We start from the raw sequence: 144,179 nt of genomic DNA, 5'->3' as shown, positions 1-144,179 counted from the left end.
AAGACGAGCAGGTGTTTGATCTTTTATATGCATATTATATGCAAACTTAAGAATCACATTTTCCTGCCGTTCTAAAGACAATCAACCAACTCTAAACATAACAGAAATACAGGAGACCATCATCAAAACAAAAAAGCAAATGCTTGACGAGGATAGTGGCTTCAGAATAGTTTTTACATTGTAGGCATGATAAGTTTAGCAAATGGGCAGCTAATCGTGTATCGTTCTTATTATAAGAAATATAAACCATTACCTGAACTTACTCGGTAAGGTACACCCTGGTCCGAGGCTTAATTGCTGTAAGACATAGAATGCACCATTTCCTTGCTTGATGACAATATGTAACATACTGATTTTATAAATTCTATTTCAAGTTTAATTTCATGATATGTTTGCACCCATAATTCAGTCTGTTTACAAACCACTAAGGATTCCGGTGGATGTAAATCTTGCACTAATATAACCATCAGATTCACATTGTGAATGTTCTTGCTTCTGTACAATATATTGACAATAGCAGGATAGGCATTAACAGAACCTGGATCCAGTTCGTCAATGAGAGCTATAGGTAAATCAAAACACATTTAAAAAAAGGAGAAAGAAGTCTCACTGGAGTGACGTAATGTGACATATTTGGTGTTAACGTTCGGAAATTACGCAAAGGATCAATTTTTGTTTGACGAGCCAACAATACTTTCTTATATACGAGGACTAACGTACATATAGGAAGTTGAATATGAATATGCTAATGATCACAGACACGCCTTTTCACCCGTGAAGTGCATTGTGGGTAAAATATGGGAATCAGTGCCTGGTCTATGCTTTACACATCGCGGACAATGTAAACACCAGTGGACTATTTGTGTAAACGTCACTCTGATTTGTAATGAACCCAGTCGAAAACATGACATCATTATAAGATCCACGCGTGAGGCGCAAAGGTCATCGATAAATCGAAGCCACCATAATCTCAACAGATACAAGTCAATCATCTGCAGCGAGTCTTAATCCCTCTCTAACCATTCTTATTGTGAATATATGTTTTACGCAACAATTTACTGTACTCTTCTTGCATTCGAATAAAATATTAATACCATATCGGCTGAGAGGCAAAGGGTCGGGTTTTTTTTTTTCGAAAAAAATTTACTCCACTAAGCTCAGCTTGACAATTGGTGCATGTGATCAGTAAGTAACAAGGAGTCAATAAGAATCATACCGATTTTAATGAGCGTTCACAGTACACAATGTTTCGACAATAAAGAGGACAGCGTGAATATCTCTAAACTCAATGAAAGTTCTCCCCAGATACTTCTAAAAAGTTTGAAACTCGTTTCACACCAAGCAAAGAACGCATATCACTATCAATATCTCAAAACAAAATATACTGATATAACGAAAGAATGTAGCAATTAAATCTTGCTGAGATTGACATTATCGAAAAAGGAATGCATTGTGAACAGCTATTTTATATGTATCATACTTATGAAAATACTGGACCACTACTTAAAAGCGTTATTTTTCTTTCAGAGAGAGAGGGAGAGAGAGAGTAACCATCAATGTCACTGAATAAAACCCTAGGATGTTGGATCTTATACAGTCTTTTCTTCTTCTTCTTCTTCTTCTTCTTTCGTCAAAGGCACATTATTGTGATGTAAAATGGGTTCTATATTAAGCCAGTCACACTTATCATGAAGCATCAGCAGTGTAGGAGTATGGTGTGGGACTATATAGGAATGACACTTCGTGTTGTGTCAAATACTATACAGTTTTCTTGTGTGTCTCATCAAGATACTCGGTGCAGGACTTAATTGCAAGGCCACTAACCCCTAAGTCTGTGTGTCGTATCGTGTCACACTCTTCTCAAAGCCTTTGAAGGGCATAGGCGCTCTAAAGAACAGATGAATTTGTTTCTTGTGTCTTTCTTTCCTGGAGTTAGGGCCATCAGGGACACAAATAGACACAAACAACGAAAAACACCAAACAACAACAGACCCAATCCATTGAAGCGCAGTAGACTTGAATACGGGCCCGCAGACTTGGCGATGTTAACTGGAACCTGGGGTAATGGAGAAACATTGGTTCTTTAGAATTTTGTTGAACAGCCCTCGAAATCCGACAGGCCTTTCCAATGTCCAGCCTTTTGTGTTTGATCATGGTTGATCGGTTAGCAAGATCGATCGATAATAGTCTCAGTAAACCATTGTCATTCATTCTTTCAAATAGGTAGGCCTACATAGTCATTACCTATCTCCCACCGTTGTAGTTTTCTCTTCCTAAATCTCTTCCTATATCCGTCTACATCTGACTAGTTATAGTTAGACCGCACCTTCGCACAACGCACCTTCGCACAAGAATGTTTGGGAACAAATTCTTAGCTGTATTCTTTAATTATGTCAATTGTGAGATAACTTGCTGTAATATAACAACAGGTGTTTCCTCGACAGGTCTTGAAGACACAGTTTGGGATAAAGCAATGTAAGCGCGGGTTAAGACATTCTTCCCCGATCTGAATGATGATGTCATCAGTAAACCTACGATTAATTTTATCGTGTCTTATACGTGTACCATTATGATTACACGATATCACTTCGTTTCAAAATGATCATTTGTTTTTTATATGTTAGGCGTCTGTGACCCACGTGTATGAATGAATTGAATGCCTAAGTAAAACGCATACATTTAAAGCTTCGAGAAAGGCCATTAATACACGCAGAAAAGTTTGCTGAGGTTTTGTAAGAACCAATGTATATATATATATATATATATATATATATATATATATATATATATAGTGAGAACATATATATATATACATACATACATACATTGGTTCTTACGAAAGCTCAGCAAACTTTTGTGCGTATATAAATATTATATATGAATAAATAATTTCTATTGAAACGATGGAGGTATACAAAATGCGCTATAGCTTTGCTGATCCCCTCCATAACGTGATAAATTCACATTACTAAAGCAGATTCATCAAAGCCTTAAAGCTATATTGGTGTGAGTGGTATATACCATCTATACCTGAGACATGGTATCAATTATTTAGATAAGACAATACAAAATTAGATGATGAAACATTATGCAATATAACAGATTGATCTCAAATCACCAAATGCCTCGGTACTCCATATTTTGTAATTGATTACTTCCCTTTGCTACTTTTCAGACGATAGGGAACCTTCTTCATTTTTATCAGTGTGTATGATTTTAACAATCTAAAAGTTGAATCCGGCAGTTTGATAATGTTAGTAAAATGACATAACACTCTTGCATCCGGCTCTCAGTGATAGGAATCAAAATTACACCTGACAAGGCATGTTGCATAGCCTCTAGTCCAGCAGCAAAAGCCTATAAAGCAATCATTCAAAGTTGTATTCACTGGTCTTCACAGACTTATGCAATTGCTGTAGCTGATTTTTTTTTAATTTGATATTTTAAGAACAATATGCAATTAATATCTTATACATGTAATGAAAAAATGCATTATGTAATCCTCACGACGTGTGTAATCTCGAAGTGGTTTCTTGGAGCTTATACTTGTTTTCATCATCCACGTGATTGATTCCCTGTTACAATTATTATTTTTTCTTATTTTTCTGAAGACTTCTACATTCCTATGAGACAGGAAACCGACTGAGTATACACAGCATGAAATATACAATTAAATAGTATTTAAAAATCGCATTTTAATGATATAGAAGATGAATACACTTGAAATTGCGCCAGAAATATGTGTACGTAAGCAGTCACTCTTTACGAGCCCACGAACTTTGCTGATCTGTGGGAGTATGCGGTTTTTGTTTAACCTTCGAAAACGCGGAGCAGTTTGAGTGCACATACTTTATGTCTGTTTATGGCTAGGGGCATTTCAGCTTCTACAATAGGTTGGGTGAATCCCTGAGCTAGGTGAAGCTATAGCGGGGGTATTACTTTAGTCGCTGCTTACTTTGAGACAAAGCTTTCAAACAACGGGTCTCCTCACGTAACAGAAACCTCGGCGTTGTTTGGCTTTTTTACTTGAAAACTCCGTCACACTTTATACCAGGGAAGTTTACGCTCTCAACTGGTGGATTTTAATCTGATTTCACGCTGCGGAACGAAGGCTTGCAACCTGTTTCAGAACATCATGGTAAGTATATATATAGGACCTATCTTAGTGTATAAAATGGACTTGGTACTTGACACATAGTTTTGTGGAAAAGTCTTGAGAATAAGGCTGGTTAGAGTCGTATGTATAACTTCGTTCATTCTTTTACTGTTACCCTTTTTACTCTTTACATTCCACAATGCACTCACATGACTATACAGTTTATATTGAAGTCTTAGAGTAAATGACAAGTTATTCCCTCGTCAGTATGACATCATGCAAGTATGCATAAGTTCATCCTCGACCATTTGAGGGCAGCACTTTATCGGAAGAAGAAGAAGAAGAAGATTTTAGTTCTTCGTTATCATGTGGATTTCTATGACTTCCCACTTTGCAACCATCTTTTATCGTTCCCTTGAGTATAGATCAAACCGCTCACATAAGACTATATCATTACGACACAGAGTAAACATTGTGACATGATGTCTACATTACGTAGCAAGATTGAAGTTGGCACAGTACGATCCTCAGAAGTAAACAACATTAGACACCAAAATCGCATCAGAATTGTGCCTGAAACCAACCCTGTTTTCTGTGTCTGCAAAGACGAAATCTCATCGGTTTAACTTTTGCCAACTTCGCAACTTCCTTCGAAGAACTGTAGCTGCAACGGGACGCACTTTTTGTATCTCATATTGATGACTTGGCCTATATGATACATGAATAAGTAGGGAAGAGTAAACGAATTGCCAAATGAGATCAGGGCCCTGTTTCATAAAGCTGTTCGTAAAGATACGAACAACTTACGAGCGACTGGTGATCAGTTCTGATGTGCTATACTTATCAGAATTTCCATAATTCAGCACAAGAACTGATCACCAGTCGCTCGTAAGTTGTTCGTAACTTTACGAACAGCTTTATGAAACACCCCCAGGACTGAAATGGGGAAGCACAAACACAAACACACACACACACACACACACACACACACACACACACACACACACACACATACACACACACACATACATACATACACACACACACACATACACACACACACACATACACACATACATACACACACAATGAACATGAATGGGGGATGCTTGCATGAAATGCTTACCTGGGATGCACACAATAAATTTGTCCTTTCTTTGCATTTTTATACCATCAGATTTGCTTCGCACAAGTACATTGGAAAAGGGTAATACTCGGTCAGGCATAAAGTTGACTTCAGGCAATACACATACAACGATATACATGACAAAATATGTATAATAATCATTTGGAGCAAGATTCACTCGTCACATAATATGAAGTGAACTGCTCCTAGTTCGGCATGTAGAAAATGCGGGCAGATATTATTGAGTCGTCGTTCGGGTTTGAAAAAGGTATCCACAATGGCGGCTTTGAGTATACGACATAAACGTGATAGACTGAATCTATGCGTTTATGCTTCATTGATGAAAAGTATTCAACAATGTATAGATGGCATTTTGGGTTATTAACTTTACATTTTTCCTTTCACATGGTATCAAAATCGTTTTCAGCACTAGGTCTATATAGCGTGACATTCTTTGATAAATTATAATTTCCATAAGGTGTTCTTGATGCACAACAACTATTATCATAATCTATAAACGATTATAATGTTGCTTCTTTTTCACATCGTCACTCATTTTGATCTCAGAATTTGTAGAGCATGGTGGCGTTAATCCAATTTCGTGCTGAGTGGGGTACGTGACTATACGGAGTGGTTTCAATTACCAGTTTACGTCGTATGTATAAGATTGTTAAGTACAAATAGGAATCAGCTTATTGCAGGGTTGGAGAGTGAATCCCAAAGGTTAAGAATTATGCAAATAAAGATTTGATGGGTTTCAAGTACGGGTCATATTTACGCGAAAGGGCGAAGTGTTTACGGAACTTGCGTTTGTATTCCACACGAGTCTTCAAGCCATGTAATACATGAGTACGCAATATCTAAAAGGACAATTAGGTATACACTCAACTGAAAAATGGTGCACGGAGTACCATGTTAGGAGCAACTCTGGGATCCCTTGTTTGAATAAGTCTGTTGAGAGGTATCTAAAAAGATTAAACAGACAAGAAAAGATTTGTTCATTCGCTTTATTGAATTATGCGTCGAGGTCCAATGTTATTTCTCCAAGCTTTATTATCATTTTCCCCCTGTCTTATCCCGTAGTGTGCTTTGAGTGACAAATGAAAAAACAACAATACTCCATAGTGTTGTACACACTGTCCAAAGTCCCTGACACTATAGGGTTAAGCATTATTATACATTATGAGGCTGGAAGTCAGGATTTTCGAAATTTGATATAGCCACACCTGTCCTGACAAACCACACGCAATCATGCAGTCACTATTATACAAAGTTAGTCTGCAGGAGAAATCCTTGATAATGAGAATACACCAAAAGCATAATGTTGTTATAGCGTAACTCCGATATACCTCCCCCCATCAAATATAATCTTATATATATATATATATATATATATATATATATATATATATATACCAAAAGCATAATAATAATTATCATAGCGTAACTCCGATACTGTAACTCCGATACAGCTCCGATATAGCTGGTATTCTGCTATATCTCTTGTCATCATTATGGGAGCGCATAATAGGCCTATATGCGCTCCCAAGATGACGAAAGCGTATGGTACCTTATATCAGCATCATACAATGTACCAGCATACATATATACATGTATATATATATATATATATATATATATATATATATATATATATACACGCATATACACATACAAACAGACCCTAAGTAAAAACCACAGGAACCTATACACACTCACATTTGTATCAGAGGAGAAAAAAAAAACAATCTCATTTCCGTAAAGCATCCAGGGTATAGCATTGCTTTATTTATATTATATCCCTAATCCCCGGGAAGCATAGTAGGCCTATACATGCATTTCAGATGCCGGTGTTTGTATATATCTAACGGGAATAACGTTACGTGACATTTTATGGGCAGGTTACTTGCTATATGGAAGTGACGGCTTTAGGCCCTGCCGAGAAGTCCCGTTCATTTCCCCAATTAGACCGACATCTTGTCGCATGGGAGTGGTGCACTACGTTTTTCTTTAGATAGTGCTATGTGCTAATGTTTACATGATGATTATTTGAAAGTGTTTTCAGATGCCCAGTATGCCCTGCTTCTGACAAAGAAGATTGAAAAAAAAAATAAAATCACAGATTGAATTTATATACATGTAATAAATGTCTATCCTAACTATTCGTTCAAAATCGGCATCTGTTTGGGGCTATACACAAAGTCCGAGAACCTTGTGCAGCGATTATGTAAACATTTGTTAGTGATACGAGAGACAGACTTTTTTTTTTAAAGCTCCAATAAATGTGAGGGGTTTGTGGATGTTTGTAGACCCCCGCACAAATAAAGTAATAAAAAGCTTCTTCATTGTTTTATCTTTAGTCGAAAGACGTGTCTGCTGCGTCTCAGTCATTCCTAAACCAAAGAATTGTTAATTTTCCATGGACACAAAATTATTGAGGATGCTTTCCAGTTTCCTGTAAGAAAATAAAATCGTTAAGATGAGATGATAAAGCTTATACTGGTGAAGAATCCCTCTTTATTCTAAATTGCATAAATCATGGAATGGGAAGATTGCATCTCATTATGTTGGAGGACGTAAGAAAGCTTTCCTGAGAATCCCAAGTAGTGACACTATTCAGACGTGGACTCAAATCAATTAAAGTGAGTTGATCGAGGCTTGTGACGTCGCGATTCCTGCAGCCTTTCACAATGTGCCATGCATACCATAGGGAGGGTGCGCTCGACTCAAGAACCATTGCCTTGCAGTAAATCCTCCCAGGAAGGTTCATATTCATCATCATGCACAAAAACAAGACAGAAAATAAAACAAACAAAACTTAAACGTTTGAAAACGACAACAACAACATAGTTTGCCGTCTGTCTCAATATCTGCTCTCAGAAACACAATTTCAAATGTTTTATAAACAAACTTTTCTCGACTATAATTATACCCATCGTGGCAAAATCAATGCATTGTTAATTCAGACAATCCTTCGCATAAACTAATAAGTACTTTCGTAGCAAATGTTTCTAGTCACTTATAAAGCATTCAATTTCCAGGAGGCTTTCCTGTCCTAGCAACAATGTTGAGACATGTTACATTATTATCTGGAAGACAGGATGTGAGGGCTATGATTTCATGATTATTGTGTTTTCACGACGACAGAAAAAAAAAAGATTGAAACTGGAGAATCACGTAAAAAGTCAATATTGTTAAACTGACATTTAACGTTTGATTTGATTGACATAAATGTTTCGTTCATTTTAGTTGAAGTTTGAATTTTGCTTTTCACATATATCCTGAGCATTGTCAAGGTCTTTCTCAAACACCGATTATCACTCACTTTGTTCCTACAGGTCATTGCTATGACGAAAGTTCTGGAGAGTTTCCGGTAAACCTTGCCACTCTTTGTGCTGCCATTGATCATTGCTGAAACAATCGGTGAAAGTTGTCACAATTCGCCGCCAGGAGGTCGTGACACACAAACGTGGGGGAGCCATCAAACTTCCGTTGAGTTGATTACACTTTCCACGTGCTGTATGGTCTACATCGCCTGTACATGTATGATATCATGGTTTGTTTGTTAGCCGCATGTTTGCAAGCGATCCAGTGGGAATTATTTTGCTGCTAGAAACTGCTTCTTAAACAATGACTGAGAGTGGGAGCGTTTATAGAAAACCTCATGTTTTCGTCATTCTGCTCACACTTGTCTTGTGCCGTTAAAATCCGGAAAATAATCAAGAACGATGGAGAAGCAATGAACGAGAACATTTAGCCGTGAAAGAAACATTATTGTATTCACTTTCACCAGTGACATAACGCGTAAAAATGTAACTTCTCATCTGATCTGCTCAAATACAACGTGCCTACATCTAGGAAGCGATTTTCTGTGTTGGCTTATTGAAAAAACAACAACTACCAATCATGGGGAAAGTAAAGCAAGCTTTCACTAAAGTGACTCTTCAGCTTAGCGGGGAAAGCACTGGACTCGACGGTGATAAAGTCGTCCTCACTGAGACTAATTGTATGCAATGCAATGAAAACAACTCCAATTGCAACTGTAAAGAGTTGGCCAAGACCAAGCCCGTGAACAGTCTGGATGGACCGAGCGGGGAGTCCACGGGTAAACCTACCCCGGGTGACAGGGATAATTTGACCGACCCCGACCGGACAAATCCGGAAAGGGATTCCAAGGAGGAGGAACAGGAAGAGCGTTCTGGACCTATGAGGCCTGGCAGAACGAAACATGTCAGGTTCCATAGTGACGTCAGAGGGGGAGGTGATGACGATGATGGAGGCTCCCCTAGGAGGGGAAGAAGACCCGATACGAGACGAGTGACCCTCTGTAAAAGGGTAAGAATCAACCTTACTACTAATTATTAGAACAAACCCTGTATTTATGATATACATGTATACTCTCAGGTATTCGAACGGAGTTAAGGTCGTGTTATGACATCAATTTATCCAGAGAGGTGAGCTTGACTAATTATGGGAATATAAGAGAGAAAAGATTTTCCCAAAAAAAAAAACAAACATAGAAATTACTTTTTTTAAGTGTGGAACGACATTGGGAACGAAAAATGCCATTAAATCTGACACTTAATTTAAGTCTTATTGCTACTTAATAATTGTAGTTATTACATTTTGTAGAAAAAATATATATATCAATATGATACTTTCACTGTTTTATTCCCATTCAGTGCCTCAATGGTGATGAGCGCCATGAGCAAGTGTACATACTCATCAATTGTCTTCTCGTTTAACTTGTTATCTGTGTGCCAAAAATATCTTATTTCTATAGACATCTTTCTTAAGACCACTGAAAGAGTTAATTGGGATGTTTTTATCAAAGGTCGTATGAAATCAAATTCTGAGGCATTCTTCATACATTATTCAACAAAATCATGAGTGTATGCTTTGCAATCGCATTGCCCTAGGCCCCACTGCTCGACCTTTTGCCCGCAGTAGGTCTAAATATTATGTCGATAAACAACGTTTGCTCTTCAACTTTACTAATCCTGTCTCGACAGTTGTTTTCATGTACGTTCCAGGCACATATGGCACACTTTCAAGAGCAATCAAAATGCTAGTCAATCATGCTGCCTGCCAATTGTCCCCGCCTTTATGATAAGGAAGCCAGCAACACAGCATAAGGACGCAAAGAAACCACTGAAAATTTTATAAACGTGAAAGCATAATTTTGAAATGAACTGTATGAGAATCTGTATCGTGTGTATGACAATTTCTCTGACATCTTGACCTTATTGTCAGTTACTATATTGATGTCCTACTTTGAATAAAAGTATAGAGTCATGCCGATATTTTAGCTTGTTCCCTCTGCATTGTCCACAAAACCTCTATACACACATTATTGAGAGATATCATGACTGTATGTCTCCTTTGTTTCTAATTAAAGAAGGCTTAATGTTAATGACAGGTGCATGAATGCCGTTATGTCACGTGTTCATTTTAGCACATAAGGACAAGGTTCCATCACAACTATTTTAACAAAATAAATCCAATATCCACGATTGTTACATCTACAATGTTTTTACAATGGAACGCCTGGATGTCAAATTGATTTTTACTATCAAGATCTTTTCATGTAGTTCCATGGTTTCACGTTTAACTTCGCTTGTAGTGTAAGCTTCGGTTTCAAATGATTAAGCGACATGATGTCTCTACCTTTCATGACCTTGCCAGATTCGTCTCTTTTTGAGAAGACAGCTCGGAAGGCTTTTCAGCTTCTTAGGAAAGGGCGCCCTCGTAGCTCCGCCCCCACCAGGTTATCCTTACGTGCCTGTGAAGACAAACAGCGCCACAAGATCACTGAACACCGACGAGGAATATGATGGTGTATCGTACGGCATGTTTCTTTTCTAGCCCACAAAGCATAGTCACCTAAGGAACAGTAATCAGCCGAAAATGGACGAATGATATACACGTGTATGTGTAAAGAAACATGTTTTGTAATATACTATAAAGAAGACATTGGATTGTACTCAGATTCCAAAATGACTGCTGAAATAATATCGACTGATGTGACACGGATTTCGACATACATGACATATTGTATCAGAACCTGGCACTCTGCGATTTAATCTATCTGTCACCAATTCATTGCACCTGAAATAAGTTTGCTTAAACTATTCCTGAAATAGAACGACGAAAAGATGAGAATTCAAACAAAGTAATGGAAACCATTACACTCATCAAAACTGCCAAGTAAACCATCTATTGATGCGGTAAGGATGTTTTCAGCTCGGAAAGACCTCAGGAATTATTCGGTGATGAACGGAAACGGCCCCTGGAATTAATCAGTGATGAACGGAAATGGACAACTTTTAATAGCGAGGATTCACAGCCAGAGCTTCAGCATCCTTGCTGGGTGGTTACCATGCAAATGCCACTTAATTTCCAATTCTGCCTTAATAAATCAGGTTTAAATGAAGAAAGCTATGCAATTTTGACGTTTAAAATATTGTTTTCCAATCATGATAAGGTCTCAATCGGACACAAAACAGATGATGTGGTGATGTCTTCGTTCTCAGGTCACATTTTCATCTGAACACAAATCTTCATTCAATCTTTTTCCCTGAACGAAAGTAATATGAGTATCATGTATCCCTAGAACCAATTTATGGCAGAGTTGTACACACTAAGCAACCATGATTCCTATGAGAAAGGGATTGCAGTCGTTGAATTAAACACCAAAAAGCATTATTTTGAAATATTTTGCTTTTGAACCAATACGAGACTGTTATGCCAACGTCAATTCTTCATGAAACTTTGATATTAAACATTGTTATTTCATGACCAACGATAATGACACTTCTATTTCATTCTTCTTGTCGGATTCCTCTATGTCTACTAAAGTTAGCTTGAACATGGAGCTCCGCTTTCACGTGGATGCTACTCCTAGAGAAGGTCTAATGCTTAGATCGGATCGCATCGGACTGGGTGACTGAATAATAATTATATCATACTGACGAAATTCTCTCTAATAAACACGATAAAAAAGCAATCTTAGCTCACACTATAAACCTCGTCATTAGTGCCAGCCAGACCTAAACTTGAATACGTCGGATTATATCAATTCACGACAAAAATTCTTTATCACATTTCTCCAGAGTTCTTTCCAAGTCATTCATTCTTTCCCGGGAAGCTTCGATCCAGAGACATTCAATTTTGAGAGACAAAGAGTCAACAGATTTGTTTATTGAATATCTAGACACTCGCCACATAGCAATCTCTAAGTATAGCATGAAATCAGTACGAAATAGATAAACACTGAAGGAACTATGACGAACTCACAACTCATTGTATTATGTTAAGACCCGTATCTGGTAGAGAAAGATAGACCATGACTAAATAAACAGCCACCGTGTAGTATTTTGTTGATTCGTTTGTTGGCGTTACAGCAACAATACAGCAGGGAGTGCTGAAGCAAAGTGGATACCGTCAATGTACAGGGCATGAGCCTGTCATGGAACACATTTGGTAAAAGCGGAAATATCAAATACGTTGTATATGTCACAACACATTTACAATGTAACAATGCGAAAGCAAATCTTAGGGACGCTCTCCGTTATTCTATGTAAATGCACCATTCATCCCACCACCGTCGGTACTGTAAAAGGCCATTATTGTGTCTGTAACAACATCGTTTCCAATGATTAGAAGTAACATTATAATACTGTCACATACATGATACACAAAAGGTATATAGACTGAAGTCATTTCTTTTAATATGGTACAAATTTATTCTTCATTCGTGAAGCTGAAATTTTTGTTGACTAACAGCCGTATTCGGTACATTAAATTGACCTTTACTTATACTACCGATGCAATGGTTGTTTGAAGTATGACTTATCATATGAGGCATGATTTCATTAATTCATTGTGCCAATTGATGTTTACGTATGATATTGTTCTACTACTTTGTCGGGCAAGATATTTGTGGATGTCATCGGAAACGAATATTCTGTTTGAAAGAGTAATGACACTTCTTTTGACACTATGAATATGAGTGGATAAAATTCTTGACAAGTATGTATGAAGTGGTCTTCCTATGTCATGCCTTCAGTCAAGGATGAACTTTCCTATTTCATTTTACAAGAGTTCCATTTCCTGATCGACCACGATCAACAGATGTATTGTGATCTTTGTTTCTTTAAATAAAACAATCATGTTTTTGTCACGAAATATAGTCCTCCTGACTGCGTTTTATTATATCTTCATGCTCCTCTAAGTATAAACTTAGTATTGACTCACCCTTGATTCCGTACAATGAAAGGTTCACTACGATTCTACAGAAAAAAGCCGACTCTGTCCATTTTTCTTCTTTATTCTTCATGGAGTCTTTGATATACATGTGACCTCACTTTGCTTTCCTAAATCATAAACCTTCATTTCAGTGTCACATTTGATAACTTTTTTTTTCATTTCATTTCATTTCGTTGATTTCCATCATTTCACAAGGATAAGAAAACACATGACATATAAAAAACAAAACAACGTTAACACAAGGTATTGTTACATTCATATGCTATACAAATCAGCACAAAGCACACAACTGTAATGATGAAAAATGGAATGCACATAAGAAAGCCTTTAAATGGCTTGTAAGACTGTGCATACCTAATAATGTATAGAAACAGATTTGAACTGACAAAACAAACAAGCAAAAAAATACAGAAACAAACAAGCAAACAAATTAACATGGTCAAGATACATAAGGATATCACCCAAAATCTAAAACCGATACTTTCACATAGAACTTCAGTATAAACTCAGAAGAATCTTTTTATACTGTTTTTTAAAAATATTATTAAATTGTACATTAAAAACATGGTTCACGTTAAAATCATTCCACAATACAGGTCCAGTATACCGTAATGAATATTTGGACCTATCATTTGAGAAAGACCATCGGTGAATCTGGTAACATGATCTAGTATAATGAGTGTGAACATCAGCATTAATCATGAACATATTCATAAAATACGGAGGGAGAGTTTGTGAATGATAACGTTGCATCAACGAGGCAATTTGCTTCTTATTTATATCTATTAACTTCAGAGTTTTCAATGATTTGAATAATTCAGATGCAGGCGCTTGCTATGTAGAGCCAGTGCAGATACGTATAGCCTTCTTTTGTAAAACTATCAACTTTTGCAAGTGGGAAGAATATGTATTCCCCCAGACAGAATTACAATTAATGTGATAAAACATAAGAATTATATAAGATGAATAATATAGACTTTGGCAATTCATATTTCAACCGGTTTGAAATTCCAACAAAACGAGACACTTTTTGACAAACAGAATTAATATGTTCCTTCCAACTTAAAGTGCTAGTCAATGTGACACCAAGAAAATTTACAGAGTCATAAAACATTAAAGAATCTGAATCTATTTTAACAGACAGATTGCCAATATCCTGTTGCACACCTTTCCTTTTAAAACAGATACACCGTGTCTTGCTAATATTAAAAAATAATTCATTTGTTTTAAACCATGAAGATATCTGAGCCAAACTTCTATTCAAATTACAAATCAACACATTGATATCTTTATGAGATGCAAGGACTGTGGAATCATCAGCGTATAAAATAAAACGACAATCAGAACAAACATTTACAATACCATTAATATACAATAAAAACAATAATGGCCCAAGAATTGAGCCCTGGGGTACTCCTGTACTAATGATTTTTTGTGTGGATGTACAAGAATTAAATACAGTGTATTGTTTCCTATGTAACAGATATGATTTAAACCAATCAAAACAAACACCTCGTGTTCCATAATAATATAATTTTTGCAACAAAATATAATGTGAAAGAGAATCAAAAGCTTTTGATAAATCCATAAAGACTGCAATGACCTCATTCTCCGAATTTAACTCATCCAGGATTCGATCATGAACTTCAATAACGGCAAGGTCCGTAGAATGATTGCGACGAAAACCATACTGGCTGTCATACAACACATTATATTTAATTAAAAATAGATTTAATCTATCAAACACCAATCTCTCTAAAATTCTAGAAAAACAGGGTAATATTGATATTGGGCGATAATTATTGCACAAACTTGGATCACCTTTTTTAAAAACTGGAACGGTCTTGGCAATTTTCAGTTCAGATGGTATAATACCAGTACTGAGTGAGGAATTAGAAATATGATGTAAAGGTTGAACCATATACGGTAATACATGTTTGACAACAGTTGGGCTGATGTCATCATATCCACTGCTCTTCCCGTTCTTCAACAGTTTACCAGTTCTGATTATTTCTTCCTCTGTCACTGGCTTAAAAAATAGAGAATGAGACAGTGGTTCTTGCAGATATCCATAAAAATCATCAATTCTTCCACTGTCAATCTCACTAACTTTAGATCCAGTTTGAATAAAAAAATCATTATAACGTTCACAAATTACATCAGAATCTCTACAATGTTTACCATCAAATGTGATACCTTCACTTTGCACATTATTTTCTTACCGAGTATAGAATTTATATGAAACCACATCTTTTTTGAATTATTTTTTACTGAGTCAAATTTACTAAAATAATAACTCCTTTTTGCTCTTCGCAAACAAACTGTAACATGATTACGTAATTTCTTGTATTTTTCATATCTATATTCTGATGGGCATTGAAGATATTCTCTATAAACTTTGTTTTTCTTATTGATGATCTTTAAGATACGAGAGGTTACCCATGGTTTCCTTCTTTTCTTACATTTCCTCACATGCTTAATAATTTTTTATAATTTTAATAATTTTCTGCAAGTGTGTGTTATATAAACCTGTAAATATTGCACAAAATACATTATATGCTGCATCAGGATCATCTTCCTTATACACATCTGACCAATCTGTTGTTTTCAATCCTTCTATTAGCTCACCGATATACTTGCCCTCGTTACATTCCTGTAACAAAAAGATACCTGATCAACATTATCATCACAGACAGCTTCATTAGATAAATAGAATATAGGAAAATGATCTGATATTTCAGTCAATAAAATACCACACAGATTACAGTATCCGACATCATTTGTATAGATGTTGTCGATAAGAGTGGCCGATAATGAATTCACCCTTGTGGGTTTGTCTATAGTTGAGCAAAACCCGGATGAAACAACTGTATTAACAAAATCAAATACCTGTCAGCTGCCTGTGCATTGTCTTGTTTTTTCATCAAATCAATATTAGTATCTCCCATAAGGTACACTTTTTTACTCTTCCAGTCCTTAGTGTTCAACAAGTTATCAAAGAAAGATGTAAATGCAGACACTGATGATTTGGGCTGTCGATACACAACTCCTACAATTATATTATTACGGGATTTACGTTCGATTTCTACAATCAGATAATCAACACCTTCACATTCCTCATAATTATTCTTTAACGTAAAATTCAAGCTTTCATGTATAAACAAACCAACTCCAGTTACTACAAAGTAAGAGTACTTTATATCCTAGCATGCTCTGTTTCACTCTTCTAATGTATTTTCATGTTGATAAATGTTATTACTACCATGTTAATCATATACATTGGTTATTCAGGCTATGTAGCTCGCTATTGTGAACTTCCCGAGGGATACTGCGAGGCTTGCTGTAAGGTGGTAATTGAGGGTGAACATGCCTAAGCCTATGTACATATGTGAAATATGTGTGTGAACGTGTAGTTCGGTTTTGTTTGAGGTAGCATGGGTGCTTTCATCTCTCGTTTCCTTTGGCTGAGCAACACATGACTGCGTTTGACTGGGGAAAATATCGCCCAACCATTTTTGGGTTACGTCTATTCTATCGACTCCGTAATGTTATGATATGCATGGGTCTGAGTCTGCTATTGCGAACTTTGATAAGGTATATAAGGCCACCTACGTCACAATACACAATGAGGAATAATATTGTTATCATTATGATAAACGCCGTTGTGCAAACCGAATGATTTATTCAATGTGATAGTTAAGAATGTCAACTGATAACATTGCAGTGATGCTATAGTCCACAACACAAAAATGTTTTCCTGTTGATAATGAACAATCGCGAAGCCGGGATTGTAACAAGCATGAGTCAGTGACCTAATTAGGTTTAATGAAAACAGAATACAAGAGTAGAATTCTAAATGTGGGATTTCCTAAAATCAGCTCCTGCCATTCGGACACTATCTTTGAATCGACTTACCCAAGGATGTTCAATGACCGGGAATAGAATGTCTCCCTCTACGACTAAACGCTTCTCAATTCACCCAAGTTCTTCTGTTCTTTCTGTTTCCCACTAGTCCAGTAAATGATTTTAAGAAGGCACACGTGTGTACATGTGAAATACACGAAATACTCGGTGTCTTTCGTTTTTCATATTAGTAGACCAAAATCACTCATATCACTCCAGTGCTCAAATTTACAAGAAAGGAGGGGGAGGGGGGGGGGGGCTTTTTGCTCGAACTCCGTTCAGATCTTTATGAAATACAGTACTACGGGTTTTACCCCTCAAATTTCACTTGTTTCATGAATCGTCAGCAACCCCACCTAACTATTCTTAACAAGCTGTGCGCTTTGTGTTATCTAATTTTCCAGATCTAGTTTAGTATCTTTGGTACGAAAAAGTGATGCGCTCGGCACTGCACACATGCTATTTACACGTGTGAGACCATTAGTGTAACATTTCATAGTGCCATCAAAAATAGACGTGAACTAATCTTTTCGTTCAGGGATCTAGATTCACTGATGCAAACAATTTTAGCCTAAAAGATGTTGGCCCAACCCATTGATTGTACTTTACTACACAGAGCATTCCTCCCATACTGATTGTGTGATAGAGTGCGTTTGATTTTTTTTTTTCATTCTGCCCTGGTGCAAATAGTGAAAGTTGACTCCACTAAGTTTTTGTCTTTTTAATCAAGTTTTTGCAGCTATAGCATGATATCCAAGTATATTGAAATCCATACGATATCCGTCTTCAGCTGAACAACTTGACCAATTTCGCTTCCTGATAATTTTACGAAACAACTAATTCAATCACTGTTGTTCCTGTTCCGAAATACTTGATCTATGGTATATGGCTATCATGTCGGATATCTCACAGTTTGTTCAAAACGTTTTGCAGGATGTGCTGAATTCGACAATTAACAGTCACTTCTTAGAAGTATAATTCTATCATCCAACAATGTTTCTATGTTGACATTGTATTACACATATTGCTCTGTAGGCCTATCTGGAAATGTACTGCAGGGGAATCTATTTTAGGCGTCGAAGGGGAACATCCTCAATAAAAATTATAACAAACAAACAAACAAACAAACAAACAAACAAACAACTGACTCACTCATACATTGTCATATGATTCAAATTGAGTGACTAGCAAATTACACATGGACGTCTTCTTGATACGATGTAGATCAACTAACATCACTGTATCTGAAAACATACTATGAGATGGAGAAAAGAAGGAAATTTCCTGAAGCTGAGTCTAGATTTTTTCGCTTTGTTAGACTTGTCGAATGAAGACATTGTGCTTCGTATTGACGGGAAAACCCTTAATGAAAGTATCTGTTTAAGTTACTTACATGAAAAGGGTAATCTAGCGATGTCTTTCTCCACTTTCAACCATTTAGTGCACCTTATAGTAAATAATAGACTTGCTCGTGTGTATTTGTGCAACATACATCTCCATAACTGCATTCTTGTTGGTGGTTGTCGTGATCTGGTGGAGCGAGGAGGTGGCTTTTCATATTCTCCTCAAAACGTTATCCTTGGGTAACACGATACTTTCGCGACTGTAATCTCTCCACAGAAGATCACCTTGTTTGGTCACTTTCCGTCACTTCTCTTTTTCTCGCTCTTAAAATTCTACGAAAATTGTAAGGTAGGATACGAGGCGAAGGGAAGAGGAAAATAAAGAGCGAAACCATTCAAGGTGCTAATCTTGTTGGAGGAGTCTTGTCATTGGAGAGGCTATTCTCCGTCCGAAGGGAGTTTGTTTCTTCTCTTTCTTAGCTGAGGAGTTAGTGACGTCCTTCGAGAACCTGCCTGGCTCTGCTCCGACTTTACATTAGAATGTTCGAATGTGATGTCTTTCGTTCCTTGATCAGATCCAATTCAATGTTTTTCAAAGGATATAATATCCTCAAGCCCCTGATTTGTCCTTCTGCTTTTCTGTGCACATAGACGTCATTTGGTTTGTAATGTTCAACCACTCTTTCATCACAGGATCTATTGTACAGTGGGGAAAAGGGTGATGCTTAGCAAGATGATATAATGTATAATCTAATGTAAAGTTTAATGAATGTCTCAATCGCACTATTACACCACCGTCAATATCAATATCATAACAACCGCTAATCTATCTGCAGGATTGTTTTCCTATATTGTATCTGAGAAATATTTGCTATACCACCGAGTATTACTGTCTTTTTCTCTTATTTTGGTCCTATGTTGTACATCCGTGGTCCTTATCTTGTTCTTCACACAAGATTTCTATTCGGACCATAGCAAGCTTGCTTTTAAGTAGATTCCATCGTATTTTTCTAGCATATTACTTAGATTTAAACTTAGATGTATTGACAGCCATGTTCTATGTCAGTACTATTTCATCATGAATCCAATCTGGATATCATGTACCGTATTTTGATTTTTTACATTTTATTTTTTTTTTTCATTGAGAAATACGAAAATGAATTGCAAGTGAAATTGAAATTGGAAATGATACCGTATTCTGAGAAGGGAAGATGTCATCTTTGGCGTGATGAATGGCCGCTGTTGCAGACGATAATTGCTTTCCCCCGTTATAACTCTCGTCATGTACAATGAAACAAAATGTCCTTGTGTGTTGACGTACAGGGAGTGCATTTTGAAAAACAAATATCTGTGCATGCAAAATGATAATAATAACCATAATAATAATGATAATAATAATAATGATGATAATAATAATAATAATAATAATAATAATAACAATTATAATAATAATAATAATAATAATAATAATAATAATAATAATAATGATAATAATAATAATAATAATAATAATAACAATTATAATAATAATAATAATAATAATAATAATAATAATAATAATAATAATAATGATAATAATAATAATAATAATAATAATAATAATAATAATAATAATAATAATATCGGTTCCGTGAACATGAAGTATCATGTGCATTCGCTGTATCTCTGGATGTCATATCATTATGATAATCACCTTAACTATGATTACCATAATAGTATAGCTACAAGCTATGATCTGCCCATTATGTAGTGTGTGCCGAAAGGGCAATGCAGCCCGTGAGTGACAAACACAAACAAACTAACCATCAGACCCGCGTTTGTACGTTATTACGAAACCTATCATCTCTCCCTCCCCTCTCCTTATGATGTCAGCCCGTTTCTTTTCACCACACCAATTCTCAGTCAATACTATGTCCGTGTGTTATCTCGCACATTTTTCCTCTCTCCATGCGTCAATTCAATCACTTCCTCACTCTTATCTTCTGCTTTCCGCCACACCCACTTCCCTTCACACGCCATCTTTCCTCCATTAAGGTCCCATGACTCCAGTCCAAGCTAGAGGTGGTGAGCATCTCACCAATGTGACTTCCAACCGTTTATGCATCACACCTGTTCCTGCTGAAAGCAATGGAAATAATATGTTTAAAGTGAGATGCCAGACAATGGATAGTTAACAGTGGAGGAGACAAAAATATTACAATTGATTTTCATATCATGATTTATATCCCCATGTATCAACTTAACAATAACCTAAAACTTTCATAAGATTGTGCATTCCCCCATGCCATGCTAGTCTTGCTTAATTTTGCCTATGATGCGGAATAAAGTATAGTGTGTATGGGAAAGGGAGGGGAGAGAGTGGTTAGACGTCTCAGCTTACCACAAATTTGAAAAATAAATCCGCGATGATGAACTCTTTTGTTTTTAGTCATGAGTTGCATTTATCATTATATTTACTTCTTTTTTTAGAGCAATTTGTCCTGCAGATGTGTGAATTTGGTAAAGAATGAGAAAAATAACATGATCGTTTTTGTAATGATAATAACAATAATTCACGATATCTAAAAAGCGCTTATCACATTATATTGTCTCTAAGCGCTGTTTGTAATATATAACTCTGTAATACAATGAGCATTTGCCAAATCGCAAATATTCAAAGTGAATATTTACTGACTCGTACCAATTTCAAAAAATTATGAATCATAAACACATGCAAATGGCAAGATATGTATGTATATATATATATATATATATATATATATATATATATATATATATGGGTGTGTGTGTGTGTGTGTGTGTGTGTATTTGTATTTGTGTTTGCCTTGAACAGAGTCAATCTATGCAGCAAGGTGTGTTAATCATGAAATGAAGGTGAACGAGGATGGAACAGAATGCTAAATACGGTCCCTTTATTGGTTTAGCAAACACTGACAATAATACGCCAAGCATTCCGTATTGACTACATAGATGTCATTTCAAAGTCAGGACGTTGTCACGGGACCCTCGCAGTCTTTGCTCTTGAAGCAGGAAATAGTTTGCAAAGCTGACATTATATATCTTTTGAGACTACACAATAAAACATTAGACTAATTCACATTTGTTGTTCACTTTTGTATGGCGCTGTCTGAAGTTGTCACAAGACGCCATGTTACATAATTTCAGGGTTTTTATCAAACTGTCTCGTCTGCAGCAAAGACATGCCATAATATCTGAAACAAGGCTAACATCCTTTGTGTTGCAAGACTACCATTTCAGCTACACAGTCGAGCGCATAAATGAAAAACACCAACAACACTAGTAGCCAATATATCCGTAAGGGGAAAGGAAAAGAAGCAACAAACGGACTGGTCGATAAACTACCTGGATTCGTGTTTATCAATACCCGTCCATTCAAATCGGTGAACAAGTGCATATCAATACTGGGTCAAAAGCTTTAAAGGGTGTGTACAGTTCTGGTCGAGGTGTAGATTTAGCTTTTAACATTTTGCGAGATATTCAGAAACCACTCTATGAGATGTCAAAGAGCATGCAATTCTAAGGGGTATCAAAAGTTTATTCGATGAAAATCGGTTTTGAAATGGCTGAGATATCCAAAAACAAGGTGAAACAAAGAGATCCTAATAAAGTTGGGGCATGTCGCCTTTTATTATTAGCACTTTTTTGGATATCTCAGCCATTTGAAAACCAATTTTCATCAAATAAACGTTGAATCCTTCTTAAAATTACATGCTCTTTCATATTTCATAAGAGGCTTTTCATTATCTCACTTAGGAATGTTCAAAACATGAATCCCTACCTCAACCAGTACTGTACAGTCCCTTTAAAGGCCGTAAAGGTGGGATAAATTAAGAAGAACTGAAATGGAACCAGGGATATCAAATCTATGTTCTACTTTCTCACAAACATTAAAGCCACCCTAGTAACATCGTTGACTCGGTGTAATTTAACGCACAAGAGTATTGTTGGACTTGCGTGTTTGTATTATAACGATGATTTTAACAAAAAAGAAATAAATGTCACGGCGATATTACAAAAGTCCACAGCTGATGTGAGGTTCATTTATCAATCATTAAAAACGAGCCGAGTAAAGATAAAGATACAGTTCGAGTTTCATGAGAACAAATGTATCCTGCTCCTATCAATGGACATGAAATACCCCACCTCACAAACTTAGTCGAGACTGGACAACTATGGAGTTCAGGCTCAAGATATCCATGCTCAAGAAGAATAATACCACATACTGTCTATTGACTTACAATCCAATGACTGTATGAGACAGGGAGGTTTGATTGAAATTCGGTTTATGTCTGCAACTTTTCATGATTAAAAAAAAAATCAAACGGAAATACAATGATCATGAAGAACAAAATACATTTAACATTAATGCATGATAACTAAACGAAGCATACAATTATAATTTCAAAGACATACATAGAAATGTCATGTATAAGATTATGATAATAATTGATTTTTAAAAGCAAATTATGTAAAGGAGTCAATCGTTTATTCATAACATTTTCTAAAAGGACTGTAATTTCTCTTAGTCCCACACATTATCATAAAAAGCTTTTTTATTTTTCAAAATGACCGCCCTACATGTCTAATATAAATACATTTATGACAGGTTAATTTCCTGATAAAAACAAAAGAAAAGAGTGCTGTGCAAGGGGATTGGCGAAACGATGGCCTTTAACAGCAAGTATACATTATAATATAGGGAAATCAGATTTAAAGGTAATTATCGCACCTTTTCCCAATTCGCCCAAGGTATTGTTGAACAGCAGAGTACCGTAGCGTGGTCAGCACCATTGCTAATCACCGATTTGAATTGATTTATTAACGTTTTTATCAACAAATATTATAACTCATCAGTATATTCTTTGGTTTAACAATTTCTCTTTCCCTGCTCTTTTAAAGGGACATAGGAATTACAATTGCTTCACAACTATAATCAGGGAGAGAATTCCGTACATGATTGCATGTACATCATATTCATGCTGTATTAGAGATTTATGAGCTATCAAAAGTTCGGGATTATTCAAATCAATATCACAATATTACGTGTTAGAAGGTCCCATTACGTAAGAATACATTTCTAAATACATAGAATACACATTTTACAGTACAACGTATGTGGATCAATACATGTATGGACCACCTACAAAAATAAGCTTGCACTGGAGTACTTTTTCATCTTGTTAAAACGATTATAAGCTTCTTTTCTTTTAACTTCTTTTGCGCATGAAATGACTTCCTCTTTAATTTGTAGCATTTCATCTATCCATATTCCGTGTATCAAACTAAGTTCCCGGTCATATTTGTCATGTATTCAGCTATTATCCGGAACATGGCTCGCTGATTTTGTTCTGTTATTAGGCAGATTGATTAAATGAAATTCTTTGTAAAAGCACTTTGCATCCATCGTCTTCTCTTTTTTGACACTCAACATAACTTTTGAATGGTGAACTGCCCAAATACAGGGGTAATGTGAGATTTAGGGGATTTTAGCCCCACTAACTCACCTAGGTATTTAGTAGATATGGCTGGCTCCCTTTAATCCAGGATTTAGCTACCGGAGCCATGGCTTCATAATATGCTCTTTTAATTGATTTACATAAGAAAAGGAAGACGAAAAATGCAAGGCTAAGGTAGGAGAAAAGCCCTTCAGTTGAATTATCGATCGTGCGGAAAACGAATGGAATTGTGTGCGGGGGCAGCAGGGGTTGAATGAGGGCTGCCTCTCTGACGGCATATACATCATTGTGTGACTATGGATTTCACGTCGCTCACGGGACGCTTCGCAACGAAACAAACACTTCTATGCACCTTTTCATAACTACCGTTACACTTTGTGGGTAGCATCGCTCTATTTGGTGCTCGTACCACTGCTTGTGTCGACGCCGCCTTGTGCTGTGTGTTTTCCTACGGACCGGCATTTACTTACCAGGGATCCGCCATTTGATGGCTTTCCTTATCTTTTCTGGATAAATCTTGACCACATAGGGAGGAGTTAATGTGTGTTACTATCATAACACAGATAATGGCTGTAGTTTTGAAGGCCAAACGAGTGCTACTGTTACCAATTTCAGTGACTATATAGTGTTCACAGCATATCAACAATTTTGAATCACTCCAGTGGCGGTCACCATGACTGAGAAAAAGGATGTCGCGTTGGAGACTTTGGATCGCGGCTACCAGGAGTCGAAAAGCATACAGCTCCTGCAGTTCCTGAACGATCAAGCCGAGATATCAAACCGACTTAAAACGTGCAATTTCAAGGAAAATACGACAAATAAAGGTGGAATAGTTCCAGACACGAGAGTGAGTACCGCTCCGGAATCCGCCACCAGAACGTATCGCTTGCGACCCCTGAGTGCCCGCCCGTCAACGGCAACGGGAAGACAGTTTCGAGCTCCTGAGCCTGGTGTGGACGACGATTGCGACAATGAGTCTGTGATGGGACGCAGAAAGTCGGCTGGCAGAAAATCTTCCACGGAATCCTCGACGTCTAACCTGGACCTGCGACCCGAAACCGTTTGTGGATTTTATGATCTGCGAGAGGTGGATGAGCAGGACGAGGATGCCATACACGAGGTGGAGAGCGACTTGGACATTGTCTCTGTAGAGAGCATCACTAGTACGAGTCCCTGTGATGACCTGGGCGATGACGACTTCGGCGACGTCACTTACGAGTTCGATGTTCCGGAGAGTGACATGTGTATGATAGAGAAGGACGGCGATATGGAGCCATCAGGGGAAGCCGGCCCGCTGCCATCACCGAGAATCAAGTCGTCGAAGAGCAGGCCCTTGGTTCCAGAAATCCGGAAGCTATCCGTGACCAGACCTCTTGGGGACGGTCTTCCATTCACAGAGCCACATCCTCCACCCAACCGGATGCCAATCGACAGGGACTGCGATCACGGCTCGAACTCAACGACCACAGTACTCAGACATATGAGAGCGCGATCGTCATCGAGCGAATTCCAGGAGAGAGGTAAACTTCATTCTTTGTTGTCGAAGGGAACTGTTTGGGGAGATTCGACCCCTGTCCAATCCTCGACCATGTTTCGTCCACCGAGCAGTCGAACTCCGCTAGCCGCCACGCCAATATCACCGATGTCGCCCCGTATATCGTTTGAAGAGCTACCGATCGACAAGCAGGGCATGAAACTCAGGACTGTAGCGAGAATCGACTGCGATGCGTCGTTCTATCGCAAGCTGCGACATCGTTCGGCACCCGCCATCAGAACCGACGAGCTTACGACGTCGAGATCGGAAGGCAACTCCCCAGTTCGTGCCAAACCTGTCGGAGTCTATCACCTTCCGCCGTTGTCGAAGGAAGCCCCGATTCAGCCCCCGGCTTCACCACATCAAGGACTCCGAAATGTGACGACGGCCGAATTTTTAGCGCAGACCTAGACACATGACAGATACTATGGAAATTTTGAAAGTGACATCCATAAACACTTTGATGTATGCATAGTTCCTTGCCAATGTACATTTTATATTTTGTACTCTACAAATTAATGTACATCTACAGATAGAATATAACGTCATAGTTTTATTTGCATGACCCATATGCCGTCCAAAATTATATCTACATATGATATATTATGTGTTGTAATTGTTGGTTGTAATATTGGTACACTGTACCGTGTAACCTACGGGTCAGCTATGCTCCGTGAATAATGCATACTTTTGTGAACTTACAGAAAATATTAAACCAAGCTGATTACTGAATACTCATTTGTCATTATCCCATTAATCAACATTTCATCTTTTTCCTTCTTATTCAAAATAATGCGTATCAAATTGATATCACTCGCAATTTTTTTTGTAGTTGATACTGCCGAAACATGAGAAAATACGTTCCCCTAAATAACGTTTGAGGCATTTCCTCTGAAAATAACAAAATTTGCTCCTGTACCGAGAGCGCAGAACATTTTGTTTAACGAAAACCCATGTATCAAATTCTGACGAGAAGCTATACGAGAGTACCGTCTGTCGTAAATATTTCAATGTTCAACTTGTTCAGAACCTACATGTATCTTGGTATTATCAGAGCACGTATCTGCAGTAATAGTGTAGCAGTAGCATTTACATACCATTCCGTGCAACATGTGCCAAAGTGGTTTATATTAGACCTCTTACATATTCGTCATAAAAGTAAGGAGTTTTATGATATGCTATGTTTTTTCTCTTTGTAATGAGTATCATTTTGTTTTAACGACGCCACACACGAGACGTTGACTATATGAATTATTGATATCAAATTTACGACGAGATAAACCTAAGAGAGCAAAAGGCACGCCTATAAAATTTTCCCCTATCCGAAAATCTAAGGTCGTATACATCGCAATGGTTCCGTGTGTAGAATGTCAACGTTTAATACCTATTTGTCTGACTTCGCCCAACACCTAAGGGAACCTGAATGGTTTTGGACAAAGTCTATATGAATTTGACACTCTTTGATTAAATTTGTTAATACCAAGTCCTATATGAGAAGTATGTAGACACGATTTTCCCGTGTTCTCTTCTTGAAAACATTCAATTAAATATCAATGCAAATTTGCCAAATGATCAGTAATGAATTTGTACGTCTTAAGTGGTTCAAGTTCTTGAAGAAAATTAGTAGACCGATGCCAAGAAAAAGGTGTATCTGTATACGCCTCTGAAGAGTGAATTTGACTAATTTTAGCCGACATTCATTTTTGTACATCGAGATTTCCGGGTGAAAGATGAGAGTTTATATCCAACTAAGATACAAGATGTATCTAACAAGACGGGTATATTGTGGCTGACGTATAATATTTCCTAAATGTACTTATAGTTCGTGACTAACATTCTTTGATAACTATTAACGTTATTGTGTTATCTGTTAAAGTGGGTTTACTTTATTTCTTTCAAACTACGGTTGCTCAAGAAAAAACAACAATGGCCTGAAGATGACAGTAACTGCACAACAAGGGAAAAATTGCCGATATAAGTCATTTCCCCACTATCTTTTCAAATCCTATGCCAAGGATGTCAATTACATCACCATAAAAGTCCATGCATATTTTCCTATAAAAATCTTGGATGTTATCACTATACAGTATCACAGTGATGGTGTTTTGTTACTAGAACACTCCTGAATAACCGGTGTTTACATTAAGTGCTGTAATGAAAATCTACAGACTTTGGCATACATTGTAATTTTACCGGATTGCGGAAATACGGACATGTGAAACTGACTGCCGCCAATGTTTGGATTTTCCAATCATAAGTCCCCTAATCATTTTAAAATATGAATTGAAATAGCTGCGCAGACCAAGGTAGCTATTGATAATCTTATTGCTATACTTGTCCGCAGAATTGTTAAACAGTTAACATAGTTAATCTGACAGTAACATAACCTTCACTCTTTTGAAAAACATGTTCAATATCTTGCAGGCGTCTTTTCTGTTAAGGTATATGGTGTAGGTTAAAAGATATTTTGAGGAAAAGTCCTATTTTTACCACTCTCCTTCGAAATATTTCCACATATTTACGAGGTTTGTATCTAGAATATTGCTGACAAAATTTGGATTCATGTGGTAAATGTTTGATGTTACTGAGATATTTAGTTGTTTCAGTTTTTGTAATCTGAAATGATGTTCACGACAATCAGAAGATTTGAATCTTATGTCCGCATTGTAAGATAATGCGCAATAAAAACTTTGACCAGAGAAACCGAATATCCTTTGCTATTATTCCTTGATAAAGTGTATCACTGAATGTCAACCTATGCTTGCTACAGAGAGAGAGAGAAGAGAAAGAGGGAAATCGGTTTTGTATTCATATTTGTAATTTTGGTACGATATCATAACAGCTAATACAGTCAACTGCTCGCGTAATGATGGCTTGTTCCCTCAGCTTGTAGTCATGGTAGCTGCAATTACTGTAAGTAGCGATTGTTACAAAGAGCTTTATGACACCATTATGCAATGCCGCTTCTTATTACAAATGCTAATTATTGTTGTCCTTGAAATCACTCTGGCGATGATAAAGGATATTGCCACAAATTATTCATGTTTTCTGGGGTGTACGTGGTCGTAGTGTTTTGTGAGCAAGCGGATGTTTGTGATAATCGTGTGTCTGCATGTCTGTGATAGAAGGATTTTTTCCCTTCTGTGTGATTACTGTGATGAACTTTACTTGTCATTAACACACCAATGACAGACCCCGGCAATCCTTGCGTAGGCCTGGCACAACAGAATGATATATACTAATGTACCTGTATTATAAATTTCTGGATTTTTTTCCCTTCAGAATATGGTAGCGAGCTATATTATTCACCTGTTCTCCTAATGGTATCGATATTTTCCAGAAAATAAATCCAGACTGCTTACAACAGCTCTAGCTATATCGGACAGGTCTCTAGCAAGCTTTCTAGATGTCAGGAGCTTATCTCTATCATTAATTTTGTGTAAAAGTTTAAGTATAAATACTCCACACTTTCCTTGCCTCAGAGTGTAGTGTTTCGTGACTGGATCTCACAACGTTTTTGTTTGAAACATTTTAGAAGAATTCTTGGATTTTGCTCAATAAAAGTGATACCAGGGATGAGAAGGGAACTACTGAAGCAAGATATGAATACATGAGAAGAGGATTAAAACGTTGATATTCCAGAGTTGCAAAGTCATTTTTCTCAATTTTTTTTTTTGAAAATACGTTAATCTACCACAAGGTCAAATCAAATCTTAAAGAGATAAAGTTTCATGAAATCGATACAACGAACTCCATCCCCCTTGCTCACTATTTCTCTTTCTCTCGTCCTTTCCATACTTGTGTAACTTAATTTCAAAGTAAAGTTACTGGAGGCAACATGAGATCGATTCCATGAAACATTCACTGGAAGTGACAAAAGATGAGGTATTGATTGGCACATGTCTTTTCTTGTTCTCATCCAGCAGGCGAACAGTGTCATCGATAACAATGTTGTCGCACTTATACATGCACTACTTTGCGAATAAGATGAACGACGTAAGTTGAGTTCACTATACAGCTGCGCATTAATGATTCATAACACCTAGTCTTACAGGTTGCTGCTTTGCACCATTCAGAATCATAGCTCTACATAATACACGATACCTAGGACCCTTAAACACTTAAGCAGGATACTACGTTGTTATACGCCATCACGTTTATCAACATCAATCATCACATCGGCCTCCTCTCCTCTTCTTTCTTCTGCTAAACATCATCATCATCATCATCGTCATCATCATCATCATCATCATCATCGTCAACTATCAGTACACACACACACACACTCACACACACACACACACACACACACACACACACACACACACACACACACACACACACACACACATATTACCGGTATGTTTTACGGGAAACTGTCAGATAGCAGAAAACTGTATGTGCTACGTTTACTCAGTATGCTCGTGCATCAGATTAGCTACTAGTGTATAATCACTCAAATTGTCTTGAAAGGTGCAGTCACTCGCTGCTATGTTCATAATCTATGCATAAATGATAGTGTTTTCATGAAACATTTCTACCCGTACCGACGAAGATCTAATGGATTACCGTATGATAACGAGACTGCGTGCGGTTGCTATGGAGACCACAACGCAAGGCAGCATGGTGAGGAGCGCCCGCTGGCACCGGTGTTCGGCAAACACTGCCTTCAGGTGTTGATCGATCGCTCTCTCAGGCGTGCAGGGTACGGCCAGCGGAGATAGCCACGGAAGTTCTCCGCTCGCGATGTACACAATGATAATGGGTCAAGTAGGGCGAGAAAGAACGAGCAGCTATTCAAAATATCACACAAAATATCAATAGACGGTATTATCCTACATTTTTATTGTCAACCAGAAAAAAAAGGGTAATCAATCGACACTTTTATACAGATATGTGCATTATTTTGATGCTACATAGTATGTACTGAGGTAGATTTGCATCCTGTTCTCCTTGCAACACCACACATACATAGGAACACTTTCAAGCAACAATAACAAAATTAACAAAAGAATACAAACCAAGACACCAAAATAACAATTATTATGCTTTTGTGTGTGTGTGTATGTATGTGTGTATGTGTGTGTGTGTGTGTGTGTGCGTGTGTGTGTGTGTGTGTGTGTGTGTGTGTGTGTGTGTTCTTTCAAAAAGCTCTTACCAAGAGTCTTTTAAAACAGATATTCAGCAAATGGCTGAATGTTAAGGAAGACTTATTTGGAAACAGGCACGGAGGTAATAGAGAATTATGATTATCATGAATAGGCTTACTTCTGTTTTACCTTAACCAAATAAATATAGATAAGTTTAAATAAAAATAAATAAATATAAATATACTCTACTTCGCTGTGATGTAAATGAGCTCCTAACATTGTTAGTGATTTGTCACTCAAAAATATGAATAACAAATTAATCAAAAGGCTTCTGAAAAAAAGGGTAAGTCTTCAACAAAGATTTGAGACAGCAAGTGATGGGTCCTTTTCAATTACTCAGGTGATTTATTCCAAAGCTTTGGAGTAGAACAACTGAAGGCACAATCCCTCAAAGTTACTTTTATTTTTAAGTGAGGTTGCTTTAGAAGCAACTTATCCTGTGTACTTCGTAGATTATTTGGAGAATATATTCCATTCCCAATAGACTATGTTTTAAGGAGAGTGAGGATATCTGTTCCCAAAGTCTCCCAGCAGATTTGTTTTCCAATTACTTTATATCCATTGTGGAGAAAAAAGACAGGCCCGACCGTCCTCTTATCAAGCAACTCAGTATTGAGCAAATAAGAAACTGCATTGTTATAAAAAATATAATGATTATCTTGTAATAACGGCCACTTGCGCCACGTTCGATACATCCCGCATGCTATGACGGAGACTAGAAGTGTTACCATGGCAACGTCACGCAGAAGATCGCTGCATCGTAATCTACTTACGAAGGTGAGACTGAAATGTAGTCAACACCATGGAGTTTGGAGGGAAGTCAGCTTGAGTATATATCACACCCTGTGCATTATACAGTGACTAACACTTCTCGTAATGAAGGGGGGGGGGGGGGAGTTCTCTCTTTCTTTTCAAATTCCTGAGAAATTTAAAGAAGGGTAGGCCTAATAAGACATCTTATAAGACTCAAAGAAAAATTGTTCAAACAGTAACTTGTTATGCCATGAGATTTTCATTTATGTTTGGTTTCTTATGTGTTCTGAGATCCTAGATTAAACACAAGCACACACACATACACACACACATACACACACATACACACACACCTACATACACATACACACATACACACATACACACATACATACACACACACACATACACACACACACATCCTATCATAAAGTATAAATGACAGCCTACTTGAGATGAGGTGAGGGGTGCCTGTCTTGAGATAGGGGGTTGGAATGAGCATTCACTCAAGATAAGGGGTGCATTGCAAAGTGTTTAGGATTTTTAGGATTTAAGGGGCTCTTTAGGGCAGGGATAAAGCCCGGGAAAAGTCTAAAAAAGGGGGTTTAACATTTTTTTTTTTTTTGGCAGTCTTGAGATGAGAGATGCATTGAAAGAAGGGGAACGAAAAGTATGCGTACTCTTGATAATACTCGTAACGGGCCGGGTTTGCAATGCTTTCGAAGGCAAGATTATAAAGTTTTTGATTGGGATAAAGTTGATGAGAAAGTATTTTGCTGTTGTTGTTGTTGTTGTTGTTGTTGTTGTTGGAAGCGGTTAGGGTTTTCTGTTTAAAATACATTCGTATTATTTGAACAATAGACTGCTTCGGGAGAAAATTTTTCTTAGTGAATGAAAGGCATGTGGAGTTAACCTGTTTCTTAGTTCCCTGCGACATTCCAAAATTCCTGCAGAAGTTTGCTAAGAGCCCACCAGTTCACACAAATTATATAGATGGGTTTTGGCTGAAATCTCCGGGTGAAAGTTTACTTGTGGAGTTTATTCCATTCTTAGTTCCGTGCGACAGTCCGAAATTCCTGCAGAAGTTTGCAGCTAAGAACCCACCAGTTCATGGAAATGTGGGTTTTAAAAAGAAATCTCCAAGTAAAAATTCACATACACCCTTTTTTTTTTATAATTCTCGGGCCGGATTCATGTCGTGCTGCTTGAAAAAGCTAATCTTTGTATGAGTTCATAAATTATGTGCGTGTGCTTGTGTGGGGGCTTGTTAAAGAACAAGAAAGTGTTGATATTAGTTATTGTTGCTCGTTGCCATAGCAACGTCTAAGGCCTCTCTTGTATGTTATAATTATGTATATTGGACTGGTTAGACGTGTATATAGAGATACTGTTATTTCCGTCAAACTTGACTCGTACAGGACGCCATCTGACGTTTGGGGTAAAAGGCGTGTAATCAATAACAAACGTAATTGACAGTTACTCGCACGCTGCGCAAACACTCTTCAATCTTTTGTACAGTTGTCTAACTGTCTACTATTGGTCGAAAAGGTGTCAATGATCGGTTCGTCGCTAAGCACTTCAAACGAGGCACTTCTTTCACAGTCCCCATCTCACAAAACCTTTTGTCTGGGTCCTAAATGACACAAATTGGTTCTCTAATAGTGATTGATTTTCTCCCCTTGCAAATGCTATTTTTGGATTAAGAGGATACTCTTAAAAAGTTTATGAATAACGTGTTTTTAAGGAGATATTGTTGTCATCATTGTTGCTCGACTCTCTTGTGAAGTTTTGTTGTAAAGTGTTTAGTGTCAATCTCCCACCCTTCTCGTCACGTCCAATTCCTCTGGTCACCCGTGTACAACTTATTGCTTAGTAGCCAATCAAACTACAGGGGTATACGTAATTAAAATTCCACTCCATGCCTGTTGAATAATGCAGACCCAATACCATCTATTTTTTATACCTACATCAATAGGTACTGCAGATCAAGCCCTTGTACAAGCAATCAATAACAGTATGTTATATAGGCTTATCTTTTTTTTATCTTTTTGCGTGTGTATTGTGTGAAGGTGACTACCGAGTTCATTAATTTTTGTATTGTCAGTAGTGCAAATGAATAATTTTAATGTTCGGAATCTATCATTGTCAGTTCATAGTGATTGGGAACTTGGTCAACCAATTAGGTACTTGCTCAATCGATAGTTATCAAAGTTAGGTCTCTTGCGTGCCAATTTTCAGGATTTTTCTTAGAATTTTTTTTTCCAAAGGTGTGTGAAAAAGAAATATCCCCGAAAGTCTATATTGAAGGCTTTGGTGATTTTTTTTTCTGTTTGATTTTTTTTTTCATTTATGTATTAGATGTTGTAATACTTTGGTGTTCTGCGTTGTCTGACAGAGTCTGGGAAAATGCCCTCCGATTTTTGGTGAATCGAGGAGGCTAGTATTTTTCTTTCTAGTTTTTTTCTTTTTCATTCAAAAAAAAAAAAAACCGAGGAAAGTTCCTTATTATTCCATTTTGCAGATTCGGGGAATGCAACAAGATCCGTGAAACACTGATATTAGCAAGAGCATAGGGAAAATAGGGCACCTATCGATTCAAAGTCTTCATTTGTAACAATGATATGAAAATAAAGAATTGGTGATTTCCATGAGCCCCCAATATTATCAGAATATATAAAGAATTTCACTAACATTATTAGTCTCATAACAGACATGAATAAAGCACTTGCTTTAGCTTCTTCTGAAGGCAGGGAGAATGAAGTCTTAAGCATAATGATCTCAATAATAAGTAAGGAATGTGTATTGGTCATTGAAGCTAAAGTTTCGTGGATATCTTTTTTTGTTGTTGTTGAATCTGTTCCCTTGTTATTGCTGAACTATTATGACATCAGTAGATGGAGTACCCGTCTACAGAGGGCAGTATAACATGGCACTTGCCAAAACTTTGTACAGCATCAATAATCTTAGGTATATGAAAAAAAGATATTATTCAGAGGGGTGAAGGTTCAGGTGCAAGTTTCATCACTTTGTCTCCCCCTACAAATTAAATTTGTTAAGATCACAACTGCTGATCTGTAAATCAACAAACATGTCGGAAAAAAATTAACCAGTGGGACTCGAACCTGTCATAATAACTGTATGTATTGTATTTTGTATTGTTTTTATGCAGGGCCCCTTTGTAAATCAGTTTTTTAACTGAAAGGGCTACCCTGCGAAAATAAAACGGAATAAGTAAATTAATAAATAAATACTGCTTTCCGGGCAGCGACACTACCACCAGGCTGTCCTTTGTTGCCGGCAGTGACACGATGAACATGGAATAAATACCCAAGCTCCGAAATTTCGACATTGTCATGTTAAGTAGTCGAAGGCGGACAAGGCATAGTAAATGAAAGAAAGATAGATATCATTCAGAGGGGTGAAGGTTCAGGTGTGAGTTTCTTCACTTTGTCTCCCTCTTCAAATTAAATTTGTTAAGATCGCAACTGCTGATCTGTAAATTTAGAAACAAATCTTAGGTATTTTGTTTGGGCCGTCACATTTTTTTTCTCTCTCTCTTCCCTCCGCGCCGATGCGCCTAATGATCTCGCTCTTAACAGATACGATGAGGTGAGAGTATTGGAGTAGTTTTCTCATATCAAAATAAGTAGAGATTCATTTTAGAGTCAATAATGGTGTGAGCTTCGCCGTGTGAAAATGTGATATTCGGCAAATCTCACTCTCATCTGTATACATGACACCGGCATAGATTCCATGCTCATATCACTGAATGTAACGTGAACAGGAGAGGACGCTCTTCATAGTTAATACCACTTTTCACCGTTGACATCGCTGATTGCCAATCGTGGTCCCCGTGATAAACCATTACTACACGCAATAAACATAGATCACGACCCAACGATGCCTCTGTCACGTCATTAACTTGAGTGAGTCAGCGATTAAAGTGAAGTGCGTTTGTCTTTGTGTGCTAATGCCGCTTTTTTTTTTTTAAAATCTGAGATGCAATTGATATGATATTTTCATTTTGTGACTACCGTCTTTGATGATTTTAAACCAGTTGACGACAGAAACAGCTATGCGTGCGCTGGATATCTTCAATGAATGCCCTGTTTTATACACGTACTTTTAGGTCCTATTTATATTCCCATGTACTCTTCATTGAATGATTTCATAATATGATTCAGTGGAAAAAAAGAGACCAACAAAAATCAAGTCAATACAGGATTTCCACTGCCTTTTGGCTGCCTTATACATACGTAGTAAATTGGACATCCCATTGCGACCCACAGTTTCACCGTTCAAGACTATAAAAAACGCAACCTTCTCTAACGCAGTATAAAGAAATGAATTGCATCGTCATGGATACCTGTTATGATGACACTTGCAGCATTAGTCAAACCCCTTGCTGTTTACAGCCACACCCCCTCCCCACACACAGACTTTTTCTTCTCTCTCTCTCTCTTTCCCACACACACACACACACAAACACACACACACACACACACACACACACACACACACACACACACACACACACACACACACGAACAAGCACACTATATCAAAGAATCATCAGGATTGAAGGAGGCAGATGAAACTGAAAAAAAAAACTGATTTCATACAATTCCCCTATATTACGAGTATAGATCAAACAAGCTTAATAAGTGTTCCAGCTTATTCAGCTATTTTACCATGATACCGAATTGTTACAAAGTCAGCTACGCCTACAAAGCTACGGAAAGACTCCGTTCCGCTTCCTCTACATTATCTTTAATGTTTCCGCTTAAGACAGGAAAATGGCTATCAAGTTGTTGTTGTTTTTTATTCTTCATTTCGCTCAATCCTCTGAACATAATAAATTCAATTCGCTGTCAGAGATTAAAGAAAGTTTGATAGTTATTTCCTTTATATCATCTTTAATGTATCCTCTTAAGACAGGATATGGCTCTCAAGTTGTTGTTTTCTTATTATTGCCTTTTTCAATTTTCTGAACATAATAAATTCAATTAGTTTTTAGAGATAAAAACAAAGTTTGAAGGGCCCATCTAGTTTCTTTGATCCAAGGCATTTAAGATGCTGTTAAAAATCCTAACTCTCTCTCTCCCTCTCTCTCTCTCTCTCTCTCTCTCTCTCTCTCTCTCTCTCTCACACACACACACACACACACACACACACACTTCGGGAACATATTGTTCTGTTAAACACACTATAAACTTAAAAGTAACAGACGCATTGTTAGCATTCCTAGAAATAAAAAGAAGTGAGAACTTTCGACTTGAAACATGGAAGAGCTTGATGTCACTGAACCACATTATGTCATTATTGCCGCTTGCGCTTCCTTACTTCCCTTGCGTGATAGTTGCGCTAGAAATGCAATAAATTTAGTTTTGCCTGTCCATGTCACTGTAAAAGCATACAAAGGAACTAGCTTCATTACGCTCTATAGTTCGTTGTTAATGTTTAATGTAAGAATTAAAGTCGTGTATATGCAGGTTGAACTTTCATTTCCTTAAATCACTTAGAAAAGTGCAAGTTCTAGAGCAATACTATTTGAAGGGGCAAATATCTCGTCGTATAATTAAAGGTCCAATTTACCTATACGAGCAGTGATTTGAGAAATGTTCAAGATATCACTTGACTGTGTACTAGATAGGTCAGTTGTACCACAAAACATCCTACCATATAAAATGTTTGCAATAAAGCCTAGAATATAAGTAGATATCACTATTTTTCTCATTAAACCATAACTGTAGACGGTTAAGAAGATGGAAACATTTTTATCATAACTGTTGTTCACATTTTGTGTATTTAACAATACTTAACATTGATTACATTGGTTCAAATGTTTACATTGGTTGTTCCTATCCCAAACTCACATTTCAAAACTATTTTGAAGCACAAATGCTTGGTTTTTGGTTCATCTGCAAATGGTAAATTGTGCCTTTAATGTTAAAAGAGGAAGGCTGAGGAAGATTTTTCTGTATCAAAGAACCGAGAGACCTATGGTGTCATGAGGTCGTTGCCTCATCAACTTTGACCTGTTTTGTGACTGACTGATAATATCGTTATGAGAAAATATATTTTTTATGAAACTTAAGTTTACTCGAAGTTTCACCGTTACATTATGCTTAGGCTATGTGATTTTTTTTTTCTGGAATTACTATATTCTACTTTCACTTGAACTCGGAAAGATTTCCACTGTAAGGTTGTTTATTCCTGTGTAGAAGTGTACGTTAATTCAATTGCAATAACGTGACTCATCAGGATGTTTCAAGCACGAGAGCGTATTGTTTTGTTCTCCCGGAAATTTAAAACATGTTTGCCTGAAATCTATGCTGCTGTGTATGAGGGCTGTTGCCCTAAAAAAGGAAACAAAGTTAAAAAGAAGTCATAAAACTCCCTATATACCGGTACTGAAAGGATAGAATGTAGTAAGGTTTAAGAGTTGAACGGGGAGGGGGTCGACAAACACAGTGTTATTCTGTGAGGAAAGTTCATGACTGCGGTTAAGCGTCTCTTTGTATTCTATGCATTAAAAAATCACATTCTAGTGTGATGAACAAATAAACAGCAATTACAACAAACAATTAATGGGTTTGAACAACAGGAAGTAAAATGGCCTCACTATTGTCCTCGTTCTATCTCGGTATTTTCCCTTGCTATGGCAGTAATTATGACTAAACGTCCATAATGAAGCCATTTTGCAAAGTTAACTTGATTTCCATCGGCATCATTATCTATTTCCATTTTCCCCCATTTTACATAATATTTGCAGTTGATTCTCTTAAAAATCAGTCTGTAGGTAAGTATTCATTTTCTCAACAAATATCAGCCTTTCAATAGGGAAGCCAAATATGAGTCTCAATACATCTGCAGATATCAGTGTATAGTTTTGATTAGAATTTTGTATGATTTCATTTGTTCTTATCTTCACAAGGAGTTACAAGTGTGGCTCAGTGAAATCACACTGTATACGAAATCTGAATCAGGTTCGAGTCTCCTGGATACAACGGTTATACCATCACTAAATAAGGCAAAACCTGTTCCTTCTGAGGGGGCTTTGATTGTCTTTGAATAAGTCGGTTCCTTGGTTGAATGTTAAAGGGTCAATTGCTTCCTTATAGCGCGGCCATAAAACAAATCAAACCGTTAAAAATGGTACAAATTCAGCCTTGATACACTCTGGAATATTTCCCATTACAAAGTGTCCTTATTTGTGAATTGATAGTTATACTCCTATTCAAATCACAAACACATGAAATGGTAGTGGAGGCCATCAAGTTGTAATTATCAATATTTTTTCTTGAGATTCAACTGTCCTGATGGCGCACAATTTAAGGGGGAAACGTTTATTGCCTTCTTTAGCAAAGACAAATATAAGTGAATTTAATTGACTGCATGCAAGTATGAAAAGTATAGCTTGTTGTCAATTGAATGCATCAGTATTGAAGCTAGCCGTTGATAATGAAGATTTGTACAGGACATACATTTCCGTGTCCCCGCTAGAAAACTAAACCCTCACACACGCTCCATGTCTATACACACAAACATTATTTGAAGATCACATTGTTGCGATTTCTCTTTATCATTTTGTTTGGTATAGATTATCATTTTGTTGCCTTTGTAAAGATAAACGGTTATTGATAACTAATTTGGATGAAATGCACAAAAGAAATCAATTTTACATTCTTTTACAATATCCCCTATAGGGATAGGAGTAAATGCAAACATTATGATTTCTTGTCATCAACAGTGTACAGATTTTTAGTTATTTAAACATCAGTTCAGGAATCAGACTGGCAAGGAAGTCAATGATGGGAAGATCAGGGAATCAAGTTACTGGATTGTTACGGAGTCACACTAGATATTTCACTAAAAATGGGATTCCTGGAAATGTCAATGTCAGTGCCATCTCAAATAATTGACAATCCGCTCACGTACAGACCTACACAGGGTGCCTTCGATTTCCCCGACCTGCGGCTGACCAGAAACACGGATGTCCCCTTTATATCTGTCACATTCCATCAATAGCTTTTAGCTCCAGAGACCTCCTGTTTTCCTCTATTCAAAGAAAGAAAAGTCGATGGAACGCTTGAGTTGAGCTCGGTCAGTTGTTAAAGATTTGAGTCACACCACGGTACTCTGTGAGCTACCATTGTGTTGTCATGGCTGTGGCTTAAATTCGGGATAACCCCTCGCATTTTTACAAAGAAGAGCATAGTGGACTGACGACGATAAAGAAAGCCTCGTGTAGACGGGTTAATGGTGACGAGGGGTTAATGGTGACAATACGTCATGTCATTCGAAAAAAATAGGTATTATTGAATTAATCCTCTTATAGCAGAGGGAAGAAGGAGCTGCAGCGATTCGTGCAACCAGTTCAGCTCAACTCTCGTATAACGCCGCACACTGTTAACAAAATTGCAGCCAGGAACCACAGTAAGGACTACGTCTGCTTGAGGTAAGTTTTGCAAAACGCTACTTTTGCAATCTATAATCGATATATACATTTACAAATAGAGAGGGGCGTCTGTGTGTGTGTACGTGTGTGTGTGTGTGTGTGTGTGTGTGTGTGTGTGTGTGTGAATAAAACTGCAGTAGAAAGAAAGGAAAACAACAGCATGAAAACATTTAACTACATGTAGGCCTATAATATTTATGACTTCAGATATTATGTCGCGCATATTGGCACATAATGATGATCCTCCGAGTTCTAAACTGTTCTCTCCAGAAATCCTCAAGACTCCTCTAACTTCCTCCTAGCTGTACCAAACACTGAAGTTTATATGGTTCTAAATCGTTCAGGCTGGATCTGTTGAAGTAACTTGGTTAATGATCAGTCTCTTAGAAGACTTGACACAGGCTTAATGAATACATTTGTATGCTATTTTGAAGAAATACTGTATTCTAAGTCTTTCTTGGTAAGTATATAACATATAGACTTACTCTTCCTATAATGTTTTTTATGCACTCTACGTGATTTTTAGTACATTATTAACTCTGGTTATCATCAACGTGATTATCATTTCCAGTTTGTAATTTCTAATTGTTCACTTCATGGTCAGTCACACTGGCACATCGTTTAAAGGACAAGTTCACCTTTATAAACATAAGGATTGAGAGAATGTAGCAATATTAGTAGAACACATCATTAAAAGTTTGAGGAAAATCAGACAATCCGTTCAAAAGTTATGAATTTTTAAAATTTTTGTGCAGCAACCGCTGGATGAGAAGACTACTGCAGTGTATGAATAACTTGCGTACAACAATATAAGGAAAATATAAAGAGAATTTCACAAAATTCCATCTTTTGAAAAAAGTACACATTCCCCTGACTCGTTACCGACAAATGTTATGGGCAATATTGTTCCCCCTGCCTTTAGAAAGAGGCAAGTCAAGAGCTCTTTTATTATGCGAAAAAAATGAAAATATGTTGAATTTTCTTTTACATTTTCTTTATACTGTTGTACGCATATGACTCACAAGCTGTAGTAGTCTCCTCATCCAGCGGTTCCAACACAAAAATTTTAAAAATTCATAACTTTTGCATCGATTGTCCAATTTTCCTTAAACTTTCACTGATGTGTTCGACTAATATTGTTGCATTCTCTCAATCCTTATGTTTATGAAGGTGAACTTGTCCTTTAAATAGTTACAATGTATACCGGAGACATTTCAATCAAAATGTAACTTCCAATGATTATATCAGGTATGTTATGATATGGATCAATGTCTGGCATAATAAACCATGAAGCCTGTTTATGATAATTATTTTGTTACATATTCCTTTTAAAGAGGTATATCAATACGGCGTGCAAGGATAAAAATGGTATAGGTGCTGTCACGTTCCATTGTAAATTACACATGACTAATGCTCATTCACCCTCGATGCAAGAATCTGGAATGCCTAAACAATACTTCACACTTTTATAGGCATGAGCGAAATATTACAGTACTAATTTGTGTGCTGGGCTATCTCATGCCAAAACATTTTCTCACTAAACATTATTTTACATGCATGGCTGAAGAGCACATTAATACGAGAGATATATGTTCATGCGCATTGAAGGGTGCATAGACAAAAGACGTGTTCTAAAGGTTCGTGTTACAATGGCGCATGAAGATTTCGTTTTATTAGTTACAAAGCATTACGTTAGCTTTGTACAAAGCTGATGAAAATGTGATTGTACAATATCGCTTTACTGTGAAAACACCCAATATACACTAGCCAATAATGGGTACAAAATCTTCATAGGAATCTACAAAGAAAGACTAAGGCAACCATATAACTGACAACATTGCTGACTCTTCCGCTGGTGACAATAATCGGTAATTCAACTTGTCTACAGTCATGGTTTAGTGGGGAAAATAGTGATATCTCACTATCTATTATTTGAGGCTTCATTACAAAATGTTTATACGGGATATTCTGTGATACAACCTGACCTACACATACAATATGTATGCATCAATATTGATGTGATATCTCGAACATTTTTGAAATCACTGCTCCCAATGGTAAACAGTACCTTTAACTACTGGTGGTGACGCGTTGGTCTTTCAATTTGAATCAAGAACTGTGAAATAACGAAGCTTTGTGGAAGATGTGAGATATTCAGAGTATACCCGGAAATGAAATACGTTTTGATACATTGTAGGCAGCCACAGGAACAGCTCAATATGGTATCATGGGGCTAAATAGTTCATAGCTCCATGGTGGTGTCAAGTTCTCGTGTTAAAATTGAGGAAGGTAATGATAAGCATTAAAAAATCGTTCTGTACAATTTTAGCGTATTCCTATACTTCCGCGCTTATAAATCATCCTAATCCGTTCTGTTATCTCATTACATAAAAATGAATTTTAAAAAGTAATATTTTTCCTATGCATTGCTTGTGAAGTAAGAATCTAATGTTGAAAATGCCTCAATCGTTTACATAAGTATCAGCTTTTCACTTCCATTCAAATTTCTTTACCCTTCTTTCGTTTTAAAATTCGGTGAGCTGAGTTCACACGAATATAGACTGTTATTACTGTGTATCCTTTAGGTGTTTTGGTCAGCATTGTTAACCACTACACTCGTCAGTCAGAATATAACTCATCGTTGGGTCAAGGTTTTTGAATTTCCTATATGATAAAAGCAACAACAGGTTGAAATGGAACGCGATTTCTTCGGTTCGCATGTTTGTGTGTTTCTGTGTGCGTGAGTGTGTGTGTGTGTATGTGTGTGTTTTGTGTGTAGTTTTTTTTTATAAAGGTTTCTTTTTCACAATGTTTCGTATTCTTCTCGCGCCTGAGTTGTGAGGTTCATGCAGCAGTTGTTTGTACATGTATATGCATTGTTGGTTTCCTACTGCGCTGAATGTTGAGAATTTTTAGCAGCCATTTATACTTATACAAAATAGATTTATAAATGTCAAAAGAACTGATGTCATGTGACTGATATAATCACTAATTGTTTTATAGACAGTGGTACTGTTTGCTAGCTTCCAGTCAGCTCTACGTATTCGCGTTTATTCTGAATATGACTTAACGACAAATATATTTTCTGACAATTCTATGAATATTTCGTATTCCATACCTTAGTTGCCTATAATACTATATGAAACGATGACAAAATCTCCATACTGATTTTCGCATGTCGACTTGTCCATTTCCACAACAGACTTGACAGAGTGAAATTTAACAAATTGATGAGTTTTATAAAGTTTCAAACAAAAATCCCGAAAAAAAGGACCTTGAAATGTTAGTCGAAACCACAATGTGTATGCAAAATACATCATGATGGTGTCTTTGCCTAAAAAAGTACTACTTCCTGTCATGCACACAAATCTTCAGTATCATTTCCCTTTTTAAATCAAAACAAAAAGTGCGTCTAAGTAGTGCATCTGTGTATAACGATGGTGACTTTTGAGGGAATGCAGTTTCTATAACAATATCGATATCCATTTCACATACGATTTTTGTTATATCAAATGTGTATAAACCAACATGGTCATCGGGAGGGCTGAGGGTTTTTCACATCTTCACCTAATTCAACTTGCACATGGTGGTTGAGGCAAATAAAAACAGTGTGACGAAGTTTAGTTCCCCTTCCTTCGTAACATCTTGTCCGATTTTAAAGAAAGCTGTTCGATTTATTTTAACCGATTTTATTTCTTGTCAACGTGTAAATCCGCGATGGTGCAGTATTTCAATTAATTAGTACTTCCTCCATCAAGATGACTTCGAATAGACTTTAACCGGCTGCGTTGTTATACTTTCGTCAATCTAAATGTGTTTGATGACGACGATATGATTTGTTTGTTTGTTTTTGCCTTGTATTTTTGAATTTGCAAACAGGATCCAACATGGTGGATTTATCTCTGACCGCGATAAGCAAGGCTGTCTTGGTGCGCCTTGTCTATGCCATCAACGGCATCATCCTCACGTTCATCGTTTACGAAACTGTGAACGAGCCCCGTATATTCGTAGTCAATGCTCTCATCATTCCGTCATTTATAGAGCTCGTCGTCACTTTGAATTACAAGAAGAGAGGCGAGTGGACTTGGTAAGTATCGGAATCATTGCTGGTATATTATGTATACTGCTAGACTTTCTTAGTTTCCTGGTTTATATCGTTTTTCAGGAAGTGGTCCTTAGAATCTGGACTAATTTTATCTCGGACATAATTATGTTTGGTTGCGCAACCATACCCCTCACCATCAGTGACATTAAACCCAAGTAATATGTTCATTGAGGGAATGCAAGCAATATTAGTATAGACGGGACATAACCGAAGTTTGGGGAAAATTGGATAATGTTTAGATTTGTCAAAACTTCGTTACCACCATCGCCGGATAAGAAAATAACATCATTATACGACAATATGGATGGACAATGATATATACTAAGAAAATAATGAAAATTCAACACACATTTTCTTTTTTTTTACCTTAATGAAAGACCAACTGACTTACCTCTGTCAGAAAGTAGGGGAATAATGTTACCCTTATATAAGTAACAAGTAGAAGGAGTATGTACTTTCCATATTGAAGGAAATTTTCTTTTATAATCAATTATTGAGATTTTATTTCCCCAAGACCAAACAACAAAAACAAAGTAAGATAAAGACAGTCCAGATGAAGAGTTTGCCGGGTACAGATATAGTGTATTTAGTTCAGATCAATTTAAGGTTAGGAAAAGGGAAGGTTTATATATATTTTTGGTACAATTATTTTGTGTGCTAACGAACTTTTGATAAACGAGATGGGATGTATTATGTTTGAACCCCTATGATGCTCAAAGTATACAGTGTATGTATTGACCCGTTAGTATCAACTACATCAGCTGCTTTGTTGGCCTTGTTTTAATATTTCTTCTGCCTTGGGAGCAGGTTTTACATTGTTATCATAATGCTCTTCTTATCTATTTTGTTTTATCTCGCTGCAGGTTTATTCCAAGTGTTTTCATCTATCTGTTATGGATCGTGCCGTGTATTCTAACCCTTGAGATTCACGCTCTAAATTTCCGCACCTTCGTGATTCAAGAAGCCCAGCTAGAAACCTGTCCAATCGAGTTCTATGACGAGTGCGCCGAAAGGCTGAACCTGAATGGATCATCAAACACCTTGTTCGGAGTCAACATTACCGACGGCAGGCTAATGGCTGTAAGATCAACTTTGATATGTTATAGCATTTATGAGGTTTTCAAGAATATTTGTGAACGGTAAATTGTTCAAGACAGTTGATGAATAACGCATGCAGGCAACTAAGTACAACTATTAGATGTATTTGTTTAGAGAACTCTTTATCTATATTTGTTAGCCGTATTTGGGTCTTCTCAACAACTAATATGTTTCAAAGAGAGACCTTATACACAGTAGGACCTACAGTTATCATCGTTGATCCACGAAAAAAAAAGAGCAAAAAAAAAAGTCCGTCATATCATTGAAGTAGTTTAGTTCAGTTCAGTTCAGTTTTATTCACCATCATTTCAACATGAATATTAATATAAATGATAAGACACATAAAGATACATGATTGTATACAAAGTAAACACGAACAAAAACAATACAAACTTTATGCTTAGAGATAGGGGTCCCAATAATGCTCAAATATCAATATGCACGTAAAAAAATAACTTACATTTCAAGTTTGTCTGTACAAATATGATTTGGTGGGAAAGGAAAAAACCCCAGCATATTATATCTATACATAGATATCTTAGCAAGCGACAAATGTAGATTGATGCGATAGTTTCATTGTGCCTGTTATGCAAAATGATTGAAGCTTAGTCAGTAGGCGGTCTGAGAAAAAGTTTGACGAGTTCAATTTAGTTTTCTTGTCGTTTATGGGACTCATACACTTTCTATGTCGGAACACAACCTGTATAAATGTATTGTAAAACGGTATATCTGACAATCTTTCATCGTCGCGTCATATACACAGGTGTTTTTTTTTTTCTGTAATGATACGCGTACAAAATTCTGTTCATGTATACATCACTGTACATGTGGTATACTGAAGAACCAGTAATGAGCATTATAGATGATTTTCCCCACATCTGATAAGTCAAAAAGCTCATGAGTGATTGGCAAGTTCTTATGATCGTGTTTGACCTTTTTGCGTACTTTGTTACAGGAATCCCATGACCAGAGTCGGAGCTACTCCATGCTTTTCCAGCAGATTATGATGCTTATCATAATATTTGGTCGCTGGCTGGCGCCTAAAGGGAAGTTATCACGTGATCAGCTTTCCCTGCTCCTATTGGCTCTAGCGGCGATGGCGGCAGACATGCTTGAATTTTTTACGGAGAGTCTGAGCATCCCCGAGGTGGCCTGCCAAGAAGTGTACGTGGGCTTCATCATCACTGTTTGGTGCTGGAGTCTCCTCCAGTTCCCTCTCGGTCTCACGGCGGTACGATCAAAGTCTCAGGTGCCGGAGGAATCCCCCGAAATGGACTCCACGGACGGACAGAGGAAAGGTACTTGCTGTCGTCGGAGCTCCTGCTTCAGCTGCTGCTGTGAGGGCGAGATATGGTCTCTTGTTGTAAACATGCTCATGCAAGACGGTCCTTACCTCGTTCTCAGACTTTATATCATCATTTCTGCTGGCTACTACGGAGAAACACTCATCTTCTTCGCCGCAAAGAATGCAATTGTCGTTATGCTTCAACTCTACCGCCTTACAAGTAAACTCTGCGAATCGCTGCAAGAACCAACCACGCCAGGTCAGGATGAAATTAGAGACATTGAGAAGGGGATTGAAAATGATGGCTTTGAGGGCTCCGAAGACGCCGGCGTTGAAGTGGTCATTGAGAACGGAGATGATAACGTGGGGAATGAGGAAGAAGCGACTGGAGATGACAATTTAGAAGAGTCTTCCGACCTCGTGCTCCAAATGGACGACGGAACAGACCAACTAGAAGGTGCTAAAGAGGAGACTAATGCCATAAAAACAGAAAACTGCATTACTTCAGAAGACAAGTCCATGGCCGACAACTCTCTGTAGGATCAGGAAATACTGAACCACGAAAGCAACAGATTCACTGCGTCTATTTGATTTCTGATGAATTACCCTGTATCTTGTATGTTTTCATTATACAATATGTTTCACTGCCCCTTGTCAACGTGCCTATTCAATTTATCGGAAAAAGTTTGGATTTTAAAGCGACTGCCAGAGATACTTTTTTGTTGTTGGAATTGGCACGAGTTGCCAACACTGTACTAGAGCTGCTGTCAAAATGTCGTCTTTGCAAATTGCTTATGATATGGAATAGTGGTCAATATTAATGTGCGTCGTTGATTTGGTAACTAGTCGTCCAAACAACTTGTCGGACAGTGTACTGTATAAGCTTGGAGAATTGGGTATTGTGACGTAATAATAAGTACAAAGTGCTGTGTGTCATTCTCTTTTGATTGTCGTCTTCTGGGGGGTGTTTCATCAACGTTTGTCGGCGCTGACAACTTGAATCACCATAGTAACAGTCAGTGACCAGAGCATCTCAGCCAATCAAAACCAAGGATTTTGCTGAAATTGGTCAGCGCCGACAGTTGTCGGCGCTGACAAGCGTTGATGAAACACCCCCCTGAACTTACGCGCGGGCAACTCAGGCGGGGAGTGACGGTTATTGCACAAGTATATCTATAATTTCAAATAATCCAATACTAGTACGCATGGATTTCTCTCCATTCAAACGCCATGACAACTCAAAATTTTGGTAACTATTGCAGTGAATGCACATATTGTTTTGTCTGTATAATCCTCCCATCTCCATGATTATTTTGCTATACTATTTTCGTTGTTAAGGTTATGAAAACTGATTTGTATTCTCTCTCTATGTAAAGGGGCATAATGGTGATTTTTTAAGTCAACATATTTTTCTTATATCTGTATTGTAATCTCCCTGACACAATGCAGATTTTGATGCATTTCGGTTTCATTATTAAAATCGAGTTACAGTACCCATATGTGTGAAATATGGCTGCAATAATTAAGTCTTCCATTTAAAGTCATGACTATATAGCGGCCCAGAGGCAGTTGGACCAGAGAAAATGCAGTAAGGGAAAGTGTAAGAATCTTAAGAAAAGTGTAATGTTGGTAAATGGGTTTACATGGTGTTCTTTCAATAGCTGATTTGGACATTTACTGTGAAAATTTCTGTTTGAGTGTTTGCTTTGTCTAGAAGAAAAAGAAGAAGAAGACATGATTAGACACTTGACTGAAACTGCAACAAAACTGGACTGTCATCCCCTTAGATGATGTAGTGATGGGGAATGTGATGCTCTGAATGGATCCGTTTGAAAAAACTCAGTCGTCCAAAGCGTATATTGCTTGAGTGAAAACTCGTAAGTGGGGATAAGTGGATTGTGGAGACTTACTGGAAGTCACGTCACAGTCAAGTAACTTGAGTTTACTTATAATACGCTCCAAGTGGGATGCCTTCATACCCAGTTCAAATGCCCACCGCTTTCATTCACGTTTTAATAGTGTTTCCATGTGTATTCCTTACTCTGTCAGTTCGAAATCATTCTCTGCAGACTATACATTGTCGTCTGATTATACACGCGGTGCTCATGTTTGGTCGTCTTGTGTTTATAGTTTTGTCTCTTTATTCTATTTATAGGCCTATTAAGCAAGAAAAAATGAATGAATACCTCCTTGGATGAACTTTGTATTAACCTGCATAAAAAAAAAAATAGACACAGCAGCAGTCATGCTAACTTGGACAAAGATGAAGATTTTTTTTTTCCTAAAGAAATCATCGAAAAAAAAGAATTACCTCTGGTAACATGAAAAAATTCCATCTACTTTCGACGTTTTCTCTTATTATATACAGTCAATATCAAACCAGTCTGTAATTGTTTGCGCTGTACATAAAATGGATATCATATTTCCTAATAAAATCATCATTTTTGTTATTTACGTATCAGGACTTTACAATCGCATAATAATTCACTTTGAACTCGAGTCGTCTACCACCACATGGAAACAATTATATTTGGCTTGTAGGCCTAATCAAACATTTAATCACCGTGTGAACACACTCATATGATAAATGCATACACACGCACACGCACACACGCACGCACACACACACACACACACACACTCACATACACACCTATATATATATATATATATATATATATATATATATATATATACATATAAACATATATATGTATATAGTCAAGGTCTCTATAATTATACATTATATATAGATACCAGATGTAGTGGCGGCGATTTCGCCTCTTCTTACAATCGCCGCCACTATAGACCTATACAGGATTTTCTTTTTCCCGGGGCGGGGCAAGTGTGATAGTTTCATAATGTTCGGTATTTGGAGGTTGGCGCGCAAGAGAGGTTATGGGACGCCATCCCCTTCCTCATTAAGGAGTATATATATATATATATATATATATATGTATATATATATATATATATATATATATATATATATATATATCAATAATTATGTCACAACAGAGGAATGCATTAAATGCCAATCTTGATTTTGATTAAAAATCCGAATTTTCGGGGGTCCTCCCCCTTCGTCAGGGGTGACAGGGCGAATGAATTTTCACAGTGAAAAAAAAAATATATATACACTGTATATATATATATATATATACATATAACATGAGGAAGTAGGGTGGTAATGCATTGCAGCCCAACAGTGCTATTCATTCAGACCAAATTTTCGACGAATACCATACGTCTTCCTCAGGGTCGACGTGTGTATTCGTCGAAAATTTCGCCTGAATAAATAGCACGTTGGACTGAAATGCATTACCACCCTACTTTGTCATCTATTCTATACTGGTACCATCACGCGGACTATCAGTATCATTATATATATATATATATATATATATATATATATATATATATATATATATATACATATATATATATATATATATTATACATGATATCATTTAAAATTGAAATTCAACGATCTAAATCCGATGGTATCACCTCTTGATCCGCGTGTGCGCCTTCACTGTGTTCTAATTTTATGGAGGTAGTGCAGCCAAGGGAAGCCTATACAAGGGTATTGGAGGGTTGTCAGTTGATGACAATGACAATGACAATGACAATGACAATGACAATGAATTTTATTCTTGAACGGCCCCGCCAGGGGGCATGGAAGAATAACAAACAGGTAAATGTTTTATGGCAAAACAAAGCCATAAATAAAGATGTAATACAAAAAGCATATATATGAAGAGTTTGTTCGCAAAAACCGAGAAGTCCATTTTTGAAGATTTTGATGTACGGTCTCTGTCATAAAGTACAAAATAATACCTTTAAAACGATATGTTGGTCACTACATAAAAAGGTATATTTTTGAAGTTATGGGCAAAAGAAGCAAAAATTTTCTTATTATTCTCTTTATTTTTCTTGACCTTTAATCGCAAATATCTCCATTTGGCAAATATGGACTTATCGGTTTTTGCGAACAAACTCTTCATATAATATATTATGTACATATCGTGAACTTCATAAGGCAAACAACGGCAGTTAACAAAAAACGATCGAATAAGTGAAACAATCGGTACTTAATGGCAAACAGTGGCAGTAGTATCTTACAATATTATACAATGTAAAAGGAAAGTAATGACGAGACATCAAAATCTGGCCATTATGATCTGACAGAAACGTGACAATTTCTTTAAAACTCTTATGTTCTTAGAATTAAAAAGCTGCTTCATTTTCAAGACATTCGGTCGGCGAGTATAATAGGTCTTAATTAAAACTTTCCGATCTGTTTCAAAGAACGGACATTTAAACAAAAAATGAAACTCGTCACCTGGATCATTCATTTTACACAAGGTGCAGGATTTAACTTCTTGATTAGGGAGATAATGTCCCTCACTAACAGGTAATCTGTGATTTCCACATCTAAATCTACATAACGCTAACCGTTCCAAATAATCAAGTTTAATCGAATATTCCTCAAGAATGAGAATGAGAATGAGAATGAGTTGATGAGACAATGTTAAACACCCACTTGGAAAAAGAAACTGTTAACATACAAACTCTCTTCATTTTTTTTTTTTTTGCACAAATGTTTGACAATATCAAAGAGAACGATAAATATTGATGACGATTAGCACTAATGAATGCATGATACAAAAGAGGCGTTTTGTTTTTGTTACTTTTCCGGGCACCCTAACGCCATCCTTACGTTTGATAGATCTCCATAGAAATCTACATCCATCGTGAATGATGAAACACATTTCTTACTTTCCTGAATCTTTGGAAGTCGGTATATGGTGATAACACTGTTGATGGTTTGGTGTAGCTACGGATGCAGCTAAATGCACTACACCAGTTCTTAGATTTACTCATTATTCTTTACAGAAAGTTCCTTCTTTATTGTCTTGGTCTCAAACAAACGTATTGGGAAAGCACAACTCAGGATCACCTGGAAACTTTACCCGCTCAACGCTAGTTAACGCACTCCTCGGCAGCGTTTCACTTTTCGGCCATGGTCTGATCGTATCAAAGATCGTAAGTACGATTTTTGATCGTATTGTAATCGCGACGGCCGCCGATTACTGTGGTAAGTGCAAATCAGTATCAATCAGTATCCTCACCACAGTTTGCATCATCTTTTGGTAGGATGTGTGTGATACGATCCTGAAGGTCTGACGCAATGGCAGACGACGATGATCGCCAAGACTACAGGGAAAGACAGGAAAATGAAGTACAAGTCTTAAAATCAATATTTCTGGATGACTTCCAGGTCAAATCGCTGAATTACTCGGTAAATACACACACGTAGACTCGCCCTTTGTAGAGTTTGATGTTAGTCCCATATGTGCATCTGTGTGTGTGTTTTTATGTGATGCCATGCTATGACTAGCTAGGTTCTAGTTAAATCTAGATCTAGATACTGTTCTATGTGAGCTGAGTTCTCTAGGCCTCTACGCCCGGATCTATGTGCTGGTATATTAAGGTTAACAGTCAACACTAAAAGTTAGACATTCCAGTGCCCAAGCCTTATTCCACTTAAAGAAGACGAAGAAGAAGACATGTCTACAAAAAGTACAAGTGTATTCACCAATTGCAATTGTCATTGAATAAGACTGATTTTAGTTGTAGATTGATGGAAATTTCATGTTTTGTATAGAAAATTTGTGTAGCTAATAATAGTCTACTTATATAAATTTATACAGGGTTGGTCCTTTGTACTACTACTAGTATGGTACTACTCATCAACCGCCTCATTGTTATTTGCCTGATAAGAATATTTAACACTGAAATTCACATAAAAATTTGACCAACGTGATTGAAAAAATCCAGCACTATGAAAGATGCTGTTGTTCCCTTTTCAATTCGAAGTTTCAGTGCAAAAATATCGCCGTCGAACTTGAGTGTGTAGCAGCATCGCAACTGAATTTGTATCCAATCCTGACATAGCGTGCCGAATGGGGTCGTGAACTGATGTTCCAAACATGCCCGTGTCGAGGCGTGAACCTCGGGTCGCCATTGGTTGAAAGGGAAATACGCAAATTGATACTAAGAAACTTTAATACGCATAAACAATAACTGTGATTGGATTAATAACTACCATATGAATATTAAAATGCGCCTATCTACGCAATCTAGACCTGACCGTGAACTGGTCTAAACCGAAATGAGAGGTCAGCAATTAACTAGGTCGGCAAGCTGATATGGAAATTTCCACTCTCACTATCTGAAGCTGGGGGAAATTTCAGTAAAAACTAACGATACATCAACGGGGCAAAAAATACAAAGGATTGGATACAACTAGTGATGCCGCTACAAGTGCCCTCTTTTCAGCTCCCCGCGGTACCGTTCCTTTTTTAGATCGACTACTATTTTTGTATTGACAATGCACAAAAAATTGAGTTGTATTGGACACTGTGTTGTACGAAGCTTTTTAGAAAATGCATTGACCTTACATTACGATTCAGTTGAAGTATTCATTAGAATTTTTGCCATTAATTAACAGTGAATTTTTGTTTTCCCCACACATCCTCATCAACAGTCAAAGCCAATACATTTGTATGTGCTCTGGGTGCGCGTGCAGTGCCTGTTAAGCATTCTGTGCGCCCAAAACTAGTGGTCGGTTTCAAAAAGGGTGGTCGTATAGTAAGCTACCATATATTGATTTTTATTATTAGATTTATCAGTTTGTTTTTTGTTTTTTTTTTTGGGGGGGGGTAGGGCGGTGGGTGGGTAAAAGTTAAAACATGAATGATCTCTCAAATTCATGGAATTCTTCCGTCGAGATGTTTTCAATGTTGCAACTGATTGACAAATTGATGTCGATATAGGGCAATTTGTCAATCAGTTGCAATGAATGATCTTGTAGGGTAACTTGGTCAAGATTTGACCGAAAGATCGGTCTGTATCTGATTGTTGGGGAAGTGTTCCGCGGAGACTGTGTTTGGCTTCACGGATCCCTAGAGGAGAGTGATAATGTCAAAATAAAAGACTCCTCCAGATAGACGTATCTTTCTGTCAAGGTCAAAATGTGTGTGGGTCTGGGGTTTGGGGATGAGTAGAGATTACAATTTGCAGCCTAGTGTTATCTTAGATGTTGATGTTTGTGTTTTTTTACTTTAAGGGGTTATTTATATATGTTCTGGTATGTTCCTATAAATGTAAATGTTTTTTAAGATGCATGGACTTGTGGAAGAACAGCCTTTGGCTATAGCAAGAGCCTTTGTGAAAATACCCTGTAAAGGAAATGGATGAATGAATGAATTAACAGTTTTTGAGATGCAATGCACAAGAAAGTATCATTTAGATTTTTGTTACTACATGTAGAAACTACAGTATATTGTGCCGTACTACAATAGAAAACTTTGATAGCAAGGTAATAAAGATTCAATTCAATTCAATTCAATTCAATTTATTGAAAAACCAGACATAGTCACAGTAATGAATGAACATGAAGCAAATGGATAACAAGATAACCACTTGTGTCATATACCTCACATTCCCCTGAATGAAGCACACTCAAAGAGGAACAGGCCCCTTGTAAAGCATATGAGAATTAAGAGTCACATGAGTATGATAACAGTGTCAAAGAGTATAAATTAAGTTATCAAGTTGTATTGTGTTTGTGGCTTACAGCAAGGTCTGGAGCTGTGCCTACATCTGATGCCCCAGCAAGGCATGAGTGGTAGTGGAGATGTCCACGTCACAGCTGATATGAACATTCGATGTCCACCCAAATATCCTGATGAGTGAGTACAGTCAGGTTGCCTTTCTTCAACTCTCACATTATCATGATATTATAGATTTCTTTTGATGAAGTATCAAATTTTATTTAGTAGCTGATATATTACATTTAGTTTCTGTTATGATAATATTCATAAGAAGAAGCATGAGAAGATATGACAGAAACTGACAAGGATTGTGTAAGATAGTTGTTTGATTTTGTGCTATACTTCAATGAAGACACCAAACCATGAGTTAATTACTAATTCTCAGTCAAATGACAATAATAATGATAATAATGATAATAATGATAATAATGACAATAGTAATGATAATGATAATAATAATGATAATGATAATAAGTATTATTACTATCATCATCATTATTCTTATTATTATTGATATCATTATTATTACAGTGTATCTTATTATTATCATTATAATTATTATTATTATTATTATTATTATTATTATTATTATTATTATTATTATTAACATTAATGTTATCAATAATGATAATAAAAATTGACTCAATTTCTATTGTATTCATACCAATTCATATTGATTAAATGGCACTTGCAGCTATTTCTTGTGAAATGAAATGGCCTTGATAACAAATGATCACATTCTTCATGAAATTAATGGGCATTATTTTTTGTGAAATTTCATGTCAAAAAAAGTTACAAAAAAAATCAAAAAGCTATATTTGGTATTTCAAAAAAAAAACCAACCAACAACAACCTTGCAATGCTATGCTATTCGTGCTTTCATTCTTTCTTGTATGACTGTATTACATGTGTATTAATTTTTTTTTTTCCAGAGCACCATCAGTCAATGTAGAAAATGGCAGAGGAATATCCAATGACAAACTTAAGCAGCTAACCAAAGAAGTCAACAGCATGGCCAAGAAATTATGTGGTGAAGTATGTCTTTTTTGTTGTTTTTGTGTTCAAAATTGTAGGCCACAATGAATTTCATTTTATGAAGGGGGAAGATTATATCGTTCTTGACAATTTGCATCGTTGGAGCAGAGAAATGTCAGTTTAAAAAGAATCATTAAGTAAAGATTGTCTGCATATATGCATGACAAACACATTTTAATAGGGGATGTGATGATTAATTTGACTGATAGTTCCAGATTTCTTACAAAGCAGTCTGAAAGTGGTAGACTACATTTTTAAATCATGGAGACCCAGATCAAACTATTAGATGATATTTGCAAGACAAGTGTGTAAAAGCTCTGTGAAAAAGAAGTATGACAGAATGTTTGAATTACTTATGTGTTCTATTATGAGATAGCTTGTAGGCAACAATCTTATCAAAACTGCATGATATAATGCATGTAAATTGTATCTGGAAACGAGAATTGCAAAAGTACTCAATTTGAAGGTAAGATTGTAAACAAAATCATTACATGCAGTGATTTACTTGAATTAAGGTAACAGCTGATGCAAATATGTATTTGATGAAGTTTTGAATTGTATGTAAACAGTCCATCTTTGAGCTCAATGAGACAAAAGTAAACATGAAATCTGATGGAATATTACCATATTCTGACAGTTTTGAATTGAGAAACTGCCATGATCAAATCATGAAATGACTTGATTCCTCTTGATTGCGTACAAATCCGGAAATGAAAACTTTGGGAATATTAATTGACTTCATGATAGTGAAATTTGTCCATTTATTTGTGCTAGGGGCTTACTATCTGAACTTCATGTTCCTGTATCTTTTCAAAGGTCATGATACTTGAACTAGCCCAACATGTACAGCAGTTCCTGCATAGCCACAATGTGCCCTGCCCAAAGTCCTTTTATGAGGAGATGATGAATAACCAGAAGAGGGCGGAGGAGAAAACTGCCAGGGAGCAGCAGAAGCAGCTGGAGCTACAGAAGAAACGAGAAGAATTAGAGGTTTTTACACCTGTCCTTGCCACTTTTAGTTTTATTGACAGATATATTTTTGGGGGTAAAACATAACATTTGTACATTTGTGTGAGACTAAAGCTCTTATTAACCCGTTAAGGAGAGTCCCGAGTATACTCGGGCAAGCGTCTATGGGAAATGCGTATTGTAGCAAAATCAAACCTTCCTCAATGGGTTAAGACTGTATTAAAAAATTGCTGCCATTTAAGTTCAATCTGCATGAATGACACCTGATAGATGAGTTATTCCTGTACGTCTCTGCCCATTATCTCATTATGCAGTGTTGAATGAAACATTTGGTGCCATGCACAGTGGGGATTAATCAAGCCTGAAGATGAACCGTCTTCACAGATTTTGTCTGTTGTTATAATGAGAAAGGCTGTAGGCAGGGAGGTGGAAGAATTCTCTTTCCACCTCCCTGCTGTAGGTAATGTTGCTCATGTTTTGGTTGCTCATGTTTTGTATGTTAGTGTGGCTGTTAATTATCATTCGTATTACTTCTTGATATAAGGAGGTATGAAGATTATGATATGAAATTACACCTTTTCTGAATTTGATAGTATTAAAGCAATAATGATGTGCTGTGTGGATAATTTCTCTACCGAAATTATGTTGGTAGGAATACAGCAACTAGTGATCCAATGGTTTTGTGAGAGGATTATAAGGAACACATCAAATGTAAATGAAACAAGGAGGCATGGGTATGATGTGTACAATAAATAAAGTATGTCATCTCTTAACAGAGAAGAGAACTTGATGAGGAGATCCAGAGGAGGCAGGAGGCACTCAAGGAGATGAAAAAAAAGAAGGAATTTCACAAACAGGTATCAGTCAGATCACCATGACACAGTTTACTCTTGTATGCTTTTTCTGTGCATAATTTATTCCTTCTAGTGGCCTGTCTCTCTGTTCATCCCTTCTAGTGGCCTGTCTCTATGTTCATCCCTTCTAGTGGCCTGTCTCTTTGTTCATCCCTTCTAGTGGCCTGTCTCTCTGTTCATCCCTTCTAGTGGCCTGTCTCTCTGTTCATCCCTTCTAGTGGCCTGTCTCTCTGTTCATCCCTTCTAGTGGCCTGTCTCTATGTTCATCCCTTCTAGTGGCCTGTCTCTACGTTCATCCCTTCATCTTTCTTCCCTTGTGTCTATCATTTCTCCCGTCCATGATGATAATGCTGAAGATAATGATATTCCATTATTATTTGGTAAGTCATTTTGTAGAAAATGTAGATGTTGACTTAAAAAGTTTAAATTTCCTTGTTTGTAGGAATCATTTTCCTTTTCACATTATCATCATCGTCATCATCACCACCACCATCATCGTCATCATCATCATCATCATCATAATCATCATAATCATCATCATCATAATCATCATTATCATCATCATCATCATCGTTTATCCTTCTTGTGACAACTACCAGGTAGAAAGTATATCAATACTGTGTTAATGGCTAAGTTTCTATTTGTCTAAAATTGCCAGGATTCTGATGAGCTCCCAGACCCGAGAGAGAAAGACACATCAGATTCCTGGATCCCTCAATCCCCTACCAGGAAGAGAGGAGATAGTACCTCCATAGACAGCCCCGACTCCAGCTCACCGAGGCCCAAAGGGAAGTGGCAGTTTGACCCGGTGGACAAAGGGGGAGAGATGAGACTCCGGGCAAGGTAGAGAGAAGAGAAGGCAGTGATGTGGGAGAGGGAAAATGGAGGGAATGACGGGAGAAAAGATTGAAATGATGAAATAAGAATTAGTATGTAATCACTACTCATAAACAGACCAAACTACTAAAGTAGATGTTCTGCAAAGAAAGTGATGGAAAAGATCCTGCAGTGATTGGAAACAGACAATATGATCAGAGGAATGAGAGAAAGGGAAGAAAAAACAACAACACAATAATGCTTGAATTCAGGAAAAGATTCATTAAGATCAATCACAAGTGACCAAGCAGACAATGTTTACAATAGGATGGAGAGACATATGTGCTTGGGAGGGATCAGGTTGAGCAGATGAACTTTACAATTTAGTCAATCTAGGCAAACTTAATCATGTCTGTCATCATGCAACGATATACACCATTTTTCAAGTCTACTAAGTAATGCTGTCACTGCTATTACGTTCTTTTTCCTGAAAGTGAATTTTCTTCTAGAAAAGGCAAATTTTGACAAATGGCCCTGTTCCAGAGAAGAAGCGTAACTAATCTTGTAACATGATCAGTGAAAAATACCTCTCAGAAAACTTGTGTCTTGTCAATCAGGGCCAGCAGTAGTCCGAGCTCACTGAGAGTGGATTCAACTCATCATAACAGTCATCGAAAGGCCAGACTGGTCAAGCAGATCAGTGGGGGCAAGGGTCAGCAGGTTACCACGGTCCACTTCAAAACAAAAGGGGAGAGAACTGTCCACAAGGGAAGATTACTTGGTGAGCTACAGCAATCTGTTGATACAATGTCTGATTAACAATCATTACCATATGACTGTAGAAAGGTAGTATAGTTCTTAATCACTGCTATGCTTTACCTTCACTTCAAATAATAGAATTAAAGTGGCACGGTTATAGCATGGTAGTATGAAGAATGAAGCTCTTCGTAAAGAATGTAAAACATGTAAACTTGGACAGAAGGAAAATGTGAGTTTGGATTCGGATGGGGTATTCATCTTCTTAGAATAAAACATGAATACAGTGCAGTCCCGTTATAACGAACACAGTTATAATGAAATTCCGGTTACAATGAAATAAAAATTCAGGCCAGAACATCATCAGCTCTATGTATTTCTATTTTCATCGTTTGTTCGTTTGGTTATAACGAAATTTCAATATAAGGAAAGAAAACTGCCAGTCCCGATGATTTTGTTATAATGAGAGTCCACCGTACTTTAACAATTGTTATAATAATCTGTGACAGTAGTAACCATTTTTAGTGGTCCACCTTTGTGTTGTACTTTTTCCCTAGGCTCCAATCCTGAAGGAGGCTCAGTGTATGCTGGGATGGATGCCTCATCTGGTGATCTGGTTACCATCAGGGAATGGATCATGAAATGGAAGCATGGGAAGGGGAGAAAACCTCTACCAGACGAGGAGCAGACAGCGGAAAACTGTATGAAACAGGTACAAGTGATTGGATTATACTACCAGACTTTCACAGAATCTACTTTTCTTTTTTGGTATTATCGTCACCATCAAGGAATGTCTGTTTTTCCAACCCTGTGAGGTTAGACATGTTATCGATGGCCTTTCACACTGTCAGGTCTGTTATATCCACCGTGATGCATTGAGATGCTGCAGTGTCCTCTGCAGTCAGCTCTTTCTATATTCACAGGGTCGGCCCTCATGGCTTGATGAACACAAAAGATCAGCTAAAAGTACCTCTCCTTGTCCAACACATCTTATAACCCGAGGGCCAAACCCAAAAAAGTCGCTTACTTAACGAGTGAGTTGCACTCTCTCTACAAACTAAGTAGACCATGCTTATTTTCAAGTTTTTATTGTAACAAACAACATTCCACTGGTCTACCTCAAAAAAATTGTTGCGAAAGCCTCCAAATCCAAGATGATGTCCAAGATGGCCGCCATATTCACTGAATTTGTTATTTGAAAGATAGAATTTGATTGAAACATCAGATTTCAACAAATTTGATGTCATGTGAGAGAGAATAAAATTTTCTACAAGTTGATACCATTTTTGTGGGTTATTGTGATAACTGGATTGAGATTTTAAGGAAAAAACACTCATTTTTTGATATTTTTCTGAAAAAAGGAAAATCATGAAAATGCTTGATTCAGCATAAATCAAAGAAAGACTGAAGGATTATCTTGAAACGTTTCAAGAATTTTGTTTGACATATAATTAATATTTAGAGAAAATTAGGGGTCAGTACTGTTTTCGGTTCAGGAGTTATAATGTCTCAAACTTGAAAACTCGCTATGTAAAAATGGCCACTTTAGTTGTGACAAGACCTTGTTGATCGTAAAAAAAGCCTGCGCCCGCAAAGACTACTACACGCACCACTGCCACTGGCGCTTGTAGCAGTGCCGGTGGTGCGTGTAGTAGTCTTGGCAAATGCAGACTTTTTCTTTGACAAACAAGGGTTTGTGCCTGCAAACTAACTTTTCATACCAGTGGTAGCTCAGGTGATGCTGATTGCTATTTTTTCAAAGTAGATTGTTCTGAAGCAGATGAGATGAAGCAAAAAATATCTTTCAAATAGAGGTAGAAGCTTGAAACAATCTTGCTATAGAAAGTTTAAAACAAAATTTGGATCAATCACTCAAAACATTCAAGATTGCAGGCCATCAAAGCTGACATAGTGTATTGCGCCAAGGTAAATGTATCATTTCGATTTTGATACAATTTTGTCTGTTTTGCTGTCTATTTGTATAGTTTTTATATATTCTGAACATTTTAAAGCCATTTCAAACCATCTTAGGTTTTTATGGAGACATTTTTCAGAATGCAGCATGAATATTTCTCTAAAAAGTAAAAAAAAAATAAATAAAAATGTTTATGAAAACCATGCAGAAATTAACATCTTTCCCATATAATCAATATTTGGAGAAAATCAGAGGTCAGTATTGTATTTGGTTCAGGAGTTATAATGTCTCAAACTTGAAACGCATTTTACATAATATGTTATTTACACGCATCTGTTCCCAAAGACGTCACAGAGGGTCAAATCCAAGATCGTGCTTACTTTTCGAGTTCCACTCTCTCTATAAACAAGACCATACATAATATTAAGCATACTAAGCAATGTTCCGTAATTACACCTCAGTAGATTTGTTGCAAAGTACAGATGCGGTCCAACAGGGCCGCCATTTTATTGAAATTAACATTTCAAACATATTTGATATAGAGACATTGGATTGCAACAAATTTGATGTCATATGAAGGAGAGTAAAACTTTCTAAAAGTTGATACCACTTTGTATATAGCTGTGTATTGTGATAAATTGGGGGGGGGGGTTGTTTGCTTCTCTTTTTTGGGGGGGGGATCCATATTTTTATATTGTTTTGAAAAAAGGAAGACATGTAAAAATGCATGATTTAGTATTTATCAAAGAAGAACTGAAGAATTATTTTGAAACCTGCGATTGAGATTGAGATTTACTGAGATTGAGACATGATTCATATTTCTGGAATCGAGGCAATATCATACACTGTTGACAAGTTAACATCTAAAACTTGAAAAAAATATATTTAGGCATTATAAATTTTGCTTACAATGTGTTTACATGGTCACATGTAATACTGTAATGGTCTAGTGACTTGCAAGTACCTGCAAACTAACTTTTCATGCCAAGTGGTAGGTGACGCTGGTCGCTATTACTGTAGCATTTCATCATAGTAGATTGTTCTGAGGCAGATAAGATTGAACAGAAAGTATTTTCCAAGAAGAGATAGGAGCTTAAAATTTGGCACAAAGTTTGCCAATGTGTAATATTTAGCGATAAAAATAGTATCCACACAAAATTCAAGATGGCGGTAATTAATCGAGGTTGTCGTTCAAGGCATTATTTACCACTGTGCACGTAAAACAAAAACCCAGCTTTACTTAATTCCTCAAACTAGTTCTAAACTGTGAGTTAGGGATTAATGTACAAACTTAAATCAGTATAATTAATGCTAAATATTGTTAGAGATACTGAATAGATCCGATAAGAATGTTTTTTTTTTAATGTCAACAGTTATCATGGTTATGGTTTCTTGAAAAGAAATGGTGATATCTCCGTATGTTTTAGGCTTTATTATGATTTTTTTTACATGGTAGAATGTTTTGTAATACAACTAACCTGCACATATAAATCAAATGTGATATCTCTCCCAATGGTAAACAATACCTTTAGTGTGTTGCGTCAAAGTTAAATCTCAACTTATAACTTATAATTTGATATGCTTTTTTAATCTTCTTATATTGCTGTCTATTACATGTTTCTATACATCCGAACGATATTGTAATAGTGTAAACCATATTGAGGGTCTTTTTTTAGCTCACCTGAGCCAAAGGCTCAAGTGAGCTATTGCGATCGCCCTTCGTCCGGCGTCCGTCGTGCGTCGTGCGTCGTCCGTCGTGCGTCGTCCGTCGTCCGTCGTCCGTCGTCCGTCGTGCGTCGTGCGTCGTGCGTAAACTTTTTACATTTTCATCTTCTTCTTGAAAACCCCAAGACCGATTTTCATCAAACTTGGCAGGTAGCATCCCTAGGAGGTTAGGAACTCACCTGGCGATTTGTTAAAATGGGCACCATGCCCCACCCAGGGGGCCCAAACCCCCCAAAATTAAGGAATCTGTAAAAATCTTCTTCTCTAGAACCAGAAGTGATAGAGCTAAGTTAATACTATGAGTTAGTACATTGATGACTGTAGTTTCAAGTTTGTTCATGGCAGAATCAGGGGTGCCCCCCTTGGGACCCAGGGGAGGGGGGTGGGGAAGGGTTCTAATAGGGCCTAAATTGTACATTTTCATCTTCTTCTTGAGAACCCCATGACCCATTTTCACCAAACTTGGCAGGTAGCATCCCTAGGGGGTTAGGAACTCAATTTGTTAAAATGGGCACCATGCCCCACCCAGGGGGCCCTCAGGGGGCCCAAGCCCCCCAAAATTAAGGATTCTGCAAAAATCTTCTTCTCTAGAACCAGAAGTGATAGTGCTTAGTTAATACTATGAGTTAGTACATTGATGACTGTAGTTTCAAGTTTGTTCATGGCAGAATCAGGGGTGCCCCCCTTGGGACCCAGGGGAGGGGGTGAGGAGGGGTCCTAATGGGGCCTAAATTGTACATTTTTATCGTCTTCTTGAGAACCCCATGACCCATTTTCACCAAACTTGGCAGGTAGCATCCCTAGGGGGTTAGGATCTCAATTTGTTAAAATGGGCACCATGCCCCACCCAGGGGGCCCCCAGGGGTCCCAAACCCCCCAAATGAAGGAATCTTTATAAATCTTCTCTAGAATCAGAAGTTATAGAGCTGAGATAATACTATGAGTGAGTACATTAATGACTGTAGTTTCAAGTTTGTTCATAGGAGATCCAGGGGTGCCCCTCTTGGGTAGGGGGGGGGGGGGGGGGGGTGGTTGGAAGGGTCCAAATGGGGGCCTGAATTGTACATTTTCATCTTCTTCCTGAAAACCTCATGATGGATTTTTGTCAAACTTGGCAGGTAGCATCCCTAGGGGGTCAGGATCTCAATTTATCAAAATGGGCACCATGCCCCACCCAGAGGGCCCCAGGGGGCCCCAATCCCCCCAAATTAAGGAATCTTAAAAAAAATTGGGCCTTTATTGTACATTTTCATCTTCTACTTGAGAATGCCTGGTCAAATTTTGGTAGAGCTGTGAATAATTTAGGTTAGTGACTGCGTGAAAGGTGAACTTGCGATACTCAGGTGAGCGCTAGACCCGCGGGTCTCTTGTTTTGTTTTTTTTTTGGGGGGGGGGTAGAGCTCATTCCAGTGTTTGGGTAAGGCCCAATCTTTGATAAAAAAGAAATGCTTCTGTATCAAAGATATGCTTTCTTACTTGTATGTTACTCTGCTGTTGTAGAAACGTGAATGATGATGGTTTATGTGTAATAATGTCTGATCCGTAGATGTCCTTGAAAGCCCTTCTGATCCGAACCCCCCCCCCCCAAAAAAAAAATCCAACATGGCGGCAATTTCTCAGCTTTGCTCTTAAATGTGTTGTGCGAAATTACTTTTCAGTATATTGTTCGAATAAAATTGTCCAAATTGATTATTCGTGCTGTATATTCACATTTACAAATAAGCATGCTGAAACTGTATTTTCCGTTATCAGATTTTTCTTACATTGTTGTTAGGCTGATTTCATGTGGGCTATAGTGTCACAATTGATCTGAACTTATGCCATTGGTAGATGCTTTCCTATATATTAGATATCAGGATCACTCGAGAGTGAAAATGTTCATTTTCATTCATTTTAGAGTGACCTTGGGGATCACTTGAAGAGTGACGAGTGATCCCTAAGGCAGGGCTCGACACTAACGGTGGTCCGGTGGCCCGGGGCCACAAAAAACGCACGTCGGGCCACCAAAATGTCAGAAATGAAGAATTTGGTGGCCTGATCGGGCCACCAAAAAAGGTTGGATATTTGCCTTTGGACCATCAAATATAAAAGTTAATGTGGAGCTCTGCCTAAGGTCTAAAATGAGTGAAAATGAACATTTTCACTCAAAGGTCACTCCAATTTCTCTCAAAAGCCACTCCAATTTCACTCTAAATTCACCGTTTTCTGTTATTCACTCCTCACATCAGAAGTACAAACTTCCACTCGATTTGTTTTTTCTTTTTCGGAGAGTAGAATATCACTGGTTTAAAAAATGTGTCCATAAAAACTTAAGACGGTTTAAAGATAGCACAACAGACAAATTTGTATCAAAAACGAAATAATACATTTAATATGGCGCAATACACTATGTCAACTTTGATGGCTGTCATCTTGATTTTTTTTTGGAGCGGTTGATCTAAATTCTGTCTTAAACTATCCATAACAAGATTGGTGCCAAGTTTCAAGCTACTACCTCTATTTGAATTTTTATTTTTTTGCTTCATCTCATCTGCTTCAGAACAATCTACTTTGAAATAATAGCGATCAGTATCAACTGAGCTACCACTTGGTATGAAAAGTTAGTTTGCAGGCACAAACCCTCGTCTGTCAAAGAAAAGTCTGCATTTGTCAAGACTACTACACGCACCACCGGCACTGCTGCAAGCGCCAGTGCCAGTGGTGCGTGTAGTAGTCTTTGCGCGCGCAGACTATTTTACGATCGACAAGGTGTTGGTCACAACTAAAGTGGCCATTTTTACATAGCGAGTTTTCAAGTTTGAGACATTATAACTCCTGAACCGAAAACGGTACTGACCTCTAATTTTCTCCAAATATTAATTATATGTCGAACAAAATTCTTGAAACGTTTCAAGATAATCCTTCAGTATTTCTTTGATTTATGCTGAATCAAGCATTTTCATGATTTTCCTTTTTTCAGAAAAATATCAAAAAATGAGTGTTTTTTCCTTAAAATCTCAATCGAATTATTACAATAAACCACAAAAATGGTATCAACTTGTAGAAAATTTTATTCTCTTTCATATAACATCACATTTGTTGAAATCTGATGTTTCTATCGATTTCTATCATTTAAATAACAAATTCAGTAAATATGGCGGCCATCTTGGACGCCATCTTTGATTTGGAGGCTTTCGCAACAAATTTTTTGAGGTAGACCAGTGGAATATTGTTTGTTACAATAAAAACTTGAAAATAAGCATGGTCTACTTAGTTTGTAGAGAGAGTGCAACTCGACCTCTGTTTTTAGCTTTTGGCCCCCCGGTTATTAGCCCATTCCTTCTGTTCTCTTCTGCAACTACCATGAAAATGTAGGGCTGTTGGAGCTCTTGAATACCTCTTAGCTTACTTAAAGAGGAGTACACTCCCCCTCCTTCCTCAGAAGTAGGTGACCTGCTGTCATGCCCCTTGAAGCATCATATATTGATGACATTTCAGCCATATTTGATGTCTGCTTCACTTAGTTATGGTCCGTAACTATTTCATGCATGTGCTTGACTTGATGCTGATAAAAATATTGGACATGATATTCTGTGATCACATATCAGGGCACAGTTTCATAAAAGTTGTTAGCCATGAAGAGTTGGGAGTCTCTGACAAATTAAGTAAAATCCTTAGTTTTGATTGGCTGAGAAGCTCTGGTCAATGACTGTTGCTATTGGCAATTGTTAGAGACTGGCAACTTGTCGGGGCCGACAACTTTCTTGAAACGGTGCACTTGTCGTGACACCACGTCCCTTGACATTAATCTACCCCTTGCTTTGCGTATCTCAGGGATGCGTTGGATCTGCAATTTGTATCTGCCATCTAAATAAATGCAAATTTAAAAAAGTGATTCAGTTTATCCTATTCTCACATTGAAATAAACAGCTGCATTCACTGATACCCTCAAAATAGTTACTAATGTATCGACTAATCTTGGTCTAAGTATCCCTCATTTTGCCCTGGTAGTGTGGCAGGCTGTATTACATCGTTTCACTTCTGGTTCTTTGTCTCCTGGCAGTGTGCTAGCATTGAGCAGGAGCTGCTCTCGTTGCTACGTCTTGAACATGAAAACATCGTCCACTATCTTGCCATGAACTACATCAAAGGGAAAGAAGATGTTGCTGTACAGGTATGACATTCTGAAGGGGAATGAATTGGTATTGTGCTAGTTTTGTACCAATAACCACAGGTATGCCTCATGATAAGCAATGTTTCTGTGGGTAATTGCTCTACAACAATGTCAAGTTCAGTGGATTCAGCCGGTTGGAAGCTGTAGATATATTTAACTGCTGTAATCAAGTGTTCTATGAAATTGAGGAAGAAGCTTGAAATGTGTGGAGGAGGGGAAATGATTTGCAAAAAAAATTACTGTTGTATCACATGAAAGACTTAATATCAAGTGATGTGCATTAAGAGCAACAGATAGATGTGATCATGTGTAATCGCTTTCAGCTGAAGTGAGGATTGTTTACAAGTCTATGGTTACAAGTCTGCAATGGTTGTATTGTTAGTATGGTGTTGGTTAACAGAATGGGAAGTAGACCTCACTGTTTCATGCTTTTCCCTGTAGGTCCTAATGGAGTATGTGGGAGGAGGGAATCTGGCCCAGAGGTTGGAGGATTCCTGCCTGATCTCTGTTGAACTCATCAGAAAGTATGCCATGGATCTCCTGGAAGCTCTCCACTACTTACACAGCCGAGCAGTGGTCCACAAGCACCTAAGAGCCTCCCAGGTCTACATGGACTCACTAGGATCGCTCAGGGTAGCCAACTACAGTGTCTGTAAACGGTACAAAACATTTTATCCATCTCCAGATCAGAGTCAAAGCTTATTGGTATATCTGATGTTTCCCATCAGACCAGCAAATCTCATGTTAATTCTCTTGAGTAAAGCTTGTGTCTCTTAAAGTCATTCATCAGCACAAAATCTTGCATATATTGTTTACATTGATACAGACACCATTTTGAACAGAATTTACGTTATGATGTGGTGTCCTATTAAGCTTGCAGACCTTAAAGAATCTAATTTCCAAATTCTGTCATTGTTAGGTGATATATATATATACAGGGGAAACTCGGTATAACGAACACTGCTATAACGAGATATCGGTTATTACGAGGAAATTTTCCCGGTCCCAAATGTCCTTCCACACAAGTCTATGTAAAATGCTACTCTTATAGCGAGATCGGCTATAACGAAATAACTGCTATAACGAGATAAAATTTGTGATTTCCAAACAAAGAAAAACATAGCCAATCAAACCTGATATAGCGAGGTAAAGCAAAATGTCTTCGGGTAAAGCTTTACTTCGCCTGTGCTATCATGTTCCGAGATTGTAAAGCTCGATGCGCCAAAAACTGTCTTGTACACACATATTTTCTTCAGTTCACTCTACAGCTAGCACCGCATGTTGTACGTGTATGTGTGTGTGTGGTACATGCAGAAAATGTGGTGGGACGGCCGTATACATGACATCATCATGACGTTTAGCAAGTGTGAGGCAATCTGCTGCTGTGATTGGCTTTCTACGTAGGGAATTCCCCATCTTCACACACACACAGTCACAATGTACTTGTACATACAGAATGTGTCACACACACATACACACACAGCATTGTGCAGACCATTATTCAAGCTTTCCACACACAATACAAACCCATACCATAACCACACACCAATCCACAGACGATCTCCACATAATCGCAAGCTATATATAGATTTACGAATTCAAACATCTACAGTTGATAAGAAAAACATTCTTGATATCGGATTTCATTGGCAAAAAAACATCTTCTTACCCATAAAGGTGAGTAATTACCTCACACACATTACCAAGTTATCAATATAGATTGAAAGATGATGGGTAGTCCCACATGTGCAAATTAATGTCTTTATGTTATGCTTCTTTTATGCCTACTGATATAACGAGATATCGGCTATAACGAGGAAAACGACTCGGTCCCGACCATCTCGTTATATCGAGTTTCCACTGTATATATATTCTGTTTATCCTTACTAGCCCATCATGTTTAGATGATTAAGTCACATTTCACAGTCGTAAATATTTCATTCTGCATAAGCATGGTGTCTTTCTAATAGGGCATGGTTGGAAAGGACACCTAGTGATGTAATGTGTGCTCATGAAAGAGCAAGAAAAGAATTTTGGTTCTTGGCAGATATAAATTTGTCAGATGCTAATCTATGTATTAATTGATATATAATTTGCCCGACTTCATTTTAAGGAAAGCATCTTAAAAAAAATTAGAAGGTAGAAAACTGTATTAAAGGTTGCAATGCCAAAGTCAGCTTTATGCACAATATTCTTCCTTTTATGATCTCCAACTTTATACGGGTAAAGTGATAATGCACCGCATATGTGAAAAAAAAACAACAAACAAACCAACCCAGAGACTTGAACATTGGTTCCCTGGTGATGTAGGTTGAATGAGTTGATGCAGTCTGTGAATGATAGCAAGCAGACAGTGAGATTCAGTGAGGACAAGACATACGGAGGACGAGGAGGGAAAAAAGGAGATGTCCTAGATCTGGTAAGTGCTCACTTGGAACAATTTCTCTCCCAAATCTCCCTTTCTGTCTCCCTCTATCTCTCCCTTTACATCACACTATTCACCTAAGGAAGAGTGAAGGTTGTGGACTTTGGCAATGAGTCACATTGTCATGGAAAAGTAAAATATTACAAGAGTGTATGTGCCATTATGTCTTGAATTTAGTGGTCGTATCACATAATTCTCTTTCCCATGATATCTTGTCCTGTGATTTTTGTTCACTTTTGTACCGATGGCAAATTAATTAGCCACAAAGTGAGTCATGATTTATACTGAAATTACAATTTCTTTTTTTAGATGCCTTTCTTATATCTTGACTGTGATACCTCCATGCTATCTCTGACAGATAATGTAGGATTACTATTTCCCCGTTCTTTCTCTTCTAAGTTAGCAGGATTTTTATGTTCTTTTGCCTTTTGTTGCTGGAGATACATTTATGTGAATTTGTACACGTATGTCTCCTTGTATATTTACAATATCCATCTGACGTTATTCAAGACTATGTCAGAATGTGGCATTGATGGCATCATTGAGAAGGTTTCATCACTTTTGAATGACAATGATGTTAAGAATATAGAAAATTCATATAGCGCTTGAGATGAAAATGGTTCTAATAGAGAACAAACATAGAAATTGACTATGAGTTCAAATAATCCACAATTACAAAATCATTAGTTCTGTTCTTGAAATAAATGAGTCTTTAGTTTCTTTTTGAAAATACCATTGGAGGTAGAGGACTAAATGTGACTAGGGAGGTTGTTCCTGAGAAGGGGACACTAATGGAAAAAGCGCGATCACCATAATGATGACGAGGCTGTTCAGCGTTGGTCTATTGTGTGGTTGGTTGTGTCTCGATATTCCAACAATGTTATTTCCTTAGGGTCTTCTCCTGCTTGGCCTCATGCTTGGAACCACCGAGGTGCAGTACCCGTGTGAAGTGCCCCAGGACTTGCCAGCAGACTTGCATGATTTCCTCACTAGGTATGTGTGCAGATACCATGGTACCTGTGATGCCAGTTTCACTGTCGTTCTACTGTTCCGCTCAAACAAGGGGCTTTATGAAGCCGTAATTCATCACAATAGACCAGTTTACCAACAAATTCAAACTTTATGCATACCTTTGCTACAAGAATGCTTTGGACGGTCAGCAGAAAGCTTGCCAAAGACTTGCCTAATATAGCAACAACTAATGATTACAAATTAGAAATTTCTTTGGTAAGAACTGATGAAGGCAATAACTGGTTAAGAGGTCCACAAAAAAAAAAATCATCATTTATGAATATGAATACATTGAACTGCATATTACTGTGAGTATAGAGTACTTAGCACCTTTTAATAAATGGTTTGTCACAAAAAATAAGTTGTTCAACTTAATTTCCTGTACGAAATGTTGTATTGTGACTAGGTTTTTACATAAAGAGTTGTTAACAGAAAGGTCTTAGGTTCAGTGAGTGAGAGAAATATCTTGTTACATTTATAACTTGAGACATGTCACTCACATTTTATGCAATGGAAAATATTCATGAAGTGTCCTAACTGGTGATATTGTCAGGCTAATAATTGTATTGCCTACTTTTAGCCAAAACTGAACAAAAGAAAAAGAAAAAGAAATCTCTCGTCACTGTTAATGTTTTGGGAATTATATTTCATTATGCAACTTAAGTTCTGATGACTATGATTTGTTACAAAACTTTCCTCTGAAGATTCCTCCATGAAGTACTATCATTGACAAATGATATAATTTCCTTAATGCCATCGGCAGTTATGTAGCAAGACTACAGAACTCGCTAGTCTTACAGCAAGACTACACAACTCAATAATTTACAGCAACACTACAGAAAACACAGAGATATTGACTTCTTGTAAGGGGTAAAGCTTCCTGCCAATGAGTTTTACATAAAAGAGGTTGGGTTATGTCATCTTTAGAGAATTAGGTTACAAACAAATTGTTGCTGTGCTGAGTATCAACAAATTAGAAATGTATTTTGCTGTGGACTATACCTTGGATACTAAGTCTTAAATATGTCTCACTAGTTACACTTCAGTTACGAGTGTGACATACATCCATATAATGTATGAAGAGATTAATGATGCTTGGGCCCCAATTCTTTATGGATCTTGCTTCTCCTGTGACAAATATACCTCTTTCTACATGACAGGTGTATTGACATTGATGAGAGAGCGAGAGCCACCGTCCAGTCATTACTTGACCATCCATTCATCAAGCCTACAGTGTCCAGCAATCCTGACCCTGTCAGTATTCCATCAGGGGATCTTAAGGTCCAAGGTATCCTAGTCACTTTCTTTTAAGATTTGTTACTTTAAAATTCCTATTTTGTTGAAGAAATAGAAATTCACTAACAACAGTTTGTTTCTTATGTAGATTGATATCTGAGGCAGGTCACCATCTCAGATCTATCATATGTCCAACTGGTCAGAAGAGAAAGAAGTATAGATTTGAAATGCTCACAAACTACTACAAACTATAGACATATATCTCAAGTTTCTTGGTTAGCAAAATAATTTCCAATTAAGTGTTCTCTCCTTTAATATGACTACTATTTCATATTTGCTTTTCTTGGAAATTTAGCAAAATATGGACAGTAAATTCTAGGATGATAGCTTTAGAGAGTACCAAAATTGAATTTTTCACATATCAATTTTCTGTAGAAGAGCCAGCTATGCTAGACTTCCCTGGAGTTCCAACATCTGACATCTACTTGGGAGTGTCTCGACTCCAGAGTGAGTTTGAGTTCTTGGATTTCCTGGGCAAAGGAGGATTTGGCAACGTCATCAAGGTGCGTCCCTCTCCTCTGTTATCCTTGGGATCTATAATGATAGCAGAATCATGCATTAGAAAGTCATCCTCATAGAGAAGAGTTGTAGCGAAATTGGAGTGCTGCATTTTCTTACAGAATGAATGAACAACAGTAGCTGTATGTTTGTTCTGTTACATATATAGAAACATTTAAAAAGATTTTTATAATGTAGACACATTTGCCCCACATAGTTAATGTTCTTTGTGAATAATGAAATTATTACTTAATGCTATCTCTGATGTATTCTGTGGTTCTACATGAAGAACAGTGAGCTATTCCAGATAATAATTGGCTTTGCATGTAATTGTCACTTGATTAGATACCCGAGTATTACAGAGATGTGACAGGTGATCTCTTTCCTGTGTAGGTGAGAAACAAACTGGATGGAAATCTGTATGCCATCAAGAAAATCCTGCTCAATCCAAAGAGCCGAGAACTCAACAAGAAGATCACGAGAGAGGTCAAACTCCTGTCCAGACTCAACCATGAAAATGTTGTCAGGTATGTACATTACCTTTTATGTCTCACGGCTGCTGCTGCACACACCTTTGGCTCTGGATCTGAATCTGAATGAAATATATCGTAAAGTTGTTGAACGTGGAGAAAGGGTACTAATAGCTTTGATTGAAGGTAAAGAGGCTTTTAGATATTGAAGACGCACTGGAAGATGAGTATAGATTTTACTTTCTAAAAATAGCTGTACTTGTAGATGTAAAGTCACAGCAAAGTTGTTCATCTACAGTCATGAGTGTGTTGACAAACGTTTCACCATTTTTGTGTGGTAGAGAACAAGTAGTATAAGACAATTTTGTTGTTATTGTTATGTTCTGCCAGGTACTACAATTCCTGGATAGAAGTGGCTGAGGAACCTCCGTCAACCGACAGCAATGAATCAATCCTAACGGGAACGGGAACAACCACCGGGACAGACAAAGACAGACCAAATGGCAAGGAAACACTGATGCCAAGGAATAGCCTCAGTATGTCTGACAACATTGAGGAACAAGCCCTCAAGCTGAGTGAGTTACAAGGATTGCTGCTTTCTGGATTCAAAAAGAGAGTCCAAAATTTGCTCTCTTACCTGCCTCCCATTTTTTGCAACTGTGCCTAAGAATACTACCTGTAGAATAGTAACTTTTTCGTCTATTTACAGAAATATCACAATAAGTGTAATTGTAAGACTAGATGAGGGTTAATTAATCAGAATGCTTTGAACTGAATGTTTATGGGAAACAAACAGCCTTTGATTTTGTTCCCACTTGGAACATCGCCATTTATGTTCTTATCTCTGTATATCAGGTCTAAAACTTTCTTCTCTTGTGCAGAATTTTCTTCTCATCAATAATTCCATCTGACAGCATGCATGCAGATAGTCATTAATGAAGCTATCCCTCTTTCTGTTATTATTCCTCATGTCTTTATCATGGCTGTGTGATGTTGGTTCCTACTTGCTTCCTGCTGCCAAGGTGCCCATGCCTCTGTTGAGTGGAGTTCGTCAGGAAACATTGGTCTAATGGGACATGATGATGATTCATCCAGTGATGAGGAGGATGTATTCTGTTCTCCATTCATGTGAGTTATGTCCACTCTTCATCTCTGATATAAAATTGGGAAGGAAAAAAAAATGCCACAATGATAGAAATGTAATTCTTTGCATTTGAGATATCAATTCACACACACCCACACCCACAAACACACACACACACACACACACACACACACACACACACACACACACACACAAATTGAAATGTTAACATTAAGCATTAGGAATCAATGATGTTGTAGCTACTGATACAAACTCACCTATATTTTAGTGGTCTTTATTACATCTTCTTACCATGACATAGGTAAAATCAGCAAAAAATTTTCTCTTACTGTGCTGGATTTTACAGGCATCATTCAGAAGACTCGTCATCTGATGGAATTGCATTTATTGGCAGTGACACAGAGGACCTTCAGTCCGACAGCCGTCCATCATTTCATCAGGTATGGAAATGTCCGTGGATCAACTGTTCATTCAGGTGTTACTGAAGAAAATTTGGTGATTGGTGATTTGGTGATTTTAAGAGTGAATGATAATGAAATCAAGCTTTTGAAGTAGTGCTAATTACGCCCTGGCATTTTTTCTTTTAGTTTTGTCAGCATATTTAAAGGAATCGTCACACATATTTGTGTTTGGATCCATTACCCCAAATTGGTATTGACAATGTCATGTATATCTCAATAATTTGAATTGAAAATTTGACTCTGTATTGCAGTGTTTATACCAATGCATTAAGAACTGTTTGAAGAGAAGAGAAACAAAACAAACAATTCAAAAAGAACTGAACGCATTTTCCACCTCCTTGTGCAACTGTAGGAGAGCTCTGCTCAGTCAAATAAAGGCAGGTCTAAGAAGGAGAATGATGTGGAGGCAGAGAGCAGCCAGGTGGTGCCCCCAGTGCAGTATCTCTACATTCAGATGGAGTTCTGTGAGAAGAGCACACTGAGGACGGCCATCGATGCCGGTCTGTATGAAGACAAACGAAGGCTGTGGAGCCACTTCAGGGAGATCATTGAGGGACTCGTTCACATTCACCTCCAGGTACCTCATCAAACCTTTTTCCTCAACATTCAGTGCTCATGTACTCTGGTTTCTCACTCTCTCAGCTGAGATATGTTTTTTTTTTTCCATTGACACATTAGGTTGTATGATTCAGGAATTGCTTCAACCATTTCATAATATCTCCACCAAGGAGGTTATGTTTTTGTCGGCATTTGTTTGTGTTTTAGCAAAATTAGCCAATAAATTGTGAATGGATTTGGATGAAACTTACAGGAAAAGTTGATAATCACACAAGGCACAGATTGAAAATTAGTAAGGATCTGGATATTCGTCGAGATCCAGGATACTTTGTACAAAAATCGTTTGAAGGATTAGTATTGCCAACAAACGGGGTTGAAGGAGAAGGAGTTCAAGCTGCACATATTTGAGGTGTGCATATGCGCACGTAGTGCTCGAGGTGCAAGTTGCATTAAGCTGCGCATGAGGTAGACTCTTACTCAGTCTGAGACATAACAGATAGGTTTCTTTATCATTGTTGGGAAATAAGGGCAAATTTTAGCATGCTTGTATGGGTTCAAGTGAGCTGCTTAGCAGAGGTCTGCACTCTGCAAGTGCTGTTGTAGTATTGAATGAATTCTATGTGACTTGATTAAGTGTGTTTTCCTCATTTGATTAATGTTGTACAGGTTGGAAAAAGCAAGGTATATTTAATTCCTAGAAATGTAGAGTTAGGAAACATCTCTACTGCTTTCCTAGACTGTGTACTGTTGCCCATCCCCCCTCCTAATTTATCAATTTGTATTTCTGAATTCACTGAGTGCATCTAGGTTGCGCTACTGCTGAGTAGTCCAAATGTGACTAAAACTTAATGAACTCCTAATGATAATGTTTAAGAATGATTATATTATGTTACCAGTCACCAACTCAAGAACTGTTTAGTGATCAGTTGACAATCTTGGTTGACCAATCAGTAATGAGTATTTGAGCAGTGTGATTCTTGTAAAGTTTTGTCAGTAGACTCTGCTCTGCTCTCCACATGTAAGAGAAGATTCATCTTCCAGCCAATTTACTTGCTCTTCATTTGGTATTCTCTTTTGATGCCAAGAGATCTCAAAGCTCCTCTTAGGCTCTTCTGACATCAATCAAAATTAACAGAATATATCATGTGTCTTTTGCCAGGGCATGATCCACAGGGATTTAAAACCAGTCAACATATTCTTGGACTCGAATGACCTGGTCAAGATTGGCGACTTTGGCCTGGCTACATCGGAGCAGATGGGTGCAGTGGTCACTGCAGAGATGTCCTGTCATAGCAGACTGACCGACTCCTCTCAATCAGAGGAAGCCATGGCAGGTGGGTGTGTCTGTCATCAGGGGCCTGTTTCATAAAACTTGTAATCAGTGACAAGTTGTCATAGTTGTTACAAGCTACTGAAATCCTTGCGTCTGTTTGACTGAGAGCAAATTTGTCATAGAAATGTGGTAGTTGTCACTGACAACAAGATTTATGAAACGGGGCCCTGATCAGGGGCCTGTTTCATAAAGAGTTGCGATTGATCTTATGCTCAATAAATTGAGTGTATCTCGTTGAATCGAGCGTAAGTTCAATATTGAGCATAAGTCCTGTTTCATAAAGACACTTACGCTTGATTTCAAGAAAAATCAAGCGTAACTTTCAATGTATTGAGCGTTTCCTGTGATCAGTCGCAAACTTGTTTATGAAACGCAATTTGCGATTGATTGCAACTTACGCTCAATCTTTATGAAACAGGCCCCAGGTCAAGCCATTTCATGTGGTGGTTTCCATGTGCATGCCTTTACTCCATCCACAAAATATGGCCTATGTGTTACTGGTATGTACAGTCATTGTATGTCCATTGAGACTTTAATAAGGTCACTGGTGTGGCAATGAGAAAAAGATAAACAAACAATAATCAGCTTCATTTGGATTTATTAGAATCTTTTCTTAATTCATGCAGCCATTTGGAAGTAAGTACTGTATACACCATATAGTTCGCAATTTTTTTATTTTTTCACGTTTTGTGAGTCTGGTGTTATTCCCAACTTTTAAATCATGTGCAAATATTAACTGCTCCTGACATGAATGTGATGTGCACTGGTACATTCCACCATACATTGCCGTACCCCATGATCACAAATTTAACCACTCAGGAGATTGTTGGAAATCCCAGATTTGCAAGAAATTGGACCCTAATGTATAGCACATGCATGCATTATGTGCTTATTGGCAAGTAACCACAGGACCAAAGTAAAGCTTCTTTTGAAGGGCTAAGCACTTTAAATAGGGTAAAGTGTTTTACCTTGGGGAGCTAGCAATCCTACCAAAAGACTGGATTGGAACCAGGAACCTTTGAATTGAGAGCCTGTAGTCTTATCCACTCAGTCACAATTCGACTTAAAGGTAGGGGATACCTTTTACAGACCTCCCAAAATGCAGCAAAGCATTAAATATGAACCTCAGGGGACTTGCTTAGGCCACTGCTTAGAAATTTGGAAGTCAACAGTTATCTAAAATTTGAATGATGCACAAAACTCAACTACTCAGTAGTTCTGTGTGTCAGCCACACTTAAGCCTTTTTGTTGCAGTCTTTTATTTTGTTATCTATAAACACAAATCTAAAAGTACAAGAGCTGATGTAATAACATATAGAGTGTGTGGCAAGAATGTATATAGAACTGTTTGTAAGTGTTGATGAACTTTCTTCACAAAATATACATGATGGACACACATGCGGTGCATGGGTCTGCAAAGGTAGCCTAGAAATGTACTGGAATTTACGGTGAGCCCCGAAAAAAATTCAATTCAAAATCTAACGGTCAAAAAAATGTACTACATGTTACCTTCCACTTTCAATACTTTATGGGAGTTTCTAAAATGATACTCTCTTCAACATACCACTGTATTTATACAACTCTTCATTTAAGGCATGCAAATGGGATTCCCTACCTTTAAGATATCCATAGTTTAGCATCTGAATATGAACATTTTGAGGTTTGATAAAGAGAATCACCGTGACTTGGGTTTGAAATCATGTGCTTTGTGTGTGTTAATTGATTTCATGAGTTTTTATGCTATGTGTTTATTTTTTTAGGTGGTCACATGACTGGGAAAGTGGGGACAGCCTTGTACGTAGCTCCAGAGCTCTGCAAAGCTCAGAACAGCCATTATAATCAGGTAAATGTCCAACAGTCTGAATTTATTAAGGTTTTATACAAGTAGAAAAACTTTTGTAGATTATAATATTTGAGTGCGTAAATGTCCAGATTCACCTATCATGAAATATATGTGTATATGAATTGTTAGCAATAAGATATCTAGAAAACTGTGTAGCATGACAGTGTGCAGCAGTAGTCATTTAAAGTGGAAGTGATGGTATCAGTATCAGGCAATTTTCTTGCTATAGTTTTGCAGCATATTACAGAGGACCAAAGTGTGATGTCATAGCTATTCATTGCCATGAAAACTGGTTCTAAACAACCTCATCTGGCCCGAATGTTTGTGGGCAAACCTGGTTCTGACCCAAGCTGTAAGAAAAGACTGTCACATCGTCACTTCACGACTACTCTTTTTTCAGATATGAGTCAGTCTTTGTGTCATTAAAACATTTACAGAATTCAATGTGTCAAGAATGGATTAGATGCAATGTATGCTTATAATTTTTTAGCACTATATGGTATATTCAAGTTATGCTGAGATATGTCATGTTTTATTCTGGAATATTGGTCCGTTTGCTCATTATTATTTGAATATTTCCATGTCTTTGTGACTGATTTCTCCTGACAGAAAGTTGACATCTACAGTCTAGGGATCATCTTCTTTGAGATGTGTTACCGAGCTCTCACCACTGGTATGGAGAGGGTCAAGATACTTGGTCAGCTGAGACAGGTGGGTCTGTGGAGTGAACACATCATAAAAATTTCTCATTAACCCGTTGAGGATAAGTCCCGAATATACTCAGGCAATTGTCTACGGGAAATGTGTGTTGTAGCAATATCAGCCCGTCTTCAAAGAGTTAATACTTTAGCAGTAGTGATGTGATGTCATACTTTTCAGTGTCCTAGTAATCAGCATTGTGATCATTACATAATTTTTGTAGCACAAAAAAGCAAAGTTTATTCCACTGAAAATATTTTCTGTAGTCAATGTTTCATTCTCACGGTAACATTACATTTTTATTCACGTAACTTAGTTTGATACATGTTCAAAGAGCAGTGGTATACTGTATGTGACTTGGCTGCTGGATGATTTGCAGAGAAATTCAAACTAAAATGATTCATGTAAGAAGATTAAATGGGTCATTTTCAGATAGTGACACAAACACTATATTCTGCAGACAGTCTGCACTTCTTCAAACAATACATTGCAAATGATTCTCTGTAAGGTTTAGTATGGAAATAGATATTTGTATATGCAAATATATGCTTATATTTAGCACATGATTCTGAGTAAGTTTTCGTACTAAAAATAATAGCTTGACTTTTGCAATCAATAGGAAAGTTGTAGAATGTATCATTTGGCTAAGATGTGAGTGTGTTTTTCACAATGCTTCCTGCAGGAATCCATCCAACTCCCAGAAGACTTTGATGAGGTCCAGGACAGCCGGGAGGCTTCCATCATCCGCTGGCTCCTGGACCATGACCCCAAGGAGCGACCCACCTCTCAAGAGCTCTTGGAGAGTAAGCTCCTTCCTCCGCCCCAGATGGAAGATGCCCGTCTGCAGGAGATGCTTCGTCAGACCGTATCCAACCAGCAGACCAAGGCTTACCGCTATCTCATGACAGAACTCTTCTCTGTAGAGAGCAGACCTGTGGCTGACTTCACCTATGACATTGACATGCACAAGGTAGGTTCTGGGACACATTGCTAGGCTTTTGACCAAATTTAGCCACATCACCAAGGATATCATAGTAATGTGGATGGCAGAAGCTGTGGTTCAATCTCAGGTTACAGAAAATGTTAAAGCAGAAGAGGTGAAGAGTTGCCACAACTCTGCATATCTTCATATCTTTAGCACACTGGCACTGGTCCAATGGTCCCTGACCAGTAAAAATCACTCTCAGACCAGTAACATTTTCAGGCATGGACCAGTTAAGAATTAAAAAAAAATGGCACCTACTGGTCCGACACACAAGTTTGACCAGTAGAAAAAATGGGTAATGTGCAGCGCCGCTATAGCTAACAGTATAATCATTGAGAAGATGAATCATTACCGTTGAGGACGAGTCCCGAGTATACTCAGGCAGGTATCTATAGCAAGTTCGTGTTGTAGCAAATTCAAACCGTCCTCCACGGGATTATCATGGATTTGTGCAATTCTAGTGATGAATCAAAGAGCTGCTGTAAACAGTGTCCCATAACATTGTCAAAATACCAAGATTGAAATAAGAATATATACTAATTTTTGCTTCACTTATTGATGTATTTTGACAACTCCATCCTGTGTTGTACTAAAATTAAGAGAAGTCATGTTCATTCCGATACTAGATTTATATAGATAGAGCAAAGTTAGTGGGTAAATTTTGTGTGTTGTTCGAAGCACTGTATAATTAAGTTCTTGTTTTTTTTCCTCTTCCTTACTCTTCACAGGGTTTTCTTATGAAGACTGCCCTCACACAGCAAATGGTGTATGACACTGTGCAGCGGATATTCCAGAAACATGGTGCTATCAGAATAAATACATTGCTCTTGTTGCCAAAGACCAAGCTGTATGAACACAGTGAGATGTGTGCTCACTTCATGGACCACAGCGGTGGCATTCTCATGTTGCCCTTTGACCTTCGGGTACGCATAACTGAATTTATGATATTGGGAGATTGAGATGGTTATTTTAAGAATGGGTGAGATAAATAATTCAAAAGAAATAGTGGAGGAACTTAGTAGATAATTAGGCAAATCGATATATAGATATATAGATTGACGAGGGCATAATTGCACAGCTGCAACAGACTTGAAATGATTGGCTTTGAAATATTGATTAGGTGTGAGTATGAATGTTACAGTAGACAGCATGTGTGAAAGACACTATTCATCTATACTAAGACATGTAGTTATCTACAAACTTATTCACTAAATGAGAAAAACATATGTCTCATAATTTGTATTGATTTGTAAAGTGAAATTCTTCTTGTTATGCATGATCAAGTAACAAGCTGCACTGAGCACAATTCCCTCTCTATCTGTACACAGGTGCCCTTTGCCAGATATGTGGCGAGAAACAATGTAACGAACTTGAAAAGGTAAAATTTCTGGGTGTTTTTGTTGTGTGTCATTATGTTGAAGTTCATGATAGCATTTTGCATTCCGGGTAATCATGCATTCAGAGTTTATTTTGACGCAACCCGTCGACACATTGTATTAATGTCCATCTCAAATATATATACATGTAATATGTACCAATTGTAGTCACTTTTTTTAAAAACCATGAGAGTATCAAATTTGTTAATTGCAAAGTTCAATTATGCGATATACACTTTCCAATTTATTCATGTGTTTTGGTTTATATGTGCAAGCCACCTGGACTACTGGCACAAGCTGGCATTAAATCTGTAGTGTTAGCTGTTAGTAACTTATATGAGCACTTCACCAATGTTTTGGTTTACCTGTGTGATACACAAGAAAGATGCCTAATGATAGCTGAAAATTGTGCTAGTGTACTCATTGATTTGCAGCTCTTGTATTCCTATCACACTCAAGTTATTGATGCCAGTATCTAAATTTTGCTGTTGACTTTCTCAGACTAACCTTCATGTTATTGAGTGATCAATGTCTATCATGTGGTGTTCCCATATGGCTGTTTCATCATGTACCAAAACTCGTGTCAAGGGCATTCATGCTGAAAAGTTGAATTATACTTTCCACTGAGATCCTTGGCCTGAGTGATGATAAGCATGATTACATATGTGGGTGTTTGTTGATGTGTGCATCTGTCTCCATGTGTCTCAAGGTACTCTATAGAGAAGGTGTACAGAGAGAAGAAATTGTTTGGTAGTCACCCCAGAGAGTTGACTGAGTGTGCCTTTGATATCGTTACCAACACGCCCGGCAACCTCCTGCCTGATGCAGAGACACTCCATCTCGTCAGTGAAATCATCGATGAGTTCCCAGACTTACAGGTTAATATGATTGGGTAGACTAACTTTAAAGAAAGACTCATTTCTCTTCATTTTACAGTTTTTCCCCTTTCTTTTCTAGTAAAGACACTGATAAGTTTACAAGAAGTGGGAGTATATCATAGTTTTTGAGCCTGACATTCTTCAAGTTGATACTCAACTGATGGGTACTGATTTAGTAATTCATTGCATTATATTGTCTTTCCCTTCTATCTTCGTGGCAAGTAAGAATTGATGCCAATTTGAATTTAGTTTAACCCCTTTCTATCTGAGGTCCAAATCTCTCTGAGGATTTGCCAAATCGCTTATCTGGACACCCACCGGTCCCAATGTGGCCAGATAATCGAGGTCCGACTGTAAGTGTGTACTTCCGTTTAACTGTAAGGCATAAATGTGGATGCATACTAGGATTTTTAAAAGCTTGTATTATGTCCATGCATTGTTTCTTTGACTGAATTAAAATTGCCTTATCAAAAAATCCCTGATGAGCTGGTGTTGATTAAAAAAGAAATGTGTTAGGATGTTTTAGTTCCAAATGAAGGGGCAAAATGATCAAATTATAAGATAATGTCATCTATAGATGACAAGCTATGGTCAAGTAGAGTATATCAAGGGCAGCTTGCTTTTTAGGAGGAATATTGAGTTCTAGTTGGTGAGTGGCTGATTTTTTGGTTTGTTGGACAGGCAAGGAATTACACAATCCGTCTGAACCATACGGGTCTCTTGACGGCCATCTTGAATCACTGTGGAGTGACAGAGGACCAGCACTCTATTGTGTACAGGACTCTGAACGAGGCCAGGACTGAGAAACTCAACAAGATCCAGACCCAGACCAGGCTCTGTGGCATGTCCTTCACAGAGCAGCAGGTAGGCAGTTCTCTCTCTCATTTTAGTCCTGTTCCTTCTTAGTACATGTATATCAAGTCCAATTTCAAATCTCGTAACTTAATGATAACACGATCACATCTCTAACCAATATGATTCATGGTGCAGTCATTTTCATGAACAGAGTTTATTAGACGGGGCTACCACTCCCTTAGTCATGGACTGTGTTTTAAAAACTCAAGTCATCAGCAGATTGATGATCTCTTTTGCAACACTGGTCAGCTTTTGATTGATAGTAGTCGTGATTGATTTTCATTTTAAACTCTATCATTTTTTTCTGACAAAGAAATATTGTCTTCTGCTCGGTAGGTGGTTATGTAGAATATAAAAAGTGTCAATCTAAGAGTTACTCAAGTAGATTTTCTTATTTATGGATAAAGATATTGTCCTCGTTGACAACTTTGCTAAACCCCTTTTTATATATACGTAAGATCTTAAATATGTATACAATGTGTCTAGCATTTTGTGCTGAGTTGAACAGAAATACTCTGGAAAACTTTTGTTCTTTTTGTTGTTAAGGTGGCAAACTTGTACCAGTACATAGAGCTTGAGTGTTCACTCAGCAAGCTGACCACCACACTCAAGCCTCTGACCAGAGGAAACAACCCTAATGCCTTGATGGTCAAGCAGGCCCTACATGAACTGGAAGTCATCATATCTCAGGCCCAGATATTTGGAGTCAGGTTACCGGTAATATCTCTATGTTCTGTTTTATGCAGTAATAATTGAACATGAAGCAACATGTAGATTTTGATAAATCTTCAGCTTAGATAACCATGCTTGTACATATGGTGCCAAGCTGTCACTGATAACCAGCTTTAATATTCAGTGACCTTTGAGACAAATGTCATGAATATAGGTGCGTGAACAGTGTGACCAGTGGTGGCAAAGTTAAACCCTGGATGAGATTATTGCTGCTTGTAATCTTCAAGTTTACATCTAAACATTGTAATGATGTATACACATGCAGTTGTGAAGTGAACTCGCTAATGAATCAAAATGAGTGCTTCTCTTTTCTGTACTCTTGTTACATTGTTCAGATTGCAACAAAGATTTATCAGATTGCAACAAAGAATTAACCCTCTCCCTCGAGTTCGTCCCTAGTGATACATCTTGGTTGTCATTTCATGTTGCTCTATTCTTTACAGGCTGTTAGTTTGACATTCTTACTATTCGTAAGTGATACAGTCATTGTAACTTGTACTGTTTGTGGATGTGTGTATTTGTGTGTTTGTGTATGTATGTGTGTATGTCTGTTTGTGTCTTTGTTTGTGTTGTAGGGTTGATAACAAAATCTCTGCATTCTGTCTCTTAGATGCTGATCAATGTTGGACTGGTGTACAACATCCAGATCTTCTCAGGTGTTATCTTCCAGTTTGTGGCCAATGTTGGACACCGAAGAAAGAAGCCCTCTATGGATGTGTTGGCTGCTGGTGGTAGATACGACAAATTGGTAGGAGGATGAGAGAGTGATACAGATAATGCAGAGACTCCAACCCCAAGCACCTTCTGATCTGGAGATTCTCCTGCCCGAAACCCCTGGCAAACGGGAGACTCCAAGTTGATGTGTTCGAAGCGCGAAGTTCCTAGGGTTCTAGATGCTCTCTGGTGCTATCTAAGGTTTATTTTTTCAACATACGATAGCAATAAGTAAGAAATCCTTTCCAACGGGAGACACAGAGCCAGGGCGGGAGAAATTAAATCTCAAGCGGGAGAACGGGAGATTTTGCAAAAATGGGTTTTCGGCGGGAGATCTCCCATCGAAAACGGGAGAGTTGGAGTCTCTGGATAATGACAGCCAGAAAAAACATCTCATATTCTTCACTTAATTTTTTGAAATGTGTGCATCACACTCTTGAAACTACAATTAAAATGTCTTTCAAAAGCAATGATGATTAATGCTTTTACTGTCATCAATTTGACAAGAAATGAGAAATTATTAGAATTTTAAATCATTTTTCAGTTCAGTTTCACAGCAACTAGAAACTATGAAAATGAAGTTGACTGGCCAAATAGTAGAGCAATATTTGTACCAAATTGTTAATTTTTGTTAGAAGTTTTGTGGATTATTCATTGAATCATATCATGTATCAATGCTATTCTTCAAATGTTTGAATATCAGCTTGGTCATGAGAATAAAGTCAGTGAGATCTAACAGTGAGACTGTGTTTTGTCTTGGTATAGATCCCTGGTTTTAAGAAGCCCCACTTATTGGAGTTTCGGAATTCATGGATTGTGTATTGTTTCATAATCTTCTTGTAATATTGCTATCCTTCATATATTTGAATATAATTCTGCTCATGAGAATATAGTCTTTGAGATCTAACAATGAGACTGTGTTGTGTCTTGATGTAGATCCCTGGTTTCAAGAAGCCCCTTTCTTTGCAATCTGTATTGTTTCATATCTTGTAATATTGCCCTCCTTCATATAATTGAACATGACATTAAAGTCAGTGAGATATAATAATGAGACTGTGTTGTGTGTTGGTATAGATCCCTGGTTTCAAGAAGCCTCACTCCATGCAGCAATCACTACCCGGACCTTTGGCTGTAGGGGTCAGCATCTCCTTTGAGAAGATCATCTCGGCCGTCCAGTCTGACCCAACCCCTGACCCGGTGAGCACACTCCGAGCGGAGCCAAGTATTAGTAGTAGATAACACTAAAGCACACACACATACAGGCATATACTTACATAACATACAGCTGTAGAGACATAGAGAATCTACTCAGCTGCTTTTACTCATACACACACATAAACATACACATACACCACTAATGCTGACACAATCACTCACACTAATACACAAAAATACTCCAAATCAAACACAAAGATACACCCAGTGTCATCTTTTCTATCGCTGTCAACTCCTTTAGTGTTGTGAAATTGAACTTGCAAGTACAATGTGAGCTGTTTTTTAAAATCTCATCTACTCTTATGAAATATTTGTTAAAACTTTATTGTCAAGCATATTTTTAGTCATCTCATCTAATATAAGAAAAAAAAACAACAACTTCCAGGAACAAGGATAAAATTGTGAAAGGAACGGATCCTAGGCATACACCAGCACAATGGTGTGTAAATGTTAATGCCAAACACCAACAGACGATGTTTCTTACCTTGAAATAGACTGCATCCAGAGAGTTGTAACGTGTCAGACTTGTTTCTGGTGACAGATTAATACCTGTGTCAGGAAATTTTGTAAGATCTTCCCGCATCATGTCTAACCCATGTGTAGAAATATACCGTCTTTTGTGGGGGATATCGAAATCTATTGCCTCAGCATGTACCATGATATTCTCTCTTACAACAATATTTTCTGATGAAACCTGAAGATAAAGATCAAACTTGTATTATAATTTATATTTGTTCCTTTAGCATTAACTCATGGAAGACCAAAAGAAGAAAAATGGTGTAATAGAATAATAGAATGCGATAGATAGAATATTTGGTTAGAAATGATCATGTTAGATTTTATCCCAAACACATTGATTTGTAGCGGTACATCAGCACTACAAATGATATTTCCTTTTCTAATTGTAATATTTGTTATCCCCCCCCCCCCCCCCCCCCCCATATATCAGCCCTTCAGTGCATATGACATCCTTGTGATATCCATTGGGAGTAGCAGCCTGGTGAAAGATCGTATCAAAGTGGTGAGAAACCTGTGGGCTGCAGGACTCAAAGCAGACTTCCTCTATGACAATGCCTTGGTGAGTACAGTGACTTCATGATTTCACTCACAAAGTCATGTGACTAGTCATATGACTAGTCATGTGACTGAGAACAGTGTAAGGAAATGTATTTATAGCTTTTTGAAAATGTGATAAATTCATATACTGCAGAATTACATACTGGAAAGTACATGTAGCTGTTATTACACTATAACATGTGTGTGTACTGGCAAGAAAGCTAAAAGAGTTCCAGTATATGCCGTAAGCTGTAGTTATCAACTTGGCATAGTACAAGAAGACTCAGATATAACTCAAAATAATCTTGAGTATCTACTAGTTGACTGTGAATATTTCTTTGGCTTTTCTGTCCAAAATGGAAATTCGAAGTTTTCAGGCTGACATACCATCAGTGCTATGCATAGCCCTTTTAGTGTAAAATGTTGTATGGAGAAACTTGACCACATGTAATCTTCAAGAATTCCAGCCAGTATGGTAAATATTGTGCACATTTATCTTTCCCATGCCACATGATACTCAGAGTATCGGTGAAGCTCAAGATTTCTGTCGTTTCATGGGAATTTCTCATCTCGTCATTCTGAAGGACTCGGATCCTCTCATCAAGGTATGTTTATCCGTATGTACAGATAGGTAGATAGATAGATAGATTGGTTGGTTTGTTGGTTGGTTGGTTGGTTGACTGACTGACTACTGACTGACTGACTGATTGACTACTGACTGACTGACTGACTGACTGAGTGAGTGACTGACTGACTGAGTGAGTGACTGACTGACTGACTGACTGACTGAGTGACTGACTGACTACTGACTGACTGACTTACTGACTGACTGACTAACTTACTGACTGACTGACTGACTGACTGACTACTGACTGACTGACTGACTGACTATTGACTGACTGACTGACTGACTATTGACTGACTACTGACTGCATGATTGACTGACTGACTGACTGACTGACTATTGACTGACTACTGACTACTGACTGCATGATTGACTGACTGACTGACTGACTGACTGACTGATACGAAGTTAGATATGGAATATGAGTGATATGAACCCACCTCGGTATATACATTTGTACCTATTCCATGCAGACTGGTACGTATTTGATATTTGCAGAAGCAGATAAATTCTGGCCATCATCAGTGATGATACAACAGAGGAATTCACTCTTTTCCCAGTGGTTATGACGTAAATGTTAGCTATGAGGTGGAAGGCCATAATTTGGATTCAAATTATGTTTCACATTAATATGTGTTTGCTTCTAAAGTTATGCCTTCACTTTCACTGTCTAGTTGTAAAGTGCTAAATCAGCAGCAATTCCTTTTGTATATTGTTTACCAGGTTCGCTCATTTGACAAGGACAGAAGTGCTGTGGAGTCCTCGGTAACCTTCTACAATCTGGTGGATCACATTCAGCAGAAAGCCAGCATCAACAAAGTGTACGTGAATCCTTCCATCGTGGCCTGTTAACCCATATCGGGCCAACGCACTTGTGTAAACAAACACCACAGTGGCCCAGCACCGTTTGCACACACACGCAGACAGGCAGACAACTCTCAAAACAATCGCTCTTCACTAGCAAACAATGAACAAAACATAGACAAGTTATATGTCATCTGAAAGAGGATAAAAATTCCCTGTAAAATGGTGTATGACATGCTGCCATTCAATGCACAGTGCAGTCATAGTACTCAGCAGAAGTGAAGTACAGTAATCCAAAAGTTACGAAATCAATTTGTTTGTTTGCTTTCATTCATGGATTAGAAATAGCAAATGTTGTAATTTTACACATCCAGTACCGGAAATGAAATGATCAGAGTGTCAGCTTTCTGGACATATAGATATCATGACCATTGATACAATAATTGCAGGTTTATGTTTATGTTTATGATGATGAAGCCATTGCGAGTGCACGAGAAATCGATAGTATAATGTGTGCATTCTATAGTTTGTTGAAGCGAAACTTGTCACGATAGATACAGCTTTTCAGTTTCGACTGAATTATACAATTATTGTACATACATGTGGATGTACATGTCAGACTATTATCACAGTTGAATCATTGCCCTGCAAGTGTCCAAACCAGAAAATCCAAAATCGAGCACTCTGTACAGCTGTCGATGGCACCCACTGACGCTTCGTGGTTATTTGCGTTATTCCATGTAAACACACATTTTTTTCGATGATTTTTATGATATTGTTGGCGTTCGACTGACAAAACCTTGAATTATCACAGACAGTGTAGCAAAGCATTCTGGGATATGTTGTCAAAGGTTAGAAGGTAAAAAAACTTCTGAATGACGTTGTTTATATGTCATTTCATTCACTACAGGATATTCCATATATGGCCTCTGCGGCGTTCGGACGAACTGCGGAATATCCCGTAGTTGGCCCGATATGGGTTAAAATGAAGATGAATGTATTTTTCACCATGATCACTAGTTGAGAGGAAATTACCATGAAATGAATGATTTTTAATCATTATGGCGCAAAAGAAAAAAAAAATGATCACCTTTTCTTCCAGTATGAAAACATACATTTGCCTTAATCAATGTAGTGATTCAAAATACAAATTCAACTAACTTTTGTCTTTCATGTTGAAATATATTCTCATTCCAGTAGTGGTAATGCATGCTTAATTGTCTGTCTTACATGATGTGCTTTAATATACATATCATCCTTCAGTGAGACCACAGACCAAACTCCACAGGTAGTGAGTAGAAATAAGAACACCATAGACAGCATCCCAAGCACCATCCTCCCTCAGTACAGGGTACGTTTTGTTACCATGGAGAAGTTAGACAACAATGCACGGAAGAGAAGCGAGTTTCAGGTGAGTCACTGATCTACTTGTAAACCCTAATCTATTGTTTGTTTCCTTTTTCTCATGAAGTGTGTAGGAACTAATTCCAACCTTACCCTAGTTGTGGGGGAAAAAAAAAGAAAAAGATGCTCCTAAATGGATTATGAAAGCTAAGTTTACAAGGAAAATACGTCTGTATTGCTAATGTGAAGTCTTATGAGGACTTATGTAAAAATGAATTAGTTCTGGCAAAGATCAACACACTGATAGCAGGCAGCTTCTTTCAAGGAATTGTGACACTTCAATTCCTTGCACACAATCCAAACTCCCCTTTATTGTCACACCATGAAAGAACAGTTTCCTCTTTCTCATGCATTCATCTCTTTTTCTTTGTGTAAGTCAGATAGGAATGACTTTAAAACTCCTTTGCAAGATAATGTTCTATCATTAATTTTCCAAATAAGTTACTATAATCCATTATGTGCAAAGGTTTGTGACAGAAGGGGATAAATTTCAGTGTATAGTGTAAAATTTTTCACATGTCCTCATGGTCACTTTGTTTCTGTGGATCATTTATTCTCGTTCTTGCCTTGGACTTTTGTTTTGTCGTTGATAGATTCAACTCCGAATAGAACCCATCCTTGCCATGTTTTCATCTCGATGCACTGTTCAAGTCATTGCAGTAAGTATATCAAATTAACAGCGGCAACCCATCAAATTGTATGGGATGGAGAAAGGTTGAATTAAAAGTAGACTACTTTGCTGGAGTTATCTACTTTCCTATAAAGTATCATTATTTTGATTTCAATGTGGAAAGAAATCTATATCTGTAAGATCCAGGAACACTTTCTTCGTGCAGAATATAGAAAAAAGATGTTTTGTGATTTCTTGCTCTCATAGTCCAGTTTTCAAGGAGTATTCTCTCTCAAAATAACACCTCTATAATTATGCATGTTATTATCTTGTCTCCTCCAAGACGGCCTTCAGACTTATGGTGGAATCGTGAAACATTTTGACTTGTTTTTTAAATCTCTGCATCTAAAATGTAGGAGTCTTGTAGCTAAAACTGCTGACATTTTTCATGCTGGACATTTTCTGTGCTTTCTCCCTCTGTAAGGTTGATCTTCCCCTGAGTGTGCTAAAGAACATGGCAGCAATGATAGAGGTAAGCCAGACTCTGCAGTATGGACCAGCTGTGATATGTTTACTGTCTGGCATGATGGAACTGCACTTTATTTAGAATAGAATAGAGAACAATGATAAGATTTCTGACACAGCAATAATGTTGCACACTGTGTCCTTGCCCTGTATGTATTTTATTTTTTAATCCCAAATATTATTGTCCAAAGACCAGGCATTTACAGTCATGGTGTTTTTGTTTGGTTTTTTTTTTTTTTTTTTTTTTTTTTTTTTTGGGGTGGGGGGGTTTGGTGGGGTTTTTTTGGTATCAAATGTATTTTGTTCTTTGTCTTCTACTTAAACAGGGGCTAGTTTCAGAAAGTGCAACTGTTTGACTAACAGCCTCAGTCTTGGTGCTTTAATAACACCTCTCTGTGTTATCTCTACTAAAATCTGAGTTTTTAAGGCAATAATGTTGTTTGAGTGAGATGTATATAGGTGAAAAAAAGAAAAGCTGTGCTGGAATGACCCATTTATGCATTGACTGCAGTCAAAACAGTAAAAAGCAGTATGAACAACTATGAACCAGTAGACCAATAATCTGTGCCTGAACATAAGAATCATAACATCGGACTCTTATAAGGAAATAATTCAGCTAGGTAATAGAGAGACCTTGTTACTGTATAGAGAAGTGAAAGTAAAGCCCTTAGGCTTCATAGTCGATTACTCATCAAACATAAACATTAATGATGTGTACTCTATTTCTCCATTGTTTTTACCCCCATCCTTCCCCTCTGTGTAAAGTTTGATGGTGATGAGAGTTCCTTCAGAGCAGGAATCAGCACGGTGACAGAGAAATACAACAAATTCAGACATTACATCAACAAAATCGCTGATGAAATACTGGAGCTGAAGGAGAAGAAAGAAGAGAAGAATGGGTGAGTCGCTGATATCAAATTTTAAATACTTGATTTTATTGATGGATTTGTGCATGTCGTCAGCTAGGAACCAAAAGGGCGCTATCAAGATTTGAGCGTAGATAAAAGCGAAACAATCAATTTTCATGAAACAAAAAGTTTATTTAATCAACATGGGTAGATTTATAAGAATTATTGCAAATATCAGGTGAAATACTGCCCTTGTGGTTTAAATTTGTAACATTTTACTGAAAAATGAAAATTATGTAAAATTGACGCCATAATGTAGACGACATCAAGCTCTATAACATGATACCAACAACTTGATACCCCCCAAAATTGTGATAAAGCCCTTCTGGTTCTAAACCGATGATGTGTTACAGTAAACTCCAACACAGCAGGATGGATTTCTGAATGGTAGTTGTAGCTGAAGTATAGATAAAGCTGTAAAGAATAAACTGTAGAGGGCTCCCTTTAGCAGACTTCTACACTGGCAGGCCTCGGGGGGAACCTATAAAGATCCACTGTATATTGTACCATAGTGCAAAGGTAGACAAGTCGCTGTGAGGGATAGGTGATTATGGATTTATGTAGATTAGTTGTATTATGCCCAGTATCTTTTGTGACTGGTTCAGGGATATCAATATTGCCTACACCCCAATGACCTTTTATGGAGATAATTTCTTTAAATTCCATTAAATGGCAATACTAAACTGGAACTTAATACTCATGACTTAATATTCAGGAAAAGTTTGTAGTAAATGTCAGTGTGCATGTTTGGGGTCATGGGGCAGGATCCCATGGAATACCAACAATATGTACTGTATATGCCATATTCAGCAAGTCTTAATTCTTTTTGCGAATCACGACTTTCCAACAATATTGGGAGTGGTTTAATTTGCAGTCATATGAGTAACATCAATAAAAGGGTATATCAGCATCAATCACTCATTTTCAGGAGGCAAAAGTAGTGATCTTGCATTGATAGCAAAAGTGCTATAAGCGTACAAAAAAGCGTTGAGAATTACTAATACTATGATGTGTTCCTAAAATGCTTCCAAAGATCAATGGAATAATGCCGGCATTCACGGTACTAGTACTAGTTAGTACGATGTACGAGAACACATACAAACATGATTTAGACACGTGCACGATTATGTTCTTGTTACATACTTGTATGTTGTACCTGTACTGCTATGTAAACATGTTGGGATCAGAGGTAAATTGCACGCTGTTAAATTTGTGAATAGCACCCGACTCTTGCAAATAAAAACCCTGTGAAAATATATGGCAAATACAGTATCCTACTGTTTATGACTACTGTGTCAGTAATATACTCATCAGGTAGAGATCAAGAGGATAGGTGTACTATTGGTAGATAGACAGATAGATTGATAGATAATTGAATCAATTTTTATGAATAAGCAAATAGATAAATTAGTAAATGAACATGCTCTCGTGCAGTGATTGCTCTGTGATAGACAGTGTCACTGTGAACACTAAACTTTATCTCACTTATTTACTCCGTATTACGCACTCAAGATAACTTGTGCAAGAAATCAAATGATTGAAACCAGGAAGTTGGCAAATTTATGATCATGAGACTATGATAGGTATAAAAAGTAAAAAGCTATTTTTATCTCAGATGGAGAGTTTGAAGTATTTTTCCTTTCTATATCTTTCTCATCAGGAGCAGTGTGACCTTGGTGCTTTACTCCTACAGAGAAGATGGCTTCAAGGTCATGTTATGACCATTGGCTTACGGTCAGTGAAGACAGGAGGGTTTTCAAGGTCATGTTGTAAACCCTTGGCTGCTGGTCAGTAAAGACATGAGTTTTTAAGGTGACCGTCATGTTTGGACCCATGACTAACAGTCAGTGAAGACAGGACGGTTTGAAGATCATAAAATGACCCTCCCTTGGTGCTGACACGGAGGATTCCGTTTGTTATGGACCTTTGGTTTGTAGTCAATGCAGACAGAGGTCATTTATGTCCCAGAGCTTTGCATGGGCCAGGTGAGGACAGTCTCAATGTCAAGTTACAACTCAGGAGTTAGTGGTCAGTAACTAGGGGACAGTTATCAGGTCTTACTGTGACAACTGATGGTCATGTTTGAGATGGACTGGCAGGAACACAGGAATTATTGGAATATTTGACCTGTGACCTTTGACCCTCTGCTGCTAGCCATCCATGGAGAGGATTGTTTTCAGAATCAGTACAGCTGACAGCTAATGATGAGGTGACAATGTGTAGGTCAACAAACTTTGATTGCAGCTGAAGCAAACATGACATTTGATGGTTACTCCATGACTGACTCTACTGGTGAGCAGCAAGAGAGATATTAGATCATGTCACCACTTATCAGAGGTCTCTATACTTTCAGCTCTGTGTCATCAACTCACTCTAGTCCTTGTAAGAGACTAGTGTGTAAGAAGTTATGTGTACAAATACACCAAGCCATACCAGTTGGAGGTTAACTAAGTGAATTGCCTCATTCTATGTGATGGGATGAGGCTGTTATAGAAGCAAGCAAAGAGTGTTGTCAAATCTGTTGTGGGGTTGTTTTTCACCCCATTCAGAACTGTGATGGATGATTGGCAAATATTTGACAGAAGCATGAATGAAGAGAATTGATTTGTGTACTGTAATGGGAGACCAAACAAAGATCATTGTGATATTATTTCAACAAGTTTTAATCTTGGATATGTCTTTCTAGTCTTTGTTCTTAGTACAATGGGGTTTAGGTGGACACCATGCAGAAGATATAGAAATTGTACTGAAATGTCTGTTTTGGTAAACTATGGTTTAACCTTGATCAATCTCTTCTTGAGCTCCATCCCTTAGAACTGCAGAAAAGTTGAAATCTGTTTTCACCTTGGGTTTGGAGGCAAAGTCTTTAATCCACAAGTATTTTTTTAACACGAAAAACCAACTTAATAATTGACAGTTGAGTAATGTAAAGAAAAATTCAGAGTTTATGATTTCAAAGATAAATCAGTTTGAAATGCCAAATAGTACAATCAAACAACATCAGTTTATTTAACACTCAATTTTGGTTTTGTTATCTTTAAGGAAGACAAATCAGGTGTCTTTGTAGATAAAGCAAATTAGAGACATCAATGCAAGGTTTGCCCAAAATTCTACAATACGGGCATTTCTTCTTGTTTATACAATGTACTGAGCACACATCATTATCATAAATCTTTACATTCGTGTATGTATCATGAACTTCATTCCAGGCAAACATACCAGACAGTTTTATTGCATTCCAAGTGAGAACCTGCATGATGGTGAAAATATTCTGATTCTTACTGAATGTTGACTACATGTTGGATTATCTCAGGACTTGCAACTTCTGGGGGGCATGTCATGAAGAGTCTTGGTCGGATATTTTTCTTACGAACTGTTACATGCTACTGAAATCCTTGCATCTGATTGGCTGAGAGTAAATTTGTCCGACAACTTTGTCGGACAAAATGCTTCATGAAATGCCCCCGCTTTGCTCTGACTCCAATGAAACCGTACTGTCTAGGCAGGTATTGTGTGATGTGTGTGTTGGCTTCCCTCCTGTTAACTCATGGGTGATTTATGTCTTAAGAATTATTTCAACAAGCAGTGTAATCTGAGTTATGCAGGTCTGAAGCTGTCAACTGTATAGCTTCACTGCAGTGAGATGAAGTAGTAGAGGTCATGATCGTGACCTACAAATCCATTCTAGGCATTGTCACTTGTAGTCGCAATTACGTTTATGAGTATTGATTCAGCCTTGAATAATACAGTGTCCATGTTTGCAAGCTGGGTTAATATTTGTTTCAAAATGTCACAATAACTCTTGTATTTGCTTAGTCAGTTTTCTCTCCCTTTTTTGAGCCAACCTGTTCTCAAAATAAATGTTTGTTGTGTTCAACTGAAATGATTTGAGGCAATTCACAATAGGAGACTGTCTTGGACAAAGTGAGGCTCCTCTTTTTATTCATTTTTTTTTTTTAAGATCTGATAAAGTAATTTTATTCAGTGCATGTTTGTAATTCTGAGGGTGTTCAGGAGGAATGTTATCCAAACACACACACCCCCCTAATCACGCACACACAAGTCACCATATGAAATTTCTTATGTTATTAGGAAACCTCCTCACAACATATTTGTAGGGAACTGAACACACATTTGAGCTGCTCACAAGTACAATGTACATGTATAATAAGCTTCTTTCAACAATATTAAAACCTGTCTGCAGTGGTCACTCAAGAAGTAAAACAACACCGTTATGCTTGTTGTCCTAGCCAGATCATAACTGCTTTTCATCAAAATATACAGTAAATTAATTCATATTTTGGTGTGAAAAAAAAAAATGTTCTGTGATAAGACTAAACATGACTTTGTCATCAACATTTGATTTCATTTGATCTTGATTGATATGAAAGTCAGTGAAGCTAGAGATTGTGGTTGTAGCCCTGTTGTGGACCATCCTAAGGGGATTATATGGTCAAGATCAGCCAACTCAATACCAGTACACTGTATCCTGTAAATGATTGTACTGATTATATTGCCACTGGACATGCCACTTCTATCCACAAACCTTTTTATGTTCAGTAATGTTACACACACAAAAAAGAAAAGTGTTTGCTTCTTCCCCCCCCCCCCCCTTATTTGAACATTACTGCAGAACGTCTTAACATGCAGCAACTTAGTTGGGCTTGTCATTGGTGCTACTGTATCTTATAGTTACTCTGTCGTTGCAAATGTACATGAGTGGTAATATGGGTGAGATTAATGTTTCTTATTCCAAAAGTTTGTTAAACTGATGACAAAATGGGGTTTGTAAATCCAAAAATGAAAAGATTTGAGCATTCTGAAAATGAAAGAGCATATGTTAGTTAATCGTAGCTGTTTGTTGATCAACATTTAAATAGTTTGTCATTTGAACATTCATCATAAGATGGAAGAAATTAACAAACTATTGGATAAATGGGCCGTAATCATAAAGTAGTATGGAGATGGTACTGACCAACTTTTTGAGAGGAAATTTAAAACTCTTTCCCCCTGAGTATATTGGCTTTGACAAAGAGCAGGCAATGTACTGGATTAAATGTGACCCGCTACAACAAAATGGTCCTAAAGTCGCGCACGGTCGAATCCGTGAAAATCAAGTTTGAATTTAGAGCATCAAAATTGGTCAAAACTTACGGTTTTCTGAATTTGACAAATTACTAGAGTCTGACATGTTTTCTATCACCTGTCGAAATTTTGAAGCAAAATGATGAAAGGAAAGACCAAAAAATAGCGTTTTTCTGGGCCATGTTTTTTGGCGTTTCAACGAAGCAGAAACTGGTTCGAACATTTGGATTGAGCGCCACACATGGGCTCCACCCCTAACAACGACCAGAGTGATCTCATTGGTCAGTTTGCTGCTTGCCGCTAACCGAAGCGTGAAGCTCGCACACTGCCCAGTCGACTGGTGCGTGCGGGCGGGTTGCGCTATGCCTAGCCGCTTCTCCTGACATCCTGGTCACTGATTGGTCGGTGAGGAGACCGCCGACGCTGTGTTTGAATGAGCATTTCGGGGGTTGCTAGGGCTTAACTTCTATTGTCCGGAGGTGAATACTGACTTGCGTGTCTCTTGATTGTGATTGCGTCGCAAGGAGAACTTTTAGGGCGCTTTTCTCGAAACAGTGATTCCCAGACGTCTTGACATGCTCTCTTTTAAACATCGATATCTCCGCAGCCGATTATTTTTATAATACGTGTTATATATCAATTTAAAGCAGAAAGATTAGGGAATTGTGTCATGCAATTTTCAAATAATCGACCTCGCCCGACTTTAGGATCATTTTGTTGTAGCGGGTCACAAATATTATTAGGATGATGCTAATGAAGCAGTATATGCCACCAATATCATCCTAGCAAGGACTATGAATGTTGAAGAGATATACTGTGCTTGTATATTGTGTATCTATTCTGGCCCGAGTTGACTACTTTGGTCTATATACATAGATCTGATAAATTATGAATTAAGACTGTATTTACCATTTGAGTCAGTAAGTATGGCCGTCATGTGTTCAAAGTGGTGACCTCATGACTATTATTTATGTGGAAAGCTTGATATTTGCAGCTGCATCCAAAGCAATGCACAATCAAATGTAAATAATGTAACATAATTATAGTAATTTATTTTAGAGCATTGCTGTTAGTCTCTCATCTGTGGATCTGCTCATTTAATATGTTGATACTTTGTTTACCCTGTACTGCTGTAGTTGTATGTGTAACATTTGAGAACATTGCCTTATTATGTACTCTTCCCATGTAATGGGAAACTCCATGCTTGGACAACTGTCATCCAAAAGTCTTGAATATATTGATTGCACTTTTTCGTACGAGCTCCTAGTAAATTTAGTTTTGTAATTGTGTGCTCTATGTATTTTCCCACTCTGTGTTCATGATAACGAGAAAAGAAAGAAGGGGAAAGAGAGTTTTAGAGAGAGAGAAGGGGAGAGGAGAAAAGAAGATAAATTATGTTGTTTTCCATCTCTTGTCATTTTTAATGCATTAGAAGCCCTTGTCCAGTAGGATTATATTCATTCTAATCATGTGTCAATATCATTTCTACATAAATCAAATGGTAACAGTTTAGAAAGACCAGGGAATACTAGAAACAGAATATACTTGACTACAATTTAATCTTTTGAATAAGTGGCCTCAAGTTATAAATACGTACAACAAATCAAATGGTATAGATTTTGATATAACGAAAAAAAAAAAAAAAACTGGCGGTGGCAAGGACTTCATTATAGTGGGAGTCCACTATACTATGTACACACACAACAAAAATGACTGAACATAGAAAACTGGAGACATTTTTGACTTACCGACCCGGTAGCCTAGGGATATACGGGCGGTACAAATGAATAGATCTTTTTTCACCCCCCACCGGGATACATTCAAGAACCACAACTGGTGGCCATGCCACATGTCAGTGAATATATGCATTGAAGCATACACTCATCTGTAACGGTAGACTCCACTGGAGATTCTGTGACTGTTTGTGTACAGGAGAAACTCGCTATAATGAACACTTCTAAAATGAGATATCGGTTATTATGAGAACTGCTCAGTCCCAACCTTCTCGTTACATCAAGTTTCCCCTGTACTTAGTTGAGATCGGTGATATAAAGCTGTATACAATTTGTTGCAGAGATTCACGATCTTATCTGAGCCAGGCCATCCTTCCCATTCCATGGTATCCCAACACTACCAGGTCTAGAGTAAAACATAACTACAGTGGACTCCCATTATAACGAAGTCATCAGGACCGGCAGGTTCTTTCGATATGTCGAAATTTTGTTATAACCGAACAAATAAATGATAGAAAAACATACATTTTACTTTGTTGTAACCAGAATTTTGTTATAACCGTGTTCGTTATAACAGGAGTGCACTGTATCACTGGGAGGCTTCAATAAACACTTTGCTTTGCAGCTCTTTCATACTAAAGGGAAGGGGATAGGGGTCTTTTTTTTTTTTTTTTCTTAAATCTGAAGCATTTTCTTATGACAGTGCTGGCTAGAATATGCTGGACATACTTGATGCCATGAAATCTTGGTACATACAAATACATCATGTCTACAGGAAAATCTCCAAATATAAACTACAGCACACAATTAAATATGTCAGCAAGGTGATTTACTTTGGCTTACATGGTTACATGTACCAATGCTCAGAGTTTTTTAGAGAAAGAAGAGGTGTGCAGTAAAAATACTGTTAAATGGATATTTTCGCTCGACTAATTTTTTGCGCTAGGCTGGGTAAGAAAAGCTTTGCGTGTATGTAATTCTGCGGAATCCAGACATCAACTAGTGGAACATATGGCAAGCAAAAATATTTGTGTACTTTTATTTTCGCGCTGGTTTTGGATTGTGCCAAATGCGCGAAAATTTGAACTCCGCAAAAATTTCCACTTTAACTTTAGTCATATGTTATCATTATTGTAAGCTCACACCAGTCATAATGAAGTAAAATCAGTGGTCCTTGTGACCTTGTTATGACAGGGTTACAATACATTCCTGGAATACTAGAAAAATGGCCACATATGGTTTGAAACCAGCACATTTGAATTTATCTACAGTCAGTTTATTTTCTCTGATATTTCAAACAAAATATGACATATACAATCTTCCACTATCTTCAGAAAATGTAGTAATATGTGCTAAAAGTTTTACCTGTATCAGCTGACCATCACAAAACTTACCCTGTATCTGCCCAACGTTGGAAATGATTTTAAGGAGAAATGCGTTCATGATCAGTACCATCAGCCTCTAATGCATCAACATAATCACAAACGCCAGGGACATAATGCTATAATTCTATAATTGATATTTCCTGCCTAATAATATCTTAGAAACCCTTAAACAAGGGCATTCTCGCTAGTGCAATGCTGATGCAAAGGTTGTTTATCAATACTTTCCACGAAATGTTGATGGAATTCCAAAGTGGGGAGCAACCGACAGGGTGTATTTGATGACATTTCAGGACCTTTTGGAGTGTTTGCAATGGACTACCTTTCATTAAACACATGCCTACACAGGGTGTAACATAAGTGCTTGCCTGATTGCAAGGGGCAAGTGAAAATCAAAGTTGGGAAGTGTTTTGGAACAATGAGAAAAAAATGGCTGCCCATACTGGGCAAGCCTAATGTTTTGAAGCCACATTTTTTCACTCCCCTCCCCTTCAAACCAAAGAAGTCAACCATACAGAAGCCCAGAGATAATGACTGTGTAGAGTGTAGTGATGAAACACACTTTAATTTTATCTCAGCAATTTTCTAACATTCACGTGAAGAAGTCCCAATGCAATGCAACACCAACACTCAATCAAACCAAGTTTGTTCCTCCAATGTGTTTAGGCACGTGACCAACATAATTTGCTGTTTATTCAAATTATTGTTTTGTTATAAAGCTCTTGACTTCCAAGTGATTTTCAATATCATTTTCTTATATCTTTGGACTTTAAATTTCTGGCAAGTGAAATTTCTCTTCAGATTAAAAAAAAAAAAAAAAAAAGTTATGTAGTATCCTGCTCCATTTAGCTTGGTGCCAGAAATTTCCACATGGTTTGGCCAACATTAAGGCCGCTTGAGATTGGTGTGGTTGAATTCTGTCAGGGATTTAAATCCATAGACTCATTTGTCCTTCCTCTTGACTCACAAGGAAGCACCTGACAAAGCTGGGTGATAATGATGTCAAGCCCTCTATGAGAAGAGCACTGACAATAACAAGGCCACCTTGGATGGCTACCAGTAAGCCAAATTATTAAGATGTGACCAAACATGGTTGTCTCAGCCCTAGTGGCTAGGTGGCTGACTTCTTGACTTTCCAGTTATAAAATATAACCAAGAACAAGACCAATCTAACTGTAACAAAGCTCCTACATGATAAAAGTGTCTTGTATTATCAGTTATTGATATTGAACACTGCTTGCTGAGTGCACAAACATTGCCATTAATACATTGTACCATTTATAAAAGCTAGCTTGATTATTGGCGCAGGTATGGAGTCCACAGCTGTTGCAGCACTGCATATGAATTAATACAGCTGAGACCCTATCGTGATGTGGTTGAATGCATGATGCTGTTGTCTTTAAGCCAGCTATCCAGTTTGTGAGGCACCTTTCAAGCTCTCCAAGGCCTCTGCGCATGCCTGAATTAGACGACAGAGCTGAGTGCTAGTGTCCACTGCTCCAGTCTTTCCCAGCTCCTCACTGGCCCAAGTCAGCTTGTCCAGCACTGAGTCCATAGAATGCTTGACCACAGCATCTGCCCTGCTGGGACCATTTGCTGTCTCCTCGGCTCTCTGCAGGGTTTGGTGGCTATGCAGTGGAGGGTTATCTGCTGGGTAGGCAGGTGCTGAGTTGGTGGCCAGCCCAATAGCCTGTGGCAGGACGGTGGCCTGTGGATTTGGGGACGGGGTTGCTAATGATTGTATGTGTTGAACCCTGAGGGCTGGAGTACCCAGGGTGGTCAGTTCAGAATTCTGCATGGCACCAAGAGATGCAGTGGACATACACAAGGATGGGGTGACCAGGTCTCCTCCGTTGTGGTGTTCTAAGATTTGAGCTGTCTCTGGAGGTGTGGCCAGGATCAGCTCACGTTCTCTCACCTGAGACCTCGCTGCTTCGGCACTCAGTGCTGCTCCAAGATGGTAAAGGGCAGACAAGACATGGGAGAGTCACATCATGAAATCTACTTCAACCTTGGTACTGGAAACCTGTGTGCTACAAATTCTTAGCATGCCACTACTTCGCTTCTCAAGACCTCTACTCATTCATTTATTTCATTCCACTGAGCGTCATTCTTTCTATTGATTATACTTGTACATTTCACGTAAAGGACACTAGCTAAAGCATCATCACACAGTATATGACATATTTCATTGCCCTCCTTCTATACACACACAAACTGAAAAAAGAAAACGACTGGAGGTCTAAGACTTGCCTATATCTAACTCTGTATAGAATCTGTGAAGCGGCTCCCTCAGATTTTTTTCCCAGTAACTGGCACCTAGTACTAGTATCATGTACCATTTACATTTCATATGGTATATCATCTCTTTAGTGATTCAATGATATAACGTATCATTTATAATGGTGTATCATTTAAATGGTGTATCATTTAAATGGTATATCATTTAAATGGTGTATGATGTCATCAAACAGCTTGCTATCATTTTAGTACAAACCTGGATCATCCTTGGCGTGTTCTGTGTCCAGCTCATTACAAGCCACACAGTAGTCTCTCTGCTGTTTGTCCCTTAGTAGGATGTTCTGTAGGTGAGAGAAAAACATGACATCAAGGCCCTATTTTATCAAGATAAAGTTAGCGTTGATTGTGAAATCAACGCTAATTTTATCCAACTTGAAGTCCACTATAACTTTAAATCAACTGCAAGTTTCCGTTTTACGAAGAGACTTAATAGTCGATTATAGTTATAGCTCATCACCATCACTTAATCATTGATTTAGTCAAAACAAAAAACACGGGACGAGGCTGGTTTCCGGTACTGTCTGCTTAAAAACAACACAATACATTAAGCAAAACAAACAACAAAAACATGATCATTTGCCATGGCCACGGAGCGTAGTCTGCTAGTGCGACGCAGTATTATTTAATAGCGCTACAGCCGCTGAATTAGAAGTATAGGTTTGTAACAGAACCGCAAAATACGCCATTTTGCGTTGTATTGAAGTACTACAGTAGTAGGTCGATAGTTCTAGCACATCTCGAGCTCAACGAAAATCTGCGTACGCGCGTACCGTACCGTAAAGATTCCGCACACTATGTATAGGATCTCAGTAAATCTAATGTTATAACACTCAAGTATTCATTGACATGGATCTAAATGTACAGTATGAAGGTCGTGCAGGCCTATGCATTGTTTCACGCCTTAATTCAATAGGCTGAAGTCCTGTGTGTTTACGTGTACAGTAGCTTGTTTTTACCTCTACAGCACAGATCAGCTTTGTGAAGAATAGATCGCGAGTCTACATCAACATGTTGAAGTTCTAGACTTAGACGCTCCAATCTGCAGTACAATGTACAAATACGTGTTACGGTAAGTACAAACGACTCGCTGAATGTTACTTAGGCCTATTACTGGTTAGCCTAACTTAGATCTCACTGTCGTACTCGGTGCTATATAAGAATTAAACTCTTGATTTTCTGTATAGGCCTACTAAACTCTTAATTAGTATCTATTGACGAACTAGCTCTATGTAGGCCTACGCACGTCAGAAATAACTGGTTTCCTCTAATATGGGTTCTTTGGCAAGATATGCATTGCACACAGACGTGGTTCCAGTTACAGTACCATACTCGGTTACTTGCCCTTGCTGGCAATGGCTTGATTGGCAGGCGGGCCGAGGCGCCGTGCGCGCAGGCTGGGATTGAGACTGCTGTCTAGGGTGTTTGCGTGCAGCAGTCGCGTAAGCAATGCGTGCCGATCGTGAATTTCATGCAAAGAAAAGACCATAATTACATGAAAGAACCGCAACAAAATGTTAGAGAAAGGTGAGCAGTTAACAGGCAAACATTTGTGACAAGACCCCAGCTAGACTAGGAAAGTGTGACAGTCATCTTTCTTCTGTAAATTGCCTTACAATTGAGTCTACCTAGACTGTTTCTATTTAAAGTTGATATTTATCAACTGTTAAGTTAATCATGGATTTGGAGCAGTTGAGAAAACTTATATGTTGATTTTGGAGGAAGTTAAATTTTTTTCCAACTGTGGGTGTCTTGATAAAACGGACTTCAAGTTAACTTGGAAGTTAATCATAGATTAAGTGGACTTAGAGTTGATATGAGAAGTTAATCATAGATTATCTTGACTTAATGTTAAATCTATCTTTTCATAAAACAGGGCCCGGATCTTCAAAGTCAAACAGCCACCTTTCACCTGTATGTCACACATACAATGAAGTCTTCGCTTATCACGTCAGCCATACATTACTCCCATCGCACTTTCAATATGTCATTCATTTTGTATTCCTCTTCATCAAGTTCTTGAATATGTTAAGCAACTGATGACCCAGGGAAGAATCACACTGGTTTTGGTCCTCTACTACATCACTGACAAAAATCATATTAGTTTATGAGTTGCATTTTTTTTCTTCCATTTTACATGTTATTCTATCACAGTTCATTACATGATAAAGGAAACTACAAACGCATTATAGACACATACACTTCTTGTGTACCAAACATGTAGTTATTTCAAACTACTGGTACTCCAAATCACATTGCGTTAGGGCAAATCTCTTACAAAGTTTATAACACATTTTAATTCACAGAGGTGACCTATCACTTCCCTGTTAAAGGTCAGTGACTAGTGAATTTTAACCAGTGCATCCAACTTCTGATGAGAGCATTCTTATATTCATGCCGCTGAAATAGCTAGTTCCCGACCACTTCAGGTCTTCTTACCGAGCAGACCCCACAGGTGGTGGCCAGCATGCGGTAGCCTTTCAGAAGGTAGTCCCCCATCAGCTTGCTAATCTTGTCTGATCTCTCCTTCTTGGCTTGAAGGACTTTCATCTCAGCCTCCGTGGGTGGAATCCAGTCTCCGTTGCCACCCTCCTCCATCTGCTGCTCACGGCCTGAGGCATTGGGAAAATCACCACAAAAGACACAAGTAGTATAACGGCTGAACCAGGACATATATTTTCTCTATACTTCCAATAATTGCAGCATTTCTTTTTTAAACTGAAAGTAGGTCTCTTTCGAGGGCAATCTATCTGCTACTCTACATTATCACTCTACATTTTCGTTATCATAGCAAAAATGAATATGATGCATTTGCAACAGGAATGGTCAGTTCACGGACACATGCACACCAGTTTCTCTGAATGTCTGAAATAAAGAGCAGAAAATATTATGTCTTTTGTTTCTGTTAGGTTGTCATGTTTCTTTTTTTGTTTTTTTTTGTGTGTGGTCTTTTTTTTGGGGGGGGGGGGTAGTAGATGGGAATGTACAAAGCTACAGCAAATTGAATTGTATCATTTCTTCTTTTTGCCCTATCATCATAAGTGGACAAATGAAATCAAATGGCTAGGGGAAAAAAAATGAGTAGATGCCAAAATGAAATGCCTCCATTGCCCCAAAGACAGGTGTACAATATGTACCTCCCACTAAATGTAGACAAGGTTCTAGAGCCACGCCCCTTGATCTCAGCCCCCTCCTGGATCCCCCCCTCCGTCTGTCTCCCATAGACACTGCTGCCACTGTAGCCCCGCCTTCTTGGTGTAGCCTCTTCAGCTCTCTTGTGTAGGTTTTCCTGAAGCGCCACACACTAGTGACTGCCACCTTGTGGCCAAGCTCGCGGCTGAAGTGCTGGGCTGCTTCCAGGTCCCCAGCCATCATGGCGTACTTTGCGATGCGGGTGCGCATTTCAGGCGTGTATGAGTTGTATTTGCGGCCATGGGGCTTGATTGAGCGAGGCCCACGGGCGAGTGGAAGGGCATGCTGTACAACAATGTCCATGGCCATCTGGTTGGCAGCTGCCATGTTTATGCTCATCTCACCTTTAATGGAAAAGGAACCAACAAGAGAGGGAATGTATCTCTAAATATTCATTTTGGTGCGATACAGCTTTATTTCTCTCTTTGGTGGCTAACTACAGTTTGTATCATGCAATGACTCACTTTGTTAAAACGTGCCCTTCCACTCGTCACCACCACCACACTGCAGATGACATTTTGCATAGGATGTGTGTGTGTGTCTGTCATGGGCAATTTTTCATACTTACTGCTGACTTGTTCTACAGTACATGTCTTCAAGTATTTGTTACAGGAGCTGGGCATGTCAAAACTACAGCAATACACGTACCATCAAGTCAACTGTTTATCATTTGCGTCCAAATGGAATGCATGTAGATCTACTTGATTGCAACTGCACATACTCATAGAAGTTTATGCAAACACATCATTCTTTATTGAGGAATACAGGCTTGTACTGTAAGTAGAACATTTAAAAGAAACAGGCTGGAGCTGTGGACTACGATTTGTCTTGACTTTACAGAAGAGTCTTGATCCACGGTAAAGACATGATAAAGATCTATGCCTTACCACAGGGTGCCTGCACCCATGCTACACATTAGCAATCAAGATTAGGTTAGGGTTACGGTTGTATCTATGGTTAAATTACTTGAAGGACACTAGGAAGTCTTTCAGAGAATAAAAGGATGAAAGAACAGAAAGATAAAATGAAAGAAAAGAAAAAAAAAGGAAAGAAGGAAGGACGCAAGATGCTATCCCATGGCCATACTGTGGAAATCGACCCGCTGCTGTATCAATCACGCCTAAACACCATTTGGCATTTCATTTGGCGGGTTCTTTTTCACATGTATAATATAAAGTTTTACTCATTTTACTGTGCAGCAAGAAAGTCTCACCATTCAGACTGTGCTATAAAGTTAAGACTATGTAGGCACTACCATTGAACGAACGCCACACAGCTCCCTAACACTAGTAACACTAACACTGGGAGTGTCACTCGCTGTCAGTCGGGCTAAATTCCAGGGCTGCCAACCTTGAGTGAGAGTTTGGCGTGAAACACTGCGAGGGAGCGGGGCAACCTCCTGTCTAGCGCCTGGCGGCCTGCTGTGCGGCCATACGCACGTACATACGTACTACATACACAGTCAGTGCATGTAAAGCGATGTAAAGCACATGTCATAGCCATACATGTACTGTAATTTGCCAAAAGTACAAGCTACACTCACGTGGTATAGGTAGAAACCAATCGTAATCCAATAGCTCGTCTTTGCGCGTGAACTGAAAATGATTAAAGTACTATTGGTTAAGCTTTACACCCGCGCGGGAAAATCTCGAAATTTTAGGCTTGGGCATATCGATATTCGGAATATCAGAGAATTTAGAGAGATATCTATTTTTGTAGTCATCTAATGTACATTCCATTTTAGGGGTTTAGCGTGAGATTTCGTTTATCAGAGTGAGACAGTCAAAATTGGTTGAATTGCGTGAGTCTCACGCTCAATGCGTGAGAGTTGACAGCCCTAAAATTCACGAGTAGATCTAAACTAACAACAGTTAGCCTAGGTCTAACTTAACACATTACTGTCGTGAGTGACTCTAGCTCTAGAGTAACTGCGGCAGTAAGCGGCCATGCGCCCGTTCGCGGCAGGTACAACATACTCGGTAATATACCGCTAAACACAGCATTACACTGTTACATGCACACTACACATATACTAACACACAACCAATCAACAAAAACCAACCGATAAAATAGGCACAATCTCCGACAAAAGTGAAAATTTTTCACCTAAATGACAACATATCGTATCCAAAATATCATTTTCGGTACTTCTTAACATAACACAACTTTTAAGAAACAATGGTCCAAGAAACTGGATTTTTTGTCGTTTTCCCGATGTTCGTGGATTTGAAAACATATCCTCACGTAAAATGGAACTTTCGCGAGCTGATGTGGGCCGCCATTTTTTTCGGAAAGTGGATGTTACCATCGAAAAAAAATGAGAAAAACACGAGAAAGACATCAACAAGAATTGCGATCCTGTTTGCAGCCAGTGCATGTGCGCCCGCTATTTTCACGTGCTTTCGCAACGGGAATTGGCGCTTACGCAATGTTTGCGAGACAAGTGAAGGCGTTCAGCTGAAGATCGCGGAGCACGCGCGTATTGCATAGGGATTGTACATCGTGCCGCAAGCAGAGCTAGTCACGGCGCATATCGGCAAAAATTGTGCCGGGTTTTGCCCTGGTAAATCATGAAAACTACGTTTGTCATTGGTCGATTTTTTAATGAAAACAATAGCATTAATGAATAATCTTGGCTATGATATATGAAATGGTTGAAAATAATTTGGCTGATTTGTTTACAGTGTGGGAAAACTTTAACCTGCCGCAAATAGAGTATTTTACTCTAGAAGTAGAACTAGATTTAACACTAACAGGTAAAATTTAAGCTGCCATAATATTTAGTAGGCCTAGACAGACAGTAGTACAGTACAGTGGTGGGACCTATTAGTATTACACGACTATGCCAATGCATTGCGGTCAGGCAAGTTCATGTTTTGGCACATTGCTAATTCTGTCCACACAGGTGCAGCACATTCGAGGCACAGGCATGCGTATGCATGCACACCACATCCCACAGCATCATGCACAGAGCAGAGCACACACTCGAACTCGGACCTCACATCTGCACAGCCGACGTATAACAGTACATTATAATGCACGAGTGGGACTGATGCAGGACTTCAATTAACATTTCCATTATATTTTTTTATTTAAAATCCTTTACTATAGCGACAAGTACGGCAACAGAAGGTATCAATATCCATCGGTACAGACATGGGCAATTATTTACCTGATCCTGATGAAGATGAGCGGGTGTCCATGACGCCTTTCTCTATAATATATATATTATGGTCCACTTTCGTCGTAAAATTCTGTGAACGGGATCCGTTTATCACGCATGCGTGGCCAGCTAGCTTTCGGCGAAAAACAAAGAAGATAATATTACGAGTACAACAACTCTGTGAAGTGAAAACAAAGACATTTTAATCAGGGAGGTAGGCCTATTCGTCTCTCTCCCTCATCTCTGATCTAGCTTGTTTGATCTGTACAACCATTAAACCATTATTCCTGATTAACCTAAAGGAGAAAATAGAAGCACCTTAGACGGTTAATTTTCTATATACATACATTCTTGAGGAAGAAAGATTTGCGGTGACATTATGTAGTCCTTAACCGGATCGTTGTTTGGCGAAAGAGCCTAGAAAGAGGAGAAATGAAGAGGGAAGCGACATATGGGGGTTGTGAGGAGGGCAAAAAGTGAAGAGTGGGGACAATAATGGGCGACAAGTTGAAGTTGCACTAGTGGAGACGGTAGAGAAAGGAACACAGAGAGTGGTAAGGAAGAATAGTGTGAGAATCAAATAAGATGTTCGGACATCGTTGGAACTAATTGGAAGGGGAAAGATGAAATACTAGTAGAAGGGAAGAGGAAGAGGAAGGAGTTGAATGTTGGAGAATCATGGAGATAGGGGAGAGCAGTGAAGATTCATGAAACCAAAAGAAGAACGAAGTCGGCGAACAGTGTGGCTATGGAATGCGGAATCAATGGAGAAAGGACGAATAATCCCTGGCCTCGAAGGAAGGGTAAGTAGAGGAGAGATGAGAATATGTTGAGAGAAGGGAGAGAGAGAGAGAGAGGGGGGGGGGGGGGGGGACAAAGAAAAGAAGAAAAAAAGAACAAATTGAAATTCAAGACGTAAATTAGAGGGAGCTAGTGTGGATCCTAGCATTAAATGCTGAGGAGGAGAAGAAAAAAAATTGAGAGGAAAATTGATGACAGTTAAATCCTGAAAAGCTTCCTGTGAGAGAAATGCAAAAATGAGAGATTAAAATTAGGTTAAAGTGTAGACCTGAGGAGAGAAGACAAGAGAAATAACAGGTAAAGAAATGTGTAAATTAATACTAGTGGTCCTGAAAAGGACCGTTGGGTTGTATGGAAGGAAGAAATAAAAAGAAAAAGAAGAAAGAAGAGAACAGAACAGAAAAGAAAAGAAAAGAAAAGATAAGATAAGTAGTGTAGAAACAGACAAAAGTGTAAGAGAGAGAGAGGAAAGAGAATGAAATGAAACACTGAGTAAAGGTGCTAGTGAAAGTATATCAAGAAGTCTCTCTTTCTCCCTTCTCTCAACATATTCTCATCTCTCCTCTACTTACCCTTCCTTCGAGGGATTATTCATCCTTTCTCCATTGATTCCGCATTCCATAGCCACACTGTTCGCCGACTTCGTTCTTCTCTTGGTTTCATGAATCTTCACTGCTCTCCCCTATCTCCATAATTCTCCAACATTCAACTCCTTCCTCTTCCTCTTCCTTTCTATTTCATCTTTCCTCTTCCAACGATGTCCGAACATCTTACTTGATTCTCACACTATTCTTCCTTACCACTCTCTGTGTTCCTTTCTCTACCGTCTCCACTAGTGCAACTTCAACTTCTAGCCCATTGTCCCCTACTCTTCACTTTTTGCCCTCCTCACAACCCCCATATGTCGCTTCCCTCTTCATTTCTCCTCTAGGCTCTTCTGCCAAACAACGATCCGGTTAAGGACTACATACACATGGTGTCACCGCAAAACTTTCTTCCTCATTTACTTCACCATGCAAACCTTCAAACAACACATTCTTATCATCTAGTAAATTTAAATATCCACAGATAGATGATAAAGTTGACCTCATGATTGTAAGGCTCATTATTTGTTATCGTTATCATACTGTCACCATCGTTATTATCATTATTATCATCATTATTACTATTATCATCATTATCATTAATTATTGTAATTGTTTATCAGTATTGTATTATTCAGGGCCGGCGCAGCGTTTTCAAAAGTGTGGGAGCCCACTTCCGGGTTTCATGAGCTAACAAGCGAAAAAAAAAAAAAAAAAAGATCCTCAGCTCATCTCTCCCCGTCCCCGTCCACTTCCGGGTTTCTTCAGCTGAGGTGTTATAAAAACACCTTGATACCGCCGCCACCTAGTTTGCAGGCACAAACCCTTGGTGGTCGTAAAGGAGTCTGCGCCAAGACTACTACATGCACCACTTTGGCACTGTCCCATAGGCCCTGTGTTGAAGCTTCTCCCAAAATGAAAAAAGAGGCTGCAGTGTAGTGGTGCGTGTATTAGTCTTGGCGCATGCAGACTCCTATACGACCAACAGGGGTTTGTGCCTGCAAACTACCCGCCACCGGCGGTAATAACCTTACCGCCGCCATACTTCAAGATCTCTATCTATTTCTATTTTAGTGCCACTTACGTACTTCCTGGTTTAAAAAAGTGTGGGAGCCCAAAGTGATGACACCTTATGTATTCCTTTGTATGGTGCACAAAAAGTGTGGGGGCCCGAGCCCCCACGGCCCCCACGGCTGCGCCGCCCCTGTTATTATTATAATGAGTGTAAATACACTTGTTTATGATGTAAATAATTTTCTTGTTGAATTTATATATTCTTCTTCTGTATTCAAGGGCCAACGTCCACTAGCGTTGCTATTTGTTGGACTTTTTTTTTCCAAATTTGTAAATATGTTTGTACTTTCATATTCATATTGTTGGTAAGTTTGATTCTATACTTTCATGTCTTGTATTCCTGTTAATTGTATTATTATTATTGTATTCTCAATGATTGTATAAATTATCTGTGATTGCTATCGTGAACTTAAAAATTTGGTAATAAATCATTCATTCATTCATTCATTATCATTATTATTATTGTCATCATTACTATTGTTATTATCATCATCATTATTATTATTATTATTATTATTATTATTATTATTATTATTATTATTATCATTATTAATGTTATCATTATCATTATCATCATTATTGTTATCATTATTATCATTGATAATATTAGTAGTAGTAGGCCCTACTACGCAGCGTAGCAGCGTATCAACATCTCATCAATATTGCGATAACGTCCTAAGTTTCCTATTACTACTTGACCTATATAGAGCCTACTAGTAGGCCTACTTCATTTCTTCTTAGATATTGAGCTTTTATCGTAAAGGTGATTTTGATTTGTAATGTAGCACCTACAACTTTCATAATCAAAGGCAAATCCAAGAAAATAAAGCTGTATACTAGTAATTCTCACTTGATCGTGGCAAGAAGCAAAATAGTCAACAAATTTTAGTTGTACGACAGGGTGTTTGAGATCCCATTCACACGAGATGCTATGATGAGATCTAGATCCCCCTGACCTGGATCCCCTTCCATAAACTGGTTTTATTGTGATTCAAATACTCTACTTGTATAACATATTTCTGAATGAAATATTTTGTCAGTGAGTGAAATAAAACATAACAAATTGATCGTATTTCTCTCATTAGCTAGACTGCTGCGAAGAGTTACAAACTTTAGCAAAAATGATTTTAAAGCGAACGGATGACGAGTTGAGCATAGTTGCTGATTTATTCGCGCATATATAGGTCCTATACCATCTTCTTATATGACTTTTTAATTGGTCTCTGTTTGATATCACTGTCTGTTCTTATGCAATCATTTGAAGTGAGAAGAAAGTTGTTCCAAGGAAGTGAAATGCCGATTGAAGGCTGATTTTTTGAGACACGCACGTTATGAGTTGCGGGTTCAAGGTCAATTCATAGATCAAGGTCAAGTATATAAAATTTCACTATTTTTCAGAGTTATTCTCATTTAACCTGGTGTATACATGTATTGTCACAAAGATTTTCTAGGGAAAGATTTGGACTGGGCGGTCCAAAGTCCAGGTTAAAATGGGAAAAAATGCTAAAATTTCATCTTTTCTCCATATCTTGGAAGTTGGAAATGGCGCATGGTATCTCCATAAAACCTGTATATAATGACGCAGGTATATCGCCCGGCAACGACTCACCTTCGGAGCTATTTTCATATTTCATTAGAAGTTTTTCATTATGTCACAAAAACGTTGGAGACCTATTAACAGCCTGGCCACCTCGACCAAAACTATACCATCCACATTCACATCCTGAATGTCCACATTCAGTAACTATATCTTGCATCAACATCTTTTTTTTATGTGTGTGTGTGTGTTGTTAAGGTTTGCATGGTGAAGTAAAAATGAGGGAGAAAGGTTTGCGGTGACATTGTTCGTCGACTTTGTTCTTCGCTTGGTGTCATGAATCTTCACTTCTCTCTCCTATCTCCATGATTTTCCAACCTTTGACTCCTCCCTCTTCCTCTTCCCTTCCATTTCATCTTTCTCCTCCTAACGATGTCCGAACGTCTTACTTGATTCTCACTCTATTCTTCCTTACCACTCTCTCTGTTCCTTTCTCTACCGTCTCCATTACTACAACTACAACTTCCAGCCCATTACTGTCCCCCACTCTTCACTTTTTGCCCTCCTTACAACCCCCATGTCGCTTCCCTCTTCAATTCTCCTCTTTCTATAGGCTCTTCTTCTGCCAAGCAACGATCCGGTAAAGGACTCTAGCATCGGGCACTTGCATTGGTATTCTATATTTTTTCCCAACCGGTGTATCTCAAAATAATTACATGTATATTGTTATAGAATAGTATATCATTTACTCATTATTTATCTAGCGATCCACGTCCGACAAGCTTTGCTTTTTAGTGGATCACTATTTTCCATAATCGAATTTATTTTCCACTCGCCCACGAAGTATTAATACAGTGTTTTTCCTAAATATTGTACATGTTATATGTTGTTCTATAATTTGTCTCGTATATACATTACATGAATCTTGTGCAAACGTTTGAACAATGTTATTTCATCACATGTATACTTTGTACTATGTTTTTTGATTTTCGATGATTGGAAATAAACTATGATTGAATTGAATTGAATTGAATTTACATCATTGGCGGTTGGTCTTTGTGCTGCTGAGTCCCAACTTATTTGTACCTTGCATAGGTCCCCACTCACAAGCCTTGCTTCTTTCGGGATCCTAAAAACCATGTGAATTTTTGTATCAGCGATTTGTGTTATCTTGCTATTTATGATTGGTTTTTTGAATAAAATTGAATTGAATTGAATTGAATCTGAAAGATCCATTTCAGTTTAGATGAATAGGGAAGCATCTACGAAAGTACATTTGAAATTCAATGCGACAAAACAGAATCAAGACTTTAATTGATTTGTCATTAGGCAGGTCCTATGCTTAATGAAGGTGGACTAAGGATTAGATTTATATTGCACTGTAATCATAGGCCTATATATATTTTTTTTTCATGTTGAATTCGATTTTTTTTTTTTTTGGGGGGGGGGGGGAAGTAGACCCAGAATGCTTTTATTGCATTGAGTAAACGTGTCATAGTTAGTGTTCTGCAATGCAATATTTGCAAGACGTATACTGACATACAGTTATGGCAGATAGCCCATATACAAAATGAATACCTCCACTGTTAACACTTTGTCGTTGTTGTTTGCCGTGCGAGTCTCTTTCTGATTTGATTTGATTTGATTTGATTTGGTGCAGAGGAGAGATCAATTGATTGATTATGGGATGTTTTGATTGATCGTCCTGTGTCCTGTGTCTATCTTTGGTCAGTTTTTGCTGGGAACCGACCTCTACTTATCATTCCCGACAGCTTTTCGACTGAATAATAAGAGGAAATGCCTAACCTCGTGGGAAAGGAAACTTATGTAACACGTGGACGTTTTAATCAAACATGAATTATTGCAAGTGCCCCCATGCTGAAGGCCAATGTATATCTAACTGCTATTATTAACCATGTTTATCTGAGTTACATGTTTATGGACTATGCGATAGCATTGGAAAGACTATACTTAATCTATTCTTTCTCAGCATTCAATCTGATTTTTTTTTCTCCTACAAGGTTTATCTGCAGACAGGAAAGCATGGTATCTTTCAACCTTAACTACCACTCACTGCTTCTCACTGTCCTGCCCGCCCGTGGCTATGCATGGACTTCTTAACGAAGCCATATTAAAGCTGTATTTTCTTTATAAGCAGTATAGCCTAGGATAAATTTATGCTTAGTTTATTGAAAGATGGCATAGCGAGCGTCCATAATTCTCAGAGGAGTTGTGAACGCTAACGAACATGGTTTACACTTGAGTGATTCCAGGTTAGGGAATGATGCAAAATTCCTTCCATTATGCATTTCCTTGTAGATATCGTGGTTACAGTTTGTTACTCCGTAGATTCGGAGGTCAAGAGCGAGAGCCTTATTTCAATTTCAGATCAAAGAGCCTTTCGGATTAACGTCACGAGTCAATGTTCAGATTAACGAACCCGTTTCATTTTCGGACTATAACTAACATCTAGGTATATGAAATAGTGTATTTCGGAACGACGAACATCGTCCGTCAATCTTGATTTTGTCTTTTTATCCCCTTATGTGTTTTATTGATTCTCTTTCTTTATATATCATCATCTCCTAACAGGTGCCTTTGTTCTCAGAAACTTTCTTCATGCATGAAGAACAGTGTTCTTTTATCAACTTTTACAAAGAATTATGTACTTTTCTCATTTATCAAGTTCTACAAAGAATTATAATTCTTTGTAAAAGTTGATAAAAGACATGAATGAGGAAAGTACAAGGGCGTGTGTGCTTTCCTCATTTATGCACTTTCCTCATTTATCAACTTTTTCAAAGAATTATAATTCTCTGTAAAAGTTGATAAATTAGGAAACTACAAGGGCGTGCGTGCCCGAGATCACAACCCTTCCAACAAAATAACGTTATCAATCTTTTGTGCGATAACGGGCGTTTCCTCCTCCAAATTTACTCGGAAACCGTAGCAAGGCCTTCTAGTTACTCGTGGTGTTTTAAAACCACTATCACTAAATGCACTCAGTCCATGAACAGTGACGTATACTGGATAGGCCTATAAAGGGAAGACGGCAGCAAAGTTGTACAACTTTTAGTCTTGCTGGAATCTTGACAGACTGAATTTTCCCTCGTGCTACTTCGATACGCTAAAGCATCATGACGAGATTACCAATAGTTTTAGCCATTTCCATCATCTTCAGTGTCGCTCCGGCGATTTCCGACGATCCAGAGTTCGTGTATCCAGACGTGTTTAACGATCCCGTCAGGGACGCCCTTCTCTACGGGACTTTTCCCGAGGGCTTCGCCTGGAGCTCTGCGACGTCGTCGTACCAGATCGAAGGTGCTTGGGACGCTGACGGTAAAGGGGAGAACATATGGGACACATACACCCATGAAGGCGGGAATACCTACAACAATGAGACTGGTGATGTTGCCTGTAAAAGTTACGAAAAGTAAGCTACTTTGACACCTGCTGTACTTCAAAAGATGATTATCCTCTGTCACACTCAGCTAAACCTGTCCGCTGCAATTTCGACTTTGAAAAAAAGTGCTACGTTGAATAATTGAAAAAAAAAAACAGGTGCAAGTTCTATACATAATTCGAAAGAAAATTGTGCAACTACGGAAATTCGAAGTTAACGCTTTTCGTGAAGTAGCATCAATTCTCACATAGTATGAGAAAAGGTGTTTCTCTATACAGATGGAACTATCATGATAATTAGGTTACACCTCGTTATTCCGAAGGTTCGTTATTCCGAAGGCTCTTTATTCCTAAGATTCGTTATTCCGAAGGTTCATTGTTCCGAATTTCATTTTCGGATTAACCAATCTTCGGAATAACGAACCTTCGGAATAACGCCACAAATTTTCGGATTAACGAACCCTTTTTCATTTTCGGATTAACGAACCTTATATGTAGAGAGAATTTGCGTGTTTCGGATTAACGACCCTTCGGAATAATGAACCTTCGGAATAGCGAACCTTCGGAATAACGAACAGCACCCGATGATTATTATTCCCTTCCTCAGTGAATCATCTAGTAACAGTCTCTTTCTTTCAAGTCATCATTGAATCTTATATGAATTACTTCTTTAAATCTTTTGTCTAGATCACACTGGCCAAAATGTCTATCTTTAGTAGATGAATGTTACATTATACCCCAGAAAGTTGTCACGAACTAACAAAGTGCATAACAGAGGCATTGTTATTTTAGTTCATGGCAACAATTTCTGTCAAGATTAGCTGTCACAGATAAGAGTTTAAGTGATCGTGGATAACAAATACTTATCTGTAGTTTAAATCTATTCGCACTGAGCTCATAATTTGGGTTTAAAATAGTTCTAAAATGTGAGTTATGGATAGAAACAACCACTGTAAAATTTTTAATCCGTATAATCGATGTTAAGTATTGTTGAATACACAAAATGTGAACAATAGTTATAACAAAATGTTTCCAGACTAAACCGTCTACAGTTTATGGTTTAATAAGAAAAATACTGATATCTCCTTATATTTTAGGCTTTATTGCAAAATTTTCGTATGGTCGGATGTTTTGTGGTTCAAAAGACCTACATATGTGCATCAAATGTGATATCTTAAACATCTTTAAATCACATCTCCCAAAAGTAAACAGGAACTTTAATGAAGCCGTCGCTATTCCAGAGGTTTTAACATACTCTCATGGTTAAAGTCAACAAAGAAGCGGATTCGGATTTTTCCCCATGGTAGATTCGGTAACAGTTCGTTACTTGGAAGGTTTGTTAATCCAAAAAGGAAATAAGATTCGAAGGATCGTTATTACGCGCATTATTTCATTTCGGATGTACAAGTATTACGTCACTTTCGGATAATGAAGTTTGGAATAACGAGTCTCATTCATTCTTCTTCTTTTTTTTCGGATAACGAACCTTTGGAATAACGAACCTTATTTCATTTTCTGGTGAATGAACATTAAACGAACATTAAACGCCAAAAATGTCTGGGATTAACAAACCCTTTTTGATCTTCTGAATAGCGAACCTCTGCAATAAGAAAGATTATTAATCAATTTTCGAATTAATGAACCTCCGGAATAACGAACATCACCCTGAGACTCGGTAGATTTGATGGCAAAAGAATGTAGCTCACACAGAATGCCAAGATGTTTAAATTCATTTGACTCCTGTGCTCATGAGTCACGGGAGTCAACATTCAGCAATATCGTCTAGCATTTACCATCAGGCCTTAAGGCAAATAAAAACAAAGCTTGTTTCCTTCAAATGGTTTGATGGAAATGTACAACAAAAGTCGTTTATATACCAAAAACGTTAAATACCACAGTCAAGAGTGCATGGAACGAGTAGTTGCAAACAACGGAAATACAATCTTTTGGTCTGCCAGTAATATCATGTCTAGAAGTAAAGTTCGTTGTCCAGTAACTGTGTGTGGGCACTTTTCTTCATTTTTTGTTATTTCTGTGTTTTACGTTATTGTTGATGTTGTCGTTATTGTTTCATGTGGTCGCGTGTATATCTCCTCTTTTGGTCACATTTCCCTGGAATGCACGGCCAAATATTGTCTGTGCCATAAATTTGCTATTTCTATATATTCTATACAGTATGTTTGTATTCTAAAATCATAAAGTACTGTTTATAGTATCAGGATCATAATTATATCAATGAGCAAAAAAAATGGAATGTACAATGGTAAATAGATGTATTTAATACGAATATATTTTCTTGGTATAATAAATGGGTGCTGTCCTTGTTTTGTTTCCAGTGTTCCACGTCTTATATAAGCTTGGCTTTTTAGTGGAACACTGTTTTCCGTCATGGTAACTTACTTCTTCTTTTTTGAAGTGTGTGTTTCTTTTATATGACTTCATTCGTGCATATACTTTATGGTGCATTCGAAAAAAAAAACTGTTCTCCTCAGATGAATGACTAGAGACAACTTGTACCGCTTTGAATCATGTTTTCTTTTTCTTTTTTGATGATGGAAATAAACAAACTATTGAATTGAATTGAATTGAATTGAAATTCGAAGATAGGCCTATATACAAGGCGTGAAGGGTTTTTACTAGCATAATGATTCATGTATATGAGCCATATCTATCACGATTGTTACTTTACCAGTCAGTACACATTAGGTCAATTATATACTTTGCGTTGGTAAATCGTCTTGACCCCTGCGTGGCTATTGATGCTATTTCTAGCGTCTATACAGGCAGGTTGATATAAGCAAAGTGGATATACCAGAGGTAAAATACAACAGTGCCGGAGAATAGCTGTCGTATTTTCAACAGTCATTCGAGTTAAAAAAAATGAAACAAAGATGCAAAAGAACAGTCCATGTGCAATTGATACGCAATCAATGTACGATCAATCTGCGATCATTATGTGCAATCGATAATGTGCAAATTAACATTGCGACTTCCGTCCTAGTGTTCTATTATGTACAAAAACGTTTCTGTGCTTAATAATTCACAAAGTTTATGAAAGTTGAATATTTTGAAAGATGGAACAATAATTTGAATCAGACTCTATCTTACACTTTTTGATAAAAACTAGAGTTGGCAGGTTAGTCAAGTTACTGCTTAAAAAAACACACAATCGAAAACCAAGAAAAAGATAGAAACAATCCTTATATACGGGTCTTTGATTCTTGCTGTCATAATGACGTCCAGATATAAATCTACATTCAACATACCAACAAAAAAAAAAAAAAACGCAAAAAAAAATAAAACACATAAGACATCATACGCCACTATAAGTTGATGATGGAAATGAAGGATTGGTTTTGTAACCAGTCACAGTTTACGGTTGGAGTAAGCTCTTAAAATGATTGTTTACTTTGTCATGTTGACAATGCACGACAGGTATGCTAAGGACGTGGATGCTATGAATGCCATTGGACTCAAGTACTATCGATTCTCGATCTCCTGGGCGAGAATCTTACCCGATGGAACCATCAACAACGTCAACGAAGCAGGCATCGCCCATTACAACGACGTCATCAACGAACTCGTCCAAAACGGGATCACACCAATGGTGACGCTCTACCACTGGGATCTCCCTCAGGCCCTGCAAGATATCGGAGGATGGGACACCGAGGACATCATTGACATCTTCAACGACTACGCCAGCCTGTGCTTCGACAGGTTCGGTGACCGTGTGAAACTGTGGCTCACCTTCAACGAGCCTTGGGTCCTCTCGCTGCTGGGTTACGGCAATGGTACGAACGCCCCTGGAATCAAAGACCCTGCTGTTACCGTCTACAGGGTGTCTCATAATATCATCAAGTCTCATGCTAAGGTCTACCACACCTACAACGACACCTACAGGAGCACGCAGGTTAGATTTCAATTCTGTCTTGATCCGTCCGAGAACAACAAGTTGTAAAACAACCAGCGGAATCAACATGTTGACAAACAAAGAATATATCAGTATCAATTAATTCGATATAATCATACAAACCATCGCTGTCATATTCCGCAAGAAAATTTTGATTCCATCTTTATACATATTCGGTACATTATTCTGTATCCTAGAACTTATCATTGACTCACTGTTTTTATTTTCTCTTTACAGAATGGTCAGATAGGCATCACTCTGAATTCAAACCATGTCGCGCCGTTGAATAAAAGCAAGCCGTCCGATGTCGAGGCTGCTGATCGCAACCTCCAGTTCAACCTCGGTTGGCATGCTCATCCGATCTTCATCAACGGGGATTACCCCGAGGTGATGAAAGTTAAGATTGGTCGAAAGAGTGCTGCCCAGGGATACAACCAATCCCGCTTACCTGTGTTCACCGAGGATGAGAAGGCCCGTATCAAGGGTACTAGCGACTTCTTTGGCCTCAATCACTACACAACCAACTATGCCGTCGATGGTGGAGAAAACCTGAACTGCACACCAAGCTATTGGACTGATTCGGACGTCATACAGTCGCAGGATCCTACCTGGCCCTCAACGGGCTCGGTGTGGCAGAAGGTGTGTCCCTGGGGAATTCGCAACCTGCTGAAATGGATCCACGACGAATACAAAAAGCCCATCTACGTCACCGAGAACGGCGTGTCGACCGTCGGAGTCCAGCTGAACGACGTGAGCAGACAGAAGTTCCTCCTAGCCTACATCAACGAGGTCTTGAAAGGTTTGTTCAGCGATTATATACAAAGTCACTCTTATAGTCAAAATCAATGTATTTCTGAAATTAATATTATGCTGCATTACAGAGTAAGATCTGTACTCACTCTTACCGTATAAGATAACTGGCTGGTATGATTCGAAGGAGCAATTTAGTGCTTTTATGATTTTCCCATATATTCACAAGCTGAATATTCCCACGTCATGTATACTGCCCTTACTTGATTCCATGGAGTAGAAATGAGCTATTATAGTGTCAATTCACTTTTACTGATTACATTGCTGCCTACTTGTAGAAACTTTCAGCGCAAAATTTTTGATCAAAGTATGTGCATGGGGTTTTGAGACATTATTAAAGAGTGTACTATAAACTTCTTGATGCATCATTCGTTGAAAGGGACAGGAGTCACAAGATGGCAGCAACTTAGTGATAAACAGTAAGAATGCACCAGAAAGGGAAAGAAAATGAGAAGCAAATGTGGTTTTGGTGTTACAGCAAGCCTATATCCAATTGTGGACAGCAGCATCCAGTTTCAACCCTGCATGGGTAACTTGTATTTTCTTAGTGACTTAAATATATAGTGCATTCGTATTACTGCCAATTTGCCTCGCCTGTCCCAGCATTCTAAGAATTAGCTGTTGCTTTCACACACACCAGAACCCCCCCCCCAAAAAAAAACAAAAAACAACCAAACAAACAAACTAAATAAATCCACTTCAATGTATATTCCGCGTATGTGTGCCTACAGACGTAATCGGAAAAGAAGTTACGTGAACTTCTGATATTAACCTTGGCGGGCGCAAACACAGTGTGATAAATGTATCAAACAAAAAACAACAGACACAATCATAATGAAGGCCCTTCGTAGACAAAAGGACACAAATATTTTATAAAGTAAACCATCCCTTGTTATCATAATTATCTTTTAGCCGTCAATATTGATGGATCTGACGTCAGGGGGTACACTGTGTGGTCACTTATGGATAACTTTGAGTGGGCATCGGGTTACAGCGTACAGCTTGGACTGCACTACATCGATCGATCCGATCCGGACCTCACCAGGCAGGCAAGGCAGTCGGCAATTACGTACAGCGAGATCGTCGCTCAGAACGGATTCGTGCGGGAAAACCTGGGCGAGACTCAGGAACCATCTGGGGGCGTGGTCGTCAGGGCGTCGCTCCTGTGGAATGTACTACTACTAGCATTAGTTCTTGCGCTCTTTTGAGTACAGTGGCTAGTCAATGAACGTGATCAATAGTGGCTGAACAGTGACTGCACTGTGGAGATTAATGATTTCAGGACATATGTTTTGTCAAAAGTTAATATAACAGGTAAAATGCTTGGGGATGGTCCTTTAGAATGCCTTTTAGATTCACATTTTTGGTACATAAACTAACATCTATAACACTATTTTCCCGTGTGTCCTGTCAATCGTTCAGGCATTTTGTTCTCAAATATATGAATGGATAGATTTTACTTTGCATAGTGCAGCGAAAAATGAAAACGAATTGATGAATCAATTGATGAATGAACAAAACAAAATATAGTCTAGAATGAATAGTGTATGAATATGTAGACAATATTGAATTACGTGTTTGTATACTATATGTCGTATCCGGGCAATTACCCCCAGAGGGCAATTAACCCCCCCCCCCCCCCCCGGGCTAAATACTGGTTAGTGGTAAGGATAGAGTAAAGATTATCGGGTTAGGGTTAGCTTTAGGATTAGGAGTTTGGTTAACGGTTAAGATTAGGTTCAGGATTAGGATTAGTATTAAGGCCAGTGGAAGGGTCCGGGGTAATTGCCAAGAGGATAATTGCCCTAGACCAATACATGTCTATGTGTATAATGCATTATTATGACATACACAAATAAAAGGACAGAGCACTTAACTCTGAGAAATATCGGACAAACAAAAATAGAAGTGTTGTATTTTTGACACAGTGGAATTTCATGTTTTTATATCGGTATCAAATCATAGAACCCTATTCCTTCTGTGCTTTTTCATTTATAACCATACCAGGAGTTACTGAAAGTTATCAGCGAATCCTATACAGCTTATACTAACATTATACAGAACTAAAATTACTGAAAATAATGTGGGGAACTGGGGGGGGGGGGGGGAGGAACGCTAACAAAGGAACGTGAGATAATTATATTCAGATGAATGAAAATGTCACATTAATAGCAACTTTAGCTTCATGGTTGATTCTTTCTTTTGATTTCACTCAAATCGATTTTCTGTGGACATTATTTTCCTCCCTGAGATTGGTAGTAAAGTGACTCCAAATTAGACGTACAGCAGCAGTGTCAGAACAACGCTGAGGTGCGCTGATAGCATCGGATAAATCAAGCATGTATATATGCATATGTAATCGTTATCGAGTGATTTAACAATTCTTTGAGTGAAATTCATTCTCATGTAGAAACTGATTAAATGAATGTTCAATAAAGCACACCACATTATGATGTACAGGATGTCGGGTTCATTATCTATTGATTTGTGTGTTGAGTGTGTGTTGTATGTCTGCTTGTGTGTATGTGTTTGAGTATGTTATGCACTTATTCTTTGAGCCTCATGGGATCATACGTCTTGTATTCCTTTAAAAGTATAGTGATATTATCTTCAACGCACTTTTTATTTGGCATGACTTAAATCGACGTCTGCTGTAGTGTGTCAAACAATGCAAATAAACAACATCAATGGAACAAACAATGAACAAACATATTAATGAAACGTATTATGTAATGAACATTGATACCTATACTTTTTCGAGAAAAAATGGTGCCGTTATCAACGTCGAATAGATCAAGCATGTATTCAGAAATATGTGCAAAGATTACGCGATATGATCATTGTCAACGATTATAGTTATATCAATTAATACTACTTACATATAGCCATGGACTGAGCGGTGTAAGGTCCAGGTTAAAATGAAAAATGCTAAAATTTCGCCCTTTCTTCATATTATTTTGTAAGTTGGAAATGGCTCATGGTATCTTCATGAAACCTATAATGATTCACCTAGATGGCTATATGGGTCATGGCTTAAAGGTCAGGCTGAAATGCTAAAATCTATTTACTACTCAGTGGAATTACACTAGTTGTATTTTCCCCATATTATGGAAATGATTGACTTTTTACACTTGATTAAACGTATATAGTAAATGGCCATGAATCACCTCAAAATAATTCTGGAGGAAAAGATTTGATCCAAGGGGTCAAAGGTCAACGTTTTGTAATTTCGTGCAATTGCAATGAAGTATATGCATTCCATGTGGACACTTAGGCTGCGTTCATGCGAAACTAGAATTGCGTTTCTAAACACGTTTAGTCGCTAAACGTGTTTTGAATCATGATTCTGCCAGAATCACGATCGCAGAAACCGCATGAACGCAACCGTGATTTCAATCATGATTCTATGACGTCATTGTGCGCTGTGCGCATGCGTGTTTCTTATGGGGTATTCCACAGCTTCTTGTTCTGTTCGCGCGCTTGTGTACTAGTCCATGGGCCAGGCCAGATATTGGTACCATCTGAGGTGGCAAAACCTTTTTGGTGTCATTTTGTTTGTCGGGCATAGATATGCTTATCAAGCTATGATAGCATTTCCAAATGAGTAGCTTAGTCATAGTAAATGAATTTTTAACCAATTTGGTCTCGTTGTTATATCCCTATACTTCTGAATCGAAACTAACCGCCATACTGAGAAGAGCACTGTCTTCTGTATGTTCCATAGAGCTGTAAAATGCAGCTCTATGGTATGTTCACAGGTGTTCTGTTGTAAACGCGGTGCGCTTAGTCTTTATTCAAGGCAGCGAAGGGAATATCCAAAGGTTATGATGTCCACAGCGCTTAGTCTTTATTCTAGACGGCGAAGGGAATGTCCAAAGCGTATGATACAGTGTATATCCTTTTATCTAAAAACAACAACAACAACAAAAGCAATTCCTCGTGAATTTTACCGTATCTTTCAATTATTTACCATTTTCCGGCGAAAACGCTACGGTGAAAACGCTGATACCACGCCAATGTCGCTTTATTTCCCTCCAACAATGAAAGATAATGCAAAAACAATGTACCGGTACACTACAATACATTATAATAAATAACATTGTAAATGAACAGAGTGATTTTTGCTTAAAACTGATGTATTTGTTGATAGGATGGTATAAAAACAGTATAGATAATCCCTTTTATGAGGAACTTTAGATATGATAACGGTACATTGGTCTAGATAAAGAACTAAGCGCACCGCGTGACAGCTGTGGACATCATAACCCTTTGGATATTCCCTTCGCTGCCTTGAATAAAGACTAAGCGCACCGCGTTTACAACAGAACACCTGTGGACATACAGAAGGCAGTGCTCTTCTTTGTATAGCCGTTTAGTTTCGATTCAGAAGTATAGGGATATAAATACGAGACCAAATTGGTTAAAAATTCATTAATTATGACTAAGCTACTCATTTGGAAATGCTATCATAGCTTGATAAGCATATCTATGCCCGACAAACAAAATGACACCAAAAAGGTTGTGCCACCTCAGATGGTACCAACAACCCATTTTTCGGGTCTTGGCCCATGGACTGTACGTCTTCTGAATCGTGTGTTTCGGTACCATACTTGCACTTGTTTGTTTACATCAACGCCATACACCGATTCTCTGCTAGTATCTAGCTGTTTAATATAATAATACATGTAATTACTCTCCGATTGAGTTGATAATAGTAATGGCTGCAGCGCTGTGTCTACCAAGGCCTAAGGAAACAATTGGAGAGACGAAGAATTAAGATTATTCCTCGATTTGTGGGCAGAGCCTGAATGCCACAGCTTATTGGAAAGTATTCACCGAAATAAAAACGTAGAGGCCTATAATGAACTAACAGTTTACTGATCTCTTGGCATAAGGAGGTCTGGCTCGAGTAGCAGAGACAAGGTCAAACTGCGCAGTGCGCTGCGCAATGGCAAAGGATGAGCAGAGCCACAATCAGCGTTGCGAAAGCCCGCATGAACGCTCTCCCGCTGAGACCGTGATTTGAAACGCCGTTTTGAATCATGATTCATGTTTGTGATTCTGGCTACGAAATTCGCATGAACGCGGCCTTAGTTGGTGGTTCTGCTGTAGTTTTGTAATGCCAGGGAGGTGAGAAGAAACCCAACTCCATTTTCGATGTGTACTTGAAGACCTATTGGGAGAATGAAGAGGTATATCGGAAGCAGTGGCGGATCCAGAGGGGGGCGCAAAAGGCGCACGCCCCCTTTCTTTTTCGTAAAAAACAAAAGAAATAAAAAGAAAAACAATGAAATGAAACCCGGAAGTGGCACCAGAAATATTAGTCACGCCCCCCCCCCCCCCCTTTACAGAATTCCTGGATCCGCCCCTGGGAAGCATATCATAAAGCGACGTTCTGTAGTTTATTATGTCGTGACAAACTTTGCATGATGCAAATACAGAGACCACGGGACCTTCAAGCCAACAGGTTCATTGGGTTACTCGGCAACCTCGCACAGAGACAATTATCTAGAGCATCAGCAGATAGTCAGCATGTCAGCCAATTATAATTCAATCGGGGGGCATGACATAGCTTTTTTCTTTTCTTTTTACCGCTGATGTAAGTATGTGTATACTACTACAGCGTGTGTGTGTGTGTGTGTGTGTGTGTGTGTGTGTGAGGGGGGGGGGGGGGGGTATTAGGAGTTAGTGCTCGTGGTTGAGTCAAAGGTCAATACTCCCCCCCTCCCAATCCGATTTCGACCTTTTTGTCTTCACTTGTCTTACCCTTTTCTTCAATGAAAAAAAAAAAACCACGCTTTACTGCTCATCTTTCACAACTGATTTTTTGGCGTATCATATCTTGCAGGGCGATTACCCCACGAGGGTAATTACCACCTCCCCCTTCCCTCCCCCCCCCCCCCCCCCCCCCCCCCCCATGGCCAAATACTGGTTAGTAATAAGGTTAGTTTAAAGATTAGGGTCAGGGTTCGGAGTTTGGGTTTAGGATTAAATTCGGGATTCGATTATGGTTAGGGGAAGGGGAAGGGTCCGAGGCAATCCCTTTAGACCCGTTTTTTAGGGTTCCATTGTGACGACATTGTGGTTGCAACAAATATCGCTGATGGTTAAAAACATGTTGATCTCTACAGCGTCATTACTAAATATACTTTCCAAATCCAATTTTGATGAAACTTCTGTCAGTCATTTTATATAAACACTACTAAAGTGGAATATGCCTCCCATTTTCCGTCCATTGTCGTTCTTTCAAAGCGACGAAGATAGGCCGACAATCTGTGAAATGAGTGCAGAATTAAAACACACACACACACACACACACACACACATACACATACACACACACACATTGTTATCGTATGAATTATCATCGACGAAGAATGTTGAGCATATAGCCTACACTCCAGTGAACTGTAGTGTTTTGTTTGCTTTCATTGGAGTCATCATTTATTTTGTTCTTTCTTTTCTCTCACACCCGTGATGTCAAGAACATCACTTGTCATTGAGACACAGAACACGATTATACACACATTCAATATATTTTTAGTTTAACCACCTGTCACTTATAAGGTCACGTGCCACTTCAGTCTGCAGTTCACCACCAGGTCAATTACCGGTATCGTACCATCAAGTATTGATGCTCTTTAAACATAATAAAAGATGACTATGCTAGTTCTTATCAAAATGTGACAAATGAAATCAACAACGCCGTCCACTCTTATTGTTGAAATGTAGCAACACAAATATTGCAATGTAATGCCCATTCTTTATCTATAACCATCGGAAGATTTTTTTTTTGTTTCAGCTGATGAACTTTCAAAGCATATAGGCCAATCAATACCAAATCTTCATGAATGAAAAAAATAATACTACACGGCCTATGTATGTGGTAATGGACGCTTTTATTCACGAAAAATTAAATTATAACGTTAGAAATTGTTTGATAACACAAACTAGTTTTCGTACGCATTTTTCTTTTTAGATTTCTCACAAGATCACAACATTTCGTACTTGTATGAACGTATAGATTAATTTATATATGCAAACTCTGCTGAGGATAACATGAAGAAGACAAACAAATAAATTGGTAGATAGCTAAATGAATACAGAAATAGATAGACAAATAAAATTATATTCAATCAGTGTTGTGGAAACTTGGTGTGAAGAGATCTAATTGATTAACGTTAGACTCTTTCGGTCATTCCGACTGGATTACATTCCTGTTTGGTTTAAATTGTCTTCGCTTCTGATGTAAGGAAATTAATTGGTCCAAGGAATCTCTTTGTATCAAAGTTCCCTGCAATGCTATCAAATTGCCAGAAAATCTGACTATGCTGGTACAGGATTGTTCCGTTTTATCTATTACGCTTTTACCCGGGTCCTATTTGCTGTTTTTTTTTTTCATTTCATGCTAATATAGTGTAAAAGGCGTTGATAAGGATAAGAATGATCGTATCATTCTCAGCATGCCTCTATACGTGTGTAGGCAGGTAGCACTATATAGGAGAGGAATGTCCGAGTTCTGGTGGGAAATTCTCTGTTGAAATATTTCGGTTATTTTATGAGCATGCGAGACCTGTGCTGATCAAATATCTTTGCTTCCATTGACCATAGCTTTCTCTTAATTCGTTCATTTGAAGTTCAGCGAGAATCTTTATCACATCATATTTCCGCTGAGCAATCGCATCTGGATAGTCGAACTCCATCAACGATTCTGAGTCGGTTTGGCATCTTGGAATCGATGACTGCAAGATATTTTCAACAATGTCTGCATCGCTTCTTTCCAGATATCTATTGTTGTCATTTTCAACAAATTCTGGTGCAGAAACTAATTCAAGATTCACATGATTACTGTCATTGCTTTGTACTCCATCAATTTGAGCCGTCAAATTGGGCTTCGATGCCAGACTTTCGACAATTAATGTTATCTTCGTATCATCTGTGAATAACTGTTCGCTTAAAGTGTCGATACAAACACGATTAAATGTGGACGGCGTAGATGGCTCTGTAACTTTTTCATGTAGCCTTTCGTCACCAGCAACCTTCTTCTGTTTTCTGCAAATCTCACTAAAATTCTGACTATCAGGCATATCCAAGTGCGTTCCTGAAACCATGACTTGGTCTGTAATGACCCGCTGGAGTTTATCAGCTGCCATAGTATGGGTAATAGAGTCAGCATCGTGTTTCCTTTCTTGATCTTTCCTTGCAAACTCGACGGCTGGCTGCAAGTGGACTTTATCGGCATGTGTGGTAAACTTAGCAGTCTGACTCCAGCAAACCCTCTCTCCATTTCTTTGTCTTTTGACGTCATCTTTGATTTCCTCATCATATCCCAGCAATGCGACATCTTTAGATGATACTGAATTTGAACATTGCGTGGAAAAGAGATCCTTGAAAGGTCCGCACACATAGTTATCTCTTGAGGAAGAGGTTTCCTTTCCAGAAATAAAAATGGAGGGAGTTGAGTCAGGTGAATGAGAGATCGCATCGGCACATCGCTCGAGTTTCTTTTCCCATTTACTGATTGCCCTGCCAAGAAAAGAGATAAATAAAGGTTCCGTGGTGAATCAAAATAGTATAGTAAAAAAACCTTGTGTCGCAAGTAGTAGTGTATAGATCTGTCTAGATCAATGATTCTTAGGGGCCGCCAAATAAGACGAAATTAAAGATCTAAGAAAAAAAAAAACACTTTGAGAGTACAATGATTCAGCGTTTTTCTTTTCTTGTTTTTCTCTGATAATTGTTATCGCAATTGTTTCACTATCAGTAAAAATTCGAATCAAAACAATGACTCCTGATGTACAAACATCTAAATTATCTTGTCTTCGTCCGTGACCTTCTTGAACAAACAAGAATCCATACTTCAGTCAAAGCACAGACGCTTGATAATATGATCGATAGTTGACTGAGCACAGCATAAATAAGAACAAGATTGAATGGAAACCTTTTCAAAATCAGATCCACTCCATTGGTCAGCCTGTCGTTCTGGCTGATGTTGCTGGTGGTCTGGTCCCCTTGTGAACTCCAAGACGGTGTTCTGGGAGTATGGACGGGGTGTGACAAACTATTTCCCTCTAAACGCAAAAATGAAAAAAAAAAAGTTTTAAAAAATCGTTAAACTGAACATTTAGCAAGAATAAGCTTATCTTATGTAACGTTGCTAACATAATAATAGTATTTCTTTCTTTTCCTCTTAGTGAATGCGTTATCAAAACGCTAATATATCATTCAATGATTAACAAAACACAAATATTAATGTCATCGGCAGTTGGGAACAAACTTGGTGAAGTACGCAAGTTGTATCTATAACTTTGCATGGCTTTGAATTGTGACGTAAGACATTTGGTTTCCCGTATTAACATATCGGTAGAAACAGACAAGCGAGAGGGCAATTATGCTGAAAAGGGTTAGGAAGAAGTAAAGTTTGTTGCTATTTTCACATTAATCATGAATAAGAAGCTAACACGTAGCAAATATGAATCTCGGGTACAATGTGCATGGGAAGCTCATTGTAACGTCGCTTCTTTTATATCGTCTTATAATCATGGTGCTACTTAGCCTATAGCTCCATGTTTGATATAATAATCATCAACTAAATATTCCCAATACTTACCCATTTAAAGAAAGTCTGTAGCCTCTTTGAGCATAAATATATTGCGGCATAAATACAATGCTGCAAACGATGGCATACAAGAGTAACGTGAGTATAGTGATGCACTTTCACTGTGTAATGAGCAAGGCCCAAAGGAGGTATCACATACTTCTCTCAGTACACGTTATAATTAGTACTCCATGACGACGTCTACGCATTGTTAGATAACAGTACTCAGTATCTTCGCAACCACCACAGTCACGCGCATCAGAGCGCGTGACGTCATAATACTTGATTCATATACATGTAAATCATAATCGGTAGTCTAGTGTTGTCTGCATTCCACTGAGAATTTGAATAATTACGCAGTTGCCTTGTAGAGCCCATAAAATATCAAAATCGTCCACTAATGTCAAAATTACCATAAATGTCATTACACGTCAACCACAAATGTCATATAGCACGGTGACCACAATTGTCAAAATTTCCATTTTACTGCAAATGTCACAACGCGTCAGCCACAAATAAAATGTCAAAACTCATTGCTCCCATTAGAATAATGAAAAATAGTGAATCATACTACAATTCGATCAACGTTTATCTGTCCAGGGAGGTGGGAAGAGTCCCACTCTTAGAGATGGGATGAAGGTTGATCCCAGAATTACCCGCAAATGTCATAATGCGTCAACCGCAAATGTCAAAACTCATTGAATGCATTATACTACTGACTTTTGGTGATTATGACATTAGTGGACGAGTTTGACATTTGTGGGTTCTATACAATGCCTACCCGCTGCAAATCACAAGGATTAGAACCAGCACTGGCTGTCGGGTGGAAGCTCGGTGGTCTAGTGGATACGCCTATCCGGAGATCAGGAAGTTGTAGGTTCGAATCAGATTATGGTCAAACAGTAGTGCTTGGTTTAGGTCTGACAAATTTAAAAGAACACACAAGAGGCCATGGTAAAGATTAGTATTCATGGATCACGAATAAAAGGGAATCGTTTCACAAGAGTATTATGAAACCTTAGAATAGTTTAGCAAAGCAAAAACAACAAACAAACAAACAAACGAACCAACCAACCAACCAAAAACTAATAGATGGGCCGAATGCATGTCTACAGTTTTTGAACTGGTTTGAACAAGCTTTGGAATGACGAACCTATCAAATTTGACGCCAACTAACCTGGCCATGACCCAGCCTACCCTACGCATCGACCAAATTTGGATCTGAATATAGAGGTTGCGCTCAGAGTCATCCATAGGTATCCATTATGTAGGTATATATATCCCTTGTGAGATGTTGCAACACGAAATATATGATAAGTAAAATTCTTAAAAATTCAGACGGCTTCTTACATTTCATGGATAGCCCATCATGATTCTTGCTTGAACTCTCGAAATACTTTTGATTTTACAAAAATCGAAACACGAAAGGGATACGCACAGAAGGGTTATATCATGTATCAGTGTGTGGTTACCATGTTCATCATCCTTCTGATGTTGTGATGAACAACAAAGTATCTTAAAGCCTTTAGTTCTTCATCAGTTAGTACAGTGAACAGCATAAGCCAAACAGAATGTGGCGAACCATAACTTGATAAAACTACTCAGTCTCATCGCACACAAGCATTATAGTGACTATGTTGGAAAACGCTACCATATTATTTGCACTGTTATGTTTACATCATTTCACAATTGCAGAGATGAAAATTTCTATAGGAATTCCGTCATTGAAGAGCAACCCTCATGGGAGTCGCAAGCAGACCCACCCCCTTCGCTTCAAAGTAGAAGTTCAGGGAATAAGTTCCATTCGATGATCTCAATGCATTATTTTATGCGGAGAACAAAAGGCTTCGCGCAGACGCAAACAGGTTCTTATCTCCGCCATTATTTGAAGAGATGAAAGGTCACTAGGTCAAAGCCCCTCCATTTACTCTTCAAGGTTGTATTGACTGTTGCTCGATAGAAGCTTGACATCTATCAAAAACTTGGGTTCCATCGCCATGGTTACTCTTGAAGAATACCCAAAGTTCGTTTGAGTGTGTAATTCTTTGTAAAAGTTGATAAACAAGGAGGGTACAAGGGCGTGTGTGCCCGAGATAAATACGACCCTTCCAACAAAATAACGTTATCAAATCTTTTATGCAATAAGGGGCGTTACCTCCTCCAAATTTACCCGGTCGCCTAAGCAATGTGAAGTAGTAACTATAGCGGTCGGGGGTTTGAAAGCATTATCAATAAATACACTCGGTCTATGAACACCGATGTATCAATAGGAAGGACGGCAGCAAAGTTATACATTAATAACTTAGAAACTGAGAAACATTTTCCAGAAGTGGTTTGCTGGCATCTTTGACAATCTGAATTTTTCGTTTTTGCTACATTGATACATAAAAGTATCAAAGTTGTCATCATGACAAAATCACTGATAATTTTAGCTATTTCCGTCATCTTCAGTGTCGCTCCGGCGATTTCCGACGATCCAGAGTTTGTGTATCCGGACGTTTTCAACGATCCCGACAGAGACGCCTTCCTGTACGGGACTTTTCCCGAGGGCTTCGCCTGGAGCTCTGCGACGTCGTCGTACCAGATCGAAGGTGCTTGGGACGCTGATGGTAAAGGGGAGAACATATGGGATACATACACCCATGAAGGCGGGAATGTCTACAACAATGACACTGGTGATGTCGCCTGTAACAGTTACGAAAAGTAAGCTACTTTGACATCTGCTACTTTAAACCATGACGTGATTCCAGAATAACTCGTTTTCGAGAGGTATGCGTTATGAATATTTTGCCCATTTTCTTTTTTTTTCTCTTTCAAGGCTGTCGCATCCTCAAACTATATGCTTATTTGACGACAGTCTTCTGCATTCACACTCCCAATACATGCGCCATACAATTCAGTTAGCTTACTTGATTTACTTTATCCCGACTGGTTACCACTGGACGTGTTCTCTTATTCTTTTCTTTAATCTGTACAAGTATATCTCAGTTATGTTCGGATGTAATATAGCCTACACACTGTATGTTTTATTGTCTTGAAAACTCTACATTGTATTTCATTTGCAAAATATATTAAATGCAAAAAATTCCCAATAAATTCATTTGAACTTAATTGAATGATTATATGCCACTCATACTCAACTACACTTGTCGATAGGAACCTATGTTACATAGCACAATAGATTACACTACACTCTGCGTTCATTTGACTTCGTAAAAATGTGTTATGCTGAATCCAAATGAATACAAATTTTGAATTATTCGGAAGAAAATGTGTGTAAGTTACGAAATACGTTTAATGAAGTAGCGTCAATTAACACGTATTATGATGAGAAAAGATATCAATCTGTACCTGAAATTATCATAAAATTCCTTTTCTCAGTGAATCCGTTACTAACAACCTCTTTCTTTTCAAGTCCTCGGGGCGTTTTTGAAGTCTTTGTCTTTTATCTACTTTTGTGGATCATAGTCACCAAAAAAGTAAATCTTTAGTAGATCAATGTTGCATTACGCCATAAAGCTGCATAAAACTAACAAAGTGCATCATGTCAGAGGCATTGCTATTTCAGTTAAAACAATTTCTATCAAGATTAGCTGTTACAGACAAAAGTTTAAGTGAATTGTAATGAATACTTGTCTGTAGTTTAAGTCTATTCACACTGAGCTTATTTGGGTTGTGGCTTACTGTTTAAAATTGCAAATAGATGATTATCTTATAGGGAGTATTTATCACATCATTGTGGCTGTTCTATTTTGCCATATACCGGTGTTGTATCTTGCATAGAAGTTCCAGCGCTGAACGATTTGATCTAGACAAAAAAAAATTGTTTTCATATAAATTCAAATATGTACAATTTAAAAATACAGGACAGCACTCAAAACACCCTTGATTTTCTTCGGGCCTGTTTTTAGCATTGTGTAATAAAGTAGTTTTAACTGGCGTGAGGTATCATATCACAAGTGGTAAAGCGTGAGAAAGATGAACACCTGTCTTGACTGATACTTGGTTCCAAAGTTTATGAGAACAAGCCAGACTGTTGGACACTTGGAATTTATTACCGACATACACTCAAAGTAGTACGGTTTTCGGACGTAAGATAAGAAAGTTGTAAAAATGTGAGGTGTCACATGTTTCTACACAACAAAGATATCGGTTGCAATCGCACATGCAAATTAGATGAGGCTTTGACATATCGCTATGAACCTTTTTAGCTTTAATACAAAACAACCAGAGTTCATTTTTTTTTTAAGTGTGGGTAGGTTTTGACAACCCTACTTCTCCCTCCAAAACGGTCACTACTGCTCAAACTTTAGTCCTCACGTTACGCAAATCCACTACTCCAATTTTGAATCAGATTTCAGGAAATCAAAGTTGTGAAAGATTTGTGGACATGGATTATTTTTGTGTGTGTGTGTCTGTGTGTGTGTGTGTGTGTGTGTGTGTCAAAAAAAGGCAGGACTTTTATACTATCCAACAACTCTCTCTCTCTCTCTCTCTCTCTCTCTTTGTCTCTTCGTGAAGCTATTGATAAAGCTGTCGATATTTTAGAGGTTTTAACATGGGCCTACTCTCTTAATTCAACGTCATCAAAGAAGCGGAGTTCTCGCTTTGGTAGATTTGTTTACAATTCGTTATTTCGAATGTACGTAATTCCGAAGGTTCGTAAATCCCTGATGAAATCAGATTCTTTTTCTGAATTGCTAAGGTTCGTTATTTACACGAACATTTTATCATTTTTGGATTTACGAACATTACGTCATTTTCGGATAACGAACCTCATTTCATTTTTCTGATAACGAACCTTTTGGATAGCGAACCTCGGAAGAACGAACCTTCGGAATGAGGAACCATATTTCATTTGCGGATTAATGATCCTTGGGAATGACGAACCTTTGGGATAACGCCACAAATGTCTAGGATTAACGAACCTTTTTTTTCAATTTCGGATTAACGAACCTTTAGGTATGGGGAGTATGTGTGTTTCGAAATAATTTATATCCTTACGAGGAACCTTATTAATTCATTTTTGGATGAACGAACCTTTAGGCATGGGGAGTATGTGTGTTTCGAAATAATGAATATCCTTATGAGGAACCTTATTAATTCATTTTTGGATGAACGAACCTTTAGGCATGGGGAGTATGTGTGTTTCGAAATAATGAATATCCTTATAAGGAACCTTATAAATTCATTTTCGAATTAACGAACCTCCGGAATAACGAACATTACCCCTGAGACCCGGTAGATTTGATGCCAAGGGGATGTAGCGTACACAGAATGCTAAAGATTTTGTATTTCATAAGACTCCTATGCTCATGATTCATGGGAGTCAAAATTCAGCAATATCGTCTAGCATTTACCGCCACTGGCTAGTAAAAATAAAAACTAAGCTTGTTTCTTTGACGTGGCGTGATGGAAATGTAAAGATATGGCAACAAAAGTCAGGTATCGTTTATACCGAAAAGCGTTTAATATCACAGTCAAGAGGGCATGAACGTGTCGTTGCAACAAGGAAAATAAAAAAGGTCAGGTCTACCAGTAGTATCATATCTTGAAGTAAAGATAGGCCTACAAAGTGTGATAGGGATTGTTTTCAGCCTTTTAAGGATTAATATCTAGCGCGACTATACGTTTATCTTTCAGTAAACGTTAATCAATTAATCATTATACATTCATGTACAATCATTGTGCAATCAATGTGCAATCAATCGGCAATCATTGTGCAATCAATCCGCGATCATTGTGCAATCAAAGTGCAAATGAACATTTCGGCTTCGTCCATTCTGGTGTTCTGTGATGTGCAATAATGTTTCTGTGCTTAATGATTGGCATAGTAGTTTGATGAAAGCTGAACATTTTGACACAGAAGAAAGATGAAACAATGATATATATGAGACTCTATCTTACACTTATAGATAAAAACTATAGACATGATAGAGTTGACAGGTTAGCTCAGTTACTCACTGTCTAGAAAATTTATAATAAAAAAAAAACAATAAACAGATAATTATCATAAATATACCTTATATTGGTCTTAATTCCTGTCGTTATGATAATAGTCAATCATTACGTTGATATGAATACACATTCAATAGACTGTTACAACGAACCATTTACATAGCAATCACATGAATCCGCTCTAAACTGATGATGGAAATGAAAGATTTGTTTTGTTACCAGTCGCAATGGTCACATGTTACGGTGGGAGTAAGCTCTTAAATGATTGCTTGCTTTGTCACACACAACAGGTATGCCGAGGACGTGGCTGCAATGACAGCGATGGGACTCAAGTACTATCGATTCTCGATCTCCTGGGCGAGAATCTTGCCCGATGGAACCATCAACAACGTCAACGAAGCAGGAATCGCCTATTACAACAACGTCATCAACGAACTCGTCCAAAACGGGATCACACCAATGGTGACGCTCTACCACTGGGATCTCCCTCAGGCCCTGCAAGATATCGGAGGATGGGACACCGAGGACATCATCGACCACTTCAACGATTACGCCAACCTGTGCTTCCAGAGGTTCGGTGACCGTGTGAAATTCTGGATCACCTTCAACGAGCCGTGGATCGTCTCGCTGCTGGGTTACGGCGAGGGTACGAACGCCCCTGGAATCAAAGATATGGCTTCTACCGTCTACAGGGTGTCTCATAATCTCATCAAGTCTCATGCTAAAGCCTACCATACCTACAACGACACCTACAGGAGATGGCAGGTTAGATTCCGATTCTGCTTTGATCCGTTGGAGAACAACAAGTTATAAAACAACCAGCGGAATTAACACGTCGACAAATAAAGAATACATACATCGGCCATTGCATGTTGGCTGAGATATTAATGGACTTGATGTAATCATGCCAACCATCGGTGTGAAATTAATGGGGAAAAAATGATTCCCTCTTTACGCATATTCTTGATACGTTATTCTGTAAGAGGTTATCATTGACTCACTGATTTTATTTTCTCTTTACAGAATGGTCAGATAGGCATTACCCTGAATTCAAACCATGCTGAGCCGTGGAATAAAAGCAACCCGTCCGACGTCGAGGCCGCTGATCGCAACCTCCAGTTCAACCTCGGCTGGTATGCTCACCCGATCTTCATCAACGGGGATTACCCCGAGGTGATGAAAGAGAAGATTGGTTTAAAGAGTGCCGCCCAGGGCTACAACGAGTCGCGCTTACCTGTGTTCACGGAGGATGAGAAGGCCCAAATCAAGGGTACTAGCGACTTCTTTGGCCTCAATCACTACACATCTAATTATGCCGTGGACAACGGAGAAAACCTCAATAGCAATCCGAGCTATTGGGAGGATTCAGACGTCGGAACGTGGCAAGATGCTGCCTGGCCCTCGTCGGGTTCATCATGGCTTGCGGTGTGTCCCTGGGGAATTCGCAACCTGCTGAAATGGATCCACGACGAATACCATATGCCCATCTACGTCACCGAGAACGGTGTGTCGACCGCCGACGTCTACGAGCTGGACGACGTGAGCAGACAGAAGTTCTTCCGTGCCTACATCAACGAGGTCTTAAAAGGTTTGTTGAGTGATTACAAAGTCACTTTTAGTGAAATGTATTTCTGAAATCAATATTATGCTGCATTACAGAGTAAGATCTGTACTCACAATACCGTACAACTGGCTGGTATGATTCGAAGGATTAGTGCTTTTCTAATTTTCTCTAATATTCACGAGCTGAATAATCATGTATACTGCCCTTACTTGATTCCATGGAGTAGAAATGGGCTAGTGTCAATTCACTTTTACTGGCATCATTGCTGCCTACATGTAGAAACTTTCAGCGCAAAATTTTTGAGCAAAGTTTATGAGATTTTGACACATTTCTACGGAGTGTACTATGGACTTTTGGATGCACCATTCGTTGAAAGGGACAGGAGTCACAAGATGGCAGCAACTTAGTGATAAACAGTAAGAATGTACCAGAAAGGGAAAGATAATGAGAAGCAACTTTGGTTTTGGTGTTACAGTAAGCCTACATCCAATCGTGGACAGCGGCATCGATCCAGTTTCAACCCTGCATGTTTTGGTGTTACAGTAGGCCTTCATCCAAATTGTGTAATACAGCGGCATAATCGTGCTGGTCAAGTTACTTGAACTTCTGCTATTAACCATATCAAGTTGGCGGTGCAAACACACTGTGATAAATGTGTGGAAAAAAACCAAAAAACAAACAAACAACAGACACATAATAAAGGTCCTTCGTAGACAAAAGGACGCACATATCTCATAAAGTAAACCGTTCCTTGTTATCATATCTTTTAGCCATCAATATTGATGGATCTGACGTCAGAGGATACACTGCGTGGTCACTGCTGGATAATTTTGAGTGGGCAGCGGGTTACAGCGAACGTTTTGGAATGCATTACATCGACTTCTCCGATCCGGACCTCACCAGGCAAGCAAAGCAGTCGGCAGTCATGTACAGCGAGATCGTCGCTCAGAACGGATTCGTGCGGGAAAATCAGGCGACGACTCAGCCCACGGAGGAACCACCTGTTATGACTACATCTGGAAGCGTGGCCGTTAGGGCGTCGCTCTTCTGTAGTGTACTAGCATTACTTCTCGCGCTCTTTTGATCGCAGTTAATCAAAAGGGGCTGAACATTGACTGTACTGTAGAGATTACTAATTTCTGGAAATAAAAAAATCTTTCATCAAAAGATCTTCTGTCAAAAAAAAAATCACTATGACAAGTAAAATGCTTGGGGATGGTCTTTTAGAATGTATTTTAGAATCATAATTATGTTTTCTTAAGGAAGCTGACAAAATCAGTGAATCGAAAGAGTGATCATTGCAATTTATTCATGGCATAGAAGTTAAGATGTATAACACTCTTTTCCTGTATATCCTGTCAGTCGTTAAGGTTTACTTGTTCTCAGATAGATGAATGATTAGATTTTACTTTGCATTGTGCAGCGAAAGATTTAAATGATAAAACAAAAAAACTTAAATTGAGTTGATGAATATTGATTAATAAATCTAACGAAGAAATATTGTATAGATTGAATCGTGTATGAATATATAAGCAATACTGGCTTACGTGTTTGTATATATTGTATATGTCTATGTATATGATGCATTATGACGCTTTTAAACATTTAACTGAATAATACAGAAATAAAAGGACAGAGCACAATAACTTGAACTTTGAAAAATATCGGGCAAACAAATATAGAAGTGTTACAGTTTTGAGACTGTCAATGGAATTTTGCGCTTTCATTTAAATATCAAATCATAGAACCCTATTCATTTTGTGCTTTTTCATTTACAACCATACCAGGAGTTACTGAAAGTTATAAGCGAATCCTGTACAGCTTATAAAATTATAAACAACTAAAATATTGAAAAGGATATGGGGACCTGGGACGAAGGAATGCTAGCAAGGAAACGTGAGATAGTATTTAGACGAATGAAAATGTCACATCAATAGCAACTTTCGCTTCTTGGTTGATTCTTTCTTTTGATTTCACTAAAATCGATTTTCTGTCGACATTATTTTCTCCTTGAGATGGTGGTAGGGAGGAAAAAAGTAGACGTACAGCAGCAGTGTCAGAACAACGCTAAGGCGCGCTGATGAAAGCCGTGTACCCCTGTGTATGGCTGGAGGGGTAAATAGCGTCGGATATCAAGCATGTACATCGCGTGGTCCAACGATTCTTCGAGTGACATTCAGTTTCATGTAGAAAACAATTAGACGAATGTTCAATAAAACACACCATTAAGATGTACAGAATATCGGGTTCATTGTCTTAAAAGTGTGTGTGTGTGTGTGTGTGTGTGTGTGTTTATTCGCGTGTGTGTATGTCTTCAATAGATACTCTATAAGCTGTTATTTTCGCGTACAGATATTTCAAATAATATATTCAATATTCAATGTTCACAAATATCAAAGAAACAAAAAGAAAAAAACACAAAACATCAATCGTGAATATCAATACAATGTACCATGTTTACACAAAATAACTGTGCCGTTGACATCGAATATATCAAGCACTTTCATATTGAGAAATAGAAGCGAAGATTATGAGATATAATCATTATCAAAGATTATACATGTACATGTATATCCATTAATAGTAGTTACATAGCCATGGAGAAGGACAGAGTGAGAGAAAGTGAGATGGAAGGGGAGGGATAGCGTATCAATGCATAGATTCTTCCTCCGAATGCAATAGAAAACACATTGGCACACAAGATCTGCTATTGAATATTTAGCACAGCATACGTAAGTCACTAAAATCAGCATACATATTCTGTATACATGACCACGTCCACAGCTTGTTACTCTGTATCTAAATTTTGTCTACTCAAGGGGAATTCCAAAGAAAGTCACAATAAAAAATATAAATAGATTAACAAAAATTAGCAGACGTGGAATAAGTGACCCAAACAGCGCTGGATACAAGGTGACATATTAACGGCGCTGTTAATGATTCAAATTCATGAAATTCTTCCGTCGAGATGTTTTCATTGCAAGTGATTGACAAATTGCCCTACATCGACGTCGATATAGGGCAATTTGTCAATCAGTCACTGTTAATGATTGTCATGAAAGCTGAGAAACAAAGCATGACAAAGTGAGTCACTGTAGTCATAATTATTATGTTTGTATGTTTTGGGATGTGGTGAGGACTCGTCTCACAAAGAGGCTTTTTAGAAGTCTGAGTAGTAACAATTTCCTTTCCACAGCAATAATGAAAGTTTTCATAAAGCTCGTATAAATCGCTCTTATTGCCAAGTTGTCGCCATGGCATTATTGCAACTAACCATTGTAGAGTGTTAAACAAGTCTCATATGGAAGAGTTAAAATTGATTATAAAGTTGATTTCTATCATGAGTCTATGGCAGCCTGTGTGTTAAAGAATTTAAAATCGATTATATCTTATGATAAAACAGGGCCACTTCGGATATCTTCGCATGGCCAGCTGCGATCATCGAATTGTCCTGAATTACATCAGTAACTTTTTCGTATGCCAGTATGCTATGGATTCAAGAGAACTCCATAATCTCCTTCAACAGAAACCAGAATCCTCCACTATACATGAACGTCTTTCCATCCTGATTATGATACGATATTTAGAAGCAACGGTAAACAGTTTTTGAACAAATGATTATACTATTCTATCACGATTTAGCATTATCAAGTGTTAATCATTATTTTGAAGATTTGGAATATCAAATACAAATAAAGTTTTGTTTTTCGTTGAGACAATTTTATCATATTTTCACTGTAATCTGAAATTAGGATTTTGTTACAAAATGAATATCTCCCAAGACTATATTGTGCACTCCAGTCCTCATATCAACAAATTACACTGGAACAGTTATTTTCTGCGTCTATACGCTCATCAACAATCTAATTTCGATTCGCTTTTGACAGAACTGCAACCAACGCGTTGAAAAGGAAGGAGGGATAATTATGTCACAAAGACTTTGTTATATCTCATTGCAAACTCCTCCAACATCCCAAAAAACTTGTTAATTATCGACCAGTCTCGGTTGACATATTGATTAATACAAGATACTTCCTCTTCACGCACCATGACTACAGCGCGTAACCGACAGGGCATCTAACATGCACCGAAACCGTAGACAAATAAACAACTTTGCTCTTCCTTCTCTGACGTAGATGTTAAAAGATTACGCATGACTCGTTTACCACCTGTACCCGGTAGTTACTATACAAACACTCTAAATAAACCCATTATGAAATCCCGTGTTATAATAGGATGGAAGTTTGACCACAAAAAAAAAAGAATAGAAACACCACCACCCAACAAAAAACAAAACAAAACAAAACAAAACAAAAAACAAAGGGAAACAAAACAAAATGAAACAAAACATAACATATTTTCTAGTCTCTTAAAGAGTGTCGCTTGAAAATAATCCATGCACTCCTACAAAATCAAACTATAGTAAAGCTGTAAAAAGCCGAAAACTAAAGAATTTCGTTAAGAATCCCTTCAAATGATCTTTAGTTTCTCAAGTATCAACACATATACCGATATCTGTGTCATTCCTGTTTACCAATGTAATATATTCATAGATAAAGCCCAGTAATATCTTCTCTATCTCTCCCTTTCCACAAGCATACAATATAATAGTTATAAATATGAGTGTGTATGTGTATGTGTGAATTAAGAAAGAGAGAGAGGAGGGGGGGGGGGCAACACCAACAGGATTGAGACAATCACATGCTTTAGCTACAAAGGCATGTATGACAGTTCAATGAACTTGCTTTTCGTATAATTATACAAAAAACATATAGACTTGAATGCGGATCGGCTGCAGCTGTGACTATAGTCAAGTTAACGATAAGAAGTATTTTATACATGGTGCTACTACTTTCCTAATCGCGTATCCCAGTAACTCTACCCAGCTCTGCGTGTCGAAGTTAAGCCTTCTTTTCGGAGTACACTTTCTGTGGTTGAGAATAGAAGATCTTCATGGGTATACTTTGAACAAAAACACCGACAGGCATACACTATGTAAACAAACAACAGGCCGAAAACGAACAATTGTGATAAGAAAATAGTCTCGTTTTGTTTGCTCTCTTCACAAGTATCCGAATTAGTAACGGATAAAGTCAGGTTTAATGGGTCACCTGGCAACCCCGCACAGAGACAATAAAGCGTCATCAGATAGTCCAGTCAATGATTATTCAATTGGGGCATTAAGCAGCTTTTTTTTTCCAACAGCGTTAAATGATGCATATGAGTATGTATGTGTGTGTGTGTGTGTGTGTTTGAGTATGTGTGTGTGTATTTATCAAAAAGTTCGTGGTTGTATTATGGTGCACGGGGTGATTTTTTATATATTCTTTTAATACAAAATTCTTACATGAAAAATATTTCTTTTTCATCATTTTGTAGTATTGACAACGTGGAATTTATGTTGTTATAATGACATTTGTGTTATCTTGTAATGAATTAATTTGTATACTGTTTATATGACAAAGAAAGAAAAATAAAAGATTGACAAAAAAACAAAAACAAAAAACAAAAAAACCACACACACACACACACAAATGGGGCCGGGAGGGGGTCGGGAATAAGGGTAGGATTAAGGAATAAGTGGCTTAGGGGGCACAAAACAAGGTGTGTTATGGTGAGGTGTATACAAAGGGAGGATTTGATTAATTAATGATAAAGAAAGGTAGATTTTTGTATGTGTTATGCGGAACGGGAAGTTTGGGATTTTTATGTAAAAGATTCATTCATGTTTATTTTTATGCACTTATCGAGGAGTGGATATATATTCCTTATATATTTGAAAATTGGTACATTTGTTTACATGAACACTCAAGTAGCAATATTCAAATGCACTCCTTGACACGAGATATTATGGTGAGAATATAGATATATTTTTTTGCGTATATGCGAGTATCTAGTATAATATGTGCCTATTTGAACATTCAAATAGACCGATTCATATGCACTCCTCGTCAGGAGATATTCTGTATCGTATATTCATTTCGTTTGTGTACACATTTAAGCGGAATGTATGGGGCCTTCAGCAGCGAATGAAATTGAAATAAAACAAAAAATTGGAAAAAAGAAGAAGTATTGTTCCATATTGATAGGCTGTGTACACGAAAGAAGACTCTCACTATAATACGTTTTAGACAGTGGATTACCCACCTGTTTCAATTTCATCAAAAGAGCAACTCTGTTCTCCGATTTCTTCTGCTCATTTCTAAGTTAGCATACTTCAGTGCTTGCCTTCTATCTATATGAAAGTAAAACAGTCATCAAAATCATAAAATACCCACTACGAATAAGCACTAAAAGAATTTGGAAGCATGTTTACTCATTACGATTATCAATTCACTAATATTTTCTCCGAATAAATATTTCGAGATTTTGTGAAATACTGCACTCTTTTGTTCAATATACACTGAGAGTGAAAATGCTACATTTAGGATGAAACGTAAGAGTCTTTTCTCCTTTAAAAAGAATCAAAATGTTTATGTTGAAAGGCATGCTAAGACACGTGTGAGGAACCCAAAACGTGCACGTACATGTGCGAAGTTAACCGAATTACATGTACATCTGTTTGGGTATATCACAGGCCAATATTTTCGATGATTGCTTCTTGTCTATATATTTACCAAGCATAAGAATAAATCCATTTAGTTATTGTTTGCCAAGGATAATGATATTTACAAGCTGAGAATGGGGACCTCCTCAAAGTGATGGAATCTTTTGACTACAAAGTCATCTAATCAGAACAATGATAGACCAATTCTATTGCTCATTCAAGTGACCAAAGTTTACAGTCTCTGTTCAAAGTTCGATAGGACAGGTAATCAATTCACACAACCTTCAGCCTGACATTGAGACATCTAAATTGGTAGCTCTTGTCTCCGTCCGGTCATAGAATAAATGATATTGTGTTGATATGTTTAGATGACCCCTGGAAAATGCTTCTGCTCTATATAATGTGTATATAAAATACAATGTAAGTGAACTGTCGGCTTTGTGGTAGTTTTGTGTCATCTCTATTTTAAAAAAATAATCATTAAGGTATGTTTGTTCTTTGAATGCATAATCAGCTACAGCACAGCATTCAAACATCATCACCCAGTATAAAAGAGGATGAAAATTCATAATTTAACATTAATGTTCAAGTTAGTTGTCTCTAATCCACAGAGTAAAATCAAAATTAACAGAATGACAGTGGTTTCATGACAACCGGATTTGACATTAAAAAGTTGTAAAATTTTTAAGTATTAATTGTTTCAGGAGTGTA

At 37.9% G+C, this 144,179-nt stretch overlaps 4 protein-coding genes across 5 annotated transcripts; 3 read left to right on the top strand and 1 right to left on the bottom strand.

Annotated features, from left to right (window-relative positions):
* The first annotated feature begins 43,998 nt into the window (after positions 1-43,998).
* LOC139718039 (transmembrane protein 26-like) lies at positions 43,999-47,139 on the top strand. The gene is made up of 3 exons (XM_071629528.1): positions 43,999-44,198; positions 45,080-45,296; positions 46,270-47,139. Exons 1-3 carry the CDS (start codon positions 43,999-44,001, stop codon positions 47,137-47,139), a joined length of 1,287 nt encoding a protein of 428 aa, XP_071485629.1.
* A 4,601-nt stretch (positions 47,140-51,740) lies between these two features.
* LOC139718038 (eIF-2-alpha kinase GCN2-like) lies at positions 51,741-92,551 on the top strand. The gene is made up of 38 exons (XM_071629527.1): positions 51,741-51,904; positions 54,247-54,359; positions 55,154-55,256; positions 56,073-56,246; positions 57,002-57,082; positions 57,738-57,922; positions 58,513-58,676; positions 59,209-59,363; positions 66,334-66,444; positions 66,886-67,103; positions 68,755-68,863; positions 69,762-69,862; positions 71,041-71,168; positions 71,552-71,679; positions 72,068-72,201; positions 72,535-72,719; positions 73,167-73,272; positions 73,596-73,689; positions 74,063-74,287; positions 75,428-75,602; positions 77,362-77,444; positions 78,054-78,155; positions 78,826-79,113; positions 79,857-80,051; positions 80,457-80,506; positions 81,214-81,382; positions 82,064-82,246; positions 82,784-82,954; positions 83,580-83,717; positions 84,758-84,880; positions 85,848-85,976; positions 86,476-86,559; positions 87,303-87,400; positions 88,647-88,794; positions 89,381-89,446; positions 89,882-89,929; positions 90,688-90,821; positions 92,491-92,551. The coding sequence occupies exons 1-38, from the start codon at positions 51,794-51,796 to the stop codon at positions 92,549-92,551; spliced, it is 5,070 nt and encodes a 1,689-aa protein (XP_071485628.1). The 5' UTR covers positions 51,741-51,793.
* A 5,065-nt stretch (positions 92,552-97,616) lies between these two features.
* On the bottom strand, positions 97,617-107,784 carry LOC139718017 (protein ZNRD2-like). Of its 2 annotated transcripts, XM_071629503.1 has the most exons (5): positions 107,693-107,723; positions 104,489-104,864; positions 103,768-103,960; positions 101,528-101,612; positions 97,617-100,977 (listed from the first exon to the last, which is right to left on the bottom strand). In XM_071629503.1, exons 1-5 carry the CDS (start codon positions 107,721-107,723, stop codon positions 100,439-100,441), a joined length of 1,224 nt encoding a protein of 407 aa, XP_071485604.1. In that variant the 3' UTR covers positions 97,617-100,438. The 2 variants fall into 2 exon arrangements, with proteins under 2 accessions (XP_071485604.1, XP_071485605.1); XM_071629504.1 differs by lacking the exon at positions 104,489-104,864 and having other exon boundaries at positions 103,768-103,940; positions 107,693-107,784.
* A 7,032-nt stretch (positions 107,785-114,816) lies between these two features.
* Positions 114,817-139,134, top strand: LOC139718037 (lactase/phlorizin hydrolase-like). The gene is made up of 9 exons (XM_071629525.1): positions 114,817-115,112; positions 118,517-118,991; positions 119,229-119,790; positions 120,714-120,901; positions 130,267-130,276; positions 131,880-132,102; positions 135,648-136,122; positions 136,381-136,945; positions 137,692-139,134. Exons 1-9 carry the CDS (start codon positions 114,817-114,819, stop codon positions 138,003-138,005), a joined length of 3,108 nt encoding a protein of 1,035 aa, XP_071485626.1. The 3' UTR covers positions 138,006-139,134.
* Positions 139,135-144,179: the final 5,045 nt, after the last annotated feature.

The sequence above is a fragment of the Diadema antillarum genome, unplaced genomic scaffold (assembly GCF_040938485.1).
Source record: "Diadema antillarum isolate AM-2024a unplaced genomic scaffold, OU_Dant_1.0 scf00000087, whole genome shotgun sequence".
In the NCBI taxonomy this organism is placed as follows: Eukaryota; Metazoa; Echinodermata; class Echinoidea; order Diadematoida; family Diadematidae; genus Diadema; species Diadema antillarum.
The sequence above is the reverse complement of the archived record's forward strand: the minus strand, read 5'-3'. Positions and strand labels throughout refer to the sequence as shown.

Bases quoted from the DNA above. Each gene is read 5' to 3' on its own strand.
- LOC139718039 (XM_071629528.1), top strand. From the start codon at position 43,999: ATGGTGGATTTATCTCTGACCGCGATAAGCAAGGCTGTCTTGGTGCGC. The intron at 44,199-45,079 runs GTAAGTATCGGA...ATCTCGCTGCAG, and splicing joins AAGAGAGGCGAGTGGACTTG to GTTTATTCCAAGTGTTTTCA. The intron at 45,297-46,269 runs GTAAGATCAACT...ACTTTGTTACAG, and splicing joins CCGACGGCAGGCTAATGGCT to GAATCCCATGACCAGAGTCG.
- LOC139718038 (XM_071629527.1), top strand. From the start codon at position 51,794: ATGGCAGACGACGATGATCGCCAAGACTACAGGGAAAGACAGGAAAAT. The intron at 73,690-74,062 runs GTATGGAAATGT...GTGCAACTGTAG, and splicing joins GCCGTCCATCATTTCATCAG to GAGAGCTCTGCTCAGTCAAA. The intron at 80,052-80,456 runs GTACGCATAACT...ATCTGTACACAG, and splicing joins TGTTGCCCTTTGACCTTCGG to GTGCCCTTTGCCAGATATGT.
- LOC139718017 (XM_071629503.1), bottom strand. From the start codon at position 107,723: ATGGACACCCGCTCATCTTCATCAGGATCAG. The intron at 104,865-107,692 runs GTAAATAATTGC...TTTCCATTAAAG, and splicing joins CTCATCTTCATCAGGATCAG to GTGAGATGAGCATAAACATG. The intron at 101,613-103,767 runs GTAAGAAGACCT...TCTCACCTACAG, and splicing joins CCACCTGTGGGGTCTGCTCG to AACATCCTACTAAGGGACAA.
- LOC139718037 (XM_071629525.1), top strand. From the start codon at position 114,817: ATGACGAGATTACCAATAGTTTTAGCCATTTCCATCATCTTCAGTGTC. The intron at 115,113-118,516 runs GTAAGCTACTTT...AATGCACGACAG, and splicing joins GCCTGTAAAAGTTACGAAAA to GTATGCTAAGGACGTGGATG. The intron at 136,946-137,691 runs GTTTGTTGAGTG...CATATCTTTTAG, and splicing joins CATCAACGAGGTCTTAAAAG to CCATCAATATTGATGGATCT.